Source organism: Cervus canadensis, chromosome 3 (genome assembly GCF_019320065.1).
Source record: "Cervus canadensis isolate Bull #8, Minnesota chromosome 3, ASM1932006v1, whole genome shotgun sequence".
NCBI lineage: Eukaryota > Metazoa > Chordata > Mammalia > Artiodactyla > Cervidae > Cervus > Cervus canadensis.
In genome coordinates, this window is record NC_057388.1 from 71,933,663 (window position 1) to 72,077,841 (window position 144,179).

The window sequence follows — 144,179 nt, forward strand, 5'->3', positions numbered from 1 at the left end:
TAGTCGAACATAAGATTACTGCTAATTAAAGAAACAGACATCTCAAGTTAAAGCTTTTAGTGCTCTTCTATGTATGAGAGATGCAAGAGTCTGTTGAAGTCATTCCATTGATCTGCACCTTAGCTAACAAAATCATTTGTTTACAGGCGACATTCTTAGTCCACACTCTCAAGTGTTAACAAAACAGATTCTTAACTTCCCTGGTGGTCCAGAGATTAAGACTCTGTGCTCCAAATGCAGGGGGAGTGAGTTTGATTCCTGGATCTCACATTTGATTCCTAAGATCTCACATGCCACACAGTGTGGCCAAAAAATAAATTTAAAAAAAAATTTTTTTTTAAAGCCAGGGACTTCCCTGGTGGTCCAGTGGTTAAGACTCTGAGCTCCCAGTGCAGGGTCACTGGTTCCATCTCTGGTTGGAGAACTAAGATCCCACATGCCATGCAGTTTGACAACAAAAAAAAATTCTTATACAATTGGAATATATGTAAGTATCTGTAGGCCCTCTCCTTAAAGTGTTTAAAGTGCAATTCTTGTGACTATTTCACGAATAAAACAGATTGTGAGCATGTTCCGTCCACGGGAGGGCGCTGGTGGGAAGCGAACTGAAGAAGGAACAAGCCAGTGCTGGCCAGTCTGCTGCCCAAGGGCAGTAAGGTGTGGTCAGAGCGGAGTCCCTCTGACCTCCAGCAGTCAGCTGTGTCCTAGAGAAGGGCTGGCCCTGGAGATGCTGGGAATGAACTGGACAGGATATTCTCAGACCAAGACACTCAGGACAATGGGTGCTGCCACTCAGCTCGAACAGACAATGAGAAGCTGCAAGATCTCCAAATGAATGGTTGTGGGCAAAATGACAAACCTCTAATAATAGCCCCTGGGAATTACGCTAATCATAGTCATTTAGAGGCCAGCATGGGTGTGACTTGGACCAGCACTGGAAGAAAAAGGATTTCCTTAATTCTTGTTTTGTTTGCAAACCCATATGTTTTGCAGAAAATACAATTTTAAAATACATGAGCAAAGGAAATACATGCTGTTTCCTGGTGCAATTTCTGTTTAACGTAAAATGAGAAGTTATCTCAAATATTTATTTAAATAGTACATTTTCCCCTAAAATCCTATTTATACACAATGTGTGTATTTGATGTCCACACAGCCCAAGCATTCCCCCTTGTCATCAAGCATGGTTCAGAAAATTGCTCTGTGGAGATTGCATTTGTTGTATGAACATGCCCACCTCATGTGTTCCAATTTCCCTATTGCTGACTGTTTGGTTCGAATATTAGTTATCTTACTTTCTGTTGTGTTTTAGTTTTCTATGACTTCACAACAAATGACCACAAACTTAGCAGCTCCATCCACCTATTAGCTCAGTTCTGGTGGCTCAGTTGGGCCTCTGCCTGGGATCACTCCAGGTGAGATCAAGGCAGACTCTCACCTGGAGTACCTGGGCGAGAACGGAACCCAGTTCCCTGTGGTCATGAGACTCAAGGTCCTCTTTCCCCGCTCGCTGTGGGCCAGGTGCTGCTCTTAGATTCCGAAGGCCACCTGCATTTACGTGGCCTCCTCACTCTTCAGCAATCAACGGTGCAACAGAACCTGTTCATGCTTCATCTCCATCTTTCTTTTCTGTCACCAACCAAAGAAAGTTCCCTGCTTTTAAGGGCTTTCGTGAGGTCTGGTGTGCCTGGTGATATAAGCAATCGCACAGCTGGAGGTGGGGGTTATATCTCATCCCAGTCACAGGTCTGGAGATTAGAAGGCATGGACTCTTTGGTGGCGGGCAGCTTTAGAATTCTGTCCACCAATGTGTTCCCAAGTTTTCATCATTACAAATAACACTGTGATGACAACTTTGATACAAAATGCTTTGTGCCCATGTCTGCTGATTTTGTTAGGTGGAATCCTAGAAGTTATTTTACTGGATTTTAAAATGTTAACACTTTGTGGTCTGTTTTGTGTTACCAAGTGAGTTACAAATTCCCAAGAGCAGTGCCCAAGCAGCAGTTCACTATGGTTTTGCTAGTGTTAAAAAATCTTCTAGGAACTTTCCTGATGGTTTAGTGCTTAAGGATCCACCTCGCAATGAGGGGACATGGGTCCAGTCCCTGACCAGGGAACTAAGATCCCACATGCCACAGAGCAAGGAAGCCTGCATACCCTGCAATGAAAGATCCCTCGTGTTACAATGGAGCCCCAACACAGCCAAATAAATAAATATTTTTCAATCTTTTAAGACATTTACCAAACTGAAAGGTGATAGGAAAATTGTTTTCTATTTTCATTTCTTTCACTGGTATAGTTCGGTTCAGCATATTTCCTTATGTTTTCTAGTCAGTTTTATTTTTTCTCTGCGAAGCCTGTAAATGTCCTTTTTTCTACTTTGGGGATATTGTGCTTCTCAGAATGATTTAAAAAATCTCTTTCCTATGAGTTGATTTTATTTGAAATTAAAGACACTATCAGAGAAAAACTATACATCATAAGTGATGGTTAATTTTATGTGTCAACTTTGCTGGGCTATGGTGCCCAGTTGTTTGGTCAAACATCAATCTAGATGTCACTGTGAAGGTTTTTTGTTTTTTTTTTTTTAGATGAAATTAACATTTATGTCAATTTTTGAGTAAAGCAGATGACCTTCCATATGTGAGTGGTCCTCATCCAATCAGTTGAAAGCCTCAAGAGAAAAGACTGGGGTCCCATGAAGAGGGGATTCTACCTCCAGATGGCCTTCAGACTCAAGCTGCAGCCTCAACTCTTCCCTGGTTTTCCAGCCTGCTGACCTGTCCTACAGAATTTGGACTTGCCAGTCTCTGCATCCTTGTGAACCAATTCCTTAAAATTAGTTTCTTTCTTTCCCTCTTTCCTTCTCACCCTCCCTTTCTTCCTCTCCTTGCCCCCCACCAACCCCAACCCCTAAACCACACATACACACACACACACACACACACTATTGATTTAATTTCTCTGGGAACCCTAAGACAGCATAAAGGAAAAACAATTTGACTGATAGATTCCTCAGCAGCAGTCACAGAAGTCATCCCTCACTATAAATTTGAATGGGATAATATTTCAGAGAAAATAACTGTCAACCAATAGCTGTGTCTTCAGGTTTGTTGTGTTTTTTTTAACCTTTTGAGAAAGGAGATGAAGAGATTTACAGATAAACATAAGGTTAATTTATCACTGAGGCCTGAGCTAAATAATCTCCTAAAAGATGAAAGAAATACTATTCCATCAGGATAGTCTGAGATGCAAGAAGGACTGGTGATAAATGGGGAGTACAAATGAAATTTTCTAAATTATCAAAGGGAAATACAAGCATATGTCATTTTATTATGCTCCACTTTATTGCATTTTGCAGATCATGCCTTTCCTACAAATTGAAAAGTTTTGGTAACCCTGCAATGAATAAGTCTATCAGAGGCATTTTTCTAACATTTACTGACTTCATTTTGGTAATTCTCATATTATATCAAATGTTTCATTATATTTGTTATGGTGATCTATGATCTTTATTACTACTATGACTTGCTGAATTCTCAAATAACAGCATTTTTTAGCAATAAAGTATGTTTTAATTTTTATTTCTTTTAATATATATTTATTTATTTGACTGTGCTCTTAGTTGCAGCACACCAGAATCTTTAGTTTTGACATACAAACTTAGTTGCAGAATGCAAACTCTTAGATCTCTAACTAGGGATAGAATCCAGGCCCCCTGCATTGGAGCATGAAGTCTTAGCCACTAGATCACCAGGAAAGTTCCAATAAGTATTTTTTAATTAATGTATGTGCATTTTTTAGACATAATGCTTTTGTACACTTACTAGACTATCAGTTCAGTTCAGTCACTCAGTCGTGTCTGACTTTGCGACCCCATGAATCGCAGCACACCAGGCCTCCCTGTCCATCACCAACTCCCGGAGTTTACTCAAACCTATGCCCATCGAGTTGGTGATGCCATCCAGCCATCTCATTCTCTGTCGTCCCCTTCTCCTCCTGCCCCCAACCCCTCCCAGCATCAGGGTCTTTTCCAATGAGTCAACTTTTCGCATGAGGTGGCCAAAGTACTGGAGTTTCACCTTCAGCATCAGTACTTCCAATGAACACCCAGGACTGATCTCCTTTAGGATGGACTGGTTGGATCTCCTTGCAGTCCAAGGGACTCTCAAGAGTCTTCTCCAATACCACAGTATAGAATAGTGTAAATATAACTTTTTTGTGTGCCAAAAAACATAACTAGGAGGCCAAAAATATTGTGCAACTTTGTTGTAATACTCACTTTACTGTGGTAATCTGAAACAAAGCTTGTAATATCTCCAAAAGATGTCTTTTTGTGAAATTTTTTAAAGCACAGGACTAAAATAATAGTTAAGAATACTGCGTAATTAGGGTGGGGCAATGATGACAGTTCAAGCATCTATTTTTCAGTGAGAACATCATCTTGTTTTTACCTTTTAACCTTGAACTATTCAGAAGTGAATGCATTACTGCTTCAATGAAAACACTTTTTCTTCTCCCATTTGCCATTTTTGTTACTTTGTTTTCATGTTTATCAGAGCACCCAAAACAGTCATTCTCTCTCTCATCAATAATTCAACTTTTTACAAATCATCCTTAAAGACAGGGAAGAATAAGGCAGACTGGCATCTATCACTTGGAAGAGCATGTAACAGGAAATAAGATTCCAGCCAAGCAAAAGGCTCTCAGTTGCTTTATTCTTTCATTTGACTGTTGGGTTAACTTTACCAATTATATTCTCCAGTGTTTAGAGGAGTTGGGAATGGAGGCCAAAACATCATTGCCATCTTGGCACTCAGCATTGTTTATTGAGTGGGGGATAATGTGGCAATTAATACTGTGAATAATGAAATTTTCTTTTCCCTCTAGCAGTCTTAATACTCCGGGCTTCCCAGGTGGCGCACTGGTAAAGAATTCACCTGCCAGTGCAGGAGACTCAAGAGATGTGGGTTTGATCCCTGGGTCGGGAAGATCCCCTGGACAAGGAAATGGCAACCCACTCCTGTATTCTTGCCTGCAGAATTCCATGGACAGGAGAGCCTGGCGGGCTACAGTCCATGGAGTCACAAAGAGTCAGACACGACTGAGCGACTGAGAACACACGCACATCTTAATACTTACAATAAAGTGAATCAATAAAAAGGGAAATGAAACAAGACAAGAAAATTGAGAAGCAAGATGCTTCAAGTTCAAATATAGCATAAACAAAATAAATGGGTTGAATTCCCTGGTTAGAAGACAGAGTTTCACACTGAATTTTTTTAATCAAGTCATGTGATACTTTGAAGATAGTGACGACCTTTGAGAAGGGTGGGAATACTCATGGGGAGACACGGAAGGAGCTTTGAGGACTAAGATGTTCTAACTGTTGATGTGCGTGCTGGGTACGGGGTGGTTTACATACTGGACACTGAGACTCTAGCTGCCTCCCTAGAGTTCGTGGATGCAGCCAGGCCCAGAGCCCCGGGAGAAGATGGGGCATCACCTCAAACAGAAACATTGAGGCACACCATTAACACCTGTCCCACGGGAGATGAACCCCACTCATGCACGCAGAGCTTTTAAGATGATGGCAAATACTCACTTCAAAGGACAAAGAGAGACTGAAATACATAAAGAGCACAGGAAGGTTATGAAGGTAGAAGAAAACATCAGAGAACCTAAAGTTTGTCTTCAGGGAATAATGATGAAATAATAGGATGCCACACAAAGACATACCCAGCAGATAAAAGATGCCTCAGAAATTTAAACCTTAACAGAATTAATTACATAATAGCATTGGAAGATGAAACTGGGGAATTCTCCCATAAAGAGTCCAAAAGGCAAACTGAGAAAAAATAAGATTAGAGGAACAGCATCACCTATCCAATATCCAAATACTAGGAGATTAGGAAAGTGAAGACAGAGAAACGGAGAGTTACTTATCAACAGAATCATTCAAGAGTATTTCCCGAAAAGGGAGGATGTGATTTCCATATTAAAAGGCATGGGCATGCAGTGTACAGCGTAGTGGGTGAGCCTGATCCATTCACGCAGCACAGAAATTTTCAGCACACCAGACAGAGACCTGACCCAAGAAACCTCCTGAGAGAAAACCCTCCTACAAAGTTTCCCACTGAGGACGCCATGGGTCCCACTTCTCCAGGGCTTGCTGGGAACCAGGAGGTGGCAGTTAATGTCCTCAGAATTCTCAGGGAACTGACTTCCAGTCTAGAATTCCAGCCCCCACACCCAGAAGAAGGGCTGCCTTCTGCACAAACACCACCCAAATCTGTGATCTGGACCCACCGAATAAGTGAAAGGGGAACATGTGGTTTGCTTTTCTTGAGCTCGCAGTCATATTGGTTTGCTTGTTTTTCTCTTGGACTGTTTCTTTTCTGACCCATTTGTCTTTGCTTTTCCTATGCTAGTGTTAGGACATGACCCTCTGTGTCTGTTAAGGAAATAAATACTTTGGTTTTGTTAGTGGTGGTTTTCTAGTCCCCTTGGATCCTTTGCCCAGTCATCAGGTCCCCTCATTCCTGCCCCTTGGAAATCCTCAGTCATATCTCTTCCTCTGCCCTCCCACTTGCCCCTATCTATATTCCTTCCCATTCCTTCTAGCCCCTCCCCCACTCAGCGCTGCTTATCTGACAGCCCCACCAGCAGGGACTCCCCGCTGGGAGAGGTGCACTGCTGGAATCTGTGAGCATCTGCCTGGGGCGTCCCTCCACTCCGGGCCCTGAGATGCTGGGCAGGCAATGTCAGCCCAGGGAAACAGCAGCTGCTCAGCAGAAAGCTACTCACCTGTGCTCCCCTAAAACGCACTGTCTCTTCAGAGGCATAAATGCAGATTCCAATGCGACCACACCAGAGCATGGATGTGAGAAGGGTAAAGGGGTTAATGCACATGGGTGCTCAGAGCTCTTCTGATGTTGCTGCTGGTGCTCCTCCTCCTTCTCCACCTCCTCCTCCTCCCCCACCATCATCATCACCACTGTCATCATCACCACCATCACCATCATCATTATCCATGGGTACTCAAGTTTTTCTGCTCTGATCCTCATTCAACCTTGATGACTTCCATAAAGACCTCATTTTCAAGCACAGCCACACTGGAAGATAGACTTCAAAATATGAATTTTGGGTGCACATAGTTCAATCCATAGCAGATCTTATTTGGAATAAGGGTCTTTGCAGACATAATAAAGGTAAGGGTCTGGAGATGAGATTATCTGTACTAAGGTGGGCCCTTATTCCAGTGACAGCAAAGAAGACACAGACACCGAGGGAGAAGACCATGTGAAGACAGTGGCAGAGACTGGAGTGATGGGACCACAAGCCCAGGACACCTGAGGCCACCAGAAGATGGAAGAGGCATGGACAAAGTCTCCCTCAAGCCCCAGAAGGAATCAACCCTGTGACACCTTGATCTCAGACTTCTAGCCTCCAGATTGTAAGAGAATAAATTTCTATGGTTGTAAGTGCCCCCCAGTTTTTGGTAATTTGTTACAGGAGACTAATACAGCCGCCTAAATGGTAACCTTGTTTATTCAGTGATTCATTAGATAAATTTCTGTTGAGTAGGTGAGTACAAAGGACAGAATCCCTACTCTCAGGGGATTACCTTCCAGTGAGGAGTCAGGAAGTGGTACAGATAAAACCTATACATTGTACGCATATTCAGAGGTGATGATGGGCAGGAGAGTAAAGTGAAGCAAGGGCTGAGGAGGCTAGTTTTAACCACAGAAGTGAAGGGGCCCTTTGGGGAAGCTGACATTTAAGCAAGGAGTCCAGTGGGAGCCCGGGAGGCACATCCAGGCTCGTAGCCACACGACACAGAAACTGTCAGACATCTGGGCGCTCCCAGAGCCCATGAACCCCACTCTCCTCCTGCCCCTTCTCCTGAGCCTGCCCCTGCCACGGCTTCCTGGTGGTCCAGGCTCCCCACAGGTAGATCTCAGCTCTCCATGGTGACTGACGCCCAGCCACTCTTCACCCCACCCCACAGCCTCATCCAGCAGGAGGTTTTGCTCATCCAGGGCAGGGATACAATTTAACCTGCTCTCAAGGAGGGCGATGGTGTCCACTGACATTACCTGAGGATGCCTGAGTTTCAGAATCAGCCACAACTAGGGACCACACTCCACTCAGGGCTGGAATAGAATTTTTTTCATAAATCACAAGACAATCGTCATTCAGTCCACTAAGTGCTGTCCCCAGCAGCGCTGAGATATGCTGGTCACTGTGGCCTCTGCCTGGAGGTGGTCATTGCCACCTGCTCAAATGGCCCAGGACCCCAGAGCCCCTCCACTCACTAGATCTGCAGGAGTGCACAGCACATCAAGCGCAAGACCAAACCCCAACTTTCATGTTTCATTCAGACAGGCAAGATTTTCCCCTGTTTTATCAAAGATTAAGCAAAAAGACACTCATTAGACAGAGAGACTAGTCAAGGGGAATTCCAAATAATACAAATTATCTTCCCGGGACTCTCATGTTTAGGTAAAGAAGTTAAAAAGAGCTTAAGTGTATCCATCCATTGCTCCCACTTGGGAGCAATTGCTTGTCACTTGAGGGGGCAGTTCATCAGAGGAGCAGAGCCCACACCAGGGGCCCAAGGAAGAAAGGGGTGACAGCATTTTAGAAAATGACACTCTCTCCCCACAGGATAAGTTAAACAGATAGGAGTGTCTTTAAAATATCCACACAACCAATTGTTTTTCTATTAAAATGGCCAAGGAGTTTAGTCAAGCAATTTTTTTCCTTTATTTTTGTTAAATAAGATTCCAGAAAGTATAGTGCAAACACTCAGTAGAAAAGTTGCAATTAAGAAATGTACATTCACATTTAACATTTCAGTCCATTCACTGTTTTTTTTTTTTAAATAAAAATAGGACAAATTATTCAATTACTTGTCTCAATTTAATAATCTTGGAAAAGACTGGAAGGTACTCTACAGTGTTCAGTGGACGTAAAAATAGACCCGTATTGATTATACAAATCTATCATGAGAAGTTACCCAGTGATATTGAGTTGTTGTCGTTCGGGTACAGACATTTTGTTTCCGCGTCTAAAGAAGCATTTTCCGTGAGCTCTACCAACGGGACAATGTGTCGCCCCAGCCCACTCTGCGCTCCCTGGGGGGACACAGGAGGGTGAGGAGTCCACACAACCCTTCTCAATGAGTAAAGAAAATCCAAGAGTGAGCTTTGGGTTTATCTTAAATGGGAGTGGAATCTGCTGCTAAGAGATGGTCAGAATTGGTACATTAGCTCTGCGTGTGCAAGGTGGGGTGCCATTGGTGTGAACGGTGTGCACGAGAGACAAGGGGAGTGCACTGAGGCTGAGAGGAGACAGTGCAGGAGGGGTGCAGTAGCTGCACAGGCTCAGGGTCCAGGATCCGCCGAGGGGGACGCGCTGCGGCCAGCCAGCAGACGACCCGTGGTGGCCTGGGCCATGCTGTGTGCTTTGGAATCCAAACGAAGTTTTGCACGGTTAGGGATTTCACAGCATGCGATGTTGAGTGCAAACGGCTCACGCGGCCACAGTTTCAAAAGAGATGAAGGCAAAACCACGTGCCTCTCTGGGGCTGATGCCCAGGGAGCATCGGTGACCCTGGCCCGTGGAAGAGGCCGCAGCAGCGGCTTCGTCAGGATTCCCGGAACGTGGGAATGGTGCCCTGAGACATGTGCTGCGTGCCTGGGCCAGGGGTTGCGTGGGGGTTGCTGGTGGGAGGCAAAAAACAAGTTCTGGCTACTGGTGGGCCCGCTGCCCATGGAGTGCCATCTGAAGCATGAGCCCGAGACATGGCTCTCTGGCTGGCTGGTCCCCGCATGCTGCCCTGCACGCACTTATGAAGCCCAAGGGTGGGCAGATCTCTGGGGGTTAGTCTAGGAATTCTTCTCTGCTTAAACATCAGTTCTCAATAAGGGACTGCCAGCTGGTTTTGGAATCTAATACTGCTGAAGATGAGCAGCCAGCTCTAGGAGCCAGCCAGCCCTGGGGGAGTCAGGGACACCTGCGCTCTGGGGGCACCCAATCCTTCATCATCCACCACGTCTCTGCCTCACCTTCCACACATTCTCAGTGAAACCTGCACTTGGACGTTCTCTAATCCCCAAGAAGGAACACTGGCTGCCTCCTTCACGCCATTGCGTGACAAGGACATCAGAGGACTCTGACCTGGTAGAGCCCCCTGGCGGGGGCTGGGTTGGCTTCATGTAAGTGGAGAACTGTGTGGTTTGGGAGCGTCTGAGGGCCTGGTTCTCTCCCAGGCCGATGGCAGAGAGGCCTTTATAGAAAGTGAGAGGACAACAGTCCTCCTCACTGAGGGACAGTTTCTAAGACACGATGGCAGATGGTACTGCAGGATTCAGGTTTAGGACAGAAAGGATGACAAGACAGGGCAGGGATTGCAGGCCAATGTTGTCAGTCTTTGCCGGGGACCAGCTGCTGGAGCAGAGGCAGCACTCAGAGGAGAGAACACACACTGTCTTCATCTCACAACGTAAGGCCAGCTGAGGATGCCCCTGTGCCCGGGAACACCCAGGGGGTGGGCTGTGGGGCAAACGCACTGCCTGGGGACCCGCCTGGCCGCTCAGAACTAGCCTGGCCTGCACCCCCACCACCCGTGCGCACACAAGCTCAGGGCGCCATCAGAACCAGCACAGCTTCGCCAATTTCACCGTTAGTTAAGAGGCGCTGAATAGAACGGAAAACAGGCGCTCGGAACGGATGGGAACAGGATGAATCCTGGTCCTGCCACTCAGGGCTGTGTGACTTTGTCCACATCTGTAGCCTCTCTGAGCCTCAGATTTTCATCAAAAACGTGGGGAGCATAGCCACACCTCTCCCTGCCAACTGTTTGGAGGTGGGCGGGCTGAAGCACAGGGAAGGCGCCCCGTCAGCTGCCGAGCTAGACGTGGGTCTTAGTCATGATGGTTTCCTTAGTTTGTGGTCACATGAGAAGTCCACTGGAGATGTAGTTTAACTGCACAGAGGAGTGATCTGCCATTTCCCTGTGGTTATTAGTGTAGAACAAACTGAATCTAGGGAAGTACAGGAATTTCATAAAGGAATGAAGGATTATATTCATAACTACATGGACAGTCATTATTTGCGGCTAAAGAATAGGAGCCATCTGTAATCACAAGAGATCCAAGGTTTCTCTCCCCAGCCAATTGTGACCCACTCCCCAGAAGACCACCTGTCTATTGTTTTTTCCTTCAGCCCAGAGACTGAAGCCAGACCTCTAAGTGGCTCCCCGGGTGCAGAGAGGTGGGGGGTGCCCTGCCAGCTCCTTCCTTCAGAACTCCTGCACCAACAGCCACCCACCTGCAGCTCTCCCCACAGGCCTCCACATATACCAAAACCCAAACACAACAAAAATAAAACCACCACACAGAGAACAGGAAGTAGAATCAGGCTGGGGTCTTGATGCCCTGAACTTCATACTGATACTGGAGAGAGATTCTTAAAAAAAAAAAAAAAAAAAAGAGGGAAAGAGAGGAAGGGAGGGAGGGAGAGAGATAGGAAGCTCTCTTACTCTCTAGTAGTTGCTGAAGATGGAGGCCTGGGTTCCACCTGGTTGCCAGCAGGGGTCAAGGCTGCCTTTCTGTCCACCCCTCCCTGCCCCCTGCTTCCAGGCTCGGGATCTCTAGGGGCACACAGGGATGACTTCACCTGATGCCCTGGGGGGCAATCATCTGTATGTATTCCTAGTTATTCCTGTATTCCTGTAATCTGTATTCCTCTATTCCTAGTATGTTTCTTATTTGAATCCATCCTGATTCCAGGAACAAATAACTGATTCTAATTTTGCTTATGCCATGCCATGCAAATACACATGCACGCGCGCACACACACACACACACACACACACACACATACAGATTCAGATTAAGTTAGGCCTCTGGCAGAAAAGTTATCTTTTATCTTAGTGAACATATGTGTTATACTTTCAGTAAAATTAAGGAATATGAATGTCTGAGTTGTTACCATGAAGTCAAGTTGTTTAGGGAGGTCCAGCCCCAAATGGGGCACCTGAAATTGGGCTTGTTAATTTCATGAGATGGACAAAGGAGAAGACAGATTTCCTCTCACCATCACAGGACCTGCCTCCCACACACGTGAGCACAGAGGGAGGGACAGAGCACAGAGCAAAGGAAAATCTCCCTGAATCCTTTCCAAAGCTTCCTGGGGCTTCCTGGAAGTGAGAAGTCCCAAGGAGCTCCCATGAATGCCCACAGTCTGGGGTGTGCCCCTGACCTGAGAGGGAAATCTGGATCGGGTCCCAGCCTCTGGGGCTGAGCCCACAGTCCACAGCTGGTGTGACTGACCACCCTGCTGGCCATGCCTGCCCAGCCCCAGCCACTCAGCTGTCCGCTGCATCCCACTCACCCTCCCACACTGTCTCCCTGGCACCGGCCTCCCAGCCATCAGTTCGCAGAGAATCAAGGATGCCTTCCCTGCTTTTGAGGGTGGGAAACAACTGTCTGGTAGCACTCCCCAGGTGCCACCAATGCAGGCCTCGGGCACCAGCCCCAAGCTCCTGAAACCACCCTGGGAAAAGTCACAGCTCCACTGCCCCCATGGCACACAAGGCCACCCCCTGGGCACCTGGCCTGGTCTCTGCTCACAACAGACCGACAGACGTCACTGGACGCTGGGCACTGTGTCAGCGAACTTCCGAGGGTAAAACCCATCTCTGAGTTGTCTCCCAACTGAAGGCGGAGGCCTGAGCCATTACAGCTAGCCTCCCAACACCCAGGCCTAGGGCCCCCTGTCTGGCCTGCTGACCTCCAGACCTGGCAGCACAGCCCCCAGTGGACCTGGAATCTGACTTAGACCCACCCTCAGCCTAAGGTCCTGTGAAGGCAGATGCAAACCCAGGAGGCTGCAAGAAGTGACGTCACATCTTTCATCGTTCACAATGGAACTGGGAATGTTACATGATAATCTGGGAAGGCTAATGCACACTTGCAACTTTCAAAGCAAACTGCAGCTGGCGAGGGGGACGTCTGGGCCCTGGGACACGGTCGTGTCCTTCAACTGTCAGCCAGCCACAGCCCACCTCTCATTTAAATATTTCACCAAAGCAAATATTTTGAAACCAATTGCCTCTACAAAGTTTGGATTTTGGGGTTTTGTTTTGTTTTGTTAATTGAAGCCATTACAAAACCAGGGCAAGTCAATTTTCTGCAGGGGCTAGTTATACACAATCGACGGGCCTGCACACTTCAGAATGACAAGTGTGAGAGCAGGTCTGTGGTCCCCCTGTAAGGACTGCTTGACACAGGGCATATGCATGGGAACCCGCATTTCCTGTGTGCGTGGTGGATGTACACTTAGGCAGCGTTTGCCTTACGAGTCATGCTTTTTGTCCCCAGCAGGACCTGCCACATAGGGAGAAACCTCCAAGATCCCCAGACTCAAGGAATCACAGAACACGCCATGTGGAAGGGCGGACACACCCTGGAAATGAGACGGGTCCACCTGACAGGGAGAAAACCTAGACACAGCTGCCACACCAACCCAGCTCTTCCTTCCTGAGCGGTAGGTGAAAGCAAGGATTCAAATATTATATCCAGGTCGCTTCTGGGATAATGGTATCAGGTGGAGACAAAGCAAGGAAGGCTGGCTGGATCCTGTCCAAGCCTGCACATCAGCCAGGGATTGGGGGGTATCAGCGCCCCACAGTGCCCTTCAGTTTGGGGAAACATGTGCACATGGCTTGTCTCTGACTCACCAATCTGCTTTGGACCAGACCTGTCTCTACAGTTTGGAGTTAGAGTTATTGCTTCTAGTGACAGAAAGGATCGGAAGCCCTGGTGGCTCTGGAGTCTGATAAACACGGCAGGCTCACGGTGGCCGGGTCTGGGGGTAGGCGTCCACCCTGTAGGACACGGACCTCCGAATGGACTGGCCCAGGGTTGGGGGCCGTGGAAGCATCTGGAAGGTCAGGGCTGCGTTCTAATCTACTAAGGTCAGGCACAAGAGGCATGCAAGGGTCTTGAAAGGACACAAGGACGGGGTCATTCCAAAGGGTAGCAGCCTAGCCAAGCAGGGGGATGCATTAGGGACCTCACGTGTAGGCTAAAGTGTGCTGTTCACACCGGGTGTTAGGCTTGCCCTCATTTTGGTCAGAAGGGAGCAGGCAGCACCTAACCCAGTGCACTATTTACAGAGCATCTTAAAATAAATAATTTAGAGAGAACCCTACTCGGGAGGCTCTAACATTTGTACATGATTATTGTACAAGGCTAAAAATAAATAAGGCAATATCATACAGTCTTATCACAAATAAAAAGGAAATTGTTGACCAAACCCCAAGGAACGTTATGGCTGAACACGGCCCCTGTGCCCACAGGAAGCAGGTAGGGTTTGGAGCTGCTGATGATGAAGGTGGTTTGCTCATCGAAGGGGAGACCTCGCAGTTTCAGAACAGCCGAGGCCCCGATGGCTTCCCGAGGCAGCGGTGACGGGGGTGCCACGCATTCCGTGGCTTTGCCAACCCACATGGGGATCCCGCGGCTCTGTTGACCCTAGGTCCCAGCACAGCAAGGCTGGGATCTCACACCAGGCTCAGGGTCCATCTTGCTCAAGTCGATGTGAATTCAGAGCGAGCCCGTGGCTGTGGGAGCAACGACTGCTTCCTCGCTGGCGGATGGCTGGGGCATCCTCACCTTCGATCGACTGCAGCCCCTCCTCTTTAAACAGAAACCTCATGCTCAGAATATTCCTGACTGCCTACCTGCCTCATCCACTTCTAAGGGGCCATGTGATCACACTGGTCACACTGAGTTAACGCACATGGCCCAGGACCCTCTTTGCGGCTCACCGCCTGCACCCTGAGTGAGTGCCCCCTTTGCCAGGTGACAGTGTATTTGCAGGGTCATGATCCACTAAGCGGCCCGCCTCCTCCCACCATGCCCTGGGGTGGAAGCTCAGCCATGGTGAGCAGATGGGCAGCAGGACCCTGGACAGCATCTCAGCCCCACAGCTCGGCACAGACATGCACACGTGCAGGAACCATGTGCTCGGGAGACGCCTCGATTCTGCCCTGTCTGTAGGAGGTGGGGGACCACTCATCCAGGGTGCATCTGAGGAAAGACTGCCCACCTGCCCACCTCTGTCACTGGCCCATCCATACTGGCTAAGCAGCCGACTCTGCTGGCTACCCGCCCCCACAGTCACAAGACACAGGCCCACAATGGGGAGAGCCTGGAGGACACGGGGTTCAGTCCAAAGTGAACCCCTGTTCCAATACAGAAAAGTCAGGACCCCCAGGGAGGGGGTGGAGCCCTTGGAGACCAGCGAAGAGAGGGACACCCAGGCTTGCTGACTCTGCCAAGCAGGGCTCCCCTGCAACCCACAGGACCCCCCAGATGCTGTTGAAGCTCTGGGTCTCGGATGGACATTCCCCCCTACATTGACTTGCCTGTCCAGAACCTTTCCCTCCAGTTTCAAGTTGCCCTCCTCCCTGCGGTCGAAAGTCAAGGTCTCCACGTCCAGCTATTTCTAGACAGTTCCTTCCCACTGGCCCTCCTGCACCTCTGCCCCCTGCAACAGTGTATTCCAGCATGGTCACACTCCTCATCTCCATGGCAACCACAGAGATACACTGGTAGGAGATTCCCAGCCTTGCACAGAATTATTTGCAGTCGCCTTCCCCGCAAATTAGAGCAGGGGCATCTAAACTGACAACCATGAACGCCAAAACTCCACACCCAGGGGACTGGTTCTGCTGGAGAAGCGCCTTCCATCCAGGAAGAAGCTTTCTCACGCTCGTGAGGTTCCCTTATCTTCAGAGTCAGCGAAGCCTTGCGCCGCTGTTCAGCACACAGGAACTCAGGATGCCACGGTAGAGAGGTCAGAAATGATACCAACCACCTTCTCTCCTTTGAACGAACACAGTGGCGTGGGCAGAAAAGGGAATGTCCAGGTTTCACAGGAGCTGATGCACTCAGGCGGGGCAGGTGGAGAATGCAGAGGCAGAACATGAACTCTGCTGGTCACAGAAATGTGGCTGCAGGGCCCTCCAGAATTCCAGAAGACCCGCCTCTCTCAGCGAAAACTCAATCTGAAGAAAGCCAGTGGCCACCACCATGCCTGCAGTGGGACAGGTGCTTCTCAATTCTTCCCAAACCATCCCCTAAGGCCTGTCCTGCTCTGCACTGCTGAGAGAGTCCTGACTCCCACTCCAGGCTCTACAGGCCACTGCCCAGGGCTGGAGCTGCCCCCATGGGACCCACACTGCTGGGCTGATGCTGATCCATCTCAGGGCACGAGGTGGGCACCCCAGTCACTCTGCCAGCCAGACCTCTGAGGCTCTCACTGTAGCCTATGGCCCTGGTGAATGTCCTAAAGGTCCTGACACCTGGAGCTGACCCAGCCAACCTCCCTCTGCCACTGAGATGAGGACAAAACAAACACGGTCGCCACTAAAACCTCGGTGTCCGTGCGGTCAGGGTTCGCCCCTCACCCGACTTGCTGCTGGACTTACTGCCCAGCTGCTTCGGGTCATGCCTGGACTGTGCCCCTTCCCCAGCCCGGTCACTGGCTCCCGGCCCTGCTCTGCTGGATGGGCTGGTCCCTGCGGGAGCCCCAAAGACCCCCAACACCTTGAGCATTTGTGCCCTGTGCCCCGAGTGGCTGGCATGGGCTCCACTAAGCCTCCTTCCCAGAGGCTCCAGGAGGCAGGTGTTGGCCTGGGGGGCCTGGGGCAAGCCCCGAGCCCTGCAGAGTCCCTGGCCCAGGTCCAACTGGGAGGCCGGCCGCCGGGGGCACCAGGGGGTGGCCCGCGGCCAGTCTGGTCTGGAGGCCAGCTCTTCCATAAGGACACATTTTCCGCTCTGAGTTCAGGGACCTGGTTTGGGAGCCATTTCCATCGGTCCTGCCTTCCAGGAAGTACGTCAGCATCTCGCCCTTGCCCTTGACACTGACTTTGCCTCGGCACACGAAGCGGTAGGAACCCCGCCGCAGCAGCCGGTGAACTTCCTCTGTGACCTGCAGCGGGGAAAGGCCGTCAACAGGGAGCCCACGGGAGGGTCCCTCCTCCCCCCACACTGCCCACCCCAATGGCCCAGCCTCGGGCCTCCCCAGCTCTGCCTGGAGTCTGAGTCATGCTCCTCCCATGGTCACGCTGGTCTCTCTGTGAGAAGGACGTGATCATGCAAACAGCATGGGACTCGGAGGGGCCTTAACAGAGCCCTGGACAAACAGGAGAGGACAGCACTCACCAAAAGGGATACCGAGAGTGGAGGAGCAGACTGGACGGGGCCCCAAGGACCCAGCCTCAAGGACTGGCATGTGAGCTCTGTGGTCACCCCCAAGCCAGATGCCTGGACACCAGGCTCCAACTGAGGGCCGGAGCTACGTGGCCTCACTCGGCTCCCCAACAGGCTCAGTGCACCCCAAAGTCCTTCGTGGAACTGAGCCACAGACTAGCCGATTACACGGGGAAGACGCTATCCTCAGAAAGGTCACCTCTCAGATGTGGCCTCTGAGATGCAAGGTGGCAAAACGTATGGTGATAAAAATCTTTCGCATTGAACCCACAATTAATCCATTCAAAGAGATCTGTGCTCCCTAGAACCCTGACATCCAGCTTGAGCCCGAATATACACACTGACAAAACCCTCTGAGTCTTATCCTTATGGTGAGCTCCCTCCTTTCTTGCCTTATGAAGAATGGGAGGCAATAAAATTCCCAGATAATTGCACAAAGAACTGCTGGAGGTAAAGGTAATCTGCCACTACACACAGTAAAGCTGAAAATGAAGGTTTTAGGTTGGGATGGGCCTGGGTGTCCTTCCAGGTTGCCTGGGAGCTCCAGCTACCCCTGTGCTCTGCATGCCTCCACCCTGAGATTCGAGCCAGGAAATCCCAGGCTGTGAGTCGGGGCTGTGCATGATGTTGCTGTGGTGGGTCCCAGAGAGGGTCCAGGTCAGGGGCTCAGAGACACAAGGTCCCCAAGAGGCTGAGAGGGCATCCCCCAGGAAGTTTGATTTTTAACCATCTGCAGGAGAATCCCTGTATTTCCCAAGAGGCTGACTAGGAACTCTCCCTGGAGTTCTCTGGCCAGCATCAGGGGTGGGGGGACACCTGCTCTGCAGCCACGTCGACCTGACTCTAAGAGACAATGCTGAGCCCCCATAGAGGAATTTCCAGGGAAGCACCTGCTTGATCCCCAAGCAGGTGGCTGAGGTGGAACCTGGGAATCATCACAGGTACCTGCCTGAGAGTTAGTGCCCAATGGATGGGGGCGGGGCCCCAGGAACTGAAGGGGCACAACGCGGGAGAGCCCCAGGCCAGCAACCTTCTCACTGAACTGCAGCCTGCAGGATCGCACCCCAGTGTCTCTCTCAAACCCTGGGGTGAATGCACGGGTCTGTGGAGGACCGAGTGAGAAGTTGTGATAAAAAGGACCAGCGTGAACTGGCTGCAAGGTGGGGACTGCCGGCTGTGCAGTGCTCAGAGGCGGCCTCGGGGCCCGACCACAGCGGAGGGCCTGGCCCCAGCACTACATTCTCTGCCACCGTCTTTCACATCTTCAGTGCCAGCTGGCGTCATGCACCAAGTTCTCGTCCCCCATGAGCCACCCACAGGTTCCCAGGTCAGGTGGCCCACTGCACCCACCTTTCGAAAGGCAAGGAAGCCCCTTCTCTTCTAGGGAGCTGTCACCCCTCCCAACTAACTGTCCCCTGCCACTCACCACCCCAACTCTGCTCCTGACCACAGAGGGGTCACCCCCCCCCCCCGCCGCCGAAGCCGCAGACACACCGAGCCACCTGGCTTGGTGTCCCCACCCAGAAGAGGCAGACAGGGACAGGAGGACGCAGGCTGCTGGGCTGGGTGGCCACCCCCACACGACCCTTGCCCCTCCCACCTCAGTCTCCCGGCACCAGGATGGACACCTGGGCCCTGGGGACTTCTGAGTGAACTGACCTGGATCCGGCCCTGGACGCCGGTGCTGTCCATGCGACTGGCCACATTGACCGTGTTTCCCCAAATGTCATACTGCGGCCTGCGAGCCCCGATCACTCCAGCTACCACAGGGCCAACGTTGATGCCTGGAAAACAGCCACGGCGTGGTGTCCGTGCAGAGGCTTCCGAGGGGAGGAGCTGCCCCTCGTGAAGTCACGGCTTCCTGGGGTCGCTGAGCAACACTCCTCCTCAAAGCAGGGACCCTACAGCATTGCCGAGGGGCAGCTCCCGACCTCTACTTGCACACTACACCATTAGCCAGCGGTCCCCACCTCAAGAAGAAGTCCCGTTTCCTGGAAGGGTGACCCCATGCTGAGTCCTGCTGCTAAGAAAGCTAAGTTTTCAGTCTGTAGGTGTGTCCCCACACCCAGCTCCCTCTTCCAGAAAGGGCAGTAGCTCCTGTTTCCCCAGATGGGATCCCTCTGTTCTTTCCAGTGTGGGGCCCAGAACTAAGTATTTGGGGATGCTCTAAAGAGAGTGAGGCCCCCTTCTCTTTATGTGGTCGGGGTCTAACTGGCCTGGACAGTGACACAGGCCTGGGTGCCCCAAATCTCCCCTGCAGCCAGGTCTGGGCTGACGCCACATCACACCTTCTGACTCTGTACTCTGCATCAATTTTTCTGAGCTTACCCAAGCATATTATAACATTTCAGACATTGACCCAGTCAGCCCCCTAAAGCCTGGGCACTTGGCATCTTCGGGAGCAGGTGGGGGCAGAATTGGCTACAGTGAGCTGGGAAGCTCAGGCTAGGTGAATGTGGGGACCCAGGGAGAAGCCCCAAAAGGGCCACTTTCAGATGGCTGGGGGAACCTGGGGAACCCCCTTTTACCACCCTGGAGGCCCCAATCCACGTGGACAAGACTGAGCCAGGATCCAGCCTCCTGTTTGACCAGCCGCCCAGGTACGGAGGTCCAATTGGCCTATGGGTCCTCAGTAGGAGAGTAAGAAGCAGAATCTCCCTGATGGACCCTTGGATCTCTTTCTTGTCACATCCGTTCATCTATGAATCTGAGCCCATGGCCCCGGAGGAGAACGGAACCCTGCGGGTGAGGCACAGAGGGTGCCCTGCTCCCACCTCCAGCACATCCCGCAGGCCAGGCACCAGGGCCAAGTCAGCCCTTGTGTTTAAGCTCATCAGAACTGCCCCCACTCTGGTGGACACCGGCTACCACACCTCAAACCCACTCAAACCCGGCTCTAAGTTCTGTTCTTAAGGTCACTGAACATTTGAATTGTAAAACAAAAATAAATGTCCAGTTTAACTGTATCATAGACTAGCAGGTAAGTGTGGGGAGAAAGGGGGTAGGGAGGGACAGAGGAAGGAAGGAAGGGAGGGAGGGAGGGAGAAAGAACTCTCTAATTTTACTATATCCTCAACTAATACAAAGTTTTCTGCTAAACCTATCTTACCAGGAAAGAAAAAAGTGAATTTAAGACTACAAGAAAAGAAACCCTATAGTCTGGTAAGAGCTGGAGAGGAGCTCAGATCCCAGCTGGTTCCCCTCCTCACTCACAGGCGCAGAACGGGAGCCCAGGAGGACCAAGGGCCCGGCCTGAGCCTACACCGCTGGGCTCCTGCACAGCCTATCAGATCCCCAGGCCCGCGGACAGGAAATGGGGCATCTTCCTCCAGGTAAGTGTGGGCTCAGAGCTGTATCTGAGAGTCTCTAGGACAATCGAGGTTTCTCCTGTGTTGTGTGAGCTGGACAATGATTCTTCCAGGCTCTTAAGTCACCAATACCATGATCCCTGCATCGCTTGTACTCCTCTGGGTGGCGCCATCCTCCTTCTTGTGAGACAAGCGAGTCTGGACCAGCGACCCCTGCTCGTGAGGAAAGGCCCAAGCCACAGGCTCCCAGGGCAGCAGAGGAAGGGTGAGCTGGCCCACATGATGGGATAACTTGCAGCCACGTACCAACACGGAGCACAAAGTCGTTGTAAGACTGGTAGTTGATCTCATCCAGGACATCAAACATCTCGATGGCAAAATCTGCCAATGTGCTGAGGTGGGAGGAGATGCACTTCTTAGCCTGGACATGAGCACACACAGGTTATTACATTTGAGGGGTGCAAGGCCAGAGAGGACAGGGACACTCAGCCAGTGACCTGCAGGGGTGAGGGGACTAGCCTGTACCCCTCATGGCATCAGGGACTTGATCCCCATGTCAATAGCTGGCTGGAGCTGGAGGCTGGCTGGGTGGTTCTCATCAGGGATTGAGTGGCACCCTATAGCTGCCCTAGGGTGTGTTTATCATCCCATTCTACAGGTAGGAGACTGAAATGGAGGTAGAATATTATTGCTCAAGGCTTACAGCTCCTGAGGCTGAGGCCATTGGAACCTAAGCAGAGCCCTTCTGCAGGAATGGGCTGGTGGGATTGGAGGGGACCCTGTTGTGGGAAACCAAATGTCCCACTGCTCAGACAATGCTGCCACTGGCCCACTGTAGACAAACAAAGCAAGGTGACCACGGTGGATGGTCAGCGTTCACAACAGCAGAGAGCAATTCCAACCCTCCTTCCTCACACACTGAGACTCTCTTTCACTGTGTTGTATCTCCTTGGATACCAATCAGGTGGTTTGCAAAGATTTTCTCCAAGTCTATGAATTGTCTTTTCATTATAGTATTTTCCACAAATATAATTTTAAAATTTTAATCAAGTCCAACCTAACAGTGTTTTCTTTCACAAGTCATGCTTTTTGTACCATGTCTAAAAACTCATGACCAAACCCAAAGCTACCTAGATTTTCTCCTATGTTATCTTCTAGATATCTTATAGTGTTTCATTTTACATACAGGCTTATGATTACATTTTGAATTAGTTTTTGTGAAGAATGTAAGGTCTGTGCCTGGATTCATTTTACAAATATAGATAGCTAAATATCCAATTTTTTCTAGCACCATTTGTTGAAGACTATCTTTGCTCCATTTGTCAAAGATCAGTTGATTATATTTATGCAGATTTATTTCTGGGCTCTCTATTCTGTTCCACTGGTTTATTTCACTACTCTTTTGCCAAAACCATACTGTATTGATTATTGCAGCTCTATAGAAAGTTTTTTAATATTACTTATTTATTTGGCTGTGCTGGGTCTTAGTTGCAGGATGCAAGATCTTCGATCTTTGTTGAACCATGCAGGATCTTTATTTTAGTTGCAGTATGTGAAATCTTAGTTGCAGCATGTGAAATGTAGTTCCCTGATCAGGGATCAAACCCGGGTCCCCTGCATTGGAAGCCAGGAGTGTTAGCCACTGAACCACCAGGGAAATTCCATAAATCTTGGTGTCCGATAGTTTCAGTCCTCTAATTTTGTCCTGCTTCTGCTATGTTGTGTTGACTACCCTCAGTCTTTTGTCTTTCCATGCAAACTTAGGATCAGTTGGTCAAATAACAAAATAACCTGCTATACTTTTTATCAGGATTGCAATGTCTACAGATCAAGTGAGAATAACTGACATCTTAATGATATTTGAGTCTTTCTATGCAGAAACACTGAGGAGTTCTTGACTTATTTAGACCTTCAATCTCTTTAATCAGACTTTTATAGCTTTCCTCATAGAGATATTATATATTTTTTTTAAATTTCTACCTAATATTTAATTTTGGGGTGCTAATGTAAATGGCATTGTATTTGTTATTTTAAACTCCCCTTGTTCATTGTTGGTATATAAGAAAGCAATTGACTTTTGTACACTAACCTTGTATTCTTCAACTTTGCTATAATTGCTTACTGTTGTTGTTTTGTTGATTCCTTTTTATTTTTTATATAAACAATCATGTTATCTATGAACAAAGATACTTTTACTTCTTCCTTCTCTGTCTATATACTTTTTATTTCCTTTTCTTGTCTTATTGCATTAGCTAGGACATCCAGTATGAATGTCAACTATGAGTGGTGAAGGGGGCCATGTTCCTCATCTTAGTGGAAGATATTTATTTCTTACCATTAAGTATGATGTCAAAGCTACAGGGCTTTTGCAGATATTCTTTAAGTTGAGGAAGCTCTGTCTCTTCCTAGTTTGCTGGGAGGTTTTCTTTTTTTTAATCAGGAATGAGTTTTAGATGCTGTCAAATAATTTTTCTGCATTTATTGATATGTTCATATGATTTCTCTTCTTTATCCTGTTGATATGGTACATTTTACTAATTCATTTTGTGTTTTTTTTCTTTATCAATTACCTTATTTTTTATGGAAATTTTTTTCATTTATTTTTATTAGTTAGAGGTACTAATTCATTTTGAAATGTTGAACCATTTATCTAGAATAAACCATTTATCTAGAATAAATCCAACAACCTGCTTGTGGTATATAATTCTTTTCATACATTGTTGGTTCAACTGGTAAATATTTGCTAAGGACTTATGTATCTAAATTCATGAGAAATACAGTTCTATAATATTCCTTTCTTGTAATTCTTTATCTGGTGTTGATATTATGGTAAAATAAAATGAGTTAGGAAGTATATGCTCTACTTCTACATTATGAAAGAGATTTTAGGAAACTGGTATGATTTTAGGAAACTGATGTGAGCCAACTTTCCTCAAATGCCTGCTGGAATTCAACAATAAACCCATCTGGGCCTAGTGCTTTCTGCTTTGGGGAGTTATTAACTACTGATAAATTTTCTAAAATAGATACAGACCTGTCTAGATTATCTGTTTTTCTTATGTGAGTTTTAACAGATTATGTCTTTCAAATAATTGGTCCATTTCACCTAAATTACCAAATTTTGTGGTCATATAGTTACATTTTTATACTAGTTGGAAATAGGAACTTTTAAAATATTTGATTTTCTAATTGTCTGTAGTTAAGAAACAGAGATAAAATAAAAATTTCTATGTTGTTTTACATCCAGCAAGTTTCGCAGTTATGTAAAAATTCTTTCAGTTTATATACAAACATTTCAGCCTTGTATATTTTAAATATGCAAGCAATTTGAGAATGAAGGTTTGTTATTACTTTGCAATTCATAAACCATCTATTCACTTTTCTTTCCTTATTGGACTGGCCAGGACCTCCACTGTAGTATCAGAGAGTTGTCCATAATACACTTTAATATCTTTTAAATGTCCATTGGTTCAGTGGAATTGGCCACTCTTTCATTTCTAATATTAGTAATTTGTGTCTCCTCCCTTTTTCTTGATTAGCATGACTAGAGATTATCAAATTTATTGACCTTTTCAAAAAGCCAACTTTTGGTTTCATTTATTTTTCTTCACTTTATGTCTTTGATTTCATTCATATGTGCTCTGATTTTTATTATTTCTTTCCTTCTGTTGCTTTAGGTTTATATTGCCCTTCTTTACTTTTCTAAGATGGAAGCTTTCTGATTTTCAATTGATCTTCTTTTCTAATGTATAAATTCAATGACATAATTTCTCTCTAAGCACTGCTTTTTCTGCATCCCACAAATTTTGATGTTATATTTTCTCTTTGGTGGGGGGGTGTTAGTTCTAAAAGGTCTTGTAGGTCTTCATAGAACCGCTCAACTTCAGCTTCTTCAGCATTACTGGTCAGGGCATAGACTTGGATTACCATGATACTGAATGATTTGCCTTGGAAAAGAACAGAGATCATTCTGTCATGTTTGAGATTGCATCCAAGTACTGCATTTCGGACTCTTTTGTTGACTATGATGGCTACTCCATTTCTTCTAAGGGATTCCTGCCTTCCTGCCCACAGTAGTAGATATAATGGTCATCTGAGTTAAATTCACCCATTGCACTCCATTTTAGCTTGCTGATTCCTAGAATGTCAACATTCACTCTTGCCATCTCCTGTTTGACCACTTCCAATTTGCCTTTATTCATGAACCTAATATTCCAGGTTCCTATGCAACATTGCTCTTTACAGCATCAGACCTTGCTTCTATCACCAGTCACATCCACAAATGGGTGTTGTTTTTGCTTGACTCCATGCCTTCATTATAACACCCAAAAAAGATGTCCTTTTCATTATAGGGGACTGGAATGCAAAAGTACAAAGTCAAGAAACACCTGGAGTAACAGGCAAACTTGGCCTTAGAGTACAAAATGAAGCAGGGCAAAGGCTAATAGAGTTTTGCCAAGAGAATGCATTGGTCATAGCAAACACCCTCTTCCAACAACACAAGAGAAGACTATACACATGGACATCACCAGATGACCAACACCAAAATCAGATTGATTATATTCTTTGCAGCCAAAGATGGAGAAGCTCTGTACAGTCAGCAAAAACAAGACCTGGAGCTGACTGTGGCTCAGATCATGAACTCCTTATTGCCAAATTCAGACTTAAATTGAAGAAAGTAAGGAAAATCACTAGACCATTCAGGTATAGCCTAAATCAAATCCTTTATGATTATACAGTGGAAATGACAAATAGATTTAAGGGACTAGATCTGATAGACAGAGTCCCTGATGAACTATGGATGGAGGTTCATGACACTGTACAGGAGACTGGGATCAAGATAATCCCCAAGAAAAAGAAATGCAAACAAGCAAAATGGCTGTCTGAGGAGGCCTTACAAATAGCTATGAAAAGAAGAGAAGCCAAAAGCAAAAGAGAAAAGGAAAGATACACCCATTTGAATGCAGAGTTCCAAAGAATATCAAGGAGAGATAAGAAAGACTTCCTCAGTGATCACTGCAAAGAAATAGAGGAAAATAATAGAATGGGGAAGACTAGAGATCTCTTCTAGAAAAGCAGAAATACCAAGGGAACATTTCATGCTAAGATGGGCTCAATAAAGGACAGAAATGGTATGGACCTAACAGAAGCAGAAGATATTAAGAAGAGATGGCAAGAATACACAGAAGAACTGTACAAAAAAGATCTTCATAACCCAGATAACCATGATGGTGTGATCACTCACCTAGATCCAGACATCCTAGAACGTGAAGTCAAGAGGGCCTTAGGAAGCATCACTACGAACAAAGCTAGTGGAGGTGATGGAATTCCTGTTGAGCTATTTCAATCCTAAAAGATGATGCTGTGAAAGTGCGACACTCAATATGCCAGCAAATTTGGAAAACTCAGCAATGACCACAGAACTGGAAAAGGTCAGCTTTCATTCCAATCTCAAAGGCAATGCCAAAGAATGCTCAAACTACTGCACAATTGCACTCATCTCAAACGCTAGTAAAGTAATGCTCTAAATTCTCCAAGCCAGGCTTCAGCAACATGTGAACCATGAGCTTCCAGATGTTCAAGCTGGTTTTAGAAAAGGCAGAGGAACCAGAGATCAAATTGCCAACATCCACTGGATCATCGAAAAAGCAAGAGAGTTCCAGAAAAACATCTACTTCTGCTTTACTGACTATGTCAAAGCCTTTGACTGTGTGGATCACAATAAACTGTGGAAAATTCTGAAAGATATGGGAATACCAGACCACCTGATCTGCCTCTTGAGAAACTTGTATGCAGATCAGGAAGCAACAGTTTGAACTGGACATGGAACAACAGACTAGTTCCAAATAGGAATAGGAGTACATCAAAGCTGTATATTGTCACCCTGCTTATTTAACTTATATGCAGAGTACAACATGAGAAACTCTGGGCTGGATGAAGCACAAGCTGGAATCAAGATTGCCGGGAGAAATATCAATAACCTCAGATATGCAGGTGACACCACCCTTATGGCAGAAAGTGAAGAGGACCTAAAAAGCCTCTTGATGAAAGTGAAAGAGGAGAGTGAAAAAGTTGGCTTAAAGCTCAACATTCAGAAAACTAAGATCATGGCATCTGGTCCCATCACCTCATGGGAAATAGATGGGAGACAGTGGACACAGTGTCAGACTTTATTTTCCTGGGCTCCAAAATCACTGCAGATGGTGACTGCAGCCATGAAATTAAAAGACGCTTACTCCTTGGAAGGAAAGTTATGACCAACCTAGACAGCATATTAAAAAGTAGAGACATTACTTTGCCAACAAAGGTCCATCTAGTCAAGGCTATGGTTTTTCCAGTGGTCATGTATGGATGTGAGAGTTGGACTATAAGAAAGCTGAACACCGAAGAACTGATGATGCTTTTGAACTGTGGTGTTGGAGCCAAGACTCTTGAGAGTCCCTTGGACTGCAAGGAGATCCAACCAGTCCATCCTGAAGGAGATCAGTCCTGGGTGTTCATTGGAAGGACTGATGTTGAAACTGAAACTCCAATACTTTGGCCACCTGATGCAAAGAGCTGACTCATTTGAAAAGACCCTGATGCTGGGAAAGATTGAAGGCAGAAGGAGAAGGGACTGACAGAGGCTGAGATGGTTAGATGGCATCACCGACTCAATGGACATGAGTTTGAGTAAACTCTGGGAGTCAGTGATGGACAGGGAGGCCTGGAGTGCTACAGTTCATAGGGTTGCAAAGAGTCAGACATGACTGAGCGACTGAACTGAACTGATTTTCATTTTTATTAAGTTCAAAATGTTTTTCAACTTCCTTTGAGATTTCTTATTTGTCCTCTGTATCATTCACAAGTATACTGTTTCATCTCCCAATATTTTGGAATTTTCCAATTATTTCCTGGCAATTGATTCTCCTAGCAAAGGTTTCCTTGGTAGCTCAGTGGTAAAGAATCCGCCTTCCAATGCAGTAGACACAAGAGATGTGGGTTCAACCCACAGGTTGGGAAGATGCCCTGAAGAAGGAAATGGCAACCCACTCTAGTATTCTTGCCTGGGAAATCCCATGGAGAGGCGAGCCTGGCAGGCTACAGTCCATGGGGTCGCAAAAGAGTCGGACAAGACTTAGCAACTAAACAACAACAGTAGATTTCTACTTTAATCACAATCTAGTCTGAGAATATAGTTTACATTATTTCAATTCTTTTAAATTTTTTTAAGCTGTGTTTTATGGCCTAGAATGTGATCTATCTTGGTAAATGTCCCAAGTGAGCTTTAAACGAAGTATATTCTGCTGTTTTTCAATAAAGTAGTCTATAGACGTCAATTACATCCAGGTGATTGATGATGCTGTTCAGTTCAGTTCTCTTTACAGATTTCCAGCCAACTGGATCTACCAACTACCATTAGCAGGGTACTGAAGTCTCGAACTATAATAAAGAATTCATCTACTTCTCCTTGCAGTTCTATCAGTTTTTGTCTCCTGTTGTTAAGTACATAAATATCAAAGATTTCTATGTATGCTTGGAGAATTAACTTCTTTATCATTCTGTAATGTACCTCTTCATCCTTGATAATTTTCCTTGATCTGAAATTTGCTTTGTCTAAAATTAAGATAGTTACTTGAAATTTTAACAGGGCTAGCATGGTATCTCTTTCTACATCCTTTTATTTTCAATGTATCTGTGGCTTTATATTTAAAGTGTATTTCTTGCAGAAAACCTAGTTGGGTCTTGAATTTTAGCGACTCTGTCAGTTTCTGCTGTTTAATTGATGTATTTAGACCTCTCACATTTAAGGTGACTGCTGATTCGATTAGCATCTACCATATGTATAACTGCTTTCTATTCATTGCTTTTTCTTTTTTTTATATCTTCCTCTATTTTTTCTGCCTTTTTATAGGGGCAGTCTGGGGATTTTATTCAGAATCCTGAACTGAAAAAGAGGAATACTCAGTAGTGCCAGTTCCCAGGATAGGAGTGGGGGGATGGGGGTTGAGGAGGCAGGGCTGGAGGAAGTTCTGTGTTCAGCCTTCTGCATTGATTTTCCATAGAAGGCTGTGACTACAGAGAACTGGCCACTGACAAGACAGCCTTCAGGCTGCTCCCTAATCCAACACAGAGAAAAAACTGAGGCCCACAGCAGGGAGCCTGCCCATGGTCCCTGGGCAGCTGGGGACAGAGCCAGGACCCAGTCCCCGAACAGGGCACACCTGTCAGTCCACACTCACCTTGGTCCCAGCAGTAGGCGCCAGTCCCACAGCGGCCATGTATGTGCTCCCGATGGTCTTGATCTTCTCTAGGTCCTTGTAAAAGTCTTTGTCCATGAGCTTTGTTTGAAACACAAAACTGTTAAATGTTACATAACATTTTAGACAAGTCACAGCAGTGTACAGCCGCCGGAAGCAAGCACAGAGCAGACAGGTGCATTCTGGAAAGCAATGTGTCTTCTTCATGTGGGCACAAGACACGATCTGGGATCGAACTGAGAAATGCAGGCCTCAGGGGCTCTAACAAAGGCATTTAAAAAAGGCACCAAGGAAGAACCATGCAGAACACACCCCCATCCTCCAGCAGCTGACCTCACGATCACCCAGGAGGAGGACAGGCCCCAGGGAGGGAAGCAGGCACAGACCGGAGGCCCGCTGTGGACAGTGCAGAGACACCTGCCCGCCCATCCTGCAGGTGAGGCTGCCCACCTGAGCTTGGCATTCACAAGGAAGAGCACAGGTACCACCACTCACCCTCCCCATCTTAAGGCAAAGTTTCTTCCTCAAATGTCACGATCGGCTGGGATTCCCAACGAGACAAAATACACGTGATCCCCCTGGCCCCATGTCATCCACAGAACACACACTACATCAGTAGACACAATTCAGGACTCTGTTGGAGGGGGCACACAAGGACACCCAGGCCCCAGGGTGTCAGGACTGCAGGGCAGCCCTTACCTCGTCAAAGTCGGCGATGATCTCGTTCAGAAGGCGCAGACACTCCACGCCCATGTTGTTGCCATCCAACTCGATGTAGAAGTCATTGAAGTTGGGGATGGATGCAAACATGACCCCCACTTGCGAGTACGACTGGTAGTACAGGTCCTGGGGCGGGGGTGGGGGAGTCAAAGGTCGGGTCAGGCAGCGAATGGGCAGCCAGAGCAGCATTCAGGGCTGGTACTGGGGGCTTGTGCCTTTAGGACCTAAAAACCTAGCCTGAGCCTCTTTATTTTTGAGTCAGCATTTGTAATCCCTGCTCTGTGCTGTCCAGGTGGTCCCAGAATTTTACTGTAGCAGGTTGTGGCCATTTGGATGTTCAGACCAACCCAGATGCGCTGAGCACAGAGAAGGGAGTGATAGCCAGGCAGGTGGGGTGTGGTTTCGAAGGCACCTGCTGCCCAAACTCAGCCAGGAGGGGGCCACCCAGGCCTCAAGGCAGCGTTTTGCAACCTCATGTGTGACTTACTGCAGCATCCTGCCTTCCTTGTGGGGACAGTGGATGCGATGCTCTCTCCCAGGATCAAAGGGGAGGACATGCTAATTCTGAGCACCTGTCAACCCCACACCCCAGGAGTCTTGGATCTGGCCCCGCCCTTGAGGGTGGGCAGAGGGGCCACTGCCCCAGGCTCACCATGTTGCGAGGGTTGGACATCAGGAAGTGCTGGGCAACGTGGGCTGGCAGGAGGTTGAAGAGAATCCTCTTGTTGTCCAGCTTCACTCTCTCCATGTCGTCCCGCTCCTCCTCTGCCTGCGAAGGGGGTCCTCTACTAAGTCACCCAGCCACCCGCTCATGCCTCCTTCCCTCACTTGACAGCCCACCGTACGACACTCCCTTACTTGTCACCCTGCCGTGTGACAAGCTCTCACCTGGGTCAGACTCTGAACCCTCTTCCAACAGGGTCCTGACTTTGGGGTGTTCATGTGTCTAGTTTTAGCAAGAACCCTGCTAAGACAGTTTAACCAGATACCCCATCCTTGACATCTGATCACCCCAGATATCTGACCAGATTCCTCATCCCAACCCTCCCCAGGTGATGTTAGATCACCTTGACCTACCCTCAGCATGAATCCTGTTAGGTCAGTTCAGCCAGAACATCCCTCACCCCAGATGTCTCCTCTTAATAATTTTCCATCCACCACCCCCCACCCTGCTCCTTGACTATAAACCCCCACTTGCCCACGCTATATTTAGGATGGAGCTTCATCTCTCTCCCCCATTGCAGTGGTTCCTTCACCTAACTCAATGCTCCTGAATAACATCTGCCTTACCATCTTTAACAAGAGTTCTGAATCTATGCCTTTAACACATTCTTCTCTGTAATCATCCAAATTGAACACCAAGGGCACTGATGGTCTATACCAGGTTCATCTCCACGACCCCACCAAGCAAAGGAACTAAATCAACATTAGGGGCCCAGAGGATCCATGAAATTCTGGACGAGTCATCACCCAGATCAGCTGGAGCTTTCAAAGGCCAATAAAGGGCTCAGCCCCCATTTCCAGGCTGAGAAGCCCCACCTTCTGCCATCTGCAAACTGGAGGCCCAGGAGATCTGGTGCTGTAACTCCTGGAGGTCTGAGACCCAGGAGGGCTGAGAATGGAGATGTCCCAAATGGTGCAGTCAGGAAAGAGGGGCCCCATTTCTCTCTCCCTCCACCTTTCTGTTCTATTCAGGCCTCCTTCAATGGATGGATGAAGCTCACCCACATTAGGAAGGAGAATCTGTTCTACTGAGTCCAGATTCAAATGCTAATCTCATCTAGAAATACCCTCCCAGACCAACCCAGAATAATGTATGGGCAAATAACTGGACACCTCATGATCCAGCCAAGCTGACACATAAACCAACCATCATGATGTCCTCTTCCAAAACCCTCCTGTGCCGTCTCACTTGCCTTCCGGGGTGTACAGGCCCCTCTTTGGGGCACCCAGGCTCTGAGAACTACCCCCTCCTGGAGAAGTACCAAGAGGGAAAGGGCCTTTCCAAAGCACAAAGTGAGAAGACCTTGATCTCTAACTCTGGGACTGGTCTCACTGGAGGAAAAGGCCCTTTGTGAGACGTCTGCACAGACAATCATCAGCTAGGCAGGGGATAATGCTGGTGCTTGTCCCCACAGAGAGCAGCTACACTGCAGAGGGGAAGAGTGTGGAGATTCAGAGTGGGCCAGGCTCGTCAGACCACATGGGGCACAGAGGAGCCCCCACCCCACTGTCAAGATGGTGAAACACGAGAGGAGATGGGGTCAGAGGAACATCAATAAAGATGATAGCAATATCATAAAAAAGCAATGCCAGACAAAAGACAGTGGAACAGTATCTTTAACATATGGAAAATTTAAAAAATCAAAAACTCATAATCCTAAACCCAGCAAAAGTATCTTTCAATCATGAAGGCAAAATGAAGAGTTTTTCAAACATACAAAAACTGAAAGAATTCATCACCCACAGACTTGCGAGAACCATCTGCCCTTCAGGCAGAAGAAAGATAACACCGGATAGAAACCCGGAAGTGCACAAAGAATGAAAAGTACCAGAAATCATAATGAAGTGGGTAAACAAAAAATATTTTTTTTCATTATAATCTATCTTTAAAATAGACTTTAATGTTTATGATGGAAATAGTAATATATTTGGGGGTTTATAATATATGTACAAATAAAGTCTATGATGATGTCAATGCAAAATCCCTAGGATGGAAAAAATTGATGTATATATTGTTATTAATATTAAGGTTCTTATATGTAAGGTAGTATAATACCACTTGAAGACAATACTAAGTATCCATTAAAATAACACAACAAAGAGTTAGAGCTAATAAAAATACAGATCAAGAAGAATAATAAAAATATTTAATTAACCCAAATAGGTAGAAAAAGAGGAAAAAGAAAACAAATAGATGGGCAGGTGGGACAAATAGGAAACAACAACATGGAAGATTAAAATACAATCACATCAATAATCACACTAATTGTAAATTAAATGAAGACCTCAATTAGAAGGCAGAGATTTATAGGAATTAGATTAAAAGGCAAGATCCAATTGTATGTTGCTTACAAGAAATCCACCTTAAATAAAAAGATACAATAAGGGGGCACTCTCCGTCCACTTTCTGCTTTACTTTACTAAATCTACGGTGTGCTTGTGTGAATGAATGACACTTCCTGCACGAAGCAAGTGATGAGCCCTCCTCTGCAGTTTCATGGTGCCTTGTAATGACTAAAGGCAGCCCCAAAAAGGGGAGCCTTGTGTCCGGGATTTATACTGACCTGCCAATGGCAAGAGTCACCCAAGGTCCCTGCTAGGGGAGCGGCCAGAGCTCCCCACATGGGCAAAGCATGTAGACTGAACTTTCCTTTCTCAGTCACCTTTTCCTGCTTTCTTTGACCATTTCATAATTTCGTGGGACTACTAACATAATCTGTTGGATCATAGATTATGTTACTACGTACTTTTACTCAGACCCCAAACTTGGTAGTCATGGAAGCGCCTAGCCTTGGTAGGAGCCAAAAGTTACAAGAGCATGTTTGGGAGCGAGGCAGAGCTCTAGCTCCAGCAATGTCTCTCAGGCTAGAGGTCACTCTCTTCTCTGCCTGCCTCAGGGGTAAGCGATCTGGCAAAGAGTCTTTGTCACAACTGTGTCTCCTATCTATGTGGACAGAAGCACTGCTGGTGACCATGAGGTTTTTAAGGACACAGATCGGGAGCTGCAGGATCTGGTCAGATTGGAAGTGAAATGGGCTTCTTCCTTTGGTAGCACTAGCTCTTCTTAGTGGACCAGAGGAGGCTTCCTGGTGGCTTTTGTCTCAACTCCTTAGATATTCCTTTTGTGGAATCTGTGGAAATGAACTGGAAGGCTTGGCCCTAACAGCTCAGGAACAAAAATCACTTTTTCCTCACTAGCCAATCCTCCACCACCTCTCTTTCTATCACGTATACTGGTGTGGTGACACTCAGAAAGGACATCATGGTTGTTGTTCATCCCTTTATGACTTACCGCTTCTACTGCGGTCAGGACTGTACTCAGGAATGTGCATAGACACATGAAAGACAGATGCTTCCCCTAGGAGTCCTAGCTTGGGAAACGTTCTGGGAAAACTATTCTGCTCCACCTCAGGTAGCATCAGAGAAAAGGGCAAATCAAACAAAGGTCTTGGTGGTATGAAACTAAATCAGCTTGGGATGCTATCTGGAATGCACCCCTGGTGCATCTCTACCCCGTGTTGGTGGTAGAACCAGGAGCAAAGAGTAAAACGCCTGCGTCGGTAAGGGACAGACTAAGTCCAACCAGGGAAGGAAAGCTTTGGTGGATAGTCTGTCTACACCCCCATCTAGAGCAGGGAAGGATGCTTCCAGTTGAAAAAAGCCGCAGCTGTGGATGCCGCTTTTTTCTTTCTTACAGATGGGAGCTAGCAGTTCCAGAACCACTCCTTTAAAATGTATTTTTAAAAAGCTAAGACAAGTTTGATCTTCAGAGCTTAAAAAGACATGCCTAATCTTCTGTGATACTGAATGGCCACAGTACCCTTTAGAAGACAGAGAATGCCGGCCTGTTGAAAGGTCTCTTAATTATGATACTATTTTACAATTAGACCGGTTCTGTAGAAAACAAGAGAAATGGGTAGAAGTGCCACATGTGTTGCTCTTTATCTCTCTGCAAGACATGCCAGACATATGTCCTAAGGGTAGAGATTTGGGTGTGAAACCTTCAGCTCCCTCCTGTCCACTTACTTTGCCCCTGTATCTGGGGCTCCCAACTGAATAGGCTGAGAGTCAAGGGCACCGTTTCAGGAGGGGTTCCCTCAGCCTCAGTAGAAATTCAAACCATACCAATTGTGGTCCAGACTATCCAGAGGATCCATAAAAGTTCACAGAAGGCTTTATAGGGCTAACTTTGTGACCTTACTTGGAGACATGTAATGTATGTCTTGGGACAGACAGGCTAACTCCTGACTCAAGAAATAGAGTTTTGGGGGAAGCTACTACTTTTGGAGATGAATGGCTTGAACGTGAGACAAGGGAAAATAAGGAACATGAAATAGCCCTCCTTCCTACTGGGAGCCAAGCAGTTCCCATAACAGAGCTGCTTTGCCGGATGTATTCTTGAAGGACTCAAGCGAGCGTAAGCTAAGACTTTAGACTATGCTAAGCTGACTGACATAGAACAGGGAGAGAAGGAAACTCCTGATAAACTCCTATTAAATTCCTAGACAGATTACGGGAGGCTCTTGGCAAGTCTACTGACGTTGACCCTGAAAGTACAGAGGGAGAAAGGGTCTTAGGAGATAAATTTCTCACTCAGTCAGCTCCAAATACCTGCTGTAAGTTACAAAAACAGGTGTTCGGACCAAATCAGTCTTTAGAAAAACTGTTGTAGCTGGCTCAGACAGTATATTATGGTAGAGAATATGAGGAGGAAAATAGCAGGCAAAAAAGAACCAGGCAATAGACTGAAGCCCCAACAGTGGCTGTTAGACTTGCTCTGAAACAGCCTGAGGAAAAATGCCCAGATGGACCCAGGTGAAAAGGGAGGGGCATCTCAAGTGGGATTGCCATCAGGCATCTAAGCCACCCGCAGCTCCACGTCCAGTCTGCAAAGGACCATACTGGAGAAGAGACTGCGCTCCGAGGTGTAGGCCCCAGAGGTCAGGCTCTCAGGACAACAGGATCAAAGGTGCCCAGGGGTCCCCACACAAGCTCCCATCCTAATAATACCTGAGGAACCCCGGGTTTTAGTAATTGTGGAGGGTCAATCAGTAAATTTTCTTTTGGACACTGGGGCAACTTTCTCTGTGCTCACTGAAGCTCCTGGCCCACTTTCCTCCTGATCCACTACCATAATGGGACTGTCTAGACAAGTCAACTGTTATTATTTCAGTCATCCTTTAAGCTGCAACTGGGACTCTGTATTGTTTTTCTAGTTTCTCCCTCACTCCTTCTGGGGAGGGATATATTGAACAAGGTCGAGGCCTCCGTTTTCATAAATATGGAGCCTGCTCTTTCTCTCCCATTAATTGAACAAAATGCAAATCCTAGAGTGTGGGCTGATAGAAAAACTATGGGTTGAACACAAAATGCTGTTCCTATCACTGTCAAGCTCAATGACCCTCACATATTTTCACATCAAAAGCAGTATTCACTAAAGCCTGAGGTTAAGGAATGGGCAAAGTCTTACTGTACTGACTTCTCATGATGTACGTGGGATCTTAAACTCTAAAGTTCAGAGTGACAATGGCTTTGTCTTTAAAGCTGCTGTAATTCAAGGGGTGTCAAAAGCTCTAGGAATAGAATATCACTTACACTGTTTCTGGAGACCCCAACCTTCAGAAAAAGTTGAAAAGGCTAATGACATTATTAAAAGACACCCATGTAAGCTAATTCAAGAAACACAAGACAGTTGGTTTAAAGTTCTACCTGTAGCTTTAATGAGGGCTCAAACTGCCCCTAAGAAGAAGGGACTGACTCTATGACAGAATGTTTTTGCACACAGATATTGTCATAGATCCTAAAGCCTTAGAACTAACTGTTTGACTCAGCTTTCAGCTTTTCAACCTCATCATCAATTGAAGGCTTCCCATGGTGGGTTACTCCACTTCAAGGAAAGGACTTTCTTCAACTCTGCAAATACCTTCACCAACAACAACCATATGTGATGCCTCTTCTTGATCTGATGACATCTAACAATCCTAAGATCGACTGGTATAACATATTGTACCTTAACTATGGACACAATGTGACTTTTAATTTTGATTAGGTTTTAACTTGGTTTAATGACTATTTTGCCTTACATCTGTAACTGTAAACTGGGATTTGTTTCTAACCATCTAAAAGGTTTTAAGTTACAATAGGTTGTCCAGGTTCCTATGAGTGCCACAGCCTCCTCCAACTATTACTTGGGGTCCCTGGATGAGAGACTACATATGAGGGTTAGGAGAATATGTTGCCTCAACAATTTAGGGACCACACCCCTCAACAGCAGGAAGTAGTTATGGAATGAACACGATGCCCCTTTCCCTAGGCAACATAATTCTCCTAAAAGAAAAGGGGAGAATGAGAGGGTAACAGGCAGGAAAGCCAGGGGTCTCCAAACGGAGGAAATAGGCTACCAGTGTCAGACATTTTTTATCTCTCCCTTAAGCAGCAGGAAGAAACAAACCTCAAGTGTCAGACTTTTTTCTCTTAAAATTCTGTGTTGCCATGACAACACCCGGTTCCACCTGAACTTAACTTTTCTCGAACCTTGAGCTAATCAATGTGTTTTTCTTATGGAAATGTTTTTCTTAGTCTACGTTAATAGATTTGTGTATTTGCTTTGTATTTGCAAAATCTATGTATTTGCTCTGGAATTTGCCTTTCTTCAAAATGGTTCCACCTAAGACTAACTTTTGGCTGATAATAGCTCAACAAACAAGTATTCATATCAATTGTTTTATAGCTGGGGAATGATACACCTCATGCCATCCTATCTCAAAAATGCATATTGTGGGAGCGGGGCCTGGTGAAACTCCGTCAGCCTTGAGGTGTCCCTCTTATCTGATTAATAGCTTTCTAACAGACTGAAAACATCCGGCTAAAGACTAGCAGGGGGGCACTCTCTGACGCCCTTCTGATGTCTATGTCAGAAGCTTTCTCTGTCCCTCTTTATACTTTAATAAAACTCTGCCATATCAAAAAGAAAAAAAAAATACAATAAGGTTACAAGTAAAATGAGGGGAAACACATAACAAGAGAGCTGGATTACCTATACTAATATCATACAAAACAGACTACTGAGCAAAGCGCATTACTTAGGAAAAGGTCTTTTTTTTTTTTTAAGAGGTTCAATATTTATTTAGAGTTTTTGTTTTAGCCTGGAGATATTTTGAACTGTAGTGTTGGAGAAGACTCCTGAGAGTCCCTTGGACTGCAAGGAGATCAAATCAGTCAATCCTAAAGGAAATCAGTCCTGAATATTCATTGGAAGGACTGATGCTGAAGCTAAAGCACCAAGAGTTTGGCCACCTGATGCAAAGAACTGACTCTTTATAAAGAAAAGACCCTGAAGATGGGAAAGACTGAAGGCAGGAGAAGGGGACAACAGAGGATGAGATGGTTGGGTGGCATCACCAACTCAATGGACATGAATTTGAGCAAGTTCTGGGAACTGGTGATGGACAGGGAATACTGGCGTGCTGCAGTCCACGAAGTCACAGAGTTGGACATGACTGAGCGACTGAACTGAACTGAAGATATATGAAAGGGTCTTTTTTGATAAGAGGGACAAAGGTTTCAATTTATCAAGAGGACATAATCTTAAACATTTATGCATGTAATAACAGATCATCAAACTACACAAAACAAAAACAGATAGAACTTTAAGAAGTTAGAGAGAATGGTGTTGGAATCTCTATCTATAGGTATAGCTGGAGATTTCCAAGACCACTGTCTAAACTTGACAGAATGACTAGAGAGAAAATCAGTAAGGGTATAGAAGACCTGAAGGACACTGTCAGCAACCTGATTAAACTGACATTTATAAAACACCATCTAACAGCCACAGAACCTCTCCCTGGCTAATTCCTCCAAAATCTCCAGGTATTCCCTCTAGAGGCTAATGTCACTGACTTGAGGGCTGAGTCAGGCTATGGGCTGTTTTATCAATGCAATGGCACTTCTATCACTGTTCTGAAATCATCTGTGACTGACACATTTATTCCTTTATCAGCCTCTGGGCACTCAGGGCAGGGTTATGCTCCACTACATGAGTGTCCCCAAACAAGGCCTGGTGTAGACCAGGTGCTCAATCAGCAGCTACTGGATGGAGCCAGGCAGGACACCAGCCGCAGAGAGAGGACCGCCCCAGGCTGTCTGTGCACTTCCCAACATGGCGACAGGTCTGACTTCCCTTGAGTGGGGAACATTGCTGGACTCAGAGCCCAAGATTCAGCACCAGTGTTTGATTCTGTGGGCATTTCCTTGGCACTGTGTTTCAGAACACAGCCATGATAAACCCAGAAGCACTGGCTTCACTGAGGGATGTTCTCAACCCAAGTCCCAGAGGTGACACCAGGGGCCAAGGAAACAGGATGAACAACACACATGGCATTTCAGATGTGAAATAAGGGTCATGAACTGTGTCGCATGCACTTCCTATAACCCCAAGGACCAGGTTACTGTCCCACATGTGGAGAAAGGAGGCCTGGGAAGGGAAGTGACAGAGGAAGTGCACCTGGCCTCAGCTCGGCCCAGCGGCCAAAAGCCTCATGTCTGAGCCAGCCCCAGCTCTGAGTGCCGAGAACAGCAGCTGCACAAACGGAAATTACCCTCAGAACAGGTATTCATTGTAGAGAAATTGTTTTATTATCATTGTCATCATGATTATCCACCGAGTTAAAAAGAAAAAAATCACTGGAGCAAAACCATTCTGATAGTTACAGATTAAGAGGTTGAGAAGTCATCAGAAAGGAAAAGCCCATCTGTTTATTTAGGTTTATAGAACCAACTGGGTCTCAATAAATAATTAACCAATGAGTCTTTGGTCTGGCAGTTTTGCAATAGTTTGAGGCACTCTGATACCTGCATGACAGGCTTAAATATCCACAGGGCAAACGGGCAAAGTCTAAAAATTTTCTTGTTTTGTTGTGTTTACAGGAAAGTGAGGCATTTCATGTTACACGTCCTTAGAAAAATATGTCAGTGTGTTCCGTACAGGCAAGCCTTCCCTCCATGACACAGAGGTTCTCTCTTGCACCAAACTGCCTGGAAAGTTCATTTCACGGTGAGGCGGGGTGTACAAGGGGTATCACTGAAGGAGAATCCCAGGACAGGGTCAACCACCAGACTTAATAACATTTAAAGGGACACCAGAGATTTCCTTGGAGGTTCAGTGGTAGACCTCCTCTTCTAACACAGGGTGTGCACATTGAATCCCTGGTCCAGGAACTAAGATCCCACATGCTATGAAGTCAAAATACTAAAACATAAAACAGAAACAATACTGTAACAAATTCAGTGAAGACTTTAAAAATGGTTCACATCAAAAAAAAAATCTTAAAAAATAAAGGGACACCAATGCCTAGAATGGCCCTTGCCCACCCATTTGAGAGAAACTGCTTGCCCTGGAGGAGGGAGTCCCCAGTTGGGAGAGCCAACAGCAAGGGCCTCAATCCCACTGAGAGTGAGATCCAGAACAAGCATCTAGTCAATGAGTGGGAACCATCTCACACACCCCCAGGCCGATCTAGCTCTTCCTGGCTCATCCTAAGTCCGTTCTTCTTTAGCTCTGAGTGTCTATTCCTAAATGAAAGACCTTAAACCAGAGGGGCCAGCTGATGGCAGGGCAGACACATCTCAGAGACCAGCCAGTCTGGTCAGCCTGGAGAGCCAGCCAGGGCTGGACAAGACCAAGTTCAGCAGCACAGTCTACCACAGAGAGGCCGTCCTCCACTACCTGGCAAGGCTTTGGCAAGCTGCAGTGGCCAGATGGCCTTTCCAGGAATGGTGTGCACCGCTCTCTTCCCCTGACATCTGCGCTGACCCAGGGCCAGCCCAGAGGACCTACCTCCCGGCCCCCTCACAGTTTCTGGTTAGGCTCTGCCACTGGAAGCACCAGGCAGGAGCTGGGAGGGAGGGAGCAGAGCGTGATGAGGTCCCTCCCAGCATGGTCACTGCAGGCTGGCCGTGTCCCTTGGACAAAGGTGGTGAGTCCTGTCTGGTGGCTCACCTTGTCCTGGTTCCGGGGACCACTCCTGCACCCCCAAGGTCTGGGGTGGGGACCCTCCACTCTGCGGCCCTGGTCACTGCACCCCTCTAGGGTTGCCCTCCCCTGACCCACCTTTCAGATGGTCCAGTGCCATCAGCTCTCTTGACCTTGTCAGTCAGAAATGTGCCCTCTGCCCAGACTGAGTGATATGTGCCTGAGACCACGCCCACCTCCATCTTAGCCCCTTTTCCAATGGCCAACCCTGCCCAGGCTCCACCCAGCCACTTCAGAAGTGCCCCTCTGGTGGCCCCCGTGATGGTGGTATCTCCCCTCAGGGTGCCTCCCCAGGCCCCCCGCTCCATCACACTCCACCACCAGGCCGCCTTCCAGAGTCGGGGATGGGACCCTGCCACCCCAGCTGCCCCCACAGGAGGCAGAGTTCTGGATGGCCTCCCCACCCCGCCCCCATGAGGTCTCTATGAAGGTCCCCCTCCTGTCACACTCCTTGTTTCCTTTCCTCAACACCGGCCCCTCCCACCCTCCCATGACCAACTCTCAAGCATCCAAGAGGCCCAGGGAAGGCCGGGCACTTCCGGAAGCCTGGCTGGGTATCACGTGGGCATGCCTGGGAGCAGCGGCCTGGCTTTGGCACTCATGAAGGCAGTAGCCGGAGCCCCTCGAAGAGGAGGACGAGCCAGAATCGGGTGCACCACTTGCATGTCCTCATGACCACCACCCCTGCCACGCTGCCTAGGAACTGGGACCAATTCTGTACAGACAGCCCACCTGGGAATCTCTGCCCGTGGAGAGGGAATGTGGGGTTCAGATCTCAGCAGCTCCCTGCCCACCTGGAATCCAGAAGCCAGGTATGGAGTGAAGACAGGGCTGGGCCACAGCCCCTTAGAATCAGAATCAGGGGTCTCTCCCTCCAAGGCCTGATTCAGGGCCCCCACTGTCCGTACACAGGGAGTTAGTCTGTCCAGAACAGGCACTGACTTAAAAGTACACACAGGCTGCAGAGTGGAAGAATCCACGGGGACAGAAGGCAGACGGTGGCTCAGGGCTGGGAGTGGTTAGAAATGGAGAGTGACTGCTGATGGTTACAGGGGTCCCTTGGGGGACACAAAAAAACTGTACTAAAATTGACTGTGGTGACGGCTGCACAATTGTGTGAATATATTGAAAACTACTGAATTGTACACTTTGTATAGTGGGTGAATCTTGTGGGAAGTGAATTACATCTCAGTAAAGCTGCTACATAAAAAGGAATAGATAAGCCAAGTTTTTCACTAAGTTACGTATGTGTGCACAGATATACATACATACAGAATATACGTGCACACACACACACTTTCTTTCGTTTGTATGCCCCAAGTAATGGATTAATTCCTCATGATCTTGAACATACAACCTGCCCTGATGTGCAGACAGAAACCTGCTTAACTAGCATCTTATCTTTTCCAGGTTAACTAAAGGGTAAACAATAGTTTTCATCAGAGAGATCACCACCTTCTGCCCCCATCACAGGCAGCCTACCCCTCCGTCCCCAACCCCTCCTTCCCATAGTGAGAACACTCAGCAGCGGCTGTCCTAAGGAAGTCCACTGAAACTTACAGCCTGTCAGATGTCGGGAGCAGGGTGTCTGCACCTATTATGTGCCAGGGCCCCAGCCAAGCCCACTGGGAAGGAAGCTGTAATTATTCCTCAGTGCAATGGCTAATTGTATGTGTCAACTTGATGGGCCACAGAGCACCCAGATGGCTGGTGAGCATCATTTCTGGATGTGTCTGTGTAAGGACACATAGGAGAGATTAGCTCTGAGAGGCTGGACTGTGGGAAGATGTCCTCCACTCCAGCCAAGGGGGTGGGCATCATCCAGTCCTTCTGAATAGAAGGAAAAGGCAGAGAAGGGGCAACTCCACTCTTGGCCTGAGCTGGGCGTCTATCTTCACCACCCTCAGACACCAGCGCTCCTATTCTCTCACAGCAAGTGTTGATGGACGGGGAGGCCTTGCGTGCTGTAGTTCATGGGGCTGCAAAGAGTCGGACACGACTGAGTGACTGAACTAAACTGAACCGAAGTGGCACGTGGTATCCAGGACTTCTCAGCCTCCATAACTCACAGGCTAGTCCCTGGAATAAAACTCCTCTCTGCAGAACCCGACCAACACACTCCCACACAGGATTAGAGTCATCACCCGACTGGACTGAGGACCAGGGAAGAGAGTCACATAGACACCAAGGCAGGTTGTGGGGGTTGCGATGAAGACCACCTAACTCCAGGCCCATCCGACACAGCTGACCAGGGCCTCAGTCACTGACCACCCACCTCCTGCCTATTCTACCAGAGGACGTGGACAGGAGTCATAACATCTCCTGAAGAAAGGATGTGGGCAGGCAGCAGAGGAGGAGCCTGGGCCCCCAGAAGGCATGTCTGAGCCTGTCCCACTGCACGGAACATGGGGCGACAGCAGGGTGCACCCAGCCACCTGGGCGCCCACAGCCTCCTGTCTGTGGCCCTCCAGGCTGCACCTGTCTGGGGTCCAGTGACGGACGCCTCTGTGCTGCAGCTCTGGGCTGGACCCCTGGCTACACTCTGGTTCCTGGTATGCAGACGCTCCCACCCACCTCAGATCTGATGGGACCCCTGGATATGCCAGCTCTGGCCCTGGGCATGTTAATCCATATCTGATCCCCATCTGTGATCCCGCCTCCTGGGCAGGGCTGCTGTGGGGACTGAACAGAGCAAATTCCCTCAGACAGCCAAGGGCTGCTTCTTCATGTGTCAGAAGGACAAGGCCCTCCTGCAGCCTCTGTTCTACCGCACACCTGCCTCCCCACTTTCAGTCAAGGAAACAAAGGAAGCAATCTGTCCAGGGCCACCGATGGAGTCTGAACTCTGGACCCGAAAGTCAGAAGGCCCCGGTTCCCAGGGCCAGGGACACAGAGAGGCGGGTGACAAGGACACATGGAGAGGGTGACAGAGGACACAAGCAGGCAATGAGGGGGACGCAGAGACACCACACCACACGTGACCTGGGCTGAGCTGTGCACCCAGCACTGGCTCCCGGCAGGCGAGCAGGGAGAACTCTGGTGGTCACCACCTGCCACCAGGCCTCAGGGCCTAGGACAGCCCCCAGGTCTGCCACCCCTCCATCTCCCCCAGGCCTCTCGTGTCAGAATTCCCCTGTGTGCACTGTGAAAATATGGGTTCCTGGCCCCCAGAGCAGATCTACTCAATCTGGAATAGGCCATGTGAGATGTGACAACCTCAGGGGTTTCCCAGGACCCTGATGAGACCTGCTGTCATGTCTAGCCTACAGAGGCTGAGTCCCTCTGCCAGAATGCCTGTGGGAACAGGAAGCTCACGGCCAGCAAAGCAGCCAACCTCTGACCATCAGACAGGGTTCATCAGACTGTCCCCCTCCTGCCTTACTGCCATCTTGCTCCTTGGCCCCACCACAGCCTCCTCCACCCAACAGTGATGCCCACATGGCCACTGGCATCCAGCCAGGAGCCCCCACCTGAAACTCCTCCCAAGGGATCCCCTGATCACCACTCCCCCCAAAAGGAAGTAGAGGGTCTCCTCTTGCCTGGGCCGCCCAGAGGTAGTCCAGCCGCAGCTTGACATCCACCTGCCGGGCGTGCAGGGCCAGCGTGCACGAGAATAGCAGGATGGCCACGATCGGCTCGAAGCTGCGCCCTGAGACGGCACCGGCCCTGGGGGAAGAGAAGGAAGGAAGCCAATGTCAGTGCCAAGTACACAAGGCCCATCCCCAGGAGGCCCTCAGACACGACACCCCCAGGGGTGCCCGGGACTGACCCGGGCTGAGAACCTCGTCCACGGAGAAACCCAGGAGCTCACTAGCATGTGGGCCCAGGTGAAGACCGGGAGCAGCCCCAGCTCAAAGAGCTTCTAGTCAGCAGATTGGAACCACAGAGCCCCAGGCAGACAGACACTGGCAATGCCCGGCCGGCGGCTCTGGCGGGAGCAGCGTACCTACCCCATGGCCTTCGTGTACCCGCTGAGCTCCAGGACGAGGATGTAGGAGGTGGTGAGCACGGCGAGCAGGATCATTTTTGGCAAGGAGGAGACCCGCAGGAATATGGCCAGAGGGAGGGTGCCCACGAGGCCGCACAGCAGGGCATGGGGCGCAGACTCGCAGGGCGGGGCAGGCAGCACTGGGTCCCCGCCCCCGGAAGACAGGACCACCAGGGACCCGTTGGGACTGGAGCTCCAGGCCCAAGGCAGGCAGCCCACCTGGAGGAGGAGGGAGGGAGCAGGAGCGTGGGAGGGACCCCACTCAGGACCCAGGGTGCACCCTCCTCCCAGCCCGCCATGGCCTCTGGTTCCAACCCACTCCCCTGGTGCCAACAGCCAGGTTTCGGACACTCCTGCCTGCTCACGGCCCCTCTGGGCTCCTCACTACTAGAGGGGGAGCCCCAGGATCTGGGCCGGGGGGACACAAGGCCCCTACCATCCTCCCAAACCACTCAACTCCACTCTGTTCCTCCCCACACAACCTCCTTCCTGTTTCTCTGCCTCAGCTTCGTCCTCTGCACACAACGAAGGGCAGAGTCCCCAGTTACCAGGAGGACATCACATTTCCTCCAATGGGAGATGTCCCCTTTCCCCCACCTCCTTGGGCACCCCCAGGCTGATCTCTGACCCCGCTTGTTTCCCTCTACAGCCCAGGGATAGGATCTCCAGGGTGGTCCCTTGCAGGGGCGCCGCCACCCCTGCACCCAGCAGAGACGCTCACCACACAGCCTTGGGCCACAGAGTAGATTAAGACCACGATGAAGATGCATAAGACGGTGCGGATCTGGATGGTCAGGCACCCTGGAAAACACTGAACAACGAAATACTATTTTAAAAACTGCTTCTTATCACAAAGCCAATCAGGTCCACAGTAAATAAATCATGATACAGAATGTCCGCAGCCATCTGTATGTGGCTAGATTCTCACCCACCGTTCATCTTCCACACACATTTCTTGACTGTTTTCATATTATTAATCTCCCAGGTGAAAACGCTGCCCAAACTGAAAAATGAAAACTGACATCTTTAAGTTTAAAAGGGCCACACCTCCCACCACTCTGTGACACTGACTGGCACTGAAATTCATCAAAGAGATTACGTTGACATTTTCATGATATTGCATCCTTCTATCTCAGAAATGGTAAAGACTTCCCATTTATTTGTGGCTTCCTTTATAGACTTTAACTTTTATCATTTTCTTCACACAGGCTTTATCTTGTCCAGTTATTATGTTTTAAGTCTATTTAAACATTGTGCAATATTCAACAAATGATTTCACAGATAAAAGTTCTTTTTAGACTCACACTTCTGAAATTAGAAATGAAAACAAAAACTGAGACCACAGCGACCTTACAGAAAACACTGACCAGTCAGGGAGCCTGGGGCCATCTAGAGAGTTATCCCCCTAACTCTCCCTGCTCTGAAGTCAGGGGCATTACCATCCCTGCCCTACAGGTGGGAAAAAATGCAGCCCAGACACCATCAGCCAACTTCACTCATTCTACAGCCCAGCACAGAGAGTGGGCGCTCCAGCTCACACAATGGTGGGTATGGATCTGGGTCCCAGTTCTAGGCTCCTACATGGTTGTATTTTCCTTGAAACACGGGTCTCCTCTGAGCTTCTCAGAAAGACAAGCTGTTCTGTGGTGGCACCAGCCCTGACTTGCATCACACCCTCCCTGTCTGCTCTCCCACAGAGCCCTGGGCATGACCACAGATGCGCCAGGGGATTCAAGCCCTCAGCCCCGTGAAGCACGGGCTGCTCACGCTTTCACTCAGCAAACCCTGAGATGCTCCTTCTGGTCCAGTGGACTTCAGAGGCCCCCGGGGCACCACCCGGAGTGAGACCTGGCCCCAGCGCTGCAAGAGGCAGGGACAGGACCAGAGTCTCTCAGGAGGCGAGGAGAAGAGGGCCACTGGCCACAGATGGGCAAGCCCTGCCCGGGGTGTGTCCCCCTCTGAGCATGCTGGGTGGACGTGGACACACAGCAGGATTACCAGGCCTCTAGGCCACCCTAAGGAAGGGCAGCTTTGGGGAAGTGAGAAGACCCAGAGAAAATTCGTCTCCAGTAGCAGAACGGGGTTACTGGATAAAACCAGCCTTGGGCCCACCCTCCTCCCCTCTCTCTCTCCCTCTGGTTTTCCCTGAATATGTGGGCCAATAAATTCCCTTTATCATTTAAGGCCATTTGAGCCCCTGGATCACACAATGGTGAACAGCTGTGACTGCCAGCCTCAGGGTACCAAGACTCTTCATTCGATACTAAATGCCTGATCCTATGACTGTGTTTGATTAAACACACGAGAGTTAAAATACCTCTCTAGTAATGACAATCACAGGGACCCAAGTAGAGCTGGGACTTGTTTGCTGGGAGCAACGAGAGGAGTAGGAGCACATACACACAGGATAAGAAGGGCTGTCTGTTCATCTTGATACTAATAGCCTCCTTCTTCACAGTTAATTTGGTCAACTTATCAGTTCTTTTTCATGTGCAAATATATATACACATACAGACCAATACAATTTATATATATATATATGTGTGTATATATATATATAGATATATAGATACACATATAAATATATACACACAGACCTAACAACAGCATGAAAAATAGTCTGTCATGATACAGAAAGAAGGTAGCTGAACTGACATGAACAATGAAAAATTCCCCCCAGAACACGATCCACAGTTAGTCCCTAGTGACGGGGGCACCAACTGTGTGGGTGAAGGTCCCAGATGGCCTCAGCTGCCCTCGGCCAGAAGCCCTGGCTGTCACCACTTCTATGTCACAGTTGACTCGAGGCTTTTTTGGTGATATTTGGCTACAATGGACCATCCCACCTGCATCTCCCCATCTCCGCACGTGCTGGCCTCTGCAGGAAGGCTTGTTCCCACCCCCACCGTCCACCAGTCAGAGCCTGCGGTCCGGCCCCTCCCTGTCACCCAGAGCCCCAGAGTCCTCTGCACAAGCCTGGCAGTGAACTTAGAGCCCAGCGCAGGGCCTGCAGAGCAGATGTGGGATCGGTGGCACTCACTGGCTGGGTGACCTGCAGCCACCAGCTGTTAGGACCATGGGCTGCAGCACTGAGTCAAAAATCACACACTTAGGAAAAATGCTCTTACCCACAGGCGAGGGCAAGGATGGGCAGGGGGGATGGAAAGAGAGGGGCTGGTGGAGTCAGGGCCACCTCTGCCAGGAGAACTGTTGGTCCACCAGGAACAGATTTCAAATACTGGGGACAAATGGAACAGGCCATAGAAATTAACATCCACTTGCTTTCACTTGAAATTAGGTGAATAAAGCAATCTTATTTGACGTGGGAAATTTCAGTTTACTGAACCAGACACCTCCATCTATGAAATCAAGGAGCTGGGAATGTGGTTTGAGTAAGTAGAATTTTTTTCCTAACCCAAGAAGTTACCTATGAATAATAAAGAATTTAAATAAAACTGATTCAATCTTCTCCCAAAGTAGCTGTTTTCGACAACTGTGGGAAAATAACCCTGGGTCTGGCAGAGGTGACAAGTGGGAGTCTGGTGGGGACATGGGATGTTTGATAATGAAGGCTGAGGACAGGAGAAAGGTGTGTGGGACAAGACAGAGTCCTCTCCCAGCAGCCTCACGTGACAGGACCACAGGCTCAATCCGTAGATGAAGCATCTTCGAGAGAATGGATGCCCCAGTCACGGACATGAGCACACAACAAGCCACGGGACTCTCCACCCACACAGAACAGTGTCACACCACGTGTTCATTTATTCCGTCACTGTCAACCACCACCCTTGTCCACGGGGCACGCTGCTGAAACTCCACAGACAGCACCTGGCATGTGACAGGCTTAATATGTTCCTGCCACACAGACAACTCTTCTCACCTGCCAGGGAGGCGAGGGGACAAACTGCCTCCACTGCTCCTACCTGTCCTGCCAAGAGGGCAGCCAGAGGCCATCACTTACCTGTCTGGGTGATGTGTAGGTACAAGACATACACAGACTTATACCTGGACCAGGTAACATGCAGGTACAGAACACACATACACATGTAACTGGACCAGGCAATGTGAAGGTACAGAACACACACACACGTACCTGGACCCGGGTGATGTGTAGGTACAGGACACAGGCCACCAGGAAGCAGATGCAGAACACCAGCAGGAGCAGGACGGCCACACTCCTATGACAGAATACATACGGCCACCGCAGTTGGGCCAGGTGACATGTGCCTGAGAGATGCCATCTTTCCTCCCCTCCCCTAGCAGGTCCCAGCCCCCAAGAAGACACACTGGTCTCTGGGGACTTGCCCATGCCGGTCCTCTTCTAGGAGACAGGCTCTTCCTGTGTCCACCCCAAGTTCTAAATGCCCCCCTCCAGGGTCTCTCTAGTCCTAGGAATGCTCGAGAGATGCCCTCCGCATGCAGGAAGGGCTAGGGTTGCACAGACTTGGCTGCTGGGCACTGCCGTCTTCCTGGGCTTCATCTGGGAAGGGTTCTTAAGAAAGCTGAATCCCCTAACAGGCCATCCAGGTGGCCACTGTGTGTCCACAGGGTCTTGGGGTGGGAGCTGGCTTCCAGTGTCTTCTGGGAACTCATAGGAGAACTGCTCCACTCAGGAGGTTTATTAAGAAAGTGGTACATCTAGAAGAAGAGCAGGTTCTTTCCTGCCAAGAAACCAAAACTGTCACTCACTTTGATTTAGGATGATTCAATGTTATTAAAATCTTATGTTTTTTTTTCCTTTCCAGGGGCTACTTGTCCTCATTTAAATGTTTCTGAAAATGACAAGCACCCAGAAGCCAGGGTGCCCCATTGGCGGTCCTGTGTGTGATCTCCCGCAGTCGGGGCCATGAAGTCAAGAGTGCGTGTGCTGTGGACAGAGTACTCTGAAAATATGTGGTGTCTGAGGACTGAGCACATTCAAAATAACAACTGAGAGGGAGCGGTCCCACGCATTTGCCATCAGGCATGCTTAGCTAGGTCCTCCAGGTAATGGAGAACTGGCGTGTGGCTCAGGCGGTCTCCAAAAGCCGGGACTCCGTGGGAGAGTGACCGCAGGAGTTGAACCTGAACTTGAAAACAAAGGGATTCCTGGTAACCTCCTCTGACTGATGGACCCAGAATGGCACTTACTGCGGGATTATTAGAAGGTAGACAAGGCCGAATAAGGCGGCCAGAATGAGAGCCAGGACCACGGCGCTGGTGAAATACTCGTCCTGAAGCTGGTGGTACTAGAAGACACAGAAATAGACCATCAGCTGCCAGCTTCCAGGAGACGCCAAGGGCTTCCCAAGGGCGCCAAGGATGACTAGGACCACCACAGCAAGAGGAGCTGCACCCACATCCCCAGGACGTCCCGGGGCCTCTGACTCCCAGCCACCCTGAGCTCCCCGGCACTCACCTTTCGCTCTCTCTCAGCCTGCTTGTACTTCAGGGTGAAGAAGTTCAGGTCTGCCATCTCCAGCTCCATCTGGCGGGCTTCCAAGAGGCGGCCGATGTACCTGTTGACACGTGTCCCGGGGGTGGCTTGGACAACGTTTGTAGAGAAAGACGAGCGGTTTCTGAGTTTTTCCGAGGCTGTTCTCAATGCCCTCCGCTGACCATTATAGAAAGAAAGGCAGGGATATGGTCAGATTCTCCACTTAGCAAAGAAAAGAGCTCTTACGCTCCATCCTCCCAGGTCCTCATTGAGGACCTGGCAGAGTCTGGGGCGGGGGCCGGTTTGGGGATCTGAGATGCATTCCTGGCTCCTCCACCTGCTAGTGAGGAGATCCCAGGTGAGTTATCACATCCTTGGTGTTGGGGTTTCTGTGTTTGTAAGTGGGGTCACATGGCGGTTGTGTAGTGGCACCATGTGGAGGGTTATGGGACCCCCACGTGTGCAGTGGACAGTGTCCAACAGAGAGCAATGAAACTTGTTCTTTGAAAATATCAATAAAATCAACAGATCGTGAGCAAGCATGACAAAGAAAAAGAGAGAAATATATAAACAAATTCAGGAAAGCGGTAAATTTACTACAGACACTGCAGACATCAAGAGGATAATGAGGAAATATTATGAACAATAGTTCACATAAAAATTTGACAACTCAGTGACTTTTCTGATGGTCCAGTGGTGAAGACTCTGTGCTTCCCCTTCAGGGGGCACAAGCTCAACCCCAGGCTGGGAAACTAAGATCTAACCACGTACAGCCAAAAAAATTTAAGAAAAAAAATAATTTTTAATTATAAATAAATTTGACAACTTAGATCAATCACTTACTCCTTGAAACATACAAACTACCACAACAAACCCAACAGGAAAGATAATAATAGAAAAGCTCTATAATAGCTACATAAATTTAATTCATAATTTAAAAATTCATGAAAAAGTAATCTTCAGGCTGAGATGGTTTCATTGTGAATTCTATCAAATATTTGAATAAGAATTAACATCAATTTTATAGTCTCTTCCAGAAAATAAAAGTCAACACTTCCCAACTCACTTTGTAAAGTATTATCCTGATACCAAAACCAGACTAAGAGAGTATTAAAGAAAACTACTTTTGAGGGCACATTCCTCATGAATATTGATGCAAAAATCCTTAGCAAAACATTAACAAATAGGATTCAGCAATATATAAATAGAAGTCTATACCATGAACTTTTCTAGATACATAAGGTTTAAATATTTGAACACTCCACGCAAGCTATCATATTAACACCATATTAACCACCACATGAAAAAACCCACGGTAACATCAACTAAAAAATCTTTTGACAAAATTCAATACCCACTCATGATAAAAATCATCAGAAAACAAGGAATGGTGGGGAACTTCCCCAACTTGATGAAGAACATCTACAGGATACCTACAACAAAGTGGATAAATCTAGAGCCTGTTACATAGAGTGAAGTAAGTCAGAAAGAGAAAAACAAATATCATGTATTAACACATATGTATGGGATCTAGAAAGATGGTACAGATGAGCCTGTTTTCAAGGCAGGAAGAGAGATGCAGACATAGAGAACGGACATGTGGACATGGGAGGGAAGGAGAGGGTGAGACAAATAAAAAGAATAGCACTGACATAAATACACTACCACGTGGGAAGTAGACAGCTAGTAGGAAGCTGCTGTAAAACACGGGAAGCTCAGGTCAGCGCTGTGATGACCTAGACAGGTGGTAGAGAGGTCTCAGGAGGGAGGGGATGTATGTATACATGTATCTGATTCACCTCGTCATACAGTTGAAACTAACACAACGCCGTATAGCAACTATACTCCAATAAAATAAATAAATTAAATTAAAATTAAAAGGGGGAGAGAAATTGGGAGGCTCCTGGTGTACATTCCAGAAGGGACAAATCTACTGGCAGTTTTAGGGAGAGCATCCCCCCACACTGGCCGGGGCTGGGGAGACACATCTCCCCCCTGCTGCTATGGGGGACATGGGCACTACCACCTCTAACCAGCTACACACCCACTCCCAAACAGACACGTGAGGCAGAGAAATTCATTTTACAAAATGATCAGAGACGTACATGCACAATCATGAGCAAAAGGCTGTGAATTAGTTACTTTGATTAAAAGAAAAAAACAAAAAAAAAAGCAGAAATGACCTAAATATCAGTAGAAGTGGAGTAAGTAAATGGTCTCTCCTTAGGCTGGAGATTTACTCAATGACTGAGGAATCCTATTTTTGAGGAACAGTCAACAATATAAGGAAATGCTTATGATACACTGGCAAGTGAAGAAAGCAGCAAACGTTGTATATCATCCCATCAATTTTATTTTTTAAAATGTGTAAATATACACACATCTAAGAAGCTAGAAGGACAAAAATATTAATAATAGGTTGGCTGTGGATTGTCAGATTGTAGATGAATGCTTTTCATTCTCTTCTTTGTGAATTTTTGTATATTTCTATATTTTCCACAATGAAGTTCTTTTATAATCAGGAATATTGAAGGAAGAAATAGAACAAGTGTAAGCACATGGGGGTCGGGTTTTACTGCAGGTGCTTGTCCCTGCGTATTAAGAAGAGCAGCCCCTTGGGCGCCGTCTGAAATGGGGGTGCAACTGGCCTGTGCGGGTGCCCTAAAACCAAACCTGGAAGCCCAGGCCGCCCTGCAGGCACCTGCATGGTATCGCCACCTAGCGGCCGACCCACCCTGGGCTCCCACACTTCTGATCCAGGGGAGGCCAGGAACAGGGGAACCCGAGACGGGCTGTGGTCTGAGGCTGACCACAGACACCTGAGTCAACACTCCCCAGAACTTGGGACACAATTTCTCACAAATGAAGCACAAAGGCACAGATAGTGGTGGACTCCACTGTGGGGATCCTGCCAGCCTTCCCGGCTCCATCTGCAAGAACACCTCCATCAGGCTGTCATGCCTGGAGGTGCGGATAAAGTAAACAGAAGACAGCAACAGAAAAGATGAGACAAACTCGTCCTAAAGCAGATGCAGGACTTGGGACCCGCTGGGGAGAATGGCCCCAGAGAAGGGGCTGCTCTGCTCGAGCTCATCGGACGGGTCACTCATGTCATCCTTCCCAAATGCCCCCGCTGGTGGCCAGCCCTGCCCACGCACGGCCTCTCCACTCCAACCTTTCAAGACCACCATGGACTCCCCCACTGAGGCCACCTGCCTGTCACTGCCCTGCCTTCACCACTGACGCCCTCCCACAGTGCCGACACTGCTCCCTCCACATCCTGGACTCGTTTCCCCTGATCACAGGGCAAAAGTGAAGAAGGGGCACAGAGTGGAGCAGAAGTCCGGGCTCCCAGCTGGGCCCCCAGCCCCTGGCACCTGCCCATGGGGGCTGCGCTGTCTCTCTGCCTCCCCAGCAGGGGAGCTGCCTGGGCCCACAGAGGTTGTGGGCAAAGAGGTCAGAATTGGGTGCGCTGGGGGTGAGAGATCAGAGTCTGGAGGAGGCAGCGAGATGGAGGGAGAAGAAGGATGGATGCAGGAGGGCGTCTGAGAGCAGAGTACAGACTGGGCTGTGGGATCCTCAGTCTGGGGCCAGCCAGGCAGCGGCGGAGGTGTCCCAAGCACCAGAGATGTCGGGAATGCTGGAGTGTGGGTCAAAGGACCCTGAACACCCAGGGGAGACCCGTGGGAGACTGTGGGGATGGAGGGGCTGAGGATGAAACCTGGGATACCACCCCTCATGCTCCCAGAGGAGAGAGAAGGACCACAAAGCCAGGGAGGTGACAGGCTTGGGGAAGAATCCAGGAATCTGAACTCTGGTGTGGACGGAGGGGGGAAAGGGGCCCTGAGCACAGCAGGTCTCCCCAGCAGGGATGGGAAGGGTGGAGCTGCAGGGCTCCCTGGGTTCCTGGGCCACGGTGCCAGGAGGATGGGCTGCGGACACCAGCCAGAAAAGGTGGCCAGTGAGCCCAGCGTGGGATTCCTCCTCAGCTAAGGAGCCGTGGGCGGGGTAGGGTCTGCTGCTGGCACTCGTAGGTCTGAGCCGGGACACCGAGGGGGCTGCTCGGTCCCTGAGGAGAGACTGATGCTAACCGTGTGGGCTCATCAGACACAGTCTGAATCCAAAGGCCACAGGCTCCTTTCACAGGTCAGCAGGCTCTGCCCAGGAAAAGCCTGGGCTCCTCGATCTTATGAACCCCACCCTCCCGGGCAACCCAACAGGAATGATTCGCTCTCTCCCCTCTCCCCACCCCAACTTCTCTGAGGAGTCCTGGGGACACCAGCCCTTGCCTCACGCTCCAGGTCGATGACTCTGCACTGCCCTGGCTTCATCTAAAATTTGGTTTTTTTGTTCATTGTGGGTTCTTTTGGATTACACTTGATTTTTTTAAAATACTGCACTATTATTTATCCTGATGCTTCCCAGATGGCTCAGCAGTAAAGAGTCCACCTGCAGTGCAGGAGATATGGGAGACCCAAGTTCAATCCCTGGGTCGGGAAGATCCCCTGGAGGAGGAAATGGCAACCCGCTCCTGGAGATGTCAGGAGCCCCCCTTCCTTGGTTAAGTCCCTCTAGTTGATGGTACACGGCCTCCAGACTTGAAAGAGGTTCCTTTTGGAGGTGTTCCTGCAAGGCAATCTGGGTGCAGGACTTTCCATTTTTCTTCTTGGGTTGGTCAGAGTCACCTTCCAATCATCTTTAGTCTTCTGCCAGAGTTGGGTGGAGCCTGGGGTGAAAGCATGGAGCTGAGTGGGGAATCAATGTCTATTCTTGCTTGGAGAATCCCATGGACAGAGGAGCCTGGCAGGCTACAGTTCATGGGATTGCAAAGAGTTGGACACAACTGAGCACGCATGTAAGAAATTTATCCTGATACTGAGTTTTGGACATGTATTTAAATTGTACACCTCACTCCCCTCCCCCAGTCCCATCTCTGGAGGGTTAAGTTGAGTCAAGGTGGCTGGGGCGGGGGGGGTTGGCGCTGCAGGAAGAAGACAGCGATTAAGTCAGTATTTCTACTCTGGCAAGCTGGCAAACAGGAAAGCCTGAGAGTGCTGCTGTTACACGTTCTGGGTAAATACATCAAACCACTCATTCTGTGAAATGAGCAACTGAACTGACAAAATAGTGAGGGAAATGACCAAAGGCCAGAAACAATAGGACAATAGGAATTCAGGCCAGGGAATGGTGCCATCATGCTCTCATGGGGCTCACAGGAAATCCAGGGCCCAAGCAAGATGGGCAATGAGGTCACAGACATCTGGCTGAACCCCAGACCCTGAGAGGCTCCATCAGAAAGAACGACCAGGAGAGACTGAGCAGTGGGGCTGGTGAAGAAGCTGGCCTGTCTTAGACCGGACTCTATACCAAAGGCGTGTGCCTGCCTGTGCCTGCCTCCTGGGACATCTAGAAACCACAGGTTGGGCATTTAGGTTAAAGACTCCCTCATGGCCGGCAGAGGAAAGACTAATCTCCTTGAGAGAATTCTCCATCAACAGAGCTCTTACTGCGTTTCCAGACAAAGTCTTCCCAAATAGAAGCCCGTAATCAAACCACAAAAACTCCCTTTAGAATAAGGCACCACAAGTGAGAGTCAGCAGGATTTTGCTTCTTCCTAAAAAGTCACTGAAACTGTGATGAGGGAATTCCTTTTAAAGGCATAAAACCCACAAGGCAGAGAAAACCAGAATGCAGAAGGCAGCAATGCAATCTCAGGAAGCAGGCAATCAGTCACTGACAGATCCAAGAACACAGACGACCATGAAAGTGAGAATATTCAGAAGGTGCAGCTGTTGGTGCAAGGACAAGGGCTGGAAGGCCAATGACAAGAGGACTCGGGAAGAGGATGCTCAGAGCCACTGATGAAGTGATGGAGCAGGCTTCACCCCAGGCTCCCAAAGGACCAGGGTCTTCCCTGGAGGGGAAGGGATCAGGGGGGTTACAGACACAAGGCCCGCGTGGTTGAGGCAGACACTGAGGACCACCCCTAGCCACAGTGCTGCCTCCCTACTCAGCTCCATGCTTTCACCCCAAGCCCCACTCAACTCCGGCAGAAGACTTAAGACAATCGGAAGGTGACTCTGACCAACCCAAAAAGAAAAGTGGAAAGTCCTGCACCCAGGCTGCCCTGCAGAAACACTTCCAAAAGGAACCTCTGTCAAGTCTGGAGGCCATGTACCATCAACTAGAGGGACTTAACCAAGGAAGGGGGGGCCTCTGATATGAGAGCCAGAGAGGGAGGGAGCGGATGGCCAGAGATGCTCCCCACGGAGGTGAAGGACCATGCTGTGGTGACACCATATTGAGGCTCTTGGGATGCAGACGGAAGGGAAGGAGCCTCCAGAAGCAGCAATACAACATCTGACATGTGCGAATATCCTGAGGACAGATTTAAACAACACTGGGGGATCTGAGCTCAAATTCACCGATAAATCCATGGAATGTCAACTTGTTGGGAAAAAAAATACAAGATAATAAAAAGGTTTCTGCAGGAAAGCAAAGCAGCCCAGCTCCAAAGAGCATTTACAAGACTATGAAACATGAGGGGCAGGGCTGATGGAGCTGACCACAGCAGGACCACACTAGGAGGACAGAGGGGTGGGGACTCGGCAGGGCCGGCACGGGGGCAGGGCCGGCATGGGATCAGGGCCAGCCTACCTTGTCGTCGTCCTCGCAGGTCATGACATTAGAGAAAGGGATCTCCGCCTTGAACATCTTCCGGCAGTGCATGAGCTGCACCAGCAGGTAGCACACGGTCTTGAACTTCATCCTCTTGGCCGGTTTTATGTCTGAGAGAATCAGCCCTGGAAATATCTGTGCAGACGTGCAGCAAAGAGATACGCCGTGAGTAACAGGCACGTCCTGCCTCTCGCGGGGAGCACAAATGTGACAGGGCAGAGGGGTCACGGGCAGCTAGCTCAAGGCCTGCTGCTCGCCAGGGAACAGAACCACAACCCAACCCCCAAACATGCAGCTCTCAACTCCACCCAACATGTCTGAAACCAGAGCGATGCCTGAATCCCGGGGCGGATGTGTGGACATCACCCAGCTAGGTCTGCACCACGCTGGTGAGTGTCACCCACCGGCCCCCCGGGGTCACTCCTGCAGACCTCCCCTTCTGCCTTTTGCCTTTTTCTCTCCCTTTTTCACCCCAAATTTCTCCAAAGGGGCTGCTCATTGTACAAACCACATCATCCTGCTCATCCGCAAACCACAGCCCTGCCTGACGCTGTCGTTTAATTCTGCATGACGGGAGGGCGGCATCCACACAGGGCCCCAAGGCTCCCTCCACCAACTCAGAACCTCCTACACCCCGGCAGCAGCTCCCAGGCCTCCCTCCTTGGGCTCCACCCTCTGCTCCCCTATTCCCAGGTTCACCCGAGCTGGTCAGCCAAACTTCTCACCCGGCCCTCCCCCAGAGCACCTCACACCTGCCCTCCTCCTGCACACTCACTCCCCTTCTCCAGGAACCAGCTCTCCTCACCCTACCTGTCCTTCCCGGAGCCCCACTTCTCTCACCTTGCCAGCGCTACACCATCCAAGGTCCCCATGTCACATGGTGCACAGCATCCCAGGCTGGGGAGGGCTAGACCAGGGATGCACCAGGACCATGAAACCCGAAGCTCTCCCTCATATCTGACCTGCTTGTGGCCAGGAGTACCACAGCCTCTTGTGTCCTGTGCCCCTCCCCGGAGCCCCGCACCCCTCACCTGAGCCCTGGAAGTGGCTCAGTCACCCTTGATCATGTCCAGATCACTTCCCCAGGGCCGAGTGACCTTCAGTGCCCACACGGGATGGTCACAGGCCTTCCTTTGTGCACAGCACCCCTCAATCCACAGTGCCATCCATCACTGACTTCTTATAGAAGGCTCTCAAACCTAATTTGCAGGAGAGGCAGCAAAGGCCCAGGTAGGTGCAGGAGGACTCAGACGGCCCAGCCCCTAAGGACCCTGGGGCCCCGACTCCAAGTTCCCTCCCCACCCCTCCCCACTCGTGCAGCAGGCCAGGCCCAGCACACAAGGTCAGCGGGAACACCCTCAAGCCCGCAGAGCTCAGGGCCTGAGAAGCAGCGATCCAAGGAGAGTGAAGGCTCCGCGCAGGAGGCGCTCTCAAGCCTACCTTTCGCCGATGCGAGGGCACAATGAAAAAGGTCTCGATGTTATGAGTTTTCAGAAAACTGTTCCTCTCGTGTCCGTGCCCCGGCTCCACCTCATAGTCACCGTTCAGGCACGCCAGGGTGGTCTTTGTGATGTGAACCTTCCTGTGGAAAAGGGCGTGGAGATCCCTGCTCAGGGCCAAGGCGGGGCCTCCCCCACAGGGCCGACACTGTCCTGACAGGGGCGTCTGACTGGTGAAGAAGGGCCCCCCCAGCCCTGTGTCATGCTCCCCTCTTGTGCACTCCCCAGAGTGCTCCCTGCGGCCCCAAGCATGTGAACCCCACCAGGGCCAGGGGCTCTGTCTTTGCTGCCAACGCCCCCTCCAGGGGCTTCCCTCATAGCTCAGTTGGTAAATCATCTGCCTGCAATGCAAGAGGCCCAGGCTTGATTCCTGGGTCAGGAAGATCCCCTGGAGAAGGAAATGGCAACCCAGTCCAGTATTCTTGCCTGGAGAATCCCATGGACAGAAGAGCCTGGCGGCTACAGTCCACGGAATCACAAGAGTCAGACACGACTTAGCTACTAAACCACCACCACCACCACCCCACTCCAAGAATAGCGCTGCACCCTTCACGTTCTCTGTAATCATTATGCTCCTGGCTGGTGGTCTTCTTTGGTGGGGTTCGGGGAGAGGAGTGTCTCAGAAAGGTGGAGTGGAGGAGAAGAGGGAAGAAGGAAGCCAAGTAGAGAGCGGGCATGGGGGATGAGGCCCCTCCTGGGAGTCTGGTAGGTGGAATCAAGGTAGGTGTCTGGAGTCAAGGAGTCTGGTAGATGGAGAGCTACAGGTCAGCCCCAACTGGAAAAAGGCCCTGGCCAGGTGAGAGGACCTGTGGAGAGCCTCCTAACAGTGGGGAGTCCCTGGGCTTGTCCTAAACATGAAGCTGCAGAGCAGGTAGGACCTGTAGGACCTCAGCAGGCAGGGGAGGATGGAGGTGGGCGGCTCCTGTCACCTCCTTGCTGGCTGAGGGTCTAGGCTCTGTGCCAGACAGGGGGCTGTGAGCATGGCTGTCAGAGGGGCAGACACAGTGAGAAGGTGTTTACAGTGATCCCCTGAGACCCTGCTCCGAAGGGCAGAGAACAGGATGGGGGTGTGGGAGGGAGGGGCCAGTGCCTGTGAGGTGAGGGTCCCCCCAGGGGATGTGCAAAGGCAGCCTGGTTGCAAACAACAATGCCAGGGTTTCTGAGCTCACTTAGAAATGCCCTAGGCTTTCCAGATGGCACTAGTGGTACAGAACCCACCGGCCAAGGCAGGAGACATAAGAGACGTGGGTTTGATCCCTGGGTTGGAAAGATCCCCTGGAGGAGGGCGTGGCAACCCACTCCAGTATTCTTGCCTGGAGAATCCCATGGACAGAGGAGCCTGGAGGGTTACAGTCCATGGAATTGAAAAAAGTCAGACACAACTGAAGCGACTGAGCATGCAGAAATGCCGTGGCCATTCCTGGGGCAGGTACAGTGAGGCTTTGAGGAAGATTTTGAGCCCCCACCTCCCTTTTTCTGCTGTTGGATTCTAATCTCCAGGCTCGCTAATTCCTCAAGTCCCATCAGCCTCCCTTTCCTGATTTCAAAGCCACTCTCCAGAGCACGCCAAGCAACCTCGGATGCCACCTGGCCCTCAGCCAAGCTCAGGGCCTCAGCACAGAAAGGGGATCCCTGTTTCCACACTCCCCACTGAGGCCAGGCCAGGAGGGAGGAGGAGAGACATGGTCCAGAGGACGTCAGCCTCCAGGGTGAGAACAGTAAGCCTGGGGGCAGGCAGAGGACAGGAAGCCAGGGTCAAAGGGGCCACAGAAGAGGGCACAGAGCTTTGCCCTGAAGTTCAGAGGAAGTGTGCAAAAGCAGACACATATGTGCAAGCGTCTAACGCTCCGCTCGAGCCCCTGGGAACCACAGCTGGGCCCGGCAGCAGCTGTGAGCACAGCCCACGAACCCCTTAAGGAGAGGAAAGCAGGAGGGTGTGATTGAGAGATGAGTGTGCCTCAGAGCCCCCTTCCTGCAATCACATCATCCTCCTGCTGCCCACCGTTCATGGAAGGAGGGGAGCACCCACTCAGCTCTCAGATTAATGTTTTCACAGCAATACAATGCCTTGGCTCTGTGGAATGGTTTGAATAAAATGAGATCAAGGGAGGCAACTGTAATTAGAAGGCATTAGAAGTGCAGGGACCAATGAGAAACACATCCTCATTCTAGAAGAAAATCTGTTAACTTCCCTAGTGGGGCGCTAAACCACAACACTTTCCACTGTCCAAGTCTGAGAAAGTGAAATGAGAAGCGGCAGTCAGCACTCTGGACAGCTCCCAGCCAGGCAGACATGGGGCTTTCAGTCTCCGCCTCCTCCGGTCAGCTTGCCTGCTCTCCGTGGGGGCCAGAAGTCTGAGTCAGCCCAGCGCAAGCCCCTCCAATTGTCGATGGGGGCTAGGATGGCCAGGCTTCTCGGCCCTCCAAGCAGAAGGGCCAAGTACTACCCCCTGCCCCTGCCCTCAGGGTCCCGGACTTACCCAGGCAGGCCGGCAGCCTCCATGACGTTGGCCAGGGTCACGTCGTTGGACCACACGTCATACTGCCACTTACGCAGGCCCAGGACCCCGCAGAGGACCCTGCCGGTGTGCAAGCCCACACGCATGTTCAGGTCCACCTCAGTGGCCTCGGCCACAGACCTGCAGCAAACACAGACACAGGGTGGAAGCTGGGACCCTGCAGTCTGCTCCCATAGCGCCATGAGCACAGGGGAGCAGGAGCGTGGATGGGAGGGTGGTCTCCTGACCTAATCAGCCTGACCCCTGAGCTGTGGCCTCTGGTGGGCAGGGGTCCCTCCAGGCTGGCTCCCCCAAACTCCAGAGCCACTGCTCAGCTCACAAGGCATCACACCTCCCTTCACCGCTCCTTACCCAGGGCAGCCTCAGAAGGGAAATGAGCCCAAGGTCCCGGTCCCAGGACCCCGATCCTGCTCTGTGTCCCACTGACCTGATCAGGGGTGCTCATGCCTGCTGCCTACCCAGGGGCCAGCGTAAGAGCCACGGGGAACATCTGACGGGGTCCTGGGAGCCCCAGGAATGGTCAAGGTTTGACCCCAAGCTCCCTGACTGAGAGGGCAGGCTAATCCTGTGGGGAGATCCAGGACTCTGCAAACCAGCCCGAACAGGAGGACTCTGTGGGACGTAAACTGTGCCATGGTCAACTCGTGGAAGGAAACAAGATGAAATGTGTGGATGCTGAAATCAGACTGCAGGGCCAGTATGCACTCCACCTGCCCAGCCGCTCACATCCATGGGCTCTAGCTTCCAGCAGAGGGTGGCTTGAAGCTCTGAGGCCCCCAGAAGAGACTACCCTTGGAAGTGAGGGTGTTTGGGTGAGGAAATGGGAGGTGGTTTTTAAAGCTCCTGGAAAGAGACTCAAGGCAACCTGTAGGTGGGCAGGGCTCAGAAATCCCCTCTGGGACCATGAAGATGCCTGCAGTGGAGTGAGATGCAGGAAGCACATGATGGGCTGTGATCACAAGTCAGAGCACAGAAGACGCAGCGCTGCCATGGGGAGACCCGCTGATGCCATGTTTCTCTTTTTCCCACTTTCCCCAAAAGGCAGAACAGTCTGAAAGCATATTGCTGAGGAAGCAGTATCAGGCCTGCTTGGTGTGCTCCAAGTAACAGAACTGCAAGGAAGCGTGAGGGCGGGCAGGGGGTCAGTCACAGCGACCCTGGCCCCTCCACCCTGGCTGGGTCCAAAGGTGGCCCTGCACAGCAGGTGTGTTAGAAGTTCCAGAGCAAGAAGGGAGGGAGGCTGAGTCAAACTGGGGGACACAGCGGGCCCATGATGAGGACAGTTCAGTTCCCCTCACCCATCCACAGCTCCTGAGAACCGCCAGCTCACTGTTCTCCCAAGAAAAACCCTAAAGGACAAAAAAAAAAAAAAATTAAAGGATGAGGGGCTTTGAGTGATGTTGGAATAAAGAGACTGGGAATCTTCATCTGGAACCAAATGAATGTGACCAGGACACAACTTAAGTCCACAACATCGCAAGGAGAGTGAAAGAGAAGGAAGGTCCCAAAGCTTTGGCTCACCAGGCCTCTGACAGCGAAAGGAGCCAGTTCCGTGCAGAAGGGAGGACTGAGACGGCCATCCACAGGAATGCCAGATGGAAATGGCCAAAAATCCCCAAAGACTCTGAAACCCATCATCTCTCCAGAGCAGGTTATTGATAAATGATGCCCCTGCTAATGATTCACAATTTACTGACCATCATAACAGGAGTAGCAGTGTTAAAGAAGGGAAACTTATCCCCCCAGGGTGCCCCACTGGCCGAGTGCTCAGAACTCCACCTCCCCAGCCCAGCTCTTGCACACTCAGTTGCTTCAATGCCTGTGTCCTGTCTTCAGACCAAGGACTAGAGGCTGCAACCAGGAAGGGACAGGATGAGGGGGCATGGTCGAGGAGCAGGGGAGGAAGGACAGCGTGGGGAGGAACATGGGGCGGGGGAGGTGGTTTAAGAGAAATGAAGGCCTCTGGGGAAACCCCATCTGACCCGGCAGCTGACCACCCAGACCTCTGCCCTCTCCTGGCCTCGGTTTCACTGTGTGCAATCCAGCGTGGGGCTGAATGAGCCCTCACAGGCTCTGAAAGCATTCAAACTCAATCCCAGTGCCCCTCAGCACCCACATCCTGCTGCTCCTCTTGCATGGGCTGTGGAGATACTAACAGAGGCTCCACGGGGCACTCCAACAAGAGGGGACGATGATGGCAAACCTGCTCGGCCCTGAGCTGCCGCCCCTCTGCTCCACTGAGGCCAGGATTTGTCAGCATTACTGACAAGGTCCCATTTGTCAGTAATAACACAAGAAGAACGAGGCTCGCTGGACCCAGCCCACTTGCCAGGTCAGCATCCCCCCAACCTGCCCTCGCCCTAACTTCCACTTACACACTGCTCATTTACCCACTGCCTGGCCGCAGGGGTTACCACTGGTCACAGCCCCCTGCCCCAAGCAGCCTCCACTCAAACCTTCCCCCCAATCTGGCCTCTAACCAGGAGCAGCTCTGCCCATAACTGGTCACTGCATCCACCAAGGGCCTGTCCCCCAAAACCACGGCACCAGGGGCTCCAAAGGTGAGCTAAGACACCACCTTCCTAGCTGGCCCTCCAGCCTAGCTCACCATCCTCTGCATTCAGGAGGCCAGACCACAGAATCATGCAGGGTCCAGGGCAGCTTGGTGTTCAGCTTTGAGAATCTCAGAAGTATGCATGTCACCAACTTATAATAAAGGTTTTTTGGAAGTCTGGCTGTCCACATATCTTTAATACCTAATTAGCTGAATATATTTTGAATGTGTATTTTTTTTCAGTTTTAACTTTTTTTCATTCACTTGCCAATCTCCAGTTAAAGGTACTGAAATAAGAAAACTAAGATTTTTTTTTTAATTTTTTTAATTCACAAAAAGAAATCAATTTGGGAAATGTAAGTAAGTAAACCTGCAAAAGGTGTTTTTGTGCATTTTAGGCATTTCTATTGTTGCAGCAATCGAAGAAAGGCAGGGGGACTTCTGGCACCCACGTCCACCTCCCTCAAGCAGGCCTTCAGGAGTCCCTGGTGTGTAAGGACCGATTCTCCAGCTTCCAACCAACCAGGCAGCCCAGGACACTCTACCAATTCACTCCATCTGTCATCGCTTCCAGCAGGTTCTCAATTGCAGTAACAGATGTGCAGTTAACTGGACAATCACTTAAGATAAATCTTTCCTCAAGAACTGTCTCACTCTAGATCACCAACAAGGACCTACTGTGTAATACAGGGAACCATACTCCATACCTTGTAATAACCTATAAGGGAAAAGAACCTGGAAAAGAATATACACATATGTATAACTGAATAACTTCACTGTACATCTGAAACTAACACAATATTGTAAACAACTATACTGTAGTTTTTTAATAAAAATTTTTTTAAAAAGAAAAACCATTTAAAAAAAAAAAACTGTCTCATTGAGGAACATTTACCAAGAACTGAGAAAATTGAGGAGGGGAAGAATGGGGCCTCCAGAACCATCAGAAATGACTTTTGCCACTTGAGCATCTCTTCTCATTAGACCTCCACTCCAGCTGGGTACATCGGGTCTACCCATAACCTGAGCACAGGCAAGCTGGCCCTTACCAGTTCAAAGACGGGTCAGAGAAAGAAAAGCACATGCCATTTACTTCTACTTATTACAGTGAACTAAAAATACGCAGACTGCAAGCAAAGCCATGTTTGGATTAAGAATTTAGCAAAATGGTACTTGTGTGTTTGGAGGTCTGACTTGCGATTGGCTAACTCCTGTGATGGTCGAGGAGGTCCCGGTGGAGTGGACAAACCCCCTTCCGGTAAGCGCACAGAATCAAGACGCTCCGGAGCCCCAGGGACAGAAGCCACCCAGCTGGCTCACCCTTGAGCCACTCCCTTTTGGGAAGGGGAGACTTGACGACTTGACATCTGCAGTGCCTGGGGATCCAGCATCTTCCCTGCCAGCCCATTTAACCTGGGATCCCATTTAATTCTCACAACAGCTCATTTCGCAGCAGAGAAAATCAGGGATGCGAGGAAACTGAAGCACCACCTTAGGGATGGGACAGGGGGCCCATCTGCTTCCTTGGGCAGGAAGCCCCAACCTGCTCAGGAACACCTGAATCTGGGGACTGATGGCTTGAACCCTAGGAAGTGTTCATGTACCAGACCTGGCTGCAGAGGAGCAGTTCCTCAGGACTGACCTAATAATATTCAAGGCCTGATGAAGGAACGCTGTATGCTGGGGTGCGGGAAAGAGTGGAGGCACAGATCTCACATGGGCAGCACACCCTCTGGTGGGAGGTGGGGGGACAGGCTCAGGCCTGGGTACCCTGGGGAGGGGCCACAGGACTTAGGGTCAAGGACATAGGTCCAAGCAGCATGACACCACCAGGAGTCCTAGAGAGAGAAATAAAAAAAGGAGTCCTGGGGAAATCTCCCCGGAATCCTCAAGGTCTAGACCCTAACCATCAGGGCACAGGGCCCAGATGTTGAGGCCAAGAGTGGGTTCCACTGCCCTGGGTTTCTGCCAGCCCAGCCTCACTCAGAGCCCTGGATGTCATGAAGCCGACACTCCCATTTTACAGATGGGGAATCTGATGGCCGGGGTCACAGCTCTGCAGGGGCAAGCCCAAGCCAGTCATCACACTCACTGGGCATGTAAGGCACTTCCCACTCTATCTCCATTCCTCCCACGGGCACGAGCCATCTGGCCAAAACCAGGAATACATATAACTTTAAATTATTATTAAAAATCACACCAACAAAATTAATCTGTGGTGTTTCTTTTAAGAGTGTATTGCACACCTTAATTAGGTCCACAAGTCTGAGAGAAGGATCTGATTTGAGTATTGAGGGCAGACAGGGTCCAGGAGCCCAGGGAGCCTTGGGGCACCAGCCTTGGGCACTGCCACTCTCCTGGGAGGGTAAGAGTCCTCTGCGCTCAGCTGCTCAGTCGTGTCCAACTCTTTGTGAACCCATGGACTGCAGCCCATCAGGCTCCTCTGTCCCTGGGAGCCCTGGGACTCCACATTCAAGGCAGTACTTTTTGCTTTGTCTTTTACACGGAACATGAAAAATCTTTTCCTCTGTTTTCCCCATAGAAATGAACTTTCTACCAAGTGGAAAACAGTATCGTTCCCCACTTGCCAGCCAAGGAGACCCTCAACTCCTCCGTTCTCACACAAGTCAGAGCTGGTCAGGCTGCTCACCTGCCCTGGCAGAGATTTCTTCCTCGGTTTTTATGAATTTCAGTAAATTACTACACTCCTCTCTATCCTGCGATATCAAATGCTTGACCCACACAAGTTGGTCCTGTGCTCACAAGGGTCAGAATGGATTGCCCTGTTTCGAGAATGATCCTGGTAGATGCACTGCCAGCAGAGCATCAGCCTAAAAAGGGAGGTGACGACGGTGGTCCAACATACCACAGTAGGACAAGAACATTCCCGATCGTGAGCATCCATATCACCACGCATGGGATCTGTAGGAGATGCTTTGGGAATCATAACCGTGAAAACCATCCCTCCTGCTTTTGGACTTCCTCTGTCCACTCAGAGGCCCCCAGGCCTGGAGCAGACCTCTCCGTGGCCTCGGCCAGGAACGTCTCAGCACTCTGCTGCTTCCTGGTCACTCACGGCGCCATGCCCACCACCCAGGGGCACCTGTGGCCTCCCCAAAGAAAACAGTGGTCAACAACCAGCCTGTCCCCCAGTTCAGCCTCTTTTTCCAGAGCAGGGGCTACATACTGAAATCACCTGGGGGTGATTATCCACTCTAGACCACAGCCCAGATCAGCTGCCATGGGCTCTCTGGGCAGAGCAGCCCTCGGGGGTTCAATTCACCCAGGCAATGCTGATGCGCAGGTCCTATCTCCTGAGACCAAGCATGTGGTCTGAGAGCGCTGAGTGCCCTGTCTTTACACGCAGTGTGCGGGTGTGTGGACCCTGAAATCTGCCTCATGGGGACGGTACAGCAAGCCTGCTGTCTACCCTGTCTCATTCCACTCTTGTGCTACTAAGTCTCTTCTCCCAAGTGTGAGACCACACCAGGCCCTGGTAACCCCACGCACTGAGCCGAAGCCATCTCTCCACGCTGCTGAGAAGCTGAAATGTGGATCGATGCGCCATCCACCATCTCACCCTCCCGGCTCCACACTTTTCTTAACCAAACAGAAGGCCCCCTACCGCCTCATCCCAGGCCCTGGGGACGAGGACTGTGAGGAGACAGGGTGGCTAAGAAACTGGCGGGCAGGCCTCCCGGTGTTCCAGAAATACCAGCTCCATCTAACCCTCTTCCCACAGAGAACACCTGCCGCCTGGTTATCTGCCCTCATGGGCGAGCACACGTGATTCCTTTTCAACTGGAATTCAGCCAGATTTGAGCCAAAGCTTTCCCACAACCAGGGCTTCCCTGGTGGCTCAGACGGTAAAGAATTCGCCTGCAATGCAGGAGACTTGGGTTCAATCCCTGGGTGGGGAAGATGCCCTGGAGAAGGGAATGGGTACCCACTCCAGCATTCTTGCCTAGAGAATTCCGTGGTCAGAGAAGCCTGGTGGGCTACAGCCCATAGGGTCACAAAGAGTTGGACACGACTGAGGGACTAACACTTTCCCACAATCAACTCCCTGAGCATCTCATCTAACTAAGCTAGAAAGGTTCTTTCTTTTGGCTGGACTAATGCACAGTTCCTTGGAAGAAAAATTATGACAAACCAAGACAGCATATTAAAAAGCAGAGACATCATTTTGCCAACAAAGGGCCATATAGTCAAAGCTATAGTTTTTCCAGTAGTCATATACAGATGTGAGAGTTGGACCATAAAGAAGGCTGAATGCCAAAGAATTGATGCTTTTGAACTGTGGTTTTGGAGAAGACTCTTGAGAGTCCCTTGGACTGCAAGGAGATCAAACCAGTCCATCCTAAAGGAAATCAACCCTGAATATTCACTGGATGGACTGATGCTGAAGTTGAAGCTCCAATACTTTGGCCACCTGTGGGAAAAGCCAATTCATTGGAAAAGACCCGGATGCTGGAAAAGATTGCGGGCAGGAGAAGGGGACGACAGAGAATGAGATGGTTGGACAGCATCATCGACTCAATGGACGTGAGTTTGAGCAAACTCAGGGAGATAGTGAAGGACAGGGAAGCCTGGTGTGCTGCAGTCCATGAGGTCACAACGAGTTGGACATGACTGGGCGACAACAGCAACAACACACAGCTGACAATACCCGGGATCACCACGGACAAAAAAGCGCAGCCCCAACAAAATGCACAGGAGGGACCCCCAGAGGCGGAGCCCCGCACTGCAGGCAGAGCACCCTCACCCTGCACCTCGCCGAGAGGCACCGGCTCTCTGCAGCCGCGACACAGGCGACCCACCTCGGACACTGGCCAGGACAAGGCGGGCTGCACGGGGGGCGGGCTCCCCGCAGGGCACTCACGTGATGGTGTCGATCATGTCCAGGCCCATCTCCACGCAGCAGTGGGCGTGGTCGGTCTTGGGCTGCGTGAGGCCGGACACGCAGTAGTAGCAGTCTCCCAGGATCTTGATGCGGCGGCAGTGGTTCTCCTTCAGACGAGAGGGCAAAGGGCAATTAGCAATGTGCCCAGGGCCACCGGGGAGCCTGCTCTTCTGCCACCAGAGGCTGAGCTGGAGGCACAACCTAGACCAGGGTCCAGACTGTGCCCCCCACAGTCAGGGCACCTCCAGAGCACAGGCGTTCCCCACAGCTGGGACTAGGGTCGCTTTGGGGCACCCCACACTGCCCCACACCCTCCACCGTTCTCGCCCTTCCGTTCACCAGGGCCAAACCCACAGACCCTTCAAGGTCGGGAGGCCACCCCACACCCGGGAGCCAGCTCCTCTCCCCAGGGAGGGGTCCTCTCTCCCAAGAGGGGCTAGGACAGTCTGACCACCAACTCAAATCATCATGTGATGGCTCTTCTGGAACATGCTAGTCCCCTCCCCACCCCAGGAAGGGCCAGGCCACACGCCTCTGAGCACCCCGTAGCTTAAGCCAGAGTCAAGGTCCACAGGCCATGTGAGCAGCTCTCCCCAAAGGATCACCAGCCGGGGTCTGAGCCCCGACCTCACCACCCACAGGAACACCTCAGAAAGGCATCCTATACCTCACAAGGTCTCCTCTGACATTTACACAACGGGAAGAATACTGGCTCCACCTCGCCCTCAAGTTGAGGACAGAGAGACACAGGAGACGCTTGCTACCATCCACCCTGCACTCACCCATTGGGGCCGGCTGTGATGACGATGGTGACTGTCAACTTTATGCAAGGAGAGCCTTAAAACAGCATTTCTGGAACATTTTGTTTTCAACGCCCCTTTATACCCCCTAAATAACTGAGGACCTCAAAAAGTTTTCGTGTAAGTAGGTTAGAGCTATGGATATTACCGCATAAGAAGCTACAACTGAGAAGCTTTTTTAAAAATGTATTAATGCATCTAAAGTAATACACGACCCTCTTCTCTTCCTCCTCCCTCCATGGAACATGTTGCTGTTCACCAGGACCCCAAAGCAGAGAGAGTTAAAAGAAAAGAGGAAGTGAAACTCAAGATTAGGGCTGCTTCAGATGATAGAAAGGATTCTGAAGACAGCGTCATCCATAGGGAGGGTAAAACTGTTGATTCAAGTTAGAGTTTTGGATTATTTATGGGTTTTATTTATGTGTTTTTCCACTAACCTTGAAGAACTTTAATAAAGGAAACAAAAACCATTAAAAATAAAGTAACAGTAGCCAATGCATTACATATTAACAAGAATATGTAACACATTTTATGAAAAATTATGACACTTTCCAAAACAACCACTGTGAGAAGCAAGGCTTTGTTCTCCCTTCTGCCAGTCTCGGTATCTGTCTTCACAGAAGACAGCTGTTTTCTGTGTTCCACATTCTGGTTCTAGTCTATCTGTTCCAGCTGATTCTATGTTCCACCATTCACTCCATGGTCTCTCCTGGAGGATGTCTGTGAAGGAGACGGGCCTCACACAACCTGTCCTTGGATTAGACGGATCTCACAGCCCCCAGGTGGTCTGGACGCCCAGCGCTACACTGACCCCACTCTGAGAACACATTCTATAAATTATACTTAGTTCTGCTCTTCATTTCCTTACAAACGAGTCGCCTCCTGCAGGTTTTGTAGAATGCTATGAATTCTCAGCACCCTAGGATGAGAATTCGCAGCCTTCACCACCCATGCACTGCTGCAGGACACGCTCCACCAGGCAGAGGGGTGGGGGACAGGCCAGGGCCAGCATCCCGATGCTCTCCAGAGTGGTGGTCCAGGTATCAGCAGAGGGGCGTCCTCTGTGCAGATGACTCAGTGCCCGGCTCCTCCCAGCCCTGGGCCTCCCTCACCACAGGCACACTCGGTCAAAGAGAAGGAGGAGAGTGGATGTTCCCCCTGTTGGGAGGGCTCTGGGAAAGCCCAGTGATTGGGTCTGCCTTAACCCGAGCCCTGAAGGCACCTGCTGTGGTCAGAGAGCTGACCTCAGGGAGGCCCGGGATCTGGCCACTCAGCCTTCAAGTGACCGGGGCAGTCACTCAACCATCAGACATCCGCCTCCTGGTCTGCAGAGGGGGTTTCCCCGTGTCCCACGGCAGACAATGCTGCGGCTGACAGTCTGGGAGCCCAGGGCCAGCCGGGTGCAGATGTCCACATCATGGAGCCAAGGGCCAGGCTTCTGGCAGGCAGCCTTCTCCAGGCCAGCAGGCAGCACGGGGCTCTCTCCCGGAATCTCTAGCATGTCTGCCCCCACCTGTGCCTTCACTGCCAGAACACACGGTGTAGGTCATTGCGGGACAGCTCCCTCCTCCACCCCCTCCCCATCTTCACACTCAGGCTACCTTCACCGGACCCAAGGGCCCACTGCCGGGTTCCACCATTCCCTGGGCACAGAGACCCTCAGTGGAAAGCTCGTGAACCCCCAACTTGTCCAGCGTTCCTCCCAGCTGTCCACCTGGGGAGCTAGACCCCTCCCCCTGAGGAGCCCACAGAAGTGACAGGACCTACTCCACTTGGGCACTGCTCCTGCAGAAGATTCCTCAAGGTCACCAAGCCCCGATTCTGGGGACCTCAGGGATGACAGGTGTCCCTACCCATCAGCATCCCCCCAGGGCATGAGTGTGGGTGACCGTGGACGTCCCTGCATCCCCCAGCTTGTGTTCCTGGCCATCTCCAGGCCCCATGATCCCAGCCTCCTGTTTGTCTCTGTGTGTCCCAACAGGACTGTCCCTAGACTGGAAGGTGTGGGCAGGTGTGTGTGTGTAAGTGAACGGACCGTAAATTTGATAGGCTGGTCATAAGTGGCAGCTGTACCATCAGATTCGAAGGAAAATCAGAGGCCGTGGATGGGGCTGCCCCAAACGGCCACTGCCTGAGCCTGACTGTCCCCTGTGACACCGACACTCAGAGTGGCCGCCAGAAAAAGGGGAGTGTCTGTGGGGCTGGGGAGGCTCTCTGATGGCCGGACCCTCAGGACAGGAGTGGTTGGAAGAACAAAGTGTAAATGAAGATGAAGGCAAGTGGTACCCCAGCAAGCCTCAGGAGTCAGCCTCCCCGCCCGCATGGCTTCTCTGCAAGGGAGGACGAGAGCATCTAGCAGGTGACATCCAGGCCATAGGCTCACAGGTCCACCGCGTTCTGGGGAGAGCTTCCTAGAGAAGAGCCATCCTCTGCTGGACCGGTCGACACAGTCAGGACTGGGAGGATAATTACAGCCAGTCAGTGACACATGTGTTCTTGGCGACCATCCTGAGCTGGTCCCTCCCGGGCCGGCTCCACCGCAGGGCAGCCAACACAGCCCAGAACAGACTAGGGAAGTGAAATGCTAACCTGTCGCCTTGTTTTTTTAATCTCAACTGCACCAGCTTTGGTTAACAAGCTTAAGACACCAAAAAAGGTTTCTTCCGTTGCTTTGGGTGTTTTAGATTACAACACCTTCGCTGTAACTAATGAAAGCCAGGGCCTGGAGTTCCCCAGCAGGAGCGCGTGTGACAGCTGAACAGCTGTTTCCCAGCCAAAGCAAGAAAGAAAATGGAGGGGGAGGGCCGTAGGAGCTGGCTCAGAAGGGACAGGAGTGACGGGGACATGACAGACAGAGCCCCCTCACAGCAGCAGAGGAGCTGCAGGAGGTGATCCAGGGAGGAGGCTCTCACGCTTTGGCTTCCAGATGTGTTCTGCAGGCTTGCAGGTCAACTCTGGACCTGGCTGGCCCTGCCGGAGAAGACGGCAGAGATCCTCACGCTCAAAGGCTCTGTCAGCCTGCCCCACTGGCCCCAGGCCTGGGAAGAAGCAGAAAATTCAGTGGGATCAGGAAGACCCACTGCAATTTCAGAACCCAAAGATGCCCAAACCTCTCTGGGACTGAGGCTGACTCTGAAACAGGAGTTCAGAGAGGCCAGAGGCCATGAGGTGGACCCCATGCTGCACCTGGATTCTGGGAAGGCAAGGAAGCTCCCAGGACCTGGTGGCACCCCCCAGGGGAAATGGAGGTGCAGACGGAGAGCTGGAAATAACCCAGTGACTGCACCTGATCCCCAGATGATTGCATCCAAAACCCAACTGGCTAAGTCATATTAACTTTGCATGGTGTCTGGCCATCAGTGGGAAAACAACGGGTCCCAGGGAGGCTGGCTCAGTCAGTCAGTCGATAAGTTGTGCCCAACTCTTTGTGTTCCCATGGACTGTAGCCTCCCAGACACCTCTGTCCATGGCATTTCCCAGGCAAGAGTACTGGGAAATGACAGTTTGTCATTTCCTTTTCCAAGGGATCTTCCTGACCCAGGGACTGAACCTGGTATCTCCTGCCTGCATCTCCTACAATGGCAGGCGTATCTTTTACCACTTGAGCCACATGGGAAGCCCCCACCGAGGCACACTCTTCAGTAATAAACAGTCACATGTATATATCTGCTCCTGGTCTTCAAAAGGAGCAATGGAGGGGCAACTCCAGACACAGCACAGATGCCTAAATGCCTGGGGTGGGAGAGATGGTGGGGCAGGGCAGTATCTTGGCCCTGCAGATACTTGGCAGTATCCGAGTATCTTGTCTCGGAGTCTCCATTGTGGGATGAAGCTACGCCAATATTTTATGTACTTAAAAAGAAAAATTAAATTTAAAACAGCAATGCCTAAAAATCAAAACCAAAATAAAATAAACCTAACTGTAACCTCGCTGGCAGCGAGCACACAGCAGAGAACTATTCCAGGTGAGGAGAAAACACATATTTGATTATATATCAGTGCTACTGCTATGCTTAGTCACTCAGTTGTGCCTGACTCTTTGCGACCCAATGGACTGTACCCACTAGGCTCCTCTGCCCATGAGATTCTCCAGGCAAGAATACTGGAGTGGGTTGCCATGCCCTCCTCCAAGGGATCTTCCCAACCCGGGGATGGAACTCAGGTTTCCCGCATGGCAGGTGGATTCTTTATCCTCTGAGCCACCAGGATATAAGGCTTCTCTGGTAGTTCACAGTATCTGCCTGCAATGCAGGAGACAGCAGGAGACACAAGTTCAATCCCTGGGTCAGGAAGAGGGCATTGCAACCCACTCCAGCATTCTTGCCTGGAGAATCCCATGGACAGAGGATCCTGGCAGGCTACAGTCCATACAGTCGCAAAGAGTTGAACACAACTGAAGTGCCTGAGTATGCACACACACACACACTAGTGGGATATAATGCAAGCACAAGATAACCACAGAAACCACTAAAGAAATCTTAGATTGTATTCAACGGTCTTATTGTGGGTAATAATATTGTTGATGCTCTTTTGAATCAACTGTACATAAAAGAATGAAACAAAAAATTATAATACTGTCATTAGGGTTTCCAACATCAAAGGAAAAGAGACACAAATGTAAAAATCAAAGGACTGAGTGAATTGGAAATATCCATATGAACTCAGAATTTGTTTCCCTTTTTCTAAAAAATATTTTCCACCTCTGTCTTCTGGAAAGTCACAGGGCCAGAGACAACCCGGATTACAGGCTGGAAAACCCATTTCCTGCTGAGAGAAACTAGAGCTTCTGAAAAGTGCCGCATCTGTGTGTGAGGCAGGAACATGCTGGGAGGGTGTGGGCCGAGTCGCTAGGAAGCAGGAGGTAGCCTCAGGCTCACTCCCTTGGAGGATCTAGTCCTGAACCTTGATAAAGAAATGAAAAGAATCAAGCATTCACTGAGGATAACCAAACAGCTCATGAGTAAATGTTCTTCATTTTTAAAGAATCACAAGCTAATAAATGCAGAAGAAACAACAGGATCAGAAAACTGACGCTGAGTGTGTAAACCCAAGTGAACACAGATCAGCCAAGCTTTTCAGGCAACTGCTGTGACCCTCGGGCACATCGTCTTGGGAAGCCCGTAACAACACAGGAACCTCAGATTCACACGCCCCGGTGAGAAGAGGCCAGCAGGGGAGCCAGCACAGGGGAGAAGCAAAGTGATCGGGAAAGGGGCGTTAACACAGATGCGAGCTCAGGGCCTAAGGCAGGTACAGAGGGTCAGCTCGTTCAGGTGCCTGGACAGGCCGGGAGAAGTACAGAGCACACCCACCCCTGGGGCCGAGCTGCCACCAAGGGCGGGCGCATCAGCAAGGAAAGACCGAAACCAAGACACACTTGGCACATCCACTGAATACAATGTGTGCATCCATCTGGTTTTCTGGGTTTTGTACGCCATGAAGGTCTGACATCTCAGGGGCCTTGCTGGTAGGAAAGGATACTCCCAGCTTACCGCCGCTAAGTCACTCCAGTCGAGTCCGACTCTGTGTGACCCCATAGACGGCAGTCCACCAGGCTCCCCCATCCCTGGGATTCTCCAGGCAAGAACACTGGAGTGGGTTGCCATTTCCTTCTCCACCCCCGCCCGGGGCTGGCTAATTCCTGGAGACAGTAGACAGCTTGTTCCTATCACACTGCAGATCAGACTCTCATACTCCTGCCACTCCTAATCATCAGGGTGGGGACCAGGGAGCAGGAGACACCGACAGCCCAGAGCCCTCACCATCCACACTGTCCAGCCCTATGTCTGCTCGTCACCATGGAAACACCTATAAAGCCCTGTCCCCCTCTCCCAGCCTCTCTGCCCCTTGGGCACCCAGTGGTCCCTCCTCTGTTATTAATAGAGCATCCTTCCCTGGCCTGAGCCTCCATGCCATCACTGTCACCTCTGAAAAATGGAGTATTTCCTGCCGTATCAGTAAACAAGGATGTCACAGCCATCAGAGATTGCAGCCCTCCATGTGTGAGCCGGTGAGCCCTGAGGGAACTCAGGAAGGAAAAGAATACCTGCCATCTAGCAGCCATCAGACCGAAGCCACTCACTACCTCTAAGCCTAGAGGAAACTCAGGATATGAAAACCACAGGATACGGCCTCAGATAGCTGAGGGCTTATCAAAGGAATGATTTCACTGAGCCCAGACTTGCATCTTCCCCTACACAGAAAAGCACTAAATTCTTTAACTTGGGTTATCTGTTTTTCTTTAATTAAAAATAATCTTTTGATGATCAGACTACCTGCCCTTTGTTGCAAAACTTCTATATAACCTGGCTCTCTCCTTGCCTCCTTGGAGCATTTCTCTCAGGGTCACTTGAGATACTGTCTCCTAAGCTTAAAGTCCTAAAAATTCCCACCAAATTAAACCTAACTCTCAGCTTCCAGGTTGTGAATATTTTTTAAGTCGACACCTCCATAAATTAAAATCCACAGGCACAACCCAGACATACATCCACTTCATGTGAATCCTGACTGAAATAAATGAGCTCTGAAGAAGAGACGCATTTGAGACAAGCAGGGTGACCAAGCCCAGATCAGGACTCAGTTACCTGTAACTGTGGGCAGCGTGGGCAGCGGTCATAGGGGTGTCAAACTGCCACTGGTCACAACGTGCTGAACAGAGGAGCCACTCTCCAAGGCTGCCAGGATGTGGCGTGCTGACGGGTGGGATCTGGGGGGAGGGTGCAGGCCCACAAGACTGGCCGGAGGTTAGTTCCTGTTGAAGAGGATTGTGAGTGCCTGGGGGCAGTTGTTATGTTACTGTCTCTAACTTTGTGTATGTGTGAATTTCCTAACACCGTCAAGGGCAGGGTTTACATCTGACTTGTTCCTGCTGCATCCCCATCACCCAGGACAATTCGGGCACACGGTAGAGACCCGGCAGTTGTTTTCTGAACCCAACTAAGGACACGTGCCTTCTCGGTGACACAGAGAGGCACCACATCCCCTTCTGCATACACAGTGTGAAAACTGGGATTCTATTCTATATGCAACTTTACATTCTACTTTGGTCACTTAAAGTCGTACCCTTAGGTCAGTTTTCCAAGCTGAGCTCAGGGGATGGTCCCATGGCCACCCCTTCCAGGCTGTGCTCATGATCTCTCTTTACATCCTGACCACATCTCTTTCAGCAAAATCCTGGTTTCACAAAGTTGGCTCAAGGTCTCCCTGCCTGGATTGTAATTTTCCTGGCCAAGGGTTTCTGACTCCGTCTGGGGCTCCAGTCCACCCCTCACCCCCACCAACAGCAGGTACACAGGCAGCCTTGCTGAAGGAACACTGCCGAGCAGAGTCACAACCAGACTCTGAGCACGTGTCAGGCCTGGATGTGGCCAGCTCCATACGGCCATGGGACCAGCTGTCAGAACAGGAAGGTATGACCCTCTGAAATGACCCAAGGGCAGTTTCCTGAGGAGGAGGAAGAAAGATAAGGATAGGAAGGATGGACATGAACATACAGCCAAGCAGCTGAGAACTGGGTGGGGAGCTCCACCCTCCGACAGGCTTCCATGGGTCCGTTTCAGAATCATCCAAAGTAACACAAGTAACTGGGAAATAATGCCCTCACTAACACAGGCCAGCACAGTCATCCATCAGGCACTGGACCCCTCACATTCCTGTCCAAGTGCTCCTCGGTGTTGGGTCCTCATGGCCTGGAAAGGCTCGCAAAGCATCTGAGTTCAGGGACAACAAGGACTGGCCAAGCCCAAGGGCTGGCGTCCCCAGGGAGAGCCCCTGGCAGACCCCGCATACCCCAGGAATGCTTGGACCTAAAGGGGGAAGCCTCTGCACTTGTCCAAGTTCTCTAACCACCCATGATGTGTGCGGGTCAGCTGCCTGGCCCTGGGCACCGGCCTGAATCCAAGGCATCCCCTTCTTGTGCCTGGCAATGGCCACGCCGGGGCCAAGAACAAGCTCTTGCTGGAAACAGTCCCTGAAGGATTCCTGGTGTCATGACCAGAGCTGAAGACCATCTTCTCACCTGCCCGTCACCCCCGAGGACCAGACCGCCAGCCGACAAGAGGCCAATATGGACCCAGGCTCATCTCCGTGGCTGGCACACCAGGAACCCTCCCCACTACCCCACGCCTCCTGGAAGCTGCCAGAGGGGCATCTGCTTTGTTTGGGCAGGTCATTTTCCCATGGGAAAAACTGACATCCAGAGATGGGTCCACCCCCAACAGGTGGTGGTGGAACAAGGCTAAACCCAGGACAGGTGTTTCTCCGTAAATTCAAAGGGTGTGGCCAGTTTCCGAGAGACACACAGACATCAGAGCAAACACAAATCTAAAATAGATCCAATAAATGGAGGAAAGGTCAAAAACATAGTGCACATCTGCGGTCGTCAGCCGTGGATCAGGGTAAACAAACCGTCAGCTCCTACGGAGATGAAGACAAACACACTGTGAGACTGTCTAACCACCCGCCAGGGACCTTCATAAAGGAGGATGTGTTTGCATCCCCGGGGTCGCCACGCCTTCCACACAGGGCACTCGGATGTAAAACAAGCACATACACAAGGAAAACACGTCCAGGTGCTCCTCAGAACAGGACACAAGCAGATAAGAGTGAAAATATACTGAAGACACAAAATGCCAATGCACGGAAGAACAGAGAAAGAAAGCAATAAATAAGAAGCAAAGGAGGCCATTTTAATTTTGAACTTCCTCACAGTCAGTCACCTCAACAAGGACAAAAGATTCAAATTGCTTCTAGAGAAGAAACAATTTCTAGAGAAGACAGATGCTGCACTGGATGGTACATGGCAGATTAGACGCTGTAGATGCAAAGATTAGTGAACCTAAAGGTGCAGCAATATAAACTGTCCAAAATGAAATAGAAAAAAAAAGCAAAATTTTTTATAAAGATCATCATCCTGGACTTCCCTGATGGTCCAGTAGATAGGAAGCCACATGTCAATGCAGGGGAGATGGTTCAATCTCTGGTCCAGGAAGATTCCATATGCCGCAGAGCAACCAAGCCCATGTACTGCAGCGACTGAACCTGTGCTCTAGAGCCCAGGAGCCGCAATGACTGAGCCCACAGACCTTAGATGTGACCTGTCCCAGGGAAATCTCAAAACCCCAGTGCTCAACCCACAGCACAAAAAGGGGGCAGGCATCCTCAGATGTCACCAACTGACCCCCAGCAGGCAAGTTTCAAGTCCAGGTAGTCGTCCCAGAAAAGGGCAGTGCGGGCGACATCTGCCAGGGGACAGAGACGGTGGAGGGTGGCCCGCAGGCAGTCCACACTCACGCAGGGCCCCACAACCCACCAGTGCCTCCTCCTGCCCAGGGCCCTCCACTGGAGGTGCTGACTGGGTTCATGCAGCCTCTTGCCATCTGCAAAGGCAGCAAGCACTCTGGTCCCAGGGGAGGAACCAGTGAGGCTGAAACAACAGCCAAGACCACATCTCCACCAGAGGATCCACCAGGCATGTCCTGGCCCCAGGAGCAACCTCATCAGATGAAGGAGGTAGCTGCACTTACCGTGGCCAGCTCATCAAACTTCCCGAAGAGCTCGTTGAGGAGTTTCACCAGCTCCTGGGCCGTACACTGTGACGCCAAGCCCGTGAAGCCCACGATGTCTGCAAAGAGGATGCTGCAAGACAGAAAGGTACCAGCTGCCCTCTTCCATGAGCTCAGACAGACGTCACCTGAAACCACAGCCCCCTGTGTATCCCTGCTGGATCCGGGACAAGACTGAGGTTGGGAGAAGCCGGGGGACTCCTCAGTCACAGAGGGAGGAAATACTGGAGCCACTCAGAGATCCTGCTGACTCCTCCCAGGACACTGGAGGGTCAGTGGTGACCCCCACATGCTGTCTATATACTCGGTGTCCCCCAGACCCAGGGAGAAGCTCAATGTCCACTAGGCCCACTCCGCTTCCCGGGGGGGCCTGGTGATGGGGTCATGGCTGGTGGCAGGTGAGCAAGAGTGACATGTTGTCAAGGAATGAGCAGCCCTCACACCATCTCCCCACCCCCTCCCCCCACAACTGATGCCAGTGACTGAGCCCAGGCCCTGTCAAAGCCACCCAGGGGTGCTGTGCTGTGGGCAGGGCGCCCTTCAGTCAAGGGCGACAAGGGTGAGGGCAACATCTTTCTTAGATGCTGGGCACCCATGTCAGGGTAAACAACACCGTGTCCACCCACAGTACACAGCCAGCAACCTGGATGCTGCAAAGACTTTAAAAGTCTTAAGTAATGAATCAACACAGAGGACCAAGGCAGGACAGAGAACTTGTAAAGCAACAGAGAGCTTCCCCTAGCCGTACATTTGGAAGAGGGTGGGGTTCCTGCTGAGTCTTCCAAGCACCTCGATCCCCCACAGGTGTAAGGGATGATGGAGAGGTGACCAGGGGCCTAGCTCAGAACAAGCTGCTCCACGGGAACCACGAGGCCTGATCACGGAGTTCCTGGATCAGTACCAGGTGTCACCTCCAAACCACTCACCCCAGGGGAATACCCCTCAGTCTTGAAGACACTGTATGACCAACTTTTGTCACCTTCAGCCAAAAGCACCCTCAGCTATGAGACTTGGGAGATCGCTCACATGGGTACTGGAGAGGTTGACGAGACATAAACATGCATCTCCAGTTTAAATGAAGAAAGTGATGTGTACAATAATTTGTTCTTTTAACACGATTGCATTCACATCTTAATTCCTGATACCAGATCTTAACTCAGGGTTGAATTTTCAATAATACCTCATGCCAGAAAGTGGGGACCCACATCTCAGAAAGGCTTCTCTCTGATGAGGTCCTTACCCCACCACATCAACCACGCCCTGCCCAAGTGCAGACAGTGGCTGTGTTCACCCCAGGACAAGTCTCACATGCCATCATAATCCTCTAACTGCAGAAGAGCATCGCCCACTGAGACTGTGAGGAGCTTAAGGATGCAGACCTGACTTGCACACCCCACTGTACCAAACACAGAGCAATAGGAGATGCACATCTGTGTTAGGATGAATGAATGGGTAAAAACTGTGTCTAGGCTATAGGTGTGTCACTGATACTCAGAAGCTGAGCAAAGGGACTGCGAGAGTGGGTGGAGACAAACAATAGTTTTCTCCCCTCTGTTTAGTATAAAATTCAGGCTTCTTTACATCTCTGAGGTGTTTTCTTCCTTCTCTGTAACTACATGCATTCACACGCCCTCCTCTAGCCTCTGGTTTCTCAGCCTCTGCTCATTCATTTAGTTCCATGAACACTGACTAAGCACTGCCCACCTCCACAACTGGGAAGCCTCCAGTGTTTCCCTGCCTGTCCACCTCCACAACCCGTGGGAAACCTCACCCCTAAAGCACCCAGGTCTCTTACACCCCAGGTCCCTGTCCTCAGGAGCTCAACATCGGGAAAGAAGGCTCAGAGCAGAGAGGGACAGAACACAGTGAAGCAATGATATGGTAAGGCTGGAATTCAGCAGGAAGGCACAACACCCACTTCAAGGATGCAGCCAGGCTGGAGCAGAGTTTGGAGCCTGTCCAGGGATTTCCCAGACAAACAAAAAAGGAAGAAAGGAGGAAAGGAGAAAGAAAGGAAGAGGGGATTGATTCAGAAGTGCAAATAGTATGTGGAAACTAAGATGGCTGAGAAACCATATAATAACTTATCAAAAGCTGAGAGAGACAGACTGGTTGGGACATGGATACAAGCAGTAAGCTGTGGAACACAAGTATCTGAGATGAGAGGTTCCTGACTGTCAGCCCAGGAAAGGCAGGAGGGGGAGAAGTGGTTAGAACTTGGATTCTAGAAGGACTGTCCAGCTCTGCTAGTTATGACAATGTGCTGGGACCTCAGGCAACCTTGCCAACACTTTCACATGTCAGTCTTTCCATCTTTAAAATGGGAATAAGACCAGAGTCCAGAAGATAGGTTGTGAGGGTTAAATGGATTAACAAAGCACTTAGAATAACACCTTGCACCTAATAAGAGCTCACCAATTGCTTAGTTACGATAATTTGTTAGTGTTACAATGCAATAAATACTTATTGAAGAATCTACATGTTAGGCAGTGTTCTAGATGCTTGGGACTTAGCAGTGAACAAAAAGATTCACACATCACTGCCCTCCAGAAGCTTCCATTCTAGTCGGAGGAGGTGGATGCTCACAGTATGTCAAAGGTGACAAGTGTAACCATGGAGGAACATGAAGGAGGGAATTCGGGTGTGGAGCTTGGAGTAAGTCAGGTGACATTTGAGTCCTGAAGGGAGGAGAAGGGGGGCCATGAAGACACCAGAGAAGGTTCCCCAGGCAGAGAGAACAGCAGCTGGTACTGCTGTGACTTTCGCTGGGGACAGAATTCTTATCTTTCTAGTTCAGCTTTTGAATAAGCCATGTCACTGCCTTGTGGCCCCCATGGATTCTGATGAGAAACCTGCTAGAAATTTTACCAAAGTGCCTCTCTCTTCCTGCTTTCAAGATTCTCTCCACGTCTTTGGCTTTTGACAGCTGGATTATGATGTGTGCAGGTGTGGTTCTCTTTGAGTTTATCTTAATTGAGCTTCTCTGATGTGTAGTTGAAACTCCAATACTTTGGCCACCTCATGCGAAGAGTTGACTCATTGGAAAAGACCCTGATGCTGGGAGGGATTGGGGGCAGGCGGAGAAGGGGACGACAGAGGATGAGATGGCTGGATGGCATCACTGACTCGATGGACATGGGTTTGAGTAAACTCTGGGAGCTGGTGATGGACAGGGAGGCCTGACGTGCTGTGATTCATGGGGTCGCAAAGAGTCGGACACGACTGAGCGACTGAACTGAACTGAACTGATGTGTAGTTCAGTGTTCTTCATCAAATTTGGGACATTTTGGACCACTGTTTTTTTCCATTTTTTTTCCCCTTTTTCTCTTTGCTCAGACTCTCATTATGAGTGTGTTGCTACATTTGATGGTGTCCCTCAGTTCTCTGGTCATTTTTCTTCATCCTTTTCTTCATTCTGTTCTTCAGACTGGATAATTTCAACTGACTTTTCTTGAAATTCACTGATTCTTTCTTCAGTCTGCTCAAATCTGCTGTTAAGCCCCAGATGAATTTTTCATTTTATTTTTCACATTTGAAATTTCTATTCAGTTGTTCATTTATATAATTTTTATCTTTTTATTGGTATTCTTTATTTGATGAGAAATCACTCTCATATTTTCTTTTAGTTTCTTAGACATAAGAATTTGTTCTTTGAACATATCTAAAATAGCTGATTTTAAAGGTACTATCAAGTTCAATGTCTGGGTTTCCTCTGGGATAGTTTCTATTGACTGCTTTTTAAATATATTCTTCTGTAAGCCATGCATTCTTTCTTTTTGCATGTTTCATATATTTTTATTGAAAACTGGGTAATATAACACGGCAACTCTGAAAAATATATCCCCCTCAGGGTTTGTTGCTGTTATTGTTTGTTTATACTATTGCTTCTTTAGTGACTTTTCTGAACTAATTCTATAAAGTCTGTATTCTTCGTTACGTGACACTACTAAAGTCTTTGCTTCATTAACTTGGTATAGTGTTCAGCTAATGACTAGACAGAAATTTCCATAGATGCTTGGAGCAGATAAGTCTCTCAGTCTTTGACAAGGGTGTGTATGTGAATGTTGGGACATGCTTTCAACACTCAGCCAGGTCATACTGGGCTTGGACGTAAAAGGACTGTGGAGAGCCCAATGAGATGTCCATATTTGGGCTGTAGAAAGATGTCTCTGAATCCTGATGGAGGGCAGCCAGAAGGGCTATGGTGTAGCTGGCACTACCTGTGACTGGGAGCCTCAGCTTCCTCTCCTGTCTCAGGGCTGTCCTGCCTGCAGCAAGCACACTGGCCCACAGGACACGCGCTTAGTCGCTCAGTCGTGTCCACCCCTGTGCGACCCCATGGGCTGGAGCCCACCAGGCTCCTCTGTCCATGGGGATTCTCCAGGCAGGAATACTGGAGTGGGTTGCCATGCCCTCCTCCAGGGGATCTTCCCAACCCAGGGATCAAACTCAGGTCTCCTGCGTTGCAGGCAGATTCTTTACCAGCTGAGTCATAAGAGAAGCCCAAAATACAGGAGTGGGTAGCTTATCCCTTCTCCAGCAGATCTTCCCGACCCAGGAATCAAACTGGGGTCTCCTGCGTCGCAGGTGGATTCTTTACCAGCTGAGCTATCAGGGAAGCCCACCATAGGACATGGACAGAGACTTTTCAGCAGCAAAGGGGAGTAGTAACTTGTCACATTTGTATTTACCGTTATAGGAGAGGAGAGGAAGAGAAAGGCACTCAGGTGCACGTGCCCACCTCTACCTGCAGGCCCAGAAGACGCTGATATCTGATGCTTTCCTTGCTGTATGCAGATGCTCTGCCCTGGCAAGGTGTGCCCTGGACTGTTCTGGTAGTCTGGCCTTCTCAGCAGAGCATTTGGTCACTAAATCGAGTCCTTACCCAGTAACAAAAGGTAGTGTGCAAAATGGGAAGGTCTAGGCAGGCATCAGCATCAGCCAATCCTAGACTAGCTTCAACCCTCTCACTCACTGGCCAGAGAGTCCTGCACACTCACCTCACTTTGCTGAAGCTCAAGTTCCTCATCTATAAAGTAGAGGTGACAGTGCTCATAGATACCAAGGGTGTGATGATATTAAACAGAACCAAGTGACCTTTCCTGACTGGGCTTGAACGTTGGCCTCACATATCAGGCCTTAATCCCATTTGGCTTCACCGTCTTCTGTAGGAAGATAAAACTGGTCCTTATCAAGAGACACAATAGTGGGAGTGAGTGCACTCACCAGACAGCTGTTAGCCACACCAGCCCACACACAGCGGCGCTCGGACCCTGACAAGGATGGGCAGTGGGCCTTGGCTCATTTCAGATGAACAAGCACCAGCTCATGGGGACCCAGTCTGCAGCACTCGACACAGACAGAACAAGGATTTTCTTATCCTTTTGTGTCCACAGGGGCTGAGTGGGCAGGGAGGCCTGACACCAACACCCAAGAAAGCCAGCAAAGACCAGAAGGAGAGGGAGTGTATGGGTCCTTCAAACCATCATTTCCTACCTGACACTTCTGTCAAGTATTACTCCCAGACAGGAAACACTGCTATTCTAAGGACCTTTAAAGGCAATGCATGACTTAATATAATAAACTACAATTTAACAGAATCTTTAAAAACAAATTAGCAAACTTCAGAGTGTCCATGGAAAGTTGGTTCATTCCAAGTGTTCAGTCTCCTCACCTATAAAATAGGAATAACCATCTCCACCTCCTGGGGCTGCCATGAGATGAACAAAGTAAAAGGAACACCTACCCCAGAGCCCAGCACTAACTAAAACAATGCTCAGTTTTTAACCTGATACAGGCAAATTCCAAGCCCAATGGCCACTGTCCAAGTCTGGCTAAGGGACAGAGTTCCCATGCTCTCCAGCCAATACAGGAAACAGAAGGTGAAGAAATGAGAAATAGCAACTGTGAAATGCATCACCAAAGAAGCCTACCCACACCCCTTGTGGGAACTGCTTCCCTGCTGGGTAAGTGCTCACCTGTGCTCCTGACCCACACCTGCTCCCTCCGTCCCTCAAATTAGGGGCCTCTGCTCACGTCTGCCATCACCTCTTCCTCCTCCATCACCTCCACCTTCACCATTACCTCCCACCTCTACCACTACCTCCACCATCACTTCCACCTCCACCATCATCACACACCTCTGCCATCACCTCCTCTTCCTCCACCACCTCTACCTCCAATACTTCCCACCTACATCACCTCCACCTCCACTATCTCCCACCTTCTCCATCACTTCCCACCTCCTTGATCACACCCCCACACTTCCATCACCTCCCACCTACAACATCATTTCCACCTCCATCATCTCCCACCTCCTCCATCACTTCCCACCTCCTCGATCACCCCTCCCACACCTCCATCACCTCCCACCTCAGCTCCCCAGCCCATCACAGGGCCAAACCAGTGCCAGCTCTACCTCACGTTGTCGTGCCGCTGGATGTAAATCTTGTGGAAAATCCTCTCAGGGGGCTTCAGGAAGTCCTCCTTCATCTCCATGGCAACATTCCGAGGCAGGAGGCTCATGAGCAGCCGCTCCTGGACAGAAGAGACAGGCCTGTGTGACAAGCAGCTCCTCCCTGTGATCCCTGGACATGCCCAATCCAGTGACTGTGGCGCCAAGGAGCTGCCCTCCACGAGGGGCCCCAGGGCCTCCTCACACACGGCCGGCACGTGGTCCAGTCCCACGGACCCTGCCCAGCCCCAGGGCCTCCTCACACACGGCCGGCACGTGGTCCAGTCCCACGGACCCTGCCCAGCCCCAGGGCCTCCTCACACACGGCCGGCACGTGGTCCAGTCCCACGGACCCTGCCCAGCCCCAGGGCCTCCTCACACACGGCCGGCACGTGGTCCAGTCCCACGGACCCTGCCCAGCCCCAGGGCCTCCTCACACACGGCCGGCACGTGGTCCAGTCCCACGGACCCTGCCCAGCCCCAGGGCCGTGGTGGGCTGTGCCCAGGCCTGGACTGTCACTGCACAGGTAACTCGTTCCCAGAGCACTGGGCAAGCTTGCTGGGGCAAGCTCTCCCGTGTGCCCCAGCTCCAATGAGTGGGGGTCACAGGGAGGAGACACCGCTGCCTCCAGCCAGTCCAGCCTCACTCCCCACACCACCGCCCAACACAGCCTCAGGAGGGACCTCAAGGTGGGCTGCCCATGCCCAACGACAGACAGGAGCCCATGTTCCATAGAGATAAGTGACTTTGGACACAATGTGGCATTTTCTCCTGGTCTTGTCTTCTGATTTCTCCCAGACCTACAGGAGTCAAAGGTTCTCCACCCCTAAGAGTATGGACCAAATGCCTGGGCTTATCCACAGGAACCATGCTGCCCCCGGGGGCTCTGTCACCCTTTCTGGACCTTGGTTTCCTCCTCCGGTCTCCACCTCTCCTCATGGTGGAGCCTTCCCTGGCCTCAATCCCACTGGCCACACCGTGTCTGAGAAACCATGTTCCAGAAACCTGGGGTGAGACCCCCGACTCCTCCCTTAGTCCCTTTCACAGCCCCTCCCCAACCACACATACTCTGCTTTGGAAAGAAAATAAATTGCAGAATTTAGATCCCACCTGCAATCAAGTAAGACGTCCTACTTACAAGGGTGAACGTGGGGCAGGGAGGGGGCAGTAGTCCCTCCCTCGCTCTCTCTCCAGTAGCACCCCCCAACCCAGCTGGGCCCACAGCCCCTGGGCCTCAGTCTGTCAATGGAGGAGGCTCGGAAGGGGCCACGTGGGTTTCTGGCATCTCCCACTTAGACCAGGTGGCCGGCTGCAGTCCCCAGGTCCTGAGGTCCTCACAGACCCCAGTCTACCCTGCAGCATAAGACCCCATCCCTGACTGGGGGCAGCTGCTCCCCTGCGTGACATCCTCTGCAGGGAGATCACAGCAGCAGCAATGACAACAGTCCCCGACCCTAAAAGCCCTCCCACCTCCAGGAAATGGCCTCAGGGGCCTAGGGTAGGGGTGTGAGGGCTTCACCCCCTTGGCTCCAGATCATAAAGTTATTTTAAGATGGGAGAATGTGTCTGATGCACAGGAAGAGTCTCCCCAGGTGACGTATCCCCACATACACTTCTGAGGATGGAGGCCAGGCCCAGCCCCGCCCAGCACCAGGTGGAGCTGAGTGTGTGCACCCAGGTGAACCAGGCCTGGTCTATGCAGGGTGGGGGGATCCACGGTGGCCCCCACATGGCTCCAGGCTGGACAGATCCCCACACTCAGGAGGAACATCGCAACAGCATAGCAGTCCATGACACTCCATGACCAGCATGGGGAGAGGACCCTCTGAGACAGAAGTGCCAGTCTACGTGAGCATGTGAGGACAGCCTTGGGGACAGAAAGTCCCAGTGCCCTGGGCGTGGGAGCTGGTGTGTGACTTGAGTGTAGACAGGACCAGATCAGCCCTTCCTTAGCAGCGGGGCCTCTGGGGACGAACCTGAGCACCACCCATGGGCAGGAGCCTCTGCAGGCGAGCCCACTGTCCCAGAGAGTACTTGGCAGGGGGCTCACTCGGGCCACCATCAAAGGACCACCTGGAAGCTTCCAGAGATTGTCACTGCCCTGAGGTTCACGGCGGGGAAACAGAAGCAACTGGATGACAAGGCAGGCCACCCCGGAAGGGCCCTGGGAACACGCAGAGCCCTCTCTGCAGCCCCAGCATCAGAGGCGTCTACAAGCCCAGGCCACCTGCCAGTCTAGGGGCTCAGGGTGCACCCCAGAGCCCCATGCAGGGGGTCTCAGGGAGGAGAGTCCCAGGGCCTGCAGGACAGCTGCCTGGCCTCCCATCCCGACTCTGCCCTCTCCAGGGCCATTAGTTAAGCTCTGTCTCAATCCCATCCTGTCTATCAGGGTGATAACCACACCAACCTCCTCAGCAGGGTGTTCTGAGAAGGTCCTCACTGACCCTCAGGGGTCCCTATCTTGTATCACACCTCCCAGCACCTCCCATGACAGCTCTTTATGGCTTCTCTTTTTTGTCTCCTGCATCTTTTTTTGCCCCCAATTATTTTTATTAGTTGGAGGCTAATTACTTTACAATATTGTAGTGGTTTTTGCCATACATTGACATGAATCAGCCATGGATTTACATGTGTTCCCCATCCTGAACCCCCCTCCCACGTCCCTCCCCATCCCTTCCCTCTGGGTCATCCCAGTGCATCAGCCCCGAGCACTTGTCTCATGCATCCAACCTGGACTGGTGATCTGTTTCACACTTGATGATATACATGTTTCGATGCTGTACCCAGCAGGTAAAGGAACATGAAAAATGTCCTGCATCTTTTAAATCTGTCACCTGCTCTTGGAAAAGCACTCGGGTGTCGCCCAAGTCAAATCAAGCTAGGGAAACTGTCCTCCCCGGCGCCCGTCTCACAGCTTCCTTCTCCGTCTCACAGCCCCAGAACTGACCGCTCTCCCTGAGTGAGCTGCCGCCTCCCCCTCGGGGGTCCTGCTGAGGACAGCCCTCCCCTCTCTCAGTCTCTCCATCCCCTCAGCTGTCCTGCACGACTTGGAGTTAGAACAAGGAAACCGAGGCAGCCACCAGGAGGGAAGGGCTGAAAAGGCAGAGGGACACTGACCAGCCCGGGACTTCAAGAGGAAATCGGGGGGCAGGTATAGAGGGTTAGGCCAGGAGCTGCTGCAGCCCAGGGGTGCACAACCAGCGCAGCGTGGGGTGCTGAGACAGACGGCTGAGTTAGCCCTGCCCCAGGGTCCCTTCTCCACCACTAGCACCACAATCTAGCCACTGGTCCTCATCAGGGGACTTGAAAACCTGGAATGAAAACTATATTGTCCAGCCTCCTGTTCAACGAGATGTGGCCAAGGAGGTAGGAGCTGAAGGATCAAGTGGAAATTTCTGGAATATTCCCTAAAGACAGCTTGTTCTTCTTCCTTCCTCCTGTTGCTGGGGATACAGTCATGATGGCTGGATCTGTACTGACCATCTTGGTTCAGGAGGATGAAAGCTACACGCTAGCAATGGCAGACCATTTAACTAGATGGAGACTGCGTTGTGAGGATTGCAAGGGTCAGATCTGCATCACTGGTCATAAAGTGCCAGCCCTGGAATATGTATGTAAGAGAAAAAGAGTTATCTCACTTGCATAAGCCACTGTCATATGAAGTTCCTAACAGGAGGCTATATTTCTGACCAAGGGCTCAGCATTAACTCCATCCACAAGATTAGTGATAGTGCCTGAAGCCAACACACATTAATAATCAAGACTTGAAAGTACACAACCTCGCCCACAGGGAGCAAAGCAGCCAGCCATCTGAAAAGATCAAGCGCCCATCCCTGATTAAAAACAAAAAGCAGCAAACAACTTAGCTGGCTGACATCATAAAGATAATACCTGAAATCCACATCCAATTCCAAACCCAGCCCTAAAGCCTCCGGCAGCAATAAACATTACATTAGAAGCAGACAGCTACATGATGAGTTCTAACTAGTGAAATAAGATACAAAGCCAGAAATCAAAGGGACAAATTTATAAATATGAATCATACAAAATATCCCAGCATCCTATGAAGGCTATATAAAAACCTCAATGTTTATCTTGATTATCAAAATGTGACTTAATATATTAACCTTAATGAACATTAGATATTTAAACAACAATTATGAAGACTCTGTTTCTGAAAAGATGGAAAAGCATTTTTCCCTATTCCCCCACTAAGTACACCAAAAGTCCTGGACATTACATATAAAATAGTCATCTGAAGGCTCTGAAGGCAGAGGGAAGGAGGCAGAAATCTCTGTACGAGCGATGGCCTGGAGGTGAGGGCCTGGACTTTCTTTTTGCCTTACATATCCCAGACTGGGTGCTGGAATGTGGGTGGCCCAGAAATGTCAACAGGCACAGCAGTAAGCTCCAATAAATTCGACCCTCTCTGACTAAAAGATCAGGACAGGGGTAGCCTCATGAGATGGAAACTGCTATACAAAAATGGTCCCACTCCAGGCAAACCATTCCAAAAAACCAGTAAAGCTCCATCCTCGCCAGGCTGGGGAGTCAGAGAAGCCAGGCAGAGAACTCTGCCTTCACTCTCCACCAGCAGGTAACACCCAGTGCACCCCACCAACCCCGCTCCACTGCATCAGCAGAGACCAAGGGCTTTCCTGCTCCTCCCTCCAAGTCAGAAGCCAGAACTCTCCTGCACCACAGTAAGGAGGCACCCCCACCACCATAAGGCCCAACAGAGGCTCCGTGTGGAACCTCGACTTGGACCTCAACAAGGAAGTATTGAGGTTGTGGTCTCCCCTTTCCCCTACCAAGTGAAGTCATAGAGAGATAGCCAAAAGAAAAGGTTCAAACAAGACACAGAGTCTCACACACAATACCCCAGTTGTCCAGGTTCCAGTCAGAAATCACTCATCATACAAAGAACCAAAATAACCTCAACAAATGAACAAAGGTTATCAACAGACTCCAACACCAAAACAATAATCAGAATAACTAGCAAGATGTTAAAGCCATTATCCTAAGAATGATTCAATGAACAACTACAAATATGCTTGCAAAAGTGAAAAAACAGAAACTCTCAGCAAAGAAATAAAAGATACAAAAAAGAATCAAATGGAAATTTTAAAACTAAAAAAAAAAAACTGAAATAAGAGGCTCAACAGATGGAAACATCAGAATGGAGGGGACCAAGGAAAGTTTAGTGAACTTGAAGACAGAACAGTAGAATTTGACCAAACTGAAAAACAGAGAAAATAGACTAGAAAAATAACAGAAGAGTAGAAACAACCCAGACATCCATCAATAGATGAATGGATAAACAGTGTAGTCCAATGGAAGCAACCTAGATGCCCATCAGCAGACGAATGGATAAGGAAGCTGTGGTACATATACACTATGGAATGTTACTCAGCCATTAAAAAGAATTCATTTGAATCAGTTCTAATGAGATGGATGAAACTGGAGCCCATTATACAGAGTGAAGTAAGCCAGAAAGATAAAGACCATTACAGTATACTAACACATATATATGGAATTTAGAAAGATGGTAACGATAACCCTATATGCAAAACAGAAAAAGAGACACAGATGTACAGAACAGACTTTTGGACTCTGCGGGAGAAGGAGAGGGTGGGATGTGAGAGAACAGCATTGAAACATGTATGTTATCTATGGTGAAACAGATCACCAGCTCAGGTTGGATGCATGAGACAAGTGCTCGGGCCTGCTGCACTGGGAAGACCCAGGGGGAGCGGGTAGAGAGGGAGGTGGGAGGGGGGATCAGGACGGGGAATACATGTAAATCCATGGCTGATTCATGTCAATGTATGACAAAAACCACTACAATATTGTAAACTAATTAGCCTCCAACTAATAAAAATAAATGGAAAAAAAAAACAGTGTGGTCCATCCACACAGTAGAATCCTATTCAGCCATAATAAGGAATGAAGCACTGACCAATGGTACAACATAGATACACCTTGAGAACAATATGCAAAGTGAAAGAAGCAGACACAAAAGGCCACATACTGTATGATTCCACTTAAAAGAAACTTCCTGAGCAGGCAAACCCATAGAGACAGAACACAGATTAACAGTGTCTAGAATAAGGAGTGACCACTAATGGGTACAGCTTTCTTTTTGGGGTGATTGAAAATTTTCAAAAAATAGATTATTATAATGGTTACACACTCAAAATATCAGAAGTCATTTAGTTGTTTTGAACTTTAAATTGAACTTAATAGTATGTAAATAGATCAATAGGTTTTTTTTTTAATTAAAAATAAATAACAACTATGGTGGTTTCTAAAGGTGCTGTGAATGAGCCAGATCTGTTTAAAAATCACTTATATCACTTATCACTTACCACCCTATATCACTTAAAAAGAAATTTTCTCTCTCTTGATAAATTTCGTCACACAATGGGAAATCAAAATTGTCAACATTTTATTTACCTTGTTAGAATGACAAACTGAGCATACACTTTGTAAACAATTGCATGCAATTTTGGAATTATGACCTAATAATGGCATTTGAGGCATGTCAGGGACTTTGGAGTGGTGGCCTCTGCAGTCAGGGCAAGGACACTGATCTCAGGCTCCTTGGCCGGGTTGCAGGGAGCAGTAGGGGGGAGGCCCCAAGGAGCTAAGGGGTGACCTTCAGAGGCCTCTCACTCCCTTCCCTATGCTCCCCAGCTCTGACAGGCTCAGACCTCAGGGTTGGACCCCAGGGGAGCTGTGATCACCTGAGGCCCCCAAGTGGTCTCTGTCCACTCCCTACCCCCACTCAGTGGAGCAGGTTGTCCAACTCTGCCCCAACTCTACCCAAGCTGAAGGAAGACAGAGCTGCAGCTTACCAACCTGCCTGCCCTGACTGGAATACCTGTGTGCCCCACCCCACCCCCATTTGCTGAGTGAAAGCCACCTACTGCTCCCCGTCTCCCAGCCTCCTCTACCTGGCAAACTCCTACATAACCTTCAAAGGCCCAACAAAATATTTCTATATTTCTTCCAATGCACATCACCCCCCCCCAACCATGTAGCATGCTCCTCAGACCCCCCCATCCTCCAGTTGGGCCTCCCCACAGGAGCCAACTGCTGCTGTGCCCCATGCAGTCCCACATTTGGCTGAGACCAGGTTCCCTCCATTCCAGGGTCTGTGGAGCCATAAGCCAAGCATTCAGATGTGCCGGGTCAAGGATGACCACCCTCCGCAGGAATTCCAGCTGGGCCTCTCCCAACCCACTTGGCACCAAGAGGCAAAGGGCCTCAGGGCAGATACCACTCATGAATGCAGGACTAGGGGGCAGAAGCTGCTCCCCTGTGTGTCTGTCTGACCTGCATTTCTGAGAGTCTGGAATTCTGGCTCCATCCTCCAAAATCATGAGCAAGGTTACCTTGCACTGTCACAAGGAGTTTCTGTCGTATGGATGACCAGCTTGGAACAACATTTTCCTCAGAAGTTTCTGTGACTCAGCTGTAGAACCACTGGGGTCTGGTGATGACTCTGGGGCAAGCTTGTCATTACTGAGTCAATCGTTTTAATGATCATAGGATGTTTCAGGCTTTCTTTTTCTTCTAGAATCAATTTTAGTAACTTAACACCTTTCTGGGAATTTATCCATTTTGTCTAAGTTTTCAAATATCCTGGCAAAAAAAAAAAAAAACTAAAAACCTCTAAGTATTTCCCTCTTATCTATTTTTAACCCAGCTTTATCTCTGTGGCGGGTACATTCCCGTCCCTAATCATCTTGTGCCTGCTCTTTCTTCTTGGTCAGTCTCTCCAAGGCTTTTCTGTTTCAAAGAACCAACTTTTGTCTGAAACTGAAAGAGACCTATTAAAAAGACCCTTTCACAGCCCTTTGGAATATTTTAACCCAAAACCTCTGTGTGAGCCTTTTCAATGGCTGAGGAGACGTGGGCTATAAAGGGAGAAAGTGGGCCATGGCTGGTTTGGGGGGATTCTGGGCTGTGACCACTGCTGTCCTCACTGTATCACCAGCTACTTTGTCACTCACCTTATCATCCTTCCCACATCATTTAAATTCTTCACCCCAGCCCTAGTTCTCAGGTTTATAAAACAGAACGAAGTTCTTACATGCTGCACTATGGACACAGAGGCCTAAAATTAAAGATCTAAGAACCTAGAGGAAATAACCCTTTCAGATCAAGCTCATTCATCTGTTTTGCCAAGACCTTGGGGGACAGGACAGAGTTGGGCCGCTCTGTGTAGGGGCTACTGTCTGTTCTGATTGACTGTGGGGGGTGCAGGGGGTCACTTCAGCATATACAAGTCTCTCTTATAGGAGTCAGCCTCAGGGACACTGACAACTCAGGTAGCTATTTCAAAATATAGCCAGGAAACTTCCAGAACGAGAGTGTGCCCCATGAAGCAGACGGGCCCCCTGCCCATCCTCTCCAGCCCCTCTGCTCCTGCGGGCTGCACTGAGGAGGACAGACCACTTCAAACATTCCCACTGTTGACAAGGTCGGAGGAGGCCTTGCTCTGGGAGACATGTCTGGGGAGACCATGCCTGCCCACATGTGCAGGGAGAAGGGCAGGAGATAAATACAAACTCAGATTTTGTAGACAAAGCAGGTGGATTTTCTTTTAAAACAGCAACTGCAGGGCTAATTAGCTCAAAACAATGTAGGAGGGGAGGGGATGTTCCTGATTACTGGAGCAATTATCACCTTCTTCTCAGGGTTGCCTTAAAAATCCGTGATTACAGGCATGGAATGCCCACGGCTGAGAGGGGGTGAGTGGTGAGAACTCACAGTGGCATCCTTTCCTACGACAGTCAGAGGCTCTCCCCAAGGTTTGTGATGAAGCGCACCCTGAAACCTGCACAACTAAATCACTTTGCTATACACCTGAAACTATTAATAACACAGTATTATAAACCACAACCGACTCCAGTACTCTTGCCTAGAAAATTCCATGGATGGAGGAGCCTGGTAGGCTACAGTCCATGGGGTCGTAAAGAGTCGGACACGACTGAGCGACTTCCCTTTCTTTCTTTCTATAGTTCCTTTTGGAGAAGGAACTGGCAACCCACTCCAGTGTTCTTGCCTGGAGAATCCCATGGACGGAGGGACCTGGTGGGCTACAGTTTATGGAGTTGCAAAGAGTTGGACACCACTAAGCAACTAACACACACACACACGCATTGTAAACCAACTGTGTGCGCTTAAGTCACTAAGTCGTATCCGACTCTTTGTGACCCTATGGACTGTAGCCTGCCAGCTTCCTGTGTCCACAGAATTCGCCAGGCAAGAATACTGCAGTGGGTTGCCATTTCCTTCTCCAGCGGATCTTCCTGGACCAGGGATCGAACCCATGTCTCCTGAATTAGCAGGCAATTCTTTATCACTAAGCCACCAGGGAAGCCCCTATAAACTAACCATACTTCAATAAAAAAGAAGTAACTGATCAACATGGGCAAGAACAATGTTGGCAGCAGATTTGTGCAGAGTAGGCACGTCCCAGGGAGAACACATCTCCTGCGGCTCAGGAGAAACATCTGCTTCAAGCCACGAAGCACAACCTTCTCCTGCCTGCCTCTCAAAGCCTCCAAACTCGATACCTCCAGGAGGATACTCACCCTGGAAGAGAGGAAAGAACAACCCACCAACTTCTAGAGTATCTGCCCTCCACCTGCCTCCAAGTCCTGCCTCCACACCGACCCCCCAAACCTGCATCTGACCAACTGTCTGACCTGCTCGAACACATCAGAGGCCCCACGTCACAGGCACATGGTCACATGCTCATGCACGTCCTTCCACAGAGTGCAAAGCCCAGCCTCCCTCTCCAGCTTGGCCTCTGCGCTCAAGCTCCTCCCCGACTCGGCCTCATTCAAGGACCCCACTCCCACCCCTCCAGCCCCAGCACAGTGTCACCCCACCTCCTGCAGAGGCTGATAAGGGCATACCTGCTGTCACACAGGGGTCTCTCTGCAGCCAGATACCCCAGTGCCCCCTCCAGAACTGGGGTGCACCCCCAGCATCGCCTCCACAAAACTGGGCTGCACCCACCAACATCACCCTGGCTGCCGCCTGATGGGGTTAGGGCCTGGAGAAGACTCTAGAAGCAGCTATGGAACTGGACTGCTCTGCGACTTGAGCTGAGACATGAAAACACAAACAGATGACAAACCTATATGGCCAGGGCACCCCTCACCTGCAACTCAGGAGGCTGTGCTTTCCACACTGACACAGAAGCATGAGTTGGGCAGAGGTAGCTAGCCACCTGCAGGCTCCCCTGGCCCAGCCAGGCTGTCCCCGGGCAGGCTTTGATGCATCAAGTGCCTACGGGTGCTTGAGAGCCCCGGAAGGGTGCTAGAGCCCCATGTGAGCTCGAGGGTTCCCTTCTGCCACCCAAAGAGACAAGGCTCCCTGAGCTAAAAACAGTCAGGCAAACCAGAGGCAGGGAGCAACCTGAGTGCCGGGTACAAGGCCGCTCAGGGAGACAGCTGTCCTGTGATACCACCTGCCGGTTCCAATCGGAAACACAGAACAAGTCAGGATGCTGCCTCGCCCCCTCGCAAGATCAGCCAGGGGAACTCATGGGGATGACCCATCCTCACTCACCTCCACATTCCATGCGCTCAGCTCTGCAGCAATAGATGAAACCACCAAGGAAGATGACTGATAGATTGGAAAACATGAAAGATTGAGTTTTTACACAAAGAAAAGCAGAGCTAGAGGAACAGGCTTGGGCAACACGGGGACCCCTTCAGATGAAGCACCAGCCTTTCTCTAGTGAGAGGCTCGTTCAAACTCACAGGAAAGTCAGAGCATGAACGGGCAAAGGATTAGAACACGCACTCCACAGAAATACAAATGGTAAGCATGCACGGAGAAGTGGCCACGGCATTAGTAACCAGCATCTGAATAAACGGGAGGAACCGAGTTCTGACAGGAAGCGGGGAGAAGGGGGAGGGAGGGAAACAGTGGGTCAAAGCAACAGTGGGAATACACACCAGAACCCCGAACGCTGGGCCCACCCCAGCTTTCCCACCCATGGGACTGGGCAGGCCTGAGAATCTGTATTTCTGACAGGCTCCCTGTGAGGCTGGCTCTGTTGGCTCCAAGACCCCACTCAACCACTGCTCCCCAGAGCCCAGTGTAACTAATTATTACTTATAAAGATAAAAGGAAGCACAACATGTTTTGGGAAATGCCCAGGACCCAGGGAGAGAAATAACATCCTATTTGCACTACTGAGGATGTAACCAAAGCTATTTCAAATCTATATGAATAAAGATACTTATGAAAAAGAAACATTTTTTAAAAACAGTATCTAAATGTCAGATGCCAGACGTGCATGCAGGAAGCAGCAGCTGTTTTCCTTTACCTTTAGAGCACCGGGTGGATACACCTATGAGAAATAAGTCAAAATGCAGAAATAAAATCCTATATACAGCACAATGACAATGATGTGGGGAGAGAATGTGCATAAGGACAAAAACTTGAAGATACGGAGCATTCAGCTGGGTTGATGGATTGGGTGACATTTACCATTTTGTAGATTGCCTGCTTAAGAACATCAGGCCTGCTATCAGAACTCAGACATGTCTCTGAGCATCCACGAGTCTGGGTTTCCTCAGCTGTGGGGCTGAGAAAATAAACTCTTGCTCTCGGAGCTGCAGAGAAGCAACACATGAACAGCAGCAGAGGCTGGGATGCAACTGCTCCATGAGATGAGAGCAGGAAAGCTTGCTCAGCCACTGTGTTCCCAGGGTGGGAATATGGGCACAGGGGGAGAAACACATGTGCAGAGCCCGCACGTGCGGCCAGCATCCTCACCACTGACAGGCAGGACCCACCTGAGGGACAGAGGGAGCATCAAGCATTTGAACATGTTTTAAGGGTGGAAGCTAGGTAGTCTATAGGAAAAGTGGCAGGAGTAAGAAAAGAAATGAAAGACAAAATCAGAGAAAGTAAGTCCAGAGAAAACCATAATTCTAAAAAATACATGCACCCCAACATTCACTGCAACACTGTTCCCAACAGCCGAGACATGGAAGCAACCTAAGTGTCCACAGACAAATGAATGGCTAAAGAGGATGTGCTATGCTCTTATACAATGGAGTATTACTCAGCAACAAAAAAGAACGAAATAATACCATATGTAGCAACATGGATGGACCTAGAGATTATCATACTAAGCAAAGTAAGTCAGACAGAGAAAGGCAAATATCAAATGACATAGCTTATACATGGAATCTTTAAAAAAAAAATGATACAAATGAACTTAAAAACAGACTCACAGACATAGAAAACAAGCTTATGGTTACCAAAGCGGAAAGGGGGGGATGCATAAATTAGGAGTCTGGGATTAACATAAACACACTACTATATATAAAATAGATAACCAACAAGGACCTACTATATAGCACAGGGAACTCTATTCTGTAATAATCTCTAAGTGAAAAGAATTTTTTGGAAAAAAAAATGTATAACTGAATCACTCTGCTATATACCTGAAACTAACAGAACATTATAAATCAATTGCACTGCAATAAAGACAAATAATTTTTTTTAATTAGAAAATGTGGGAAAGGAAAACATTTGAAAGGAGATGGAGAAGAGGGAAAACAGAGGGAATGCAAAGGAAGATTCAGATTCATCCACACAAGAATGGCCCCCACATCAATCTTGCCAGCACTTCAGCCGATGTATTTAAGGGGAGAGAACTCTGAAGACTCACTTTGGGGATCTCTTGGACGTGATGAAGGTAAGGACACCAAGTTCAAGGCCCTCTAAGCAACAAAGACTCCACATTGGTGCTAATGATGCTGGTCTGGAAAAATGTTCAGGACACAGCCCCAGAAGATACATTCCTTATACCTGAGCATGCACAAGTATACACATGTGTGTGCACACATATACACACATCCACATGCGCACATCCACACAAATGCACACATATCCACAACCATACACACATGGACATGTGTACCCAGACACACAGGCATGCACACAAGATCCACATGAATGCAAATCCACATACGTGGATATACCCACACACTAACATGAGCACATATACACATGTATACATTTTCACACATGCCCCACATACTCAATACACACGTGTACAGAAATACAAATCCACACATACATGTGCACACAAAACACACATGTGCGCACCTGCACATCACACATGTGCACATTTCCTCACAGACAAGCAGTTCCCACACCCATACACCACTCACAGACAAAGCCACCCACAGATGTACGCACGATCTAAATATACATAAGCCACCTACTTCTAAATGATATCCAACTTTTACTGTAAATACTAGGCATCATTACAATACCTATAAATGGAAATGTGTACATTTTTAAATATACAGTCAGTACTTCATGCCTTATATTTACCATAATAGCATCTCATTTATAAACCCATCCCATCCATCCCACCCCAGGAAAACAAGCCTCTGCACCTCCATAAAGCCCAGGAGTCTGGGGGCTCCTAGCTGAAGGCCTCGCCCAGAGCGCTCAGAGTGGCCTGGTGGTCCCAGGACAGCAGCAGAGGAAACATCACTGCAGGAGTGAGCCCGGGACACACAGCTGACAGTGGCTGGGGCGGTGGGAACCCAGCCCAGCTCCCTCCAAGCCTTTAGGTCACAGGGTACAGTGCTGCTGCCCCCAGGGCTGGCAGGAGCCAGGCGGGGTGCTCTGCGGCCTCGGCCACACTCAGCTGTGGGACTGCCGTGGTGACCACCACTTCCTAACAACTCAGCCCGTCCAGAGACACAAAGCCCGGCTCTCCTCTGCCTCCACTTAAGGCCTGCAAAGGCCCCCGGGCATCTCCTCCACACTCCGGTACCACATATCACCAACAGGCAAACTGAGGCCACAGGTGGCAGTCCTTCTGTCTTCCCTCCCACAGTGCCCCTGACAACTGTCCTCTCTTCCCCGCCAGGCCGAGGGAGCGGGCCCACAGAGGCGCAGGGGCCAGTGGGGGCCTGAGACCCCTATCTGACTCTCAGGTGAGTCAGGCTGGCCCCACTCCCAAAGCCCTCGGTGTAGAAGACTGTGAGGCTCCATCCCCCGACCCCGGGCCCCCCACGCCCCTCTAGGTGAGACCCTGGTCACTGACCTGCTTCTCATTCTCGTCCTCCAGCCTCAGCCGGTCCTCAATGCAGTTCCGGGCCTGCAGGAAGGCCTTCCTCTGGGCGCGCTCAGCCAGGATCCTCACGAAGACCCCATACATGTTCACACCAAGGAAGAGCAGAGCATTGGCACCCAGCTGGAGGGAAGAGAACAACGCAGAGGGCTGCACCAGGGGCCTGGCTCTGCAGAGGCTCCTCCACGTCCTCCAACCACCAGCCCACGAAATGACCATGCCAGTTAGACCCACGTGCCAAGCCAGCCTCATGTGGCCACAAGCCAGGCCTCATCCTGCACCCTTTGAGGGGTCATCTGTGCTATAGGCTTGTCATGTAATGGAATAGTGGGCAAGGATGCAAGGTGTGTCCCCCAAAATTCACATGGAAGTCCTGACCCCCAATCCCCCAGGAGGGGCTATACTTGGAGACAGGGTCTTTCAAGAGGTAATCAAGAGAAAGTGAGGCCGTCAGGGCGGCCCTAATCCAACATGAGGGGCCTCCCTGGTGGCTCAGTGCTAAAGAATCCACCTTCAATGCAGGAGACATGCGTTCGATCCCTGGGTCAGGAAGATCCCCTGGAGAAGGGAATGGCAACCCACTCCAGTATTCTTGTCTGAGAATCCCATGGGCAGAGGAGCCTGGTGGGCTACAGTACACAGGGTCACAAAACAGTCGGACACAACTTAGTAACTAAACAACATCAACAACAATCCAACATGACTGGTGTCCCTATAAGAGGAGATGGGGACACAGACACACATGGAGGGACGGCCTTGTGAGGACACAGGGAGAAGGTGGCCATCGACAAGCCGAGGAGAGGCCTCGGGAAAGACCAGTCTCCAGAGCTCTGAGAAGTAACATTTGTGGTCTAAGCCACCCAGCCTAGGCACTTCATTACAACAGCCCAAGGAAACACTACACCTAGAAGCTTTGAAGGTGAAGACAGAGTGGTTATTCCCATAAAGGCAACATGGAAAGCTCTGCAGAAAAAGAGTGAAGGCGAGTTGATTAAAAACAAAAAAGGAAGAATGGCATTTGGGTACAAAGTGAACTCTTGTATGTATGAAGATGAAGAAAATGCAGTGTCCAGAGCCTCTGATGGCTCCAGTTCTCACTCCACGTCAACAGACAAGAAGGCAGAAAGGGACCCGGCCAGGAAGGACCCCTTCAGGACAGCTTCTGCCCAGGCTGGGAGTTAAGGCAGGAAGTCTGAGGACCACAGTGTCTGACCGCTTCCTGCTTTCACCTGCCTAAATGCAAGTCCAGTCCAGACTACTCAGGACTGAGCTCGGGGGACTTCACAGGAACCCACGACACATGAAGGTCACATCACACGGAGTGGCAGGGCTGGGGATGGATCAAATCCTATGTCCCCTGCTCAGCCTCCTCAGCTGACCTGTACCTACCCCTCGTGGCCACAGGGCCCAGGGCCAGACAGAGGTGCCCTCCATTGACCAGCAGGACCCCAGCACATCCCCCTGGAGCCCCCAGGCCACTGAGACAGAAAGGACCCCCACCCACCTCCCTGTGAGGCTGCGGTGTTTATAAAACCGCTGCACCCACCCACCCCCATCACAGTCACTGTAAAAATGGATGATTTTATGTTTGATTAAACTCCAGCATTTCCTGCAGGTTCTGAGTGTCACTGCTCCTCATGGATTAACCCAAAATACTCCCCACCCAGGACTGATGTCACACACAACTACACAGGACAAACAAACACAGTGGCAGATGGGACAGCAGTCCACGATCAGAGGACACCTTCCAGAGTCCAGGCAGTGATGGGCAAGGTGGCCCAAACAGGGAGAGTTGAGGGACAAGGACAGGGAGACCAGGGATGTCGCAGTTGGCAGTAACATCCATCTAGAGACACGGAAACTGTTCACAGGAGGACACGGAGACAGGCCAAGCAACTGGAATCCGCAGGACCCCAGCACCCAATGGTCATCTCCCTAAAACTCCAGCAGGGGAGTGAGCTCCCAGCAAACTCAACAGGGACAACTCGTCCACTTACACTTGGCAGAGGATGGACACATGCTTACACCTAACACAGACTGTGTACACAATACTCTCCTGCAAATCACCTCTTGGATCCTACCTCTGCCCCCCAGAGACAGGGACGGCCACCCTGAGAGGGGTCTAGGAGAACAGCCAAACGTCCAATAAAAATGGTGCCGCCGTTACCTGGAACATCGCATTGTGACCTGACCATCTCCATGTGACCCTGGACAGTTCTATATGACCTGACCAATTCCATGTGACCCTGATCATCTCCCTGTGACCCTGATTATCTCCACACGATCTCATCATCTCCACGTGACCCTGAGTATCTCCATGTGACCTGACCATCTCCAAGTCAGGTCCTGACACCTCCATGACCTCATCATCTCCCTGTGACCCTGCATGTGACCCTGATCGCCCTCACTGTGACCCTGAACACCTCCAAATCTGAGTGCCCCCCGAGCTGGAGCATCCATGCTTTAACCAGATGCAAGACTGGAACACAAATGCTTCTCTGAGGCCAGTGCCAGTCAGTCTCAGGCCCGGGGGCCAGCACTGGTGCTCCCAGGGCAGCTGCACTGGGCCCCGGTACCAGACAGTATTTTCTGTGTCTAAAGGACCATCCGCTGTGTTCTGGGATCGGTTCATGCCAGTCTGTTGATGAAGGCACTTTTCTGGTGGCACCAGGAAGACCAGCGTATATGAAACAATACGTTGCACATTGGTAGAATCAATACTTGGTCTTCCCAGGTGGCACTAGTGGTAAAGAATCCGCCTGCCAATGCAGGAGACATAAGAGACATGGGTTCGATCCCTGGGTCCGGAAGATCCCCTGAAGGGGACATCCTCACGGTTGTGCATGGCACAAGTGCATGGCAACCCACTCCACTATTCTTGCCTGGAGAATCCAATGGACAGAGAAGCCTGGTGGGCTACAGTCCGTAGGGTCACAAAGAGTCAGACACGACTAAAGTGACTTAGCAGACAGGCAGGCAGAATCAATATTTAAACACATACTAAGTGTGTTTAAAACACCCACAGGTACAGTGCTGGACAGGTTTCTAAAAATTTAAACAACAGTGAGTCTTTGCACAAAACACTCATCTCCCAGTAGACCCTTAATCATTTATGGCTTCTGCACGCTGTCCTAGCCTCGATTTAAGGTTCTGAACATGGAGACGAGATAACACACAGGACGCCTCTTCTGAGATGCTGTCCAGCCCAGCACCCCTGCAGTGAAGCCCTCAGCTGTCACCGTCAGGTGGAGGACAAAGTCCACCTGAGGGGCCAGGCACCCAAGGTCAGCTGAGCACAAGGTGCACGAAGCCACAGGTCACACTTGAGCCTGGAAGACAGGGCTTTTCAGGTGGCCTATGGCAGAAACGGGAAAGTGGAGGGCCCCAGTGAGGTCTGGGTGGAGAGGTGAGGGCCAGCGGGCAGAAGGGCTGGCAGAGGCTGGGCAGTTTGGTCAAGGGAAAAATCAGTAGCAGAGAGGGGGTGAGCTGGATCACCTTGCCACCCCCTCTACACCCGTCTTCCTCACACCTTCCCTTTACTCTGGCCACAGTGATCCCCAGGGACACCGAGGCCCAGCTGGATGCATACCTGGCTGCCCTGTCAACACCATCTGAGCCACTCACACGAAGAAAAGCCCCATGGCCTGCCCCACAGCTGGAGTCTAGCAGGCAGAGTGGAGCAGAGATAGGGGGTCTCCCCTGCCTGATGCTCTGCATTCGCATTCACAAACCTGTCGATCCTCCCCCAGGAAATCAAAGGAGGAGGCCGTCCACATGACGCTAAAGCCCCCAGCACATCTGGCTCCCTGCCCCCACTCAACTCCCACACACTCCACGATCAGGAACCAAGGTGACAGGCACAGCAGTGACAAGAGGCCCAGGTCCTGCCCCACAAGACACAGAGAAGTTTCAAGACTGGCTACCTAATCAGTGACCAGGGAGGAGGGTGACAAGGCAGAGAAAAGCCCAGGGGTAAAAAAATAAAAAGAAAAAAGAAAAGCCCAGGGGTCACGCCTGACAGGCGTGGCCTGGACAGGGCGCTGGTTCACACTGGCAGCAGTAGAAGTGGTGATTGGGGAGACAGGCTAAGGGTTATGAGCTTGAGGAAGGGTCCTTGCTGGGATGGAGGCTGAGTACCACACAGCCCGGAACACGCTTCCTGAGACTGAGAGGTCCTTGCCACCCCCACCAGCATCCTCACTCCACAGACACAGGGGCCCTGAGGAAGGGCAGGGCCCCCAGCTGCAGAGGGCAGGGCACACCCAGCAGCCCCACCACCTGGCCTCCCTGTAACCGCCCTCACTCCTGCCTCAGGGCACCTCCCTCACATACCTGGCCTCAGCATCCAGGCCCCCCAGGACCCCCTGCAGCCCATGTGGCCCTGGATGCCTGAGCCCTGCCAGGAACCCCATCTGCACCTTTCTTGCCCCTGGAAGGCTTGCCCTTAGAGCTCTCTTCTTCTCCAGCTGAAACTCCATGGCCCAGCAGGACACTGTCCTGCCCCTCAAACTCTGGAAATGCAGGACTGGTCAAATCCAGCTCCACAGACACTGCTAGAGGAAACGCCAGGGCCCGTCTGCCTGGCCATCTTCTAGGAGTGAGTGCACAACTCCACACCAGCAGCCCAGAGTGCTTCTCCATCCCAATCCTCACCTGTCCCTCCTCCCCCAGGGCCCTCTCTCTGCCCAGCCCAGCCACTCCCACTGCCCATGCCCCCAGGGTCCCCTCTACCTTCCAGCTGGGACCTACTGCTCTCAAACTCACGACTATTTCTTTCTTCTGAAAATGAGACTTCTCTTTCTCTCCTGGGCCTGCCCAGTTTTCTCCCCTTTCAGCAAAACTCTTGGAAAGGCCCCGCGGAGTGCCAGCCTTCATCCCTTCTGCAGCTGTCCTGGGTGGTCTGTGACCAGGTCAGGACCACCTTCACATCCTGAACCCAGGCTCAGGTCCCAATGTCCAGCCCACCCTGCTCAGGCCGTGACCTCCCCTCCATGGGCGCCCTGCCCAGCATCCTCTGGTCCAAGCCTCACATCTGGACCCCTCTCTACCCCAAACTCCACCCCTTGTGGCATCTCAGCCACACTCCACTTGGGAGCCCATCCCTGTGCCAAAGACCCCCAAATCGACACCTTCAGCTTGGCCCAGCCAGCCGTCCCCCTCCCCTGTCCATGCATGTCTCCTGCTGGGTCAAGCCTGCATGGGACAGGCCCTGGCGGGACCCCTGGTGGCAGCCAGCACTCACCCAGCAGCCTCTCCCACCTCAGTTGATCCAGGCCCCTGGAAACCTCTCAGGCCACAGCCCTTTTCCACCACCAGCAAATCCTACCAGCTCTGTCTCCAACACAGGGGGCCCTGACCGCCCTTCCTGCCATCTGCTGCTTGGTTGCCAAGCTGCCTCCTAACCCAAGCCTGTGCCCCTCCTGGCCCTCGAGGCTCCTGGACGGTCCTCTGCTCTAAACCCCTAGTCCTGAGTCTCCCTGGGCCCAAAGCTCTCTGTGGCTCATGCCCTACAGCCTGTCCTCTTCGTGTGCCCCGGCCTGGCCTGCTCTGCTTTGGGCCTCTGTCCTGCATCCCTGGGCAGGAAGCCCCTTCCCACACAATGCCTGGTGCACTCTGACCTGCAGGGGCTCCACTCAAATGGCACCTTCTCAAAACCACTTACCTGACCCCTGGCTAAAAGTGCACACACTTCCACCTTGGCTTCTGGTTTCTCCTGCTGGCCCTTTCTATTTCTTTCCTTCTGCTGCTTTCAGCAGTTACTATCTTCCAGTACATTATATCATTAACTCATTTGTCACCTCCCCTACCCGCTGCTGCCTCTCAAGGGGCCTCAGTCTGTCAGGTCCGCGACGGATCCGGGAACCTCTCATAATACAGCAGGTGCCCTGGTGTTGGTTGAATGAGTAACGGAGGGCACGTGGGTGGGGAGGCGGCCTGGCCCTGGCACACCCCTGGAAAGGGGCGGAGGGAGGTGCAGGGAGACACCTGCACTGCCACATGCACAGCCCGACCTCTCTCCAGGTTGTCTCAGACAAGGCCTGATAAGACTGCAGCCCAGCTCTCGCATCTGTCATCAGTCGGGCAGTGGGGCGGGATCCAGCTTTTCCACGACGGACAGAGGCACATAAGAGGCAAGGCATCAGTATGTCCCAGTGTCTGGAGTGACAGGGCTTCTGGGGCATGCTGAGCTGGCGGAGCCGGGCATGGCAGGGCGGGGTGGGAGGGGAGGGACACAGTGCAGACGTGTGCACACATGGACTGGGTCACACACCGACTCTAGCCCCAAAGAGGCTCTCACCTCACTGCTTATTTCTGACCCTTGAACAAACTGGACTTCAGGAATGGATCCCACTGCACAGGGTCCTCCAGGGACATGGAACCAATTGTGATTCCTGCAGATAAAACCTGCTTCACAATAAAGTAGCAGAGATATTTCCAGATCCTTCGACTACACCAGTGACTCCCCAAATGTTCTCACTGAGCTTTTCATCCATAGAGCAGGGCAAGTGTGTATGGAAAAGCAGCCATCTTGCAAAACAAGTTCAAAGAGCACACATTTCAGATCCCTTTGGCCACGGATGATTCAGAAGGCAACACACTCCTTTAACATGAGAGCATTTCTCACATAAGGAAACTAGGCAAAGGCACCAAGAAAAACATATTCTTTCAGAGAAGGTCATCACTCAGCACATCACTCCAGCATGAGGCTCTCAGTGGGCACCCTCCATCCTGACCACCAGTGCTCATAACCCAGTTCTCCCAGCAGCAGTGGACAGAGTCCCAGAGCAGACACCTCGCTCAGATGCTCAGATGCGGCATGAAGCTGCCAGTGCAGATGAGGGAGACACCCAGGGTGCAGTCTCCCAGGAGCTCGTCGGGCAGCTGCCGAGAAGGGCAGTAGGGGGACGGTGCATGGGATGACAGGTCACACAGGAGGGCTGACCATGGGGCCAGGATCCCAGGCCCAGCCCAGGTTTCAGCACCCAGGCCCTTCTGTAGCTGGCCATTCTCCTTGTCCAGAGTGTGGCATCTGACGTCCAGCCTGGGCACGTGGTGCCTTGGGCCCCAGACGAGCTGCTGCGTGAGCAACAAGGCCCATCCATCCCCTGGAGGAGGCTGTGTTCCCGGAAGCCAGGGTCTACTTCAGCACAGGGAAAGCTGAGCTCTGGTAGAGCTACTCTGTCCTTCAGAGTCAAAACACATAGCCGCTCTCAGATTGGGAATGTGGCCCTGGGGAGGACTTCCTCTCTGACAGCGTGGACGGCAAGAGGGAGCACCCAGCTGTCCGGAGCTCCTGAGGCATTATAGGTGGGAGTCCCATCCCCAGGGTCCCTAATCGGGCATCCTATTCCCTTGCACCCAGGTTACTCACCGGGGCAGGCGACCTGCGCTCTAGTCCCTCAGTGGGCATCCTGGACCCCTCACCTGGACATCTCACCTGGGCACTCCTCACCTGGGCACCCCCTCACCTGGGCACCCCTCAGGCGCATAGCAGGACACCCTGGTTCTGGGCCTGCAGCAGCCCCACAGCCCACAGGATCACTATGGACCATGACCCCTGGCCTGCCCCCTCTTAGCTGCCCTGCCCATTTCAGCAAGTGCCCCTGACTCCAGACCTACACACACAATGGCCCTGCTCTCCATCCCTGTGGCAAACTGTGGGCCCTCAGACCACACACCCTACACCAAGCCTGGCACAAGGCGGGTGCTTGATTCTGGAAGAACAGTGGGTGGCCTCAAACCCAGGGACCCAGACTCTGTAGGTCTGGGGTGGGACTTGGGCCTCTGGATGCTACCAATACATGCACACGGACACATGAACACACTCACATTCCTGTACAGAAGGACGTATGCACAGGTGTACGCATAGCCAACTACATGCCCACACAGATGCACACACATTACACATGTGCACTCACTTGTGCCCACATTCATGCACACACGTGCACACAGAAGCCCCACCCCCAGAGCTGTGTCCATGCTCTGCACAGCCCCACCCAGAGAACCGGGAGTCAGGAAGCTCTCCCTCAGCTGGAGGCAGAGTGAACACCAGCAGCTCGGGTATCAGAGCAGATCCTGCCACCCTCCAATCCAGGAAGGCAGGGTCGGGAGCTGCAGGGGAAAGAGCAGGATCTAGGGAGGATGAGGACAGGAGGGACACAGACGCAGCAGTGAGGGGCAGCCTGCACTGGGGCGGAGAAGGCAGTGAGTGTCATTCTCACGCCACGCCCACGCATGGACGTGTGCACAAGGGAGCCCAACCTGCCCTGCAGAGACTCACACACAGCAGACAGAGGGGACAGCCCCAGACGGTTGGGGATCCTGGGCCTTGTCACCCCATGGCTCTCAGGCCTACATGCATGGCCCCCCTCACCCAGCCTCCCCATCTGGGTGCAGCCTGGGGCCTGGTCTCATTCCAAGGGCTGGCCTCTGAGGTCGTAGGGCTGGAGGGCCCCAGACCCCACTTTCCTTGGGGAAAACACATCTACCCAGGAAATCGGAAAAATAATCAGTGCAGCATGTGAGCGTCTGCCCGTATATGAGTCGGCATGTGGGTGCATGCGTTCCTGTGTCAGTGTGCAAGGGTGTGTGTCTGTGTGTGTGTGAGCATGTGAGTATATGACAGGAGACGGCTTCCACCTCACTGAGCGCCGGCCCCGAGCTGTGGGGATGGCACAGTCCCCGGGGGCCACCTGTGCCTACACAACCACAGGCATGACCTCGGAGGAGAGGGAGGCACAGGGTAAGGGCCCTGCCCTCAGCTGCATAGCTTAGAGCGGAGCCCTGCGTGCAGGGAGTCCCCACCCCACCCCCTCTGCAAGCCCACCCACCACCATCTGAGTCAGGAAATGGCCCAAGGACACTTCTGGGCTCCAAGTTTGCAACACAGAGCAGTTGGCCCATCAACCAGGCCCTCCGGACATCAGAGATGTGACGGGAGAAGGGCAGCACCCCAGAACCACTGGGAGGGAGCCCGTGGAAAGGGCAGTGGGTGGGGATGTTTCCCCACAGGACCCGCTTGAGGAAGGCCTCAAAACATTCTGCCTGGCCCAAACCCCAGGGCCTCCCCTGCACCTGCTCTTTCCTCCACACCTGCCTCTCCAACCCCATGGTGACCAGTTCGTTCCCTCAGCCAGCTGCCTGCAGCCCCAGAATCCAGCAGCCTCTTGGCCTCATCTGTCCGGGACCTTGGAGTGTACTGTCCCCAGGAGGCCGCCCCGAGCCCTCCCTCTGCCTTGTCACCTTTATTCTTCTCTGAAGGTCACACACACTCCCCCCAGCACAGACTGCAGTTCCAGTAGTTGAGCGGGGTCCCCGAAGACTAACTCCCTGGAGGGCAGGCGGTCCTGTCCCCTGACTCGGCATCTGCCACCCAAATGTGGACCCAGAACCATCCAGAGAAGGCGCCACAGCCCGAGCAGCCGCAGAGGCTTCATAACTGTGTCTGCTCCAGTGGTCCCCGGCCCCTCCGCTAAGTCCCCCCAGGGAGCCAGACTCCAGCATATGGACAGTCTGGGGATCCATGGCAGCAGAGGAAAGCCTGGGACCCTCAGGACTCCCCGGAAGGGGAGCAGGTGGGAACCCTCACTCTGATGCAGGATGGTCCCCCCAGCCGGGCCCTACCTCCCTAGTTCCTGCTGCCCTGGTGTCGGCAACTCTACTAGGTGCTTCTTACTGTGGGAGCTGGATGACACAGCTGTGATGCAAACAGACCAGGTTTAGGGAGGGAACCGCCCATCAGACAAGAGGGCTGGGAGCCCAGGTTCCAAGGACTCAGGAGTTTCCGATTGGATGCCCACGGACATGAACCTGCAGGCCTGGAAGAGGCACTGGAAACTGCCTAAGCTGTAAGGTGCAGGGGATGGGGAGCCAGTATGTGCCCTGCCCAGCACCCGGAGGCTTGTCCAGCCCAGGACAAGCCTGTGCCAGGAGAGCCGCCTCCTCCCTCCCGCTCAGCTCAGCCAAGGCAGGTGAACAAACAGGTGACAGAATCCAGTCAGGGTGGGGGTGGGGGGAGAGGGAGGTACTGGTGGGGATGGTCAGGAGGCTGGTTACAGGAGCAGGAAGAGGGGCCCCAGCTGGGAAACAGTCCAGCCAGAGGAGAAGGGGCACCGCTGGGGTGAGGGGCCAGCTGTGGGGTGGGGTTGCACAGGCGGTCAGGAGAGGGTCTGGTGGAGGGAGTGGGGAGAGCCTGCAGAGGACCAGAGGGGAAGAGGGATTCCCTGGTGGCTCAGTGGTAAAGAATCCGCCTGCCAATGCAGGAGACATGAGTTCGATCCTTGGACTGGGAAGATCCCCTGGAGAAGAAAATGGCAACCCACTCCAGTATCCTTGCCTGGGAAATCCCATGGACAGAGGAGCCTGGTGGGCTACAGTCCATGGGGCCGCAGAGTCAGACACAACGCCGTAACTAAACAAAGAGGGGAAGAGGCCAGCCAGTAGGGCAGGGGAGAATTGGGGTGGGGGGCGCCTGAGGAGGGGCTAGGCTGAGGGGGGGACACAGGTCCTGACGGATGCCCCAGAGGCCTGCCTGGAAGGAGGAGTAGGAGACGTAGGGGCAAGAGGCACGGGTTGCCAAGGCCCATGTGGCAGCCAGCACTGCCAGCACACACAGGGGTTCTGAGAGCGGTCACGTGGCTCCACCTGCTAGCACTCCGAGCTCCTCAAGAGCTCAGACCACACTACAAGGGTGGGGGGTTGGGGACGGAAATCTGGCCAGCTCCCACTTCCCCAGGAAACCCATGATTTCTGCTACCGTTCCATGGTTGAGGCACTAAACATATTTCCTTTACACTGACAGGAGGCCACACTGCAGTGGACCCTCGCTGTCCCCCCTTCTGAAAAATACAGCGGCCCTGCCCGCCCTGGCTGAGAAGCGGGCCTCTGGGAGCTGTGAGCAGAGGGGCAGCACAAGGAGGAAGCTGGGGCTCTACCTCCTGCACCTGCCACAGGCAAGGCACCTGGGGGCCGGGCAGGCACCATGAGCCAGCGACCCTGCTCCAGAGACACCCACCCTCCCCGACCATCACTCCCTGGCAATGACCTTCAGCAGTGACCTTCACAAGCACTCCCCTGACTCTACTTCCCCGCCCTGTACCTGAGCACAGCCATCTCCAGTATGTAAGTCAGCAAGGGACAAGACTGACATTGCCAGCTTCCCTCCTTCCCCCACCCTCGAAAGCCCAGGACTCTGCAGCCTGCCCACCGCTGCTGGCTCTGAGCAGGCCTCTGGTATTCTTGCATGGGATGCCTTCAGTTCTGACATGTCACCCAGTTAAATAAAAGTAACTGTGCTGAGGTACAACCACTGGGCCTTGAAAGCGAGGCAGACAGAAGGGAGCCCGTTAGGTCCATATTTATGGGACCCGGCCTTGGTCCTGGACCAGCGGGGAATAATGCCATTTCCCTTAAACTCTTTCTGCCCCAGTGGAAAGCAGTAGCAGGCACACCTTCCCAGGAAAGGGAGGAGCACAGCCCCCCATATTTCAGCTGTGCAGTCACATGTCTGGCTTTCTTTGTGTTCTCCCCTACCTCCCAGCATCTGGGCTGGCCTGGGCCCTACAGAGCCCCAAAGCACACCAGGGCAGCACAGGGCGGCTGCAGGAAACCCCTGGAGCCCCTCTGTGGAGGGCCAGAGGAGCCCACACTTTAACCCAGGTCTCAGGCCCCAGCACAGGCTTTCTCCAGCAAGCACACGACACGCTGCGTATCTGTAGCAAAGACGGCACCCCGGCACTGACTGGCTCATCCATCCAGCCCTTCTGCCTCCTTTTGGCCTCTACCCTGGGTCCCGCGGGGCTTCTGCCTGTCCTGGGTCCATCCTGCGGGCGTGGTACCATCAGCTGGTGAGTGCACTGCAGGAGGGCAGGGAAGCGCAAGCATGACTAGCAACCAACACGCTTCGGAAATGTGGCTGCCATCTTCTCCACCGGTCTCCAGTACCAACTTGCAGAGCTCACTAAGGACAGATTTCACAGACTCCCAGAATTTTCTCATTGGAAGGGAGAATCCCTGGGGCACCATGCGGTCCGATCAGTGCATGGTTCTCTGCATCCATCTCCATCTGTCCGTCAATATCACCACCACCTGTACAGACCGATGGACTTGAATACCAACATTCTAAAGAAGCCACAACAATTCGGAAGTGACACAAGATTCTGAATGTGTGTTTTTCCAGTGTGCACTTTCCTGTGCAGCCCTGAAGGTGAGACAGGACAGGAACCTGAGGCTCAGTGAGGGAAGGGTCTGCCTAGCCCAGGGAGTCACAGCCATTAGCCAACTGAAACCCAGCTGTCTGCTCCCTAAGAATTCATCTAAGTCCAGGGTGGGCTCCCTTCCTCCCTAGAATACAGGAGCTCATCTTATCCTGGGGGAGGGGTGGAATTCTGAATGCCTGGGGCACCTTTACAGACTGTTCCTGCCACCCCCCCCCATCCCTTAATCTTTTAATTCTCTAAACGGAATGTCTACAGGCTACCTAGAACACTGGTTATTATAAAAGGAGACAATAGTACAGCCTTTCACTGAAGCAGTTGTCTGAACCCCTGGGGGCACCAGAACTCAGCTGGGGCCTGTCCAGGTAGCTTAGGGCCCCTCTCCCCTGAAGCTGACCTGGCCACTGAGACACCCTCCCTGTCCGGATAGAGAGGAGGTCCTTGCTGGGGGGAAGCTGGCTGGGAGGAGGGGGGAGTAAACACAACACATAGTAGGGTTGTGGGGGGAAAGATACAGGAGTACCCCTGAGAAGGTCAAACAAGCGCCACTCAAAGCCTAAGGATGCAAGGTGGGAGGCAGGCTGGAGAATGGAGCCCTCCCCTCTCCACTCCCTCCTTCCTCTCCCTGGGGACAATCAGCCCCCTGGCCCTTTTCCCTTTTTTTCTTTATCTCTGCCTCCTCACAGTCTCTGGCCTTCACCTCTATTTCTCCTCCTCCATTCCCCCCACCCCACCAGCCCCTCTCAGCCCGCTCCCTTCTACATACTCCCTCCTCCTCCCCTCCCAGCCCCCACCACACACTGGTCTCTCTGGGCCCTGAAATATGTGTCACTCCTGGGTGTCCCATGGCCCCTCTGACCCTGTGCATTCCGGGCATCACCGTCTGGGGGCACCTCCCTTGGTCCTTGGGCAGAGGGGCCTTGGTGGGGCCCTGGCACCAGCCGTCTGACTCTCATCACTCCCCCCAACCCTCCCCAGTTGTTCTTCCCAAAGCCAGCTCCATCCAGCTGCCCTTCCTCACCCCTGTCTCCTCACCTCCCCTCTTTTTCTCTTTAGATGGGCTCCCCCCCAACCCATCAGATTCCCACCACCCTCCTGCCAAAATGCAACCAGAGGGAGAAACAAAACCCTCCCTCTGCGCCCTCCAAGATTAGGTGGGATGGGCTGGGCTGCACAGAAAAGCACCAGGCTGGAAGACACCTGCCTCAGACCTCTGGGATCCTTGGGCTGGGGAGGAGCCCCTAAGAAGCAGTCAGCATGGGGTCCTCACCACAATCTTGCCCCTGGGGAAAGACAGTGACAAAGTTCAGGCGCTGCGAGCCTGGATCCCGGCAGAGGCGGAGCAGGTCGAGAGGGACCAGAGAGAGCCCTGTGCGACCTTGGCAAACCCTGTCCTTCAAGACCCCAACCACAAATGGGAGCCAGGGCGGCTGGAAGGGGCCAAAGTCCTTACCCGTTTCCCACATCCCCCCGTGACGGCAGGGTTGGGAGGGGGACTCTGCGAGCCCAGCACGCGCTCCGCGCTCCAGGCGCAAGCGAGAGGAGCCCGGGGCTGAGCGCACAGCCCGCAGCAATCCTGCTTGCCCAGGCCCGCTCCTCGCGCCTACTTTTTGTCCATCCTGTGGGGATGGGTGCATCCAGACAGCGTCGGACCAGAGCTCTGGCCTCACCGCCCGCCCACCAGCTGTGTGACCTTGGGCCAATCCTTGCCCTCTCCACGCCCGCTAGTTTCGGGTCTCCACACTCCACACCTAGGAGTGCTTGTGGACTGTAACTCGGGAAAGAGTTCGGCCCCAGGGTGCCAGCCCTCAATGTGTCCCCAATTCCCTGAGTGACCTTGAACGTCCCCCTTCCAATTCTGGGCCTCAGTTTCTCCACCTGCCCAGTCGGTAGATGCACACCCTTCTCCCCGCGTTCCCAGTCCCTCCCGAGAGCAGGTGTATCCCAGACTGGATCGAGGGCGCGCGGCGACACTTACCGTTCTCCAGAGACGTGGGCGCTTGGCGGGGACCAAGGTAGCCGTGACCAGCAAGTGCGAGGCGGCCACCACGAGCCCGAAGCCGATGGCCAGCAGGCTGCGCACGGGCAGCAGGGCATAGGACACGAAGGTGACCAAAAGGAGCTGCCAGACTCCCTGATCGGCTGTCGCCGGCACCGCTGCCGCCCCGGCGTGGGCACCGGCGGGGCCGCCGAGCGCGAAGGGACAGCATAGCAGCGCGAAGGTGAGGCTGAAGAGCAGCGCGAGCTGGCCGACCTGCTGCAGCTGGGGCACCTGCAGCGAGCGGACGTTGGTGACCACGAGCAGCGCCAGGAAGAGCACGCAGTGCACGGGGTGCGAGCCCTTGGCCAGGCCGGGCGCGGGCCCCGGCGCGCCCAGCAGCTCGGCCAGGGCCAGCGCGCCCGCCAGCAGGCTGAGCATGGCCAGCGCCTTCAGCGTCGCCGCCTGCTCCAGCCGCAGCGTGTAGCCGCGGAACAGCGCCTCCAGCTCGGGGCACGCGAACTCCTCATCGCACGCCCGCAGCCCGCGCCGGCCGCCCGGCCCCGCCGCCCGCTCGGCGCCCCCAGACTCGCCCGCGCCGCCTCCGCCTCCGCCGCCGCCTCGGCCGCGCGGCGCCCCCGCCATCCCAGCGCCATGCAGCGGGCGCGCCCCTCGCCGGCCGGGGCGCCGGGCGGGCGGGCGGGCGGCGAGGCGCCGGGGCGCGGCGGGCCGAGTTGGGGCGCCGGCTGCCCCGCGCGCGCGCCCCGAGCGCGTCCCCTCCCGCCCGCCGCGCCTGCGCACTGGCGCCGCCCGCGCCCGGGCCGCGGTCCTCCCGCGACCGCGCTGCGACAGCCGAGCTCGGAGCCGCGGGCCTGGGCGCGCGAGGCCCACGCGCGTGCGCGAGGCCCGCACCCCAACTCCACAATCTGTACGCCCCGCTGCCCGAGGAGTCGCGTGACCTTGGGCGCCCACCCTGCCCCTCCTGTCCTCAGTTTCCCCACTGGTGCGCAGTGCCACGCACTATGCTGTCTCTTGGGGCGTTAAAAGTGCTGGAATTCTGCACCGTTCCCCCGGAGGGGGGCAGCTTACGTTGTCAAATGTAACCCCCCAATAAAAGCGGGTCACTCTATTCTAGAGGAACCCAAAATGAGGCCCACGCTTGACCACAGACCCATACCCAGAGCCCTGCAAGGTGAAGGGATGCCCTAGAACCCCGGGAGCAGAGAGGAAGGTGGTGACCCGTGACATCTCCCTCCCCGCAGCCTCTCTGCACCCAGAACCCGCCACACATCAGGCTGTGGGCAAGTCCTGTCCTGGTTCCTACAACCCACCACCCCCACACCCTCGTCAGCGGGTGCAGGGGTGGAAGCAATGACCAGATCGTGAGATCGGAGGAGCAGAAACCCCAGCCGAAGTTCGGCCCGCAGGTAGCCTGGCCAGTGCCACCTGAGTGCTAGAGGAGCCAGGTTAGAGTCACAGCAATAGAGTCTGTGGAAGCTGGTGTGAGGCTGCTGGTGCAGGGGTGGAGTGGGAGAGGGAAAGGAAAAGGGAAGCTGCAGTTTGCCCTAAGTGGATGAGATGCCCGAGTGATGAGATGTTTTCTTCAGCAGGACAAATGGAGGGACTGTTGCTGTGGCACGTGTGTGGGACTCACTGCTTACACTCACTCTAAAGGAAAAGGCTTTGTGCCCGCCTTAACCTGCATTATGCTCACAGTGGCCCCTGGGGGTCGTGCTTATGTCCCCCTTAACACAACAAGGATCTCAGAGTAAGCAGCTGACTCCAGGAGATGTGGAGAGGTGTCAGGACTCCCAGCAGAACCAGTGTCTGCTCCATCATCCCCTGCTGCTTCTCATATGAGTGGACCACCACGTGGGTGGACTGGGAATCGGAGATCCCATGAGTCCCAGAGACCAGGAGGCTGGTTCCCTGCAAGGAGTCCTACCTGAGCCCAGTTCCAGACAAACAGGTTAAACTACTGTGGCTCAGGCGTGGGTCTGTTTCAGAGGGGCTCTAGGGCTGAGAACCCCTGCACCATATACTGTTATATGGACGCAAGAATTAAATTTGAGGTGTATGTCACACCTTTCTGGAATCAGTATTAGTTGAGCCGGGTGAAGTTGCCATTTTTATAAAAGGTCCAAAGTAATCTGTTATCAGCTGTGATAGTTGTAAAGATAGCACCTCACAATCTCTGCCTAGGCCAGGAACACCTCCACGCCTTGTTTCCCAGCCGTCCATATCAGCAAATTTTGGTGGCTATCTGGTCCCTTCTCCCGAAATGGCCTCCCCACACAGGACACCTCCTCTGTGAAGCCTTCCTGACTCCCCCTGCCCCAGCCAATTGCTTCCTCAGCCAATTGCTTCCTCATCCCGGTTTCTACTCTCCCTGGTACCCACCACTCTGGTCATCAGTTCATTTGTCTCCAACCCTAATGGATCTGGCAGCTCTGGGAGGGCAGCAACTGAGCCAGAAAGATCTCCTGCCTCCCCCTCACTTGGCAAAGTGCCCATCTTCTGTCCTCTGGTTTTCTGCCCCTCCCCAGAAGGTAGCAAAGTCTGCAGGATTTTTCTTTTTAAGTACTGAGTGTCAAGAGTAGATTATCTTGTTAAATGATGCCGTATATCTCTATATCTTAATGACTTTGTGGAAGGAAAGCTGAATAATATCTGAAAATGGATCAAACTACGTAAGAATGCAAGAAGTATGATAAAGTGATCTGGGTACAAAGTTCACAAATCAGTAACACACTCTTCCTTCACCCAACAACTTTAACGGGCAAGATCAACTCTTTTTCTACAGAACTTGTGTTTATCAGGGTTGATGGAAAGAGATTCAGCCACAGGCACCATGCCTTTTGTTTGCTGCTACACACAAAGCATCTCCTGACAAAGCACACTGCTCCTCCTGACAAAGCATCCAGGGCCACGGGGGCATGGTTCACAGGTCATTGCCACGTCCATCATGTCTTTTGTGCCTCATGGCATCCTGGTGAAAAGGTTTATCACCCTTGTCTTGTTGACCAGGAAGCAGAGGCCTGGAGTTGTTCCTGCAGGGCCAGAGATGGGGATGCACCAGAGCTTCGTGGGAGCTGTGGAGGCTATGGCTCCCTAACTCCAGATGGTGGGAGAGATTGTTACCATCACAGTGCAGACGTGCACGGCTCATAGGTTCCTCTTGTCTCATCCCATTGGCTGGAAGGAAAGGAGAAGACCACACATGGGCAATTTGCAGCCAGGGAAAATTATCTGAGAGTCAAGTGCACACATCCAGTACTCTCGCTGGGTGTCATGGCTTGAATTGTGTCCGCCTCAAATTTATACTTGGAAGCCCTAACCTGCAGTACCTCTGAACATGACCTTATTTGGAAATGAGGTTATTACAGATGCAATTAAGTTGAGGCCATTCTGGAGTAGGGTGAGTCCTAACCCAATATGACCGGTGTCCTTATACAAGGGGGCATTTGGAGACAGATTCACACACAGAGAACACCGCCTGAAAACTGGAGTGATGCTGCCACAAGCCAAGGCAGCACCTGAAGTCAGGAGAGAGGCCTGGGAATGGATCCTCCTCCAGTGTCTTCAGAGGGAGCATGGCCCTCCCCACTGACCTTGATCTTGGACTTCAGGCCTCCCACTTCTGTGAGAGAATTGTTTGCAAATCTCTTTTCTGTTGTTAAGCCCCTAGGGTGCAATACTTTATTACAGGGGCCCTAGCAGACTAATATCTCTAGCATATGGTTTATCTTGGGTAATGTTCCATGTTACAGAGTGCAAATATTGACAGATAGTAAAGGGGTTGCAAAGATCACCAGGGGAAATTCTGTTCTGGGGAGCATGTCCTCCCCAGCAGAGGTGAGCAGATAGAGGGCACCATCGTGGGCCACATTGAGTCTTGCTGGCCTGGGAGGACAGACATTCGGTTACCTCCTTGTCACCAAAAAAAGTTTTCCTCTCCCCTGTGAGGGGGGCTGCTCACAGTCCTCTCCCCACTTTCCTAAGGAGAGCTGGCACATCTCTTGGGACAGGCAGGCAGTGTTTCTTGCACCAGTAACGCCACCAGGCCTCCCTCTGACTTTTGATTATTTACAAATCTCATGTGTATGTTAGCGTTCGAGCATCACAACTGCCAACAGCCCTGAACTTCGCAGAAACTAATCCAGTTTCAGATTATGAGTGAGTGTGGTTCAGAGTGGACCCAGCCTGGAGCCAGATTCAGCAACCCAGACACCACAGGGATGGTGGACCGTTAGTCACATAGCCGGGCAGGTGTCCCAGCACCACCCTTCCCAGCTGTGTGGCTTTGGGCAGCTTACTCAGCCTCTCTGTGCCTCATGTCCTCCTTAGATTGAGTAGGTAACAACCCCTGGCTCACAGGGTTATGGTAGGCAGAGAGGCACATATGCCCACAGAACCTGCACATCATAAGCACAAAATAAATGGGTTTTGCCTCTCATGGGTCAGTGTTCCCTGCATACAGGAATGGGGCAAAGGCCATTCAAACGCTTTGAGATAAACGTATAAGTTTCAGGCATTCTGAACAGAGACCATGATACCAGGGTAGTTGCTCTAAGCCAGCCCATTGAGTTCCTCAGACTTTGGCCAGAGACTTAGCTTGCAGACAAGTGTTTCTTATTCCACATGCCACCGCTCTGTATTTGGAACAAAGTTCTGCCTGTGGGTCTGTGGGGAAGAGACCTACCTCTAGTGGACTGATTCTGAGCCACTGTGGAAATGCAATTTGATGGGGACAGAGGTAGGAAAGTTCAACAGGAAACTACATTCCAGAGAGTTAATTTTGTCAGAGCCATTGCTTCTTAATCAAATGACTCACATGACAGGTTCAAAGGAGAGCCATGAAAGTGGAGTAGCCCTGCAGCCAGGTGACTTGGGTGCTCAGCCTCCAGGGACACTGGGATGCTCGTTCCTGACACCCGGGCAGGCGCACTTCCCAGGCCTTCCTCAGATCGCTCCTGGTGGACTTGTCTGGGGCTTGAGAGGCCCACGAATGATTTGTGGGACAGTGATTAGAAAAGTTCAGGGGCTCTGCTCAGGAACCCTCCAGTCAAAAGGGGGCAGGAGAACTCCAACCCCAGCTATCTTAATCTGAACACTTGAGTCAGTTCTAGTGAGAGGAATGAACCTAAAGCCTATTATACGGAGTGAAGTAAGTCAGAAAGAGAAAAACAAATATCGTATATTAACGCATATATTTGAAATCTAGAAATCTAGAAAGATGGTACTGATGAACCTATTGCCAGGGCAGCAGTGGAGATGCAGGCATAGAAAATAGTCTTGTGGACAAGGGCACGGGGAAAAGGAGAGGGTGAGATGAATGGAGAGAGTAGCATGGAAGCGTATACACTACCATAGGCAAAATAGATAGCCAGTGGGAATTTGCACTATGACTGGGAACTCAAACTGGGGCTCCGTAACAACCTAGAGGGGTGGGAATGGCTGGGAGGTACAAAAGGGAGGGGACATACGTACACCTATGGCTAATTCATGTTGATTCATAGCACAAATCAAACCAATATTATAAAGCAATTATCCCTCAATTTAAAAATTTTTTTTTTTTTAAATCTGAAAACTAAGAGGCCCTTTCACTCTCCCGACTGAAAGCCTGAAAGGCTGACCCAGGACCACAACTTGGAGGCCCAGGGAGGCCACTGGGGGAGGAGCTCCCCTCCTGAAGTCCTCGAGCCCAAGCAGGGGCTGCCCCTGGACAAGTGGATAGATGACAGTAGGCAGACGACCAGCCTCCCCTTCACATGTCACTGTCCCCTGCAGTGCCAGCAGGAAGAGAGCTAACTGCAGCAGCTTCAGAGTGGCTCTACCACTCGGCTCCCCGGGGTGGTGGGCTCGCAGATCCTGGGGGACTCAGCATCCTCACTTCTGCGCTGGCGTCTCTGGCCAGCCTAGGGGCGAAGGCATCAGATAACATCTGAGTGTCCACCGCTTCTACAGGGAGACCCGGCTGGCGGGAGGAGGTTGGTGTGACAGGCACTTTCGCCGATTGCCCTTGTCACTTAGGATGTGGCATCAAGCAGAGCAGGACTCTGGGCAGGTGGGAGAGGCAGGTGCCAGCCGAGCAATCACACAGATAGATACGTGATCGCACCTGTGGCAAGCATCTCCCGGGAAAGCAGGATGTGTCCTCAGAAGAGCCCTGTGGTGGGAGAGAGGGGTCAGGCTGCACTGGGCTCTGTGCACCCGCGGGTGCACCCGCGCACCCAGAAGGGTGGGCTACTGTTCTTGATGCCCGGAGCACACTGTGGGGCCTAGATGATTAATCCAGACTTGGTGGTGTTGGGCGGTGGTGGGCGTGGGGGCTGCTGACCTCCTCTACTGCCCAGAGCCGAGTTCCTGTGAGGTTTCTGTGTCATCTGGGTGAGACAACACGTGGCCTCTTGAGTGAACATCAGCCATGAGCAGGGTGGAAGGGCCCGGATGACTCTGGGAGGGTTGGCATCAGCACGGGTAGGATGAAAGGGTCCATTGACCGACCCTGGGACGGAGGCCATGGTGGCCACTCTCAGGTGCAGACAGCAATTCATTCAAGCCCCATCCATGCCCACTCAGGTGCTCCAGGGAAAAACCGTCTGCCCTAATGTAACACACCTCCCTGCATGAGCCAAAGCAAGTGCATCCCCTTCCTGTGTTCTCTATATTGCATTTTTTTTTCCCCCAAAAGAAATTAGATTCTGTGCAGGTATGCAGTGGTGTTTTCTGAGAAGGAGGGGAGCTCTCCATCTAGGTGGTGACTGTCTGGGGGCCAAGTGTTCTCATGGGAGTGTGGTTCTGTCTAGCAGGAGGAAGGAGGGGACACAGTGTCCTGATGGTCACCTCTGCTGTTAGTGAGGACAGGGTGGTCAGTGCAGACAAGGACCACCCACCCCAGAGGCAGTGCATGGCATGCACCCTGGCACCAAGCGGCGTGCCTTGGGAGATGAGGACAAAGCTGGGAATCCCTATAGATTCCCTGGTGACATCTGGGGTCCTGACAGCTCCTGAAACAATGCTCTTAGTACCAGCTCTCCTGGCAGACCATCCACCATAGGGACAGAAGGCGACAGGAGAGGTGCCCGCTCAGCGCTGCCCCAAAGCCGCCTGCCGACAGTTATTTGTAGTGACCCAGGGGACCTAAGCTGACCGGCACTAAATGGATTTGTATAAACCCTCCCCAGGGGGTCAGGCTGAAGACAGCGGGAGGTAGGGGACGGGAGCTAAAGGCTCACCCTGAAACGTGCCGGGTGGGGGGGGGGGTGGGAAATAAGCTGTGCGCGGCGGAGAGTCGACTCTGACAGCTGCACCCGAAAGGCAGGGAAGCTTCAGCCTGAGGATTTGCACTAAAAATAGAATCGCTGGCTTGTGGGTAGAGAATTTGACCCAATTAGAGATTACCAGTTTCAGGAATTACTGGAAAAGAAATCTCATTAAATAGGTTAAATATAGGCGCCAGAGGCTGAAAAGGCCATCTGGGACTAAAAGGAAAACCAAAACTCCAGAAGGATTTTTAAATGCATTTTGCATCTCCTGTAAAGGGAAGGGACTTAGAGTGCTGTAAATACAGCCCAAGGCACCTGGACGATGAGCTCCCAGCCCTGCATTTTGCATTTTGCAGAGGGTGGAGGCTGGTGCAGAGCCACGGGGCCCACTGGCCCCATGCTCGCCACTGTGGGGTCTGGCTAAGCGGACCCTTCCCTGTGTTAAAGAGCTGCAGCTCTGAGTCACACTCAAGTGTTGGTGACAGCACTCAGGTCAGCCCATGGGAAATATGAGTGGGACCCCACCCCAACCCACTCTGGATTCCTTGAGTCTCCAGGCACCGCCTTATCCCCATCAGGAGCCCGGCAGCCTCTCCCTCCAAGCCTGCCTTCCTCGCCTCATGTCCAATCTGCCTCCAAGTCCTATGAATCCGGCTCCTGAAATAGCTTCCTCCCGTGCATCTCCTCTCTCACCAGTTGCAGCTTGCCTTCATCCGGGTCTTCACCGCTTCTTGCCAAGACCACTGGAACCACCCTCCCTCCCATCACTCAGACGCTGGCACATTTTCCCTAAAATGTAGAAAGCATCTTATCCACTCCATGCTCTAAAAAAAGATGCTTCCTACTGCCTCAGAGCATCCCCCAAGCGTGTTTTTTACAGCACACGCGTCCTGAGGAAAACCCTAAGAAAAGAAATGCTGTGTCTGAAAGCTCTCAAGAGATGCTGCAGACAGGAGCCCCGCTTACCTTGGCTGAACGCTGCCTTTCAACTAACTTGACCACGGAACACCTAGGGGCACCATGTAGCATGAGTGCTGCCCTGGGCAAGGCTGGGCAGGCCGGCACCCAGCCCATCCCCTCTCCTACACAACTGTACGCTGGTTGCCCCCAGTTCAGGCTGGTAATTCTTTAACTGTTCCCTGCCATCCTCTGTGTGGCCAGGTCCTCTCTGAACCTCTCCTCTGCCTTGCAGAGTCTCACCCACTATATCAGCCAGAAAACTTCGAGGTCAATCAAGAGGAATGGAAACCACAGTGGCAGATCGGTTCACACACATCTCTGATGGGTCCTGAAGCCCAAATCATGTTTTCCTGATACCAAGGGGAGCAACACAATGAAGGGCAGGTGCCTCCTGTGCCTTGGGTCATTCCAAGTCAGCACTGTCCTCCACATGCCAGCAGAGGCAGCCCAGTGGCCCCCACATGCTCACCGCTGGGACCATCACTGGGCTAGGAGCCCAGGGTCTCCGACAGCCGGCCTGAGTCTGGGTCCTGTTCCTCCCTAGGCAAGAGGGCATCAGGGGAACACACAGTTTGGCAGCCCATTGGAACCATGTCAACTGGGGAAGGTTGGGATGCTAGTAGGATAAAACACCATCAGCACACCCCCATTTATGGGCCAACTCAGTTCCCTCTTCATCAAAGGAGCCCCCCACCGATTCCCTCCACACTCCCCTGCCTTCCCACACTCATCAACTTCTATCTCTGTAGCAGGTTGAATGGGGTCCCCCCAGAGCTCATGTCCACCTGGATCCTCAGAATGGGACTTTAGAAACACTTATTTTCTTGGACTCTAAATCACTGCAGATGGTGACTGCAGCCACCAAATTAAAGGATACTTGCTCCTTAGAAGGAAAGCTATGACAAACCTAAACAGCATATTAAAAAGCAGAGGCATCACTTTGCTGATAAAAGTCCATATAGTAAAAGCTATGGTTTTTCCAGTAGTCATGTATGGATGTGAGAGCTGGGCTATGAAGAAAGCTGAGTACCAAAGAATTGATGCTTTTGAACTGTGGTGTTGGAGAAGACTCTTGAGAGTCCCTTGGACTGCAAGGAGATACAACCAGTCCATCCTAAAGGAAGTCAGTCCTGAATATTCATTGGAAGGAGTGATGCTGAAGCTGAAACTCCAATACTTTGGCCACCTGATACGAAGAACCTACTCATTGGAAAAGACCCTGATGCTGGGAATGATTGAAGGTGGGAGGGGAAGGGGATGACAGAGGATAAGAAAGTTGGATGGCATCACTGACTCAATGGACATGAGTTTGAGCAAACTCTGGGAGATAGTGAAGGACAGGGAAGACTGGTGTGCTGCAGTCCATGGGGGTCTCAAAGAGTCAGACACAACTTGGTGACTGAATAACAACAAATGAGAAGAGAAGATGGCTGTGTGAAGATGGAGGCAGAGCTTGGAGTGATGCTGCCACAAGCCAAGGATGCCAAGGCTGGCCAGCCACCACCTCAGCTGGAAGCTGAAAGGCAGGATTCCTCTACAGGTTTCAGAGAAAGCACAGCCCTGCCAATACCTTGATTTTGAACTCCTGGCATCCACATCGGGAAAGAATAAATTTCTACTATAAAACAACCACCCAGTTTGTGGATTTTTTTTTTTTTTTTTTTACAGCAGCCCTAGGAAACTTTTACAGTCTTGAAAGACAATTATTTAGCTTCCTCCATCTCCCTCCCTTGTGAGCTCCGGGAGCACACAGTCACCTCTTTCTCATTGTCATGTCCCTCTCCTTCACCCCCAGGGCTTAGCTCCCCTCCACAGGTTCCCAGAGAATATGGATGTTTGTTTTTTCTCCTATGTATGTCTGTTTCGATGGCTATAAAATTTTTATGAGAAATTTTTATAATCATAAAAATGTAATTTAATATCATGAGGTTGGAAATCTAACACATTACAGGTTTGCTATGAGGACTAATGAATACGTCAGGATAGATAAATTACAATTCAGCCACTGTAAAGCATAAGCAAAATACACATTATTATTGTAATAATATGTCTTTTTCAGGTCAAGACAAATTGTTATCAGTGAGAGGAAAGCAGGCCAGTTTATATGTGCTTTGAGTTCATAGTTATCAAGCCCTGTTCTTGGCCTGCAAGGAGAAGATGAACCTGCCTCCACGAGCTGGCCACAAGTGATGGCAAACCAGGCCTTGGGCTGCCCTGAAGTCTGGTCAACGCACTTTTTCTTTGGTCACATGCTGTTTTAAAAGAGAGCTGGAACACTACAGGTGGGCCTCCTTCTCCCCACAGACAGTTACAAGCGGGGAGTAAATGCTTAGTTATCACGTATTAATTAAAGTTCCCAGGAAGAAACAGTTAGGATGCTAAGAAGTCCTGCAAGAATCCAAACTCCAAGGAGATGCCAATACACCTGGGGGGATGGGCAGTCCTGGATGCTGGTGAGGATGTCACAGTGTAAGAGCCCACTGTGCAAGGCTCGTGGGGCCCAAGGTGGTGTAGCCCAGGCCCCCCTGTTCGGCAGAGTGCAGCCTCAGCCCTGAGCACACTGGTGTGCACACCTGCGCCCCTGAGCAGAGCAGGTAGGCTGGGCGCTCCCAGGCACTGCACCTGGAGTTTGGTGGAAGTTACAGGAGTGGGGGGCAAGGTTCATTTTGCAAAAACACTCAGAGCTCAGCCTTGCTCAGCCACGGGTTTGCTGCTACCACTAACCTTCTTCCAGAGCCAACCTCCATCAGCCTTGCTTCTCTCAACTTTGACATTTTCATCTGTTAGAAGCAGAGTAACGGATGATCTCTCCTTGCTGTGAACAAGGTGATCTGCCCACTCTGGTGGTGTGGGGGAAAGCCTCCAACAAATCCCCTGAAAGAGACTGTAGGGAGGGGGAGCCAGTCACCTCATCTACGGAGGAGAGGGTCAGCCCCCCGGTGAGGGTGATTGAAGAGTGTGGGAATGAGGAAAGGGGTGGCTCAGGGGCTGGGGGCAGGCTCTTCCACTCCTTCCTTCCTCATGGCAAGGAGAAAGGGGCAACCTGGAGCAGTCACCTTGGGCATCCGCTGAAGTTCGTTGGCGTAGGTTCAGCCAGTCCCAGACTCCTCTTTGAGAAATTACATGTTAGGTGAAAACCATTCTTATATTAAAAAAGGTGGGGGGGGAGACTGTTCTAGAATAAAATAGACATAATAACCAATAATAATACATGAACCTTGATTGAATCCTAGCTGTTGATTATTTTTTAATTGAACTACCATTGATTTAGAATATTGTGTTTGTTTTAGGTGTACGAAGTGATTCAGTTACACATATATAGGTTTATCTATCTATTCTTTTTCATATTTACTTCTATTATAGGCTATTCCATGATATTGAATATAGCTCCCTATACTATACAATAAATCTGTATTTATGTCTTTTATATACAGTGGTATATGTTAAACCCATACCCCTAATTTATCCCCTCACCTTTCCATTTTAGTAACCATAAATTCATTTTCTATGTCTATGAATCTGTTTCTGTTTTGTAAAGAAGTTCATTTGTAATATTTTTTAGATTCCATGTACAAGCGACATTGTATAATATTTGTCTTTCTCTGATTTACTTCCCTTAATATGGTAATCTCTGGAATCCTAGTTTTTAACCATAAACTAGCCTTTGGGGACAGTGAGGGAAATGTGAAAATGCCCTGGGCCTGAGATGATATCAGGGAATTAGTAAGCGGCCAGCTGACTTTGTTTTCTTAAGTGTGATAATGATGTTGCAGTTACAAACTAGAGTGTCTTGTTTCTTAGGACATGGATGCTGAGATAATCAGGGATGAAATTTTACAGTGTCTATCAGATCAGTTCAGTTAAGTTGCTCAGTCATGTCCAACTCTTTGCGACCCCACGGACTGCAGCACACCAGGCTTCTCTGTCCATTACCAACTCCCAGAGCCTACCCAAGCTCATGTCCATCGAGTCGGCGATGCCATCCGACCATCTCATCCTCTGTCATCCCCTTATCCTCCCGGCTTCAATCTTTCCCAGCATCAGGGTCTTTTCAAATGAGTCAGCTCTTCACATCAGGTGGCCAAAGTATTGGAGTTTCAGCTTCAGCATCAGTCCTTCCAATGAACACCCAGGACTTATCTCCTTCAGGATGGACTGGTTGGATCTCCTTGCAGTCCAAGGGACTCTCAAGAGTCTTCTCCAATACCACAGTTCAAAAGCATCAATTCTTCAGATTTCTTCATAGCCCAGCTCTCACATCCATACATGACTACTGGAAAAACCATAGCCTTGACCAGACGGACCTTTGTTGGCAAAGTAATGTCTCGGCTTTGTAATATGCTGTCTAGGTTGATTATTGGAGAAGGCAATGGCACCCCACTCCAGTACTCTTGCCTGGAGAATCCCATGGACAGAAGAGCCTGGTTGGCTGCAGTCCATGGGGTCGCTAAGAGTCGGACACGACTGAGTGACTTCACTTTCACTTTTCACTTTCATGTATTGGAGAAGGAAATGGCAACCCACTCCAGTGTTCTTGCCTGGAGAATCCCAGGGACAGTGGAGCCTGGTGGTCTGCTGTCTATGGGGTCACACAGAGTCGGACACGACTGAAGGGACTTAGCAGCAGCAGCAGCAGCAGGTTGGTTATAACTTTCCTTCCAAGGAGTAAGCATCTTTTAATTTCATGGCTGCAGTCGCCATCTGCAGTGATTTTGGAACCCAAGAAAATCAAGTCTCTCACTGTTTCCACTGTTTTCCCATCTATTTGCCATGAAGTGATGGGACCACATGCCATGATCTTAGCTTTCTGAATGTTGAGCTTTAAGCCAACTTTTTCACTCTCCTCTTTCACTTTCACCAAGAGGCTGTTTAGTCCTTCTTCACTTGCTGCCATAAGGGTGGTGTCATCTGCATATCTGAGGTTGTTTATATTTCTCCCAGCAATCTTGATTCCAGCTTGTGCTTCTTCCAGCCCAGCGTTTCTCATGATGTACTTTGCATATAAGTTAAATAAGCAGGGTGACAATATACAGCCTTTTCCTATTTGGAACCAGTCTGTTGTTCCATGTCCAGTTCTAACTATTGCGTCCTGACCTGCATACAGGTTTCTCAAGAGGCAGGTCAGGTGGTCTGGTATTCCCTTCTCTTGAAGAATTTTCCACAGTTTATTGTGATCCACACAGTCAAAGACTTTGGCGTAGTCAATAACGCAGAAATAGATGTTTTTCTGGAACTCTTGCTTTTTCGATGATTCAGCGGATGTTGGCAATTTGATCTCTGGTTCCTTTGCCTTTGAACATCTGGAAGTTCATGGTTCACATATTGCTGAAGCCTGGCTTGGAGAATTTTGAGCATTACTTTACTAGCGTGTGAGATGAGTGCAATTGTGCAGTAGTTTGAGCATTCTTTGGGATTGCCTTTCTTTGGGATTGGAATGAAAACTGACCGTTTCCAGTCCTGTGGCCACTGCTGAGTTTTCCAAATTTGCTGGCATATTGAGTGCAGCACCTTCACAGCATCATCTTTCAGGATTTGAAATAGCTCAACTGAAATTCCATCACCTCCACTAGCTTTGTTAGTAGTGATGCTTTCTAAGGCCCACTTGACTTCACATTCCACGATGTCTGGCTCTAGGTGAGTGATCACATTATCGTGATTATCTGGGTCATGAAGATCTTTTTTGTACAGTTCTTCTGTGTATTCTTACCACTTCTTCTTAATATCTTCTGCTTCTGTTAGGTCCATACCATTTCTGTCCTTTATCGAGCCCATCTTTGCATGAAGTGTTCCCTTGGTATCTCTAATTTTCTTGAAGAGATCTCTAGTCTTTCTAATTCTGTTGTTTTCCTCTATTTCTTTCCATTGATCACTGAGGAAGGCTTTCTTATCTCTCCTTGCTATTCTTTGGAATTCTGTATTCAAATGGAAATATCTTTCCTTTTCTCCTTTGCTTTTCACTTCTCTTTTCACAGCTATTTGTAGGGCCTCCTCAGACACCCATTTTGCTTTTTCGCATTTCTTTTCCATGGGAATGGTCTTGATCCCTGTCTCCTGTACAATGTCACGAACCTTGTCCATAGTTCACCAGGCACTCTGTCTATCAGATCTAGCCCCTTAAATCTATTTCTCACTTCCACTGTATAATCATAAGGGATTTGATTTAGGTCATACCTGAGAAACTCTTCTTAGAAGGGCACTAATCCCATTCATGGGGGCTCAACCCTCATGACCTAATTACCTCCCAAATGACCTACCTTTTAATGCCATTGCATTAGAGATTGGATTTCAACATATGAATTTGGGGGAGGGAGATAAATATTCAATCCATACATTATAATAATTCTGAATTTGCATGAAAAAGTCAACTCCAAATATATAAATTAAGAATTGCTTGGGACTTCCCCAGTGGTCCAATGCAGGAAGCATGGGTTCAGTCCCTGGTCAGAGAACTAAAATCCTACATGCCTCAAGGTATGGCCAAAAAGAAAGGTAATTGGTAGAACTATGAGAAATTGACAAGTATGTTATCAGAGTAGTTGATAATCAATCCACCTTTTTCAATTATCAATAATTTAAGCTGACAAAAAAATGACTAAAGGTAAACTAGGTTTGAACACTATTAAACTTGATTTATTCAATAATACACTCTTCTGGGTATATATGCAACATTTACAAAAGTTAAACACTAGGTCACAAAGTAAATCTCAAAAATCTGAGTCAGACTCAGATATTTACAAATCAGTCATCCAGTCACAATGAAAGTAAAATATGTGTAAACATAAAATGATTGCTAAATGTTCCTGTATGTAAAAATAACTCATGACTCAAAGTGAAATAGTACCAGAAAAATTCAAAGTACTTAAAACTGAGCAACAAAAGATACTGCATACCAAACCTTGAGATACAATGGACACAGTATTTAATGGGAAGTTTATAGCCTCAAAGACTTCAATAAGAAAGAAGAGAGGCTAAAAATAAAAAACTAAGAACTCAACCTAAGAGCCTATATAAAGAACTATAGAATATCATGTAGAAATATGTTAAAGTCTAAAATTAAATAGAAAACAAGTATTCAGTCTCCAAAATCAACAAAGCCAAATAAGTTCTTTAAAATGACTAAGAAAAAAAAAAGAAAGAAAATAAATAAATAAATAAAATGACTAAGAAAATTGACAGTTCTTTGTAGAAGTTGATTGTTTCTTGGAGTTTATTGGAGGGAAAGTATAAGAAAATATTAGGGGGCCTTCCATGGTGGTCCAATGGTTAGAGGTAGGCCTTGCATTTCAGGGGATACCAGCTCAATCCTTGGTCCAGGAAGGTCCTACATGCAGCAGAGTAACTAATGCCATGTGCCACGATTCCTGAGGCCCTTGTGCCTAGAGCCCATGCTTCACAACAAGAGAAGTCCTCACACTACAACTGGAGAGTAGCCCCTGCTTGCTGCAACTAGAGAAAACCCAAGGGCAGCAACAAAGACCCAGGGCAGCCAAAAACAACTAAAATAAATAAACAAATATCATAAGGAAAAAATATTAGGAATATGAAAGAGGACTTAATTACCAAAACTACAGTTTAAAGAAATTAAGATGATGCCATTTACAAATTTGTGGCAACATATTTGAGAGTGTATATAATCTGATCCTGGAAAAAAATAACTTATGAATAACATCTTGAGGAAATGAAACATTTCAGTAATGGTATAATCATTAAAAGAACTGGGTCAGTAGTTAACAGCAAGCCTGGGAGATTTTAGTGATCATTTTGAGGAATCCATCTCTCCAGAATCAGAGACAATTCCCAAGAATAGAAAAAGAGGGTACACGCCATTTTGTTTTATGAACTACTAGGCTTTGCTAGCATTTGAAAAAAAATCTAGAAATATCATTCTCCAAATTAATAGATTAATAAGGGAGAAACCATAGCATCATCTCGATTGATGCCATAAAAGCATTTGATAATATTCTTCACACATTCTTCATCAGTCTAATTGAATAAAAATGGAAGCAAGCTTCTTAACTTAATAAAAATCTTCAAAAACATTATCCTTTGTGATGATATCTTAGAATCATTTTCTTTAAAAGTCAAGAATAAGACAAAGACTTCCAATCTCATAATTTATATCCACTATTTATTTGAGATCCTGGCAAAGTATAATAAATAGTATTAAATCAATGTAAATGGTATTAAAGAGTTTCTAAAGATCTAAAAGCTTTAAGCATTGGAAAATCATAAAGAACCAAGCTATTATTATTTAAATATTATGTGATATTCTTTTGAGTTGGCCAAAAAGTTTGTTCAAGTTTTTCTGTAAGATGCAATGGAACAACATGAATGAGCTCTTTGGTCAAACCAATACATCAAAAATTCAGGAAAATCCATACCTAAATTATCAGAAGTGATATGTATTTAACAATATGATTGGCTAGAAGATCAGCAGCAGAAATTAAGAATGTATTTATATCTCTAAAACAGGAACAGAGTTTTCCAAATGATCCCACTTATAATAATAGTCAAAACTGTAAGGTACCTAAAGTGAAAGTGAAATCGCTCAGTCGTGTCCGACTCTTTGCGACCCCATAGACTGTAGTCTACCAGGCTCCTCCGTCCATGGGATTTTCCAGGCAATAGTACTGGAGTGGGTTGCCATTTCCTTCTCCAGGGGATCTTCCCCTGGGTCTCCCGCATTGTAGACAGATGCTTTACCATCTGAGCCACCAGGGAAGAATCCAAGGTACCTAAAAATACATGTAACAAAAGAGGTGCAAGTCCTATAGAGATAAAATTATGAAACTTTAGGGAAGCACACACATTTTTTAAAAGCCTATTTCACAAGATCAGGAAAGAGCTGAACTACAGAGACCTTCAAGTTATCTGTCATTCAGACAGAACCCCCTTAACTTAGCTCACTGTTTTTTCCTATGAAAGTAAGAGAGAAACTTAAACTGTTTTTGTACGTGTGTATGTGTGTCTGTGTATGTATGTGTGTGTATTTTGCTGAATTATGTAGTTGAGAATATTATCCCAAATCCCATGCTGTGAATTGTGCTCTCACAGTCTTTGCAACTCCAAAGACTGGAGTAGACTGAAGCTTGGGCTTCCCAGGTGGTGCTAGTGGTAAAGAACCTGCCTGCCAATGCAGGAGCTGGTAAGAGATGTGGGTTCAACTCCTGGCTTCAGAAGATTCCCTGGTGGAGGGCATGGCAACCCACTCCAGTATTCTTGCCTGGAAAACCCCATGGACAGAGGAGCCTGGAAGGCTGCAGGCCATAGGGACACACAAAGTCAGACACGGTTGAAGCAACTTAGCATGAAGCACGCACGGACTGCAGTCCACCAGGCTCCTCTGTCCGTGGAATTCTCCAGGCAAGAGTGGGTTGCATTTCCTCCTCCAGGGGATCATCCCCCTCCAGGTATTGAACCCACGTCTCCTGCATTGTCAAGTGGACTCTACCACCGAGCCACCAGTGGTTCTCAAATTTGAGTCTGCATCAGCAGCCCCTGGAGGATTGCCCTCCCCTCTCCCAGCTTCCAGTTTAGTAGGTTTTGGCTGGGGCCAAAGGATGTGCATTTTAAACAATTTCCCAGGTGATATGAGGCCACTGGTCCAGGGACCGTACTGTATTTATTATGAAGTACTACCAATAAATATTTCTTTCTACCTAAAGAACCTGTGTTGCTCTAGTTTCTCAATAAGTTTATAAGATAAAAGCACCAAAATCTGATTGAAAACTTGGGGAAATGCTTTTACATTATTAAAATTTGCATTTCCCATTATCTGAACAGGAATAGAAATTAACAATTTTATTTGACAGACATAATGTGCTCTATATATAACTACATAATTATAGAAGCAGTGACTCTTCCCATTAAATTGTCAAGGTGGTCGCTGTGTTGTCTCTCACTCCGAGTGGGTCAGGCAGGCAAAGCAAACAGGGAAGGCTCCACCACTCCCACCCACCAAGGGGAGGAAACCACCATGGGACCAGAACTGTAATTTACATCACTAAACCCAGCACAGCAGGATTTGAAAGCTAAAGGAAGAGTTTTCACATTTACCTAAATGTTTTTCCATCACTTTAAAGATTCATGTTGATGACTTCAGTGAGTTTTATTTTGACTAGATCCAGGCTGAGTAGTTTCAGTGGGAAACCACTGGATCTCCCCACAGTTTCTAGTTCATATATTCTCACAAACAAAAATGGAAAGCTCTCAGTGCATCTAGAGACCTGAAATTATTAATGACACAATGGGCTTGCATGAACTCACGCCAAATGGAAAAAGTAAAAGTCAACATTATGCATTCATAAGATTCCAAGCAGGTTAAAACGTTCAATGTACAGAAGACACAGCTTCCTAAATATATTTTCCTGTTTTCTACAATGATTATAAATAATCAGTTCAGTTCAGTCACTCAGTTGTGTCCAACACTTTGCGACCCCATGGACTGCAGCACACCAGGCTTCCCTGTCCATCATCAACTCCTGGAGCTTGCTCAAATTCATGTTCATTGTGTCAGTGATGCGGTCCAACCATTTCATCCTCTGTCGTCCCCTTCTCCCCCTGCCTTCAATCTTTCCCAGCATCAGGGTCTTTTCAAATGAGTCAGTTCTTCCCATTAGGTGGTCAAAGTATTAGAGTTTCAGCTTCAGCATCAGTCCTTCCAATGAATATTCAGGACTGATTTCCTTTAGGATGGACTGGTTGGATCTCCTTGCTGTCCAAGGGACTCAAGAGTTTTCTCCAGCACCACAGTTCAAAAGCATCAATTCTCCAGTGCTCAGCTTTCTTTATAGTCCAACTATCACATCCATACATGACTATTGGAAAAACCATAGCTTTGACTAGATGGACCTTTGTTGGCAAAGTAATGTCTCTGCTTTCTAATAAGCTGTCTGAAAGTGAAAGTGAAGTAGCTCAGTCGTGTCCAACTCTCTGCAACCCCATAGACTGTGGCCTACCATAGACTGTAGCCTACAGGCTTCTCCGTCCATGGGATTTTCCAGGCAAGAGTACTGGAGTGGGTTGCCATTTCCTTCTCCAGGAGAACTTCCCGACCCAGGGATCGAACCCAAGTCTCCCACATTGCAAGCAGACACCTTACCCTCTGAGCCACCAGGGAAGTCAATAAACTGTCTAGGTTGGTTGTAAGTTTTCTTCCAAGGAGCAAGGGTCTTTTAATTTCATGGCTGCAGTCACCATCTGCAGTGACTTTGGAACCCAAAAAATACAAAGTCTGTCACTGTTTCCACTGTCTCCCCATCTATTTCCCATGAGGTGATGGGACCAGATTATGCCATGATCTTAGTTTTCTGAATGTTGAGTTTTAAGCCAGCTTTTTCACTCTCCTCTTTCACTTTCATCAAGAGACTTTTTAGTTCTTCTTCGCTTTCTGCCATAAGGGTGGTATTATCTGCATATCTGAGGTTATTGATCTTTCTACCAGCACTCTTGATTCCAGCTTGTGCTTCCTCCAGTCCAGCATTTCTCATGTATTCTGCATATAAGTTAAACAAACAGGGCGACAATGTACAGCCTTGACGTACTCCTTTCCGGATTTGGAACCGGTCTCTTTTTCCATGTCCAGTTCTAACTGTTGCTTTTGACCTGCATACAGATTTCTCAGGATGCAGGTCAGGTGGTATGGTATGCCCATCTGTTTAAGAATTTTCCACAGTTTGTTGTGATCCACACAGTCAAAGACTTTGAGACAGTCAATAGAGCAGAAGTAGATGTTTTTCTGGAACTCTCTTGCTTTTTCGATGATCCAACAGATGTTGGCAATTTGATCTCTGGTCCCTATAAACAATGTTGTTCTTGTTGCTTAGTTGCTAAGTCATGTCTGACTCTTTATGACCCCCATGGGCTGTAGCCTGCCAGGCTCCTTCTGTCCATGTGATTTCCCAGGCAAGAATACTGGAGGGGGTTGCCATTTCCTTCTACAGGGGATCTTCCCAACCCAGGAAACGAACCCGGGTCTCCTGCACTGCAGGCAGATTCTTTACCGACTGAGCTATGAAGGAAGCCTCTATAAATAATAGGGATTGGTATTTAGAGCCCTAACTGTGTGCCAGGCCCTGCTGTAAAGACACACTTTATGTATCTTGATTCCCGCAGTCCTAGCAAGGATCCTGGACATGGGGACAAGCGGGGACACTGAGGAGCAGAGCTGCAGGTGGCTTGCCCATGCAATCCCACAGCATGGGGATTCATCTGGGGCTCCGTCGGGCAGCTTAGCCCCAGGGTCCTCACTCTCACTCCTGTCCTGAGTTATTGCTGTTATTACTTTAGTTCTGCAGTAGGTTTCTTTTAATTAAAACATAAGCTCTCCAACTTTGAAAGTTTATTCTTCTTTTTCAAGATTATTTAAATATTTGGGACCTTTGCATTTCCATGTAGGTTTTCGAATAAGTTTGTTGCTTTGGTGGGGGATGGGGAAGGCCTTTGAAAGTTCATGAGGGATAGCATTGAATCTGCAGATATTAATAATCTAGGGAGTATTGCTATCTAAATATTATGACTTCAAATCCATGAATGTGGGATATCTCTTCATTTATCCATTTACTTGAACTGGTTTGTACACTGATCTTGTATCCTACAAACTGGTTCAATTCATTAGCTCTGTTGGCTTATTTTGTAAATTTCTTCCTTGTGATTGTCTTTTATAAGATCATGTCATCTTCAAATACAGTTTACTTCAAATACAGTTTACTTCAAATACAGTTTAAAAAGAATTTTACTTCTCCCTTTCCAATCTGAGTGCCTTTTATTTTTCTTTTCTTTCTCTCTCTCTCTTTTTTTTTTTTCCTTGCCTAATTGTTCTGGCTAGAACCTGAAGTACAGCGTTGAATAGAGGGTGTGAGAGCAGACATCCTTGCTTTATTCCTGATATTAAAGGAAAACATTCAGCTTTTCACCATTAAATGTAACACTAGCTGTGAGTTTTATACAGATACCTTTAACATATTGAGGAAGTTTCCTTCTAGTTTTAATTTGTTGAGTGTTTTTATTGTGAAAGGGTGTTGGATTTTGTCAAGTGCTTTTCCTGTGTCCTTTGAAATGATCATTTTCTTCTTTTTCCTATTAATGATGTGTCGGGTTTTTTTTTTTTTTTTTTTTTTTTTTTTTTTTTTTTTACTATTTATTTGGCTGCACCGGGTATAGTTGCAGCACGTGGAATTTTTAATCTTCATTATGGTATGCAGCATTTTTAGTTGCAGCCTGGGAATTCTTAGTTGCAGTATGTGGGATCTATTTCCCTAACCAGAGATTGAACCCATGTTCCCTGTATTGGGATCATGGAGTCTTAGCCACTAGTAGTGTTATGTATTCTTTATTAGTGTCCTTGAGCTGCCATAACAAAGTACACAGGCCAGGCAGCATAAACAGCAGACATCCATTCTCTCACAGTTATGGAAGCTGTCAGTCCAAAGATTAAGGTGTCAGGAGGGTCTTTTCCAGGCCTCTCTCCAGTTGCTGGTGGTTCCTTGGCTTGTGGCCGCATAATTCAGTCTTCACTTGGCACTCTGATGTGTGTGTGTGGGTGTCCATGTCAAAATTTTCCCTTTTAATTTGGAGACCAGTCATATTGGATTAAGTGTCTACCCTATTCCAGGATGACATCATCTTAACTAGCTACATCTTCAATGATGTAGCTGTTTCCAAATAAGGTCACATTATGAGGTTCTAAGGATTAAGACTTCAGTGTGTAAATTTTGGGGAGACATAATTCAGCTGAAATACAATAAAATGTATAGATGTTAAGAATACAGATCAAATTTTACTTATTCCTAAACCCGAAGATGTACCACCCAAATCAAGATATTAAATATTTCCAGCACCCCAACAGGGTCCCTTCACCCCCACTCAGGTAATAATTTCCCTAAAAGCAATGACTATTTTAGCAAGACTCTATTTTGAAACCAAAGATCTGTTTTTATTTTCCAACATCCATTTGAAACTACATTATCTCAGCGGAATGCTGATATCTTCCCCTCTCTGGGTTCTGACCTTTTCTAAGGAAAAGGTCCCCTCCAAGCCTGTTGGTTCTGTGGCGAAAACCAGAGGAGACACCTGCTCACAGCTTCAGATCAATCGGGGTCAATCCTGTCTGGATTCACTCCTGGCGCTAATGCACAGTTCAGTCATCACAATTCATCTGCTGAGTGTCTGGGTTAATAAAGGAGCCAGGTTAACTCATTCTGTCTTCCAGGACTAATGTCTCTGTTAGATTCCCCTGCACATCCCGGACCAGCTCCTTGCTGTAAAATGACAGACGGTGGCAGTTACTTCCCGCACCACCCACGGCCAGCTTCTGAGTGGCCAGATGATGATGTGAGAGAATTTACTCCCATTTGTCCTGAAGGCTTACATATTGCACTTGCACTGTCGCTTCTGTCACTTTTTTCCCGGTGGTCTGTTCATTCTTATGTTTGTCTTACAGATCCTCAGAGCCGAATCACCGGAAACACAGAACAAAATTCAGCAACTGCAGGGCTGGTTTATTCTCGGCCTCCTCTCGTAGAAGCCTCTGGCCTACAGTATGCCCACCAAGGCCTCCCTAAAGACCCTTTCTCTACTTACTGAACAAACACTGCAAGCTCAGTCTGTGAAAAACTGCAATCCCCTCCCCCTGGTTTCTCCTTAAAATCAAACTGTTTTGCCCTTGTTAGTTTTTTCTCTTGTCATTATTTCTCTTGTTTTGTTTTGGTCTTTGGTTTATTTTTGTTTAATAAATCACTCTTCCATCTACTCATCATCCAAGAAAAACTCCTGGGGATTATGCTAAATGCTTCTATTTTCCTGTATCCAATCACATACCTATCTCTCGAACATGTGGGTACCTCTGCATCTCTTTCTCCCCATCCCTGCTGTTTGAGAGGCACCAGCCTTTCAGCTGTTTTCCACCACGGTGGTTTCTCCCCTCCCTTACCCACCCCCACCTGCCCACTGTCATTAAGCTGAATTCTCTAAAGGGAAATCCGGGTGTGTCTCTTTGTGCCTAATACTGTCCGGAGCCTCCTAATCACCTCTGGTTCAGACTGTAAAGGTCACACGTGCTCTGGGCTCCCCCTGCCTTTCTGTCTGACCTCCCAGCTGTCCCCACACCCCAGGCCCCAACCAATTCGAGGGGCTTGTAGTTTCTGGAAATCACCTGGCTCACCATGGCCCTCCAAGCCCTGCCTCACTGCCCTTGCCCATCTTCTCCACCTGGGAACCCTTGCTCGGCCTTCCTGCTTCAGCTCTCAACTTCCACCTTTGGAGTCCTACCCCCACGACTCTCCTCCCTCTGGTAGGGTGAGCCCTATCCTCTGCACCCCAACTTCAGCCCACAAAACTCTGCCCCCAGATTAGTTCTAAGTTCAGCGGTCAAGAGTACCACTTGAGTTCAAGACCCTCTTCCAACATTTCTAGCTGAATAACCTTGAACAATTTGCTTGACCTCTCTGGGACTTGACTTTTACCTGTTTAATGGGAGTCATAATAGCGTAACTCCAAGGCCATTGCAAGGAAGGATATTTTAATATTGCTACCCAGGAAATGGTCAGTGCTCAATAAATATTACTTGTTAATATTCCCTTCTCCTTTTTTTCCACTAAACTGTTCCCAGAGTAGAATAATATCTGAATTCATGCAAGGTTGCGAGCTCCCTGAGAGGGAGAACCGCTGTTGACCATCCCCCTCCAGGCTCAGGTGAGGCTCAATGTCCCCGGACAGGACAGAAGAAATCATGGCAAAGATCTTCACTGAGTTTATTCCATCACTCCCCTGGTGGCTCCGACAGTAAAGAATCTGCCTGCAACCAGGAGACCTGGTTTGATCCCTTAGTTGGGAAGATCCCCTGGAGGAGGCATGGCAACCCACTACAGTATTCTTATCCGAGAATCTCCAAGGACAGAGGAGCCTGGTGGGCTACAGTCCATAGGGTTGCAAAGAGTCGGACAGGACTGAGCAACTAACACTTTCACTTTCCCCTAGGATGGTAGAGAGGGCGCCCCCTAGTTTGCATCATGTGTGTTGCAGATTCTAATGAAATACAGCACTTCATTCAACTCTCCTCAGGACATTGCCTCAGAGATGACCATCCAGTCACCCTTGTGTACTGAATGACTTGGTTGATTTCATGGCCTCTCAGGCCCATGGTTGCATCAGGGAATCAGGTAGAATCATCTGAAGTTCAGTGATGCTTTGAGCTGAAACTATGTGAATTCCAGTGGTGACAATTGACTGAACCTCTTGGTTAGAACCTAGATGCCAATTCTGTTCATGGCCTAGGAAGCCAGGGTGACATGCTGAGCCCCAGACACTGTCTGGATTTGATTGGGACCCTTCACAGCTCTTATCCCTCACCTGGAAAATGGGGAAATAGTTAAACCAGCCTCACCAAGGCTTTGTAAATATCACATAAATATAAAGAATGAAATTAAATGAAATATAAAGAATGAAATGTAAATATCACATAAATATCACATAAATATAGAGAATGAAATTCTTACTCATAACAAAGGGAAAACGGCACAAAATGTGGTCCTGAGCAAGTCTGCTCATGAAATGTTCTCTGAAGGTTACAGTGAAGAGGGGTTTGTCCTGACAGCTGGCCCCAAATATCCTGGGGAGAGCTGTTGAGGTTTCCAAGAAGAATCCAAGAAGAGCAGCCTCATGGAGCCCAGCTTCCTCATGAGTAGAGTCCCGGCAAGCCCCCGCAGTCTGCCTTCTCTGGACGGCAGTAGCTCAGTCAAGCAATTTTTGAGAAAGATGCAAAAGCAATCCAATGGAGGAAAGAGAGTGCTTTCAACAAACACTACTGGAGTGTTTGTACATCCATAGACAGGAAAATGAACCGTAGCTTCAGTTTCACACCTCACACCTTATAAAAATTATTTCAACAAAGATCACAAACCTGCATGTAAAAGGTAAAACTATAGCACTTCTAGAAGAAAGCAGAGTGGAAAATTCTCAGGATCTAGAGTGTGTTGCAAAGCTCTTAGAGTTGACATCAAAACAGAATTCATAACAGAAAAGAAGTGATAAATTTAACTTAAAATTTAAAATCTTAGCTCTCTCTGCAAAAGATGCCATCAAAAGGATTTAAAAAACAAGCTACAAACTGGGGGTGGGGGGAGGGGGAATGGAGTTTTTGCAACTGCATAGCTGACAAACACTAATATCTGGAATATATAAAGAACTCCCAAAACTCAACAGTGAAAAAACAACTATTTCAATCTGAAAATGGGCAAAGATTAAGATACACAAAATCATGGAAGGGGATATTCAAAGGACAAATAAGCACATGGGAAGATGTTTAATATCTGTGGCCATTAGAAGAAAGGCAAATAAAAACCACGATACCACTGCTCATCTATTAAATATTAGTATAGCTAAAATAGACATAAAATTTGGTGCTAATACTGGCAAGCATGCAGGAAAGTTGGCTTTATAATGGTGCTGATGCAAATGTAAAATGTATAGCCACTCTGAAAAATAGTATAATAATTTCTCAAAGAACCAAACATACAGTGATAATACACAGCCCAACAATCTCACTCCTGGCTGTTTATCCCAGAGAAATGAATGCTGACATCTGCACAAAAACCTGTACACAAATATCAGCTTTGTTTGTAATAATAACTCAAAACTGAAACAACCAAAATGTCCTTTAATGATGAATGGTGAATCAAACTAGTCTTCTCCCACTGAGGCTCAGAGCTGGCCATCCCAACATATGCCACAGTGGCATATTTGATAATTTTTAATTAAGTTTAGAAATAGCCTGTGAAAGAAAAAGATATAAAAACACTCTGACTTCCTTCCACTCTTTCCCTCTGAAAGCAGGAAATACATCTCCCACATCTTCCCATACCAGGAGGACAGAAAGCATCTTTATCACCAAAGTTGGGGGATTCAGGCTAAGAAAGCTGTATAAACAAATCTTAATTCTTTGCTATCTCAAGCATAAGCCCCTTTGTTTTGTTAAATCTTCACAAATCATTGTTTCTTTTTCTAAAAAATGATGCATAAATAGTCTGCTTTGGTCACTTCAGAGGTCCCACCTCAATGAAACCTCTATGAACACAAATTAATTCTTTTTCTTCTTGTTAACCTGTTCTGTGTCCATTTAATTATTAGACTAGCCAAAAGAACTCAAGAGGGGTTAGGGTGGAACCTCTCCCTTTCCAACCATCCAACCTGTGGAATATTACTCAGCAGAGAAAAGTAAAGAGGTGTTGAGACACACAGTGATTTTCAAGATTTCAAGGACATTGTGCCAAGTGAAAAAAGGTGGTTCCACACTGCATTGTTCAGTTATGTAATCTATAGTTATAGCATATAGTTAAAACTATTGAAATGACAAAATCATAGGGGTGGGGAAGAGACAGGTGGTTACCACGCATCAGGGATGGTTGTGGGAGAATGAAGGCAGGGTACCTGAGCAGATAGACCAGGGGGTGCCCAGAGAAAGAACCAGGCCCTTGGACAGGCCTCAGTAATTAATAATCTTAAGGGAACAAAAGAAGGCAGGAACAAACAACTGTTAGGAGGAAGAAAAGTAATAATAGCAAAGGTAACATATCAGTTGTAAAGACCTCCAGTTCTCTTCCAGTGGCAAAGATTAGCCTGAAGCTCAACCACCAAGTCAACTAGAGCCTAAGGGACGATAACGTTGGCCTTTTCTGACACTGGTGACTTCGGTCAACTAAGGCTGGGTCTCTGTCCCCCACCCAAGCCCCACCATGAATATGCATGTACCCTTAGCTTAAAACTTACCCAATTTTGCTGTTGGGAGAGACACTGTTTTGGGAAACATCTCTGATGTTCTTTTTACTAGCTACAAGTAATAAATCCTTCCTTTTCCTGATCTTTGGCTTGGTTGTGTCTTTTGACTTCATACCCACCAAGAGGCGAACAGGCCTACAAAAGGGTATCACAGGGAGGTCTTTGCTATAGTTCAGTAGTTTGATTGCAGTGGTGTTTACAGGCACAACACATGTAACAAATGACGTAGGACTATAAGCACACACACTGTGTGCCTGTGTCAGCTTTCCAGTGTGGATAGTCTCCCACAGTTAGGCTACAGCCAGGGAAACCGGCTGCAGGGAACAGGAGACCACTCTATTTTACAACTTATCAGACTGCAATTATTTCAAAGGCCAAGCCTGCACACCTTTAAAGAAAACTGAACTACTGTTATAGGCAACACCTGGATGAATCTCAGAGGATTATGAAGTCAGAACTGAGAGGGCCTGCTGTCTGCTTTCATTCCTGTGACGTTCAGGAATGACCACACTAATGATGCTGCTTTCAATCAGCCAGCAGTTACCTCGGTTATGGAGAGACCGACTGGGGAAGAACGAGACGGACAGGACATATGAGGCCCTGAGAATGTTCTAGGGCTCTTCGTTCAGGGGGGTATCAGGGGATTCACAGGTTTAAAACAAACGAGCAAGCTGCACACTTGAGAAAAGTGTGTATGTTTATTATATTTAAACAAAAAAGGGAAAGCCTTGTCTAATCTTGTTTTATGAACTTGTAACTGCCAGAAGTGTCACTGGCAGAATGGCAATTTCCTCCATTCTTGCCCTTCTCAGGGGAAAGAATTCAGTGGAGGAGCATAAAGCAGTTTAAATTAGCAAGACTTTTATTAAGCAGAAAGAAAGTCACTCCCGAGAAAGGATGACAGTGGGCTGTTTGGGGTTGGTTGTTTCGGAGAGGTGGCAAGTCCCTCCTTGTGTCCTGTGTCACTTGACTGACAAGTTGATTGACAGCTTCAGGTCACATAACTTTTCTCCTAGTGCACAGGCACATATAAGCACCCAAGCAAAAGGGGGTGAGGACAAAAACCACAATGCTTATTTAGTACAAATACAGTGCAATGAACCCTGGGTTACCTTGAGTCACTTTTTAGGTCTTGATGCACCTGTGCCAAACCTAGGGCTGGAAATCTAGCAGTGGTCCTTGAACCCGAGAGCGAGGATCTCAGGTGATGCTCCAACCACCACTGTTCAGGTGGGAGAGGGAAAGATGAACCATCTTGGACGTGGGGGCAAGGTGCAGGGCAGCTATGTCTGGCTAACTTCCTAACAGAAGCAGCCTACCTGAGGGCAGGTTTCCCAGGTGGAACTAGTAGAAAATGAATCCGCCTGCCAATCCAGGAGACATAAAAGATGTGGGTTTGATCCCTGGGTTGGAAGAACCCCTGGAAGAGGGCATGGCAGCCCACTCCAGTATTCTTGCCTGGAGAATCCCATGGACCAAGGAGCCTGGTGGGCTACAGTCCATGGGGTCGCAGAGTCAGACACAACTAAGCGTGCACGCACACACCCTGCCTGAGGGGAGCTCATTCTGACACCCACTCTGGGGTCTCCTCTACTTTAAGTTCTTTACCTCAGGCTGGGTACAGGGTAGAGGAATGACTTTCTTCCCTATTCTCCCTTAGAATGTCCTATGCTCCAGCCGGTATTTCTGTGTCAATCTCATTTCAACTATACAGCAGACCCTGAACAACCCATATTTGAACTGCACAGGTCCACTTAGAGTAAATATTGCAGTTTAACACGATCCAATCAGCAGTTGGTTGAATCCAAAGATGCAGAACCACGAATAGGGAGGAAACCTGGACACAGAGGAGCCATGACTAAGGAGGGTTCACTGTAAGTTACACTCAGCTTTTTATTGTGCAGACGGTGGGTGACCCTAACCCCCAAGTTGTTCTAGGGTCAACTGTATTTGCATGGGAAGCGTCATCATATTTGTCTAGAGCAGTGGATCTCAAATGTGGTCCCCAGGCCAGGAGCATCAGCATCATATGGGAACTTCCTAGACATGCAGATTCTGGGGCCCCACTTGCCCTGCTGAATCAGAAGCTGTTGCTGGGGCCCAGCAACATGCTCTCTGGGTCATTCTGCGTTGCATCTTGCTATTTAGTCGCTAAGTCATGTCCAACTCTTTGTGACCTCACAGACTGTAGCCTGCCAGGCTCCTCTGTCCATGGGATTTCCCAGGCAGGAACACTGGAGTGGGTTGCCATTCCCTTCTCCAGGGGATCTTCCCAGCTCAGAGATTGAACCCGGGTCTCCTGAATTGCAGGTGGATTTTTTACCGCTGAGCCACCAGGGTAGCCCATGATGCATCTGAGGAGCCCTAACCCAGAATGGCTGTTTCTTGGGATGCCTGGGGGTGCTGGGGAGGACCACTTAGCCCAGAATAAACATATCCTTTATCCAAGATCACTGTCTGGCTGATGTGGTCTCTTCCTTCCTCCTCTCTCTACACCTAGCAGAGAAAGCCAGATTTCACTTCTGTCAGCTGATGCTCTGTAGTCCAATCAATTGCACCCAGTCTGGGGACCAGGAAGAAAGTCTCGGAGGACAACTTTGGAGAAAAAGAAGGCAATTCTTAGATAAGAAGCTGGGTTAGGCCTCCCCACATTTACTGCAATATGCTGTAAAAAATGTTTGTAAACGTGTCTTGAAAACTCTATGACTCTCAAGTGCAATGTTTTCTCCTCATTAGAAATGATAGAATCAATTTTATTCACTGACTTTCTATGATGCCTAATCTATTTTGAAAGGAGAAAGAAAATGATTTAATTTTCAGGGGTTTCAGTGTGAAGGGTAAATTAAATAATGACATGGAGCATGTCAGCTGCAGTTTTTCCTTCACCCCACGCCCAGAAACCACATTTTCTTTCTCAGTCATTACAGATTACTTTAAATTACTTTGAAAAGAAAAATGCCGCTCTAACAACTATGAATGGCTTATATTGTAGCTCTCAACCTTTTAAAAGATGTTCTATTTTGCAAAAATTAAGTGGCATCAAACTCAGAATCTCGGGAAAAGGAGCAGGCAGACTCCTCCAATTAAACCTCCCTCCAGCATCTGCTGCAATATTTTGCCAATAAGCCCTTCCAGTCCAAATATAGTTCTGATGCTCGCAGCACTTTCTGGAGCAATTAAGTGGGTAGTTTTTAACGTCTCCACGTTGCCTTCGGCGCTCGCTTTCCCAAGGCCTCCAGATCCGTGACCACCTGCAATCTAATTCTGGTCTCTCCTGCAGACTCAGCCTGTCCTGCCTCCGTGTTGCAAGAGTCCATGGTGAACAAAAGAATACGGCGGCCATTTTCTTTGCAACCTGGGCGGTGAAGCCGGCTGATCCACAGCACTCCCCGCTCAGCTAATGAGGAGAGCATCTTTCCCTCACTCTGAGCCCCCGCCCTAACTATCCACTGTCTCCCCTGGAGCACTGTCTGGAAGGTGACATACCCTGGTTAGCTCCCACCTGCCAAGGGCCCCTCATATCCCACCAAGGGCATCTCTTTAGTCTGCAGGACCTCCCAGGAGGTGTGATCATCGCCAGGCCCTGCTGCAGACGGGGTGGTCCTGAAGGCTGTCTCTGAGATGGGGGCTGGTGCAGGAAGTTTGCTGGGTGTGCCCTCAGGATGAGCATCTGTGGGTGGGAGAGGCAGGCTGAGCAGCCGACACAGCAGAGCTCAGCCCCACCAGGGGGACCTCCGACCTGAGCCCCACAGGGGTCTCTGCTAGGAAAGGCCGCGGGTCCTCATACCCGCTCCCCGGTCAGCACGGGGGGCACCACTATCACCCACAAGCGCTGAGGAGATGGATCAATGCCGTGAGTTACCTGTCTGAGTGAGCATGTGGGAGTGAAGAAGCAAGTGGGACTCACACCCAGCACAGACTCCCAGTACCGCCTCTCACACAGTTAGAGTGAAGCTAGAGTTATTTATAGTTTCAGGTGCAAAGCAGAGTGATTCAGTTATATCTATATTTTTAAGATTCTCTTCCATTATAGGTTATTACACGATATTGAATAAAGTTTCCTGGGCCATACAGCAAGTCCCTGTTATTTATATAGTAGTATGTATCTGATAATCCCATACTCCTAATTTATCCCCCTTCTTTCCCCTTTAGTAACCATAAAT

General features: G+C 49.9%; 1 protein-coding gene across 2 annotated transcripts; it reads right to left on the reverse strand.

Moving 5' to 3' along the window:
- Window positions 1-8,748: 8,748 nt before the first annotated feature.
- ADCY1 (adenylate cyclase 1) lies at window positions 8,749-113,758 on the reverse strand. Of its 2 annotated transcripts, XM_043463435.1 has the most exons (20): window positions 113,018-113,758; window positions 98,798-98,947; window positions 84,654-84,772; window positions 78,197-78,308; window positions 67,852-67,979; window positions 60,377-60,535; window positions 57,838-57,979; window positions 56,377-56,532; window positions 49,702-49,896; window positions 49,434-49,531; window positions 48,397-48,481; window positions 45,025-45,114; window positions 44,266-44,522; window positions 43,855-43,981; window positions 30,215-30,331; window positions 29,542-29,688; window positions 28,825-28,923; window positions 20,909-21,023; window positions 18,954-19,078; window positions 8,749-17,013 (listed from the first exon to the last, which is right to left on the reverse strand). In XM_043463435.1, exons 1-20 carry the CDS (start codon window positions 113,660-113,662, stop codon window positions 16,675-16,677), a joined length of 3,405 nt encoding a protein of 1,134 aa, XP_043319370.1. In that variant the 5' UTR covers window positions 113,663-113,758; the 3' UTR covers window positions 8,749-16,674. The 2 variants fall into 2 exon arrangements, 1 of the variants encoding a protein (XP_043319370.1); XR_006268580.1 differs by lacking the exon at window positions 8,749-17,013 and having other exon boundaries at window positions 19,059-19,078; window positions 28,825-28,942; window positions 113,018-113,678.
- Window positions 113,759-144,179: the final 30,421 nt, after the last annotated feature.

What these genes read in the sequence shown, in the direction of transcription:
- ADCY1 (XM_043463435.1), bottom strand. Translation starts at nt 113,662, where the DNA reads ATGGCGGGGGCGCCGCGCGGCCGAGGCGGCGGCGGAGGCGGAGGCGGC. An exon ending in GCCCACGTCTCTGGAGAACG is followed by an intron (nt 98,948 to 113,017) that starts GTAAGTGTCGCC and finishes TCTTCCCTCCAG; the next exon opens with CTGGGTGCCAATGCTCTGCT. An exon ending in TGTCCAACCCTCGCAACATG is followed by an intron (nt 29,689 to 30,214) that starts GTGAGCCTGGGG and finishes CCCCCGCCCCAG; the next exon opens with GACCTGTACTACCAGTCGTA.